This window comes from Diuraphis noxia, unplaced genomic scaffold, assembly GCF_037042655.1.
Source record: "Diuraphis noxia isolate RWA-SAM2 unplaced genomic scaffold, SU_Dnox_SAM2 contig0003, whole genome shotgun sequence".
Lineage (NCBI taxonomy): Eukaryota > Metazoa > Arthropoda > Insecta > Hemiptera > Aphididae > Diuraphis > Diuraphis noxia.
In genome coordinates this window covers 56,724,716-56,868,894 of record NW_028301713.1, presented here as the reverse complement: position 1 = coordinate 56,868,894, position 144,179 = coordinate 56,724,716, and the positions used below count along the sequence as shown (strand labels likewise).

General features: G+C 28.2%; 10 protein-coding genes and 1 pseudogene across 15 annotated transcripts in view; 7 read left to right on the top strand and 4 right to left on the bottom strand.

Moving 5' to 3' along the window:
• The window catches only part of CtBP (C-terminal binding protein), a 24,666-nt gene extending 9,471 nt beyond the window's left edge, over window positions 1-15,195 (top strand). The window contains exons 2-10 of the mRNA XM_015514441.2: window positions 9,896-10,219; window positions 10,285-10,413; window positions 10,497-10,719; window positions 10,781-10,905; window positions 10,970-11,069; window positions 11,142-11,273; window positions 11,341-11,614; window positions 11,679-11,844; window positions 13,493-15,195. Of these exons, the coding sequence (XP_015369927.1) occupies window positions 10,001-10,219; window positions 10,285-10,413; window positions 10,497-10,719; window positions 10,781-10,905; window positions 10,970-11,069; window positions 11,142-11,273; window positions 11,341-11,614; window positions 11,679-11,844; window positions 13,493-13,597 (1,473 nt within the window). The 5' untranslated portion in view covers window positions 9,896-10,000 and the 3' untranslated portion in view covers window positions 13,598-15,195. The remainder of the gene's footprint in view (window positions 1-9,895; window positions 10,220-10,284; window positions 10,414-10,496; window positions 10,720-10,780; window positions 10,906-10,969; window positions 11,070-11,141; window positions 11,274-11,340; window positions 11,615-11,678; window positions 11,845-13,492) is intronic.
• Window positions 15,196-16,812: 1,617 nt separating this feature from the next.
• Window positions 16,813-42,968, bottom strand: LOC107165991 (uncharacterized). Its single transcript, XM_015514461.2, has 5 exons — window positions 42,314-42,968; window positions 34,538-34,772; window positions 22,497-22,623; window positions 21,431-21,628; window positions 16,813-19,438 (listed from the first exon to the last, which is right to left on the bottom strand). Exons 2-5 carry the CDS (start codon window positions 34,720-34,722, stop codon window positions 18,602-18,604), a joined length of 1,347 nt encoding a protein of 448 aa, XP_015369947.1. The 5' UTR covers window positions 34,723-34,772; window positions 42,314-42,968; the 3' UTR covers window positions 16,813-18,601.
• A 25,439-nt stretch (window positions 42,969-68,407) lies between these two features.
• On the top strand, window positions 68,408-92,987 carry LOC107165982 (uncharacterized). The gene is given in 31 exon segments (XM_089224931.1): window positions 68,408-68,762; window positions 68,835-69,958; window positions 70,288-70,412; window positions 70,923-71,005; window positions 71,070-71,163; window positions 71,236-71,660; window positions 74,667-74,724; window positions 74,726-74,751; window positions 74,838-74,897; window positions 75,176-75,241; window positions 75,346-76,094; window positions 76,512-76,724; window positions 76,785-76,913; window positions 76,985-77,150; window positions 77,966-78,116; window positions 78,275-78,418; window positions 78,495-78,640; window positions 78,722-78,873; window positions 78,939-79,095; window positions 79,950-80,157; window positions 80,426-80,515; window positions 80,719-80,799; window positions 80,869-80,955; window positions 81,033-81,119; window positions 85,533-85,640; window positions 87,359-87,427; window positions 87,631-87,723; window positions 88,299-88,397; window positions 91,313-91,613; window positions 91,699-91,865; window positions 91,950-92,987. Coding segments are annotated over 30 exon segments (5,952 nt in total). The 5' UTR covers window positions 68,408-68,762; window positions 68,835-68,853; the 3' UTR covers window positions 92,463-92,987.
• A 1,435-nt stretch (window positions 92,988-94,422) lies between these two features.
• Tasp1 (Taspase 1) lies at window positions 94,423-105,475 on the top strand. Of its 3 annotated transcripts, XM_015514421.2 has the most exons (10): window positions 94,425-94,650; window positions 94,745-94,833; window positions 94,978-95,045; window positions 95,102-95,373; window positions 96,602-96,681; window positions 96,764-96,831; window positions 96,900-97,016; window positions 97,959-98,145; window positions 98,221-98,360; window positions 99,552-99,706. In XM_015514421.2, exons 2-10 carry the CDS (start codon window positions 94,806-94,808, stop codon window positions 99,621-99,623), a joined length of 1,032 nt encoding a protein of 343 aa, XP_015369907.2. In that variant the 5' UTR covers window positions 94,425-94,650; window positions 94,745-94,805; the 3' UTR covers window positions 99,624-99,706. The 3 variants fall into 3 exon arrangements, with proteins under 3 accessions (XP_089081060.1, XP_015369907.2, XP_089081059.1); XM_089224934.1 differs by lacking the exon at window positions 99,552-99,706 and adding an exon at window positions 105,152-105,475 and having other exon boundaries at window positions 94,423-94,833; XM_089224933.1 differs by having other exon boundaries at window positions 94,425-94,833.
• A 795-nt stretch (window positions 105,476-106,270) lies between these two features.
• On the bottom strand, window positions 106,271-123,231 carry LOC107165990 (uncharacterized). Of its 2 annotated transcripts, none has more exons than XM_089224932.1 (22): window positions 122,873-123,231; window positions 122,332-122,420; window positions 122,146-122,275; window positions 121,858-122,067; window positions 121,659-121,772; window positions 120,467-120,621; window positions 120,319-120,400; window positions 119,808-120,249; window positions 117,341-117,522; window positions 116,893-117,024; window positions 116,656-116,826; window positions 114,375-114,667; window positions 113,823-114,024; window positions 113,501-113,758; window positions 113,288-113,434; window positions 113,073-113,218; window positions 112,914-113,009; window positions 112,638-112,701; window positions 112,366-112,456; window positions 112,222-112,295; window positions 107,065-107,144; window positions 106,271-106,985 (listed from the first exon to the last, which is right to left on the bottom strand). In XM_089224932.1, the coding sequence occupies exons 1-22, from the start codon at window positions 122,927-122,929 to the stop codon at window positions 106,868-106,870; spliced, it is 3,333 nt and encodes a 1,110-aa protein (XP_089081058.1). In that variant the 5' UTR covers window positions 122,930-123,231; the 3' UTR covers window positions 106,271-106,867. The 2 variants fall into 2 exon arrangements, with proteins under 2 accessions (XP_089081058.1, XP_015369946.2); XM_015514460.2 differs by having other exon boundaries at window positions 122,146-122,251; window positions 122,873-123,230.
• Window positions 123,232-123,688: 457 nt separating this feature from the next.
• Window positions 123,689-126,662, top strand: LOC107165974 (uncharacterized). Of its 2 annotated transcripts, XM_089224935.1 has the most exons (3): window positions 123,689-124,162; window positions 124,225-124,550; window positions 126,364-126,662. In XM_089224935.1, exons 1-2 carry the CDS (start codon window positions 123,770-123,772, stop codon window positions 124,525-124,527), a joined length of 696 nt encoding a protein of 231 aa, XP_089081061.1. In that variant the 5' UTR covers window positions 123,689-123,769; the 3' UTR covers window positions 124,528-124,550; window positions 126,364-126,662. The 2 variants fall into 2 exon arrangements, with proteins under 2 accessions (XP_089081061.1, XP_015369924.2); XM_015514438.2 differs by lacking the exon at window positions 126,364-126,662 and having other exon boundaries at window positions 123,691-124,162; window positions 124,225-124,785.
• Window positions 126,663-127,124: 462 nt separating this feature from the next.
• Window positions 127,125-129,248, bottom strand: Ak3 (Adenylate kinase 3). Its single transcript, XM_015514430.2, has 4 exons — window positions 129,100-129,248; window positions 128,648-128,978; window positions 127,674-127,885; window positions 127,125-127,606 (listed from the first exon to the last, which is right to left on the bottom strand). The coding sequence occupies exons 2-4, from the start codon at window positions 128,842-128,844 to the stop codon at window positions 127,314-127,316; spliced, it is 702 nt and encodes a 233-aa protein (XP_015369916.1). The 5' UTR covers window positions 128,845-128,978; window positions 129,100-129,248; the 3' UTR covers window positions 127,125-127,313.
• Window positions 129,249-129,623: 375 nt separating this feature from the next.
• Window positions 129,624-136,841, top strand: LOC149057577 (uncharacterized; annotated as a pseudogene). Its single transcript, XR_016191246.1, has 4 exons — window positions 129,624-129,907; window positions 129,984-130,197; window positions 133,610-133,883; window positions 133,960-136,841. The product of XR_016191246.1 is annotated as an uncharacterized LOC149057577 (transcript).
• Window positions 136,842-137,899: 1,058 nt separating this feature from the next.
• Window positions 137,900-139,108, top strand: LOC107165973 (uncharacterized). Its single transcript, XM_015514437.2, has 2 exons — window positions 137,900-138,276; window positions 138,740-139,108. The coding sequence occupies exons 1-2, from the start codon at window positions 138,105-138,107 to the stop codon at window positions 138,997-138,999; spliced, it is 432 nt and encodes a 143-aa protein (XP_015369923.1). The 5' UTR covers window positions 137,900-138,104; the 3' UTR covers window positions 139,000-139,108.
• thoc7 (THO complex subunit 7) lies at window positions 139,033-140,736 on the bottom strand. The gene is made up of 4 exons (XM_015514435.2): window positions 140,442-140,736; window positions 139,947-140,070; window positions 139,472-139,784; window positions 139,033-139,405 (listed from the first exon to the last, which is right to left on the bottom strand). Exons 1-4 carry the CDS (start codon window positions 140,449-140,451, stop codon window positions 139,205-139,207), a joined length of 648 nt encoding a protein of 215 aa, XP_015369921.2. The 5' UTR covers window positions 140,452-140,736; the 3' UTR covers window positions 139,033-139,204.
• Window positions 140,737-140,841: 105 nt separating this feature from the next.
• On the top strand, window positions 140,842-142,746 carry LOC107165972 (splicing factor YJU2-like). Its single transcript, XM_015514436.2, has 2 exons — window positions 140,842-141,008; window positions 141,849-142,746. Exon 2 carries the CDS (start codon window positions 141,865-141,867, stop codon window positions 142,714-142,716), a length of 852 nt encoding a protein of 283 aa, XP_015369922.1. The 5' UTR covers window positions 140,842-141,008; window positions 141,849-141,864; the 3' UTR covers window positions 142,717-142,746.
• Window positions 142,747-144,179: the final 1,433 nt, after the last annotated feature.

Genomic DNA, 144,179 nt, shown 5'->3' with positions numbered 1-144,179 from the left:
CCTCCCCCCACATACACACACACCTGCTCATTCGCAAATAGTACCTAATGTTTAAAACCATTCTCGGAAGTAAAATGTCGTTCGCTACAGTGGCAATACTGTTAAATCGACAAACAACGTTTGCCTGTTCTCTTCACCCTCACTCGTTCCTTCATAACTACATCGTACATTCGATATCCGTGCGTAATGTTATTGTCTTATTATAACGGTTCTGCCGGGGCGATTCGGTCGTTGAAAAAAAAAAAGTAGGGGAAGAAGACTATTGGCTTTCGATAGAGAAAGAGAAAAAATCACTCTATTCTCAATTCGTATCGCCGAACAAAGGAAAAACTAGTTACCAGTACATTATTTTTATTATAACAATATTATTAAGATAATGATAAAGTAGTGGTCGGAGCAGCAGGTATCGTTAATACGCGACGCGTGCATCATGTTTATGGTTATCGCATTATATTATATAGCTACAACGCTTAACTTGCCGTCTACTATGTAAAGTTAGCATACCGGAACACACAAAATCATACTTTACATATTATTTCTAACTAGTACTTACTAAGGTAAAGGTTATATCAACTTGGACATGAATGACATCTAGACGATTTATTTAATTTAAATTTATCTAATCCAATCTAATTTAACCACCATATTAACATTATTATTACTTTAATTGTTTTTATTGTGCCTTATTTTCAAAAATATTTTGCAAACAATGCCCAATTTTTTTTCTCTGTATTTTTAATAGATATTGTTGAATTAAAAAAATTGTGATGTTTATATAGTAAATTTATTTTGTTTACCCGTAATATAGAAATTAGAACAGTAAACGATCTAATTGGGTACTTATTTTACGATACTCGCAAACCGTTAATAGATTGGTATTATTTTAGTATTTCCCCCGTATTCTTTATTATTATCGGCATACTCATAAAAAATATGACGCAGTTCCGCGTTTAATTTCAAATTTGAATATAATATGAACGTGTCTTATTTTATATTTTTATATGAATTTATCATTATCTATTTATTATTACATTATCAATTATGTCACTTGACAAAATGTGTCATTGTAGTTCGTAGACCTTATACTAGTGATATAAGTTCTTTGTTATAGTTTTATTTCAAGTTAATAGTAATAAGTAATAACTAATAAATATTAATGATCATTATTAATCGTACTTGATCATTGGTGTCCTGAAAATACGGATTTCTGCATAACTTCCTTTTCTTATCTTTCGTGGCGTGATATTCAGATATTGTACTAATTTGATATGCTTGTATCTGATTAAGTTTTATTTTTCTTGCTATATGTTTCCTAATGATTTGTATTGTTTCTTAACTTAATAACAGATAATTACCCGGCAAATTGATGTGTGTAGATTACTTTCTTTGGTTAAACTTGAATTCTTTATGAACATAATATGATGGTTTGTCTAGTGGTTTGTATTTTAATATATAATATTATCTGTAACTACGGATAGTAAACGCATACAATCAACGAATATTAATATTTAAAGGTACGATTTCCCAATGCGCCCGATCACTTCAGAAATAATTTGTTAATAGACATGATATATATTACATATAGGTACTTCTTTTTGTATTAACATTTTAAAGACAAATATTCTTAATACAAAGAGGTAAAATATAGGGAAGTGAAAAGCATTCTTAGAGAATCACTATGTATATTAACTGAAAAAAATGTACCCACTTTCCATTTCAGATTTGTAGATCCACTTTTGGTTATCCTTGGAGGCCACAGTTCAATAAAATAAAATTTATCGGATTCAATGATATATATATTTTTTTAACGTTATTATTTTTTGTCACTCTATGCCACAGACCAGATACACTCAACCGTTTCTTACTTACGTAGTTACTTAATTTTTTAGTATTCGAAGTTATTTGTCTTAATTTTTTATTTGTGACGACAATAGTTAATGATTTTATTGTACTTACTATTTATTTTTAAACAACCCTGCTATATACTATTAACATTGCCTGTGTTTTACTTCTTATATTTACGTGTCTAATCTGGTTTTGGCAAAATACTACAATTTGAAGATATGGCTTATACTTAACACGGTTTATACGATGTAGTTAAAGTAAATACAACGAGATAAGTATTTTATTTTATTGGTATTAAGAAATGAATTGTTATCATAATTCGTTTTTTTTGCAGTGTTCTTAATCATTTTTTAGGATTTTCAGTTTTCAATTATTCAAAGTATCTACTGCTTTTTTAATGTTAATTTTATTTTAGAAAGCGTTTCGCTTTTCCATTCATAATGTTTTATTACGATTTTATAAATTATAGATATTCAATATTTGTCATAATACTTAGTTCTAGGTAGTTACTTTAACTTCAACTCTAACTGTAGATTTTGTTTCCTAGAAAGTTGTTAACATAATTCTAAACATAAATTAAGCTTCACCCGCCAGAACTTAACCATTAGCGTAAAAGAAGAACTCCTTGGAATCCAATGTGTATGTGTAGTATATATATATCAACGCACTGGAAATGTTAAAATAAATTAAAATCTAGTTGTTCGATCATCGTTGATCAATTGATTTTCGAAATCGAAGTTATTGCAGTAAAAAATCTGCGTAATACACGTGGATATATAATATGTACCTCGTGGCTTACTTATTATGCATATGTTGCAGATAAATCTTATAAATGTTATTATTGTTAGCCGCCGTAGATTGTGAACGGCCCATTTTAATACTCATTATAATAATTTCCTATGGTGTGATGCGTATGTTATACAATAATTATTTATTATGATATGTGATATGCAACATCGGTTTTTTCATTTAGAAGATTAATTTAATTGTAGGTATATTATAAAAGAAATATGTGATTAATATATTATGCTTGATTATTATGTATAGTCCGTGAATAAGTCTCACCTTTTTTCCGGCGTTATCTAAGGTATAGTTTGTATATTATAAGTGACCGCAAGTTACTATCAGCTGTTAAACGAACCGTTGCCCATTTTAATTAAATCTTTATTTTTCTTACGGAGAAGGAGAGCAGATTTTGTCGTCGAAGCTTTTCCGTTGGGCCGAGAAATTGTCGTCGTGGTTGCGTGGCGTTCATGCTTGGCGTTGACGGTAGGTTATCGCAGAGGTGGTGTATAAGTATTATATAACACAACAAACAACAAAAACAAACTCATATTGATTTGCTTGGTCAGTTGTGTCCGGAATAGGATACATCGGGTTACAGTAGAAAGGGTGAGTTAGAGGGTGAAAATAGTGCGATTTTTGACTGGTCGACAACGATGACTACCACCTATCCCTCTCTCTTATTTGACGGCATCGTAATATTAAACACCCCTTTGAAACCAATACGTGCCCGTTGCGTTTGCCTGCCTCTCAAACCCACACGGCCGACATTCGACAAGTTTCCTGGTAGTTAAATACTCGAATGCAAACTTTTCCCAAAAACTACCGTTAACCTACTTCCGCCTCCTCATCAATTTAACCCTAAAGTTATAACAATAATAGAACTTAAATGTCTCCAATAGTTGCGCCCGTTAAAAATTGTCTTATATTCCAAATAGGTCACTAAGAATGAATTGTTTATCTCCAAACTATAATTAATTATGTCTATAATTTTTTTTAAGTTTATCATACATCTATGGCATTATATATATACTGTGTTGTCAAAGGTAGAGTACTCAATATTTATTAAGTACTTATTAAATGATATCATTATCAATTAACTCTAAAATGAAATGCACTTTATAATTATTTGTCATTAACTCTTTAATGATTTATTTTACATTTTCGAGGTTTAATCGTTTAAAAATATATTCATTCCATGGATATACATCAAATAATGTCTAATCCAAAACCGTTCAGTTTAAATTGTTAACAAACGCATTCGAAACTTTATTTTTGTATCTAAACATTATACATAAAATATAATAATAGTTATGGCAAGAATCCATGATATGTCTTCGTGATGCCAACAATTGCAACTATATAATTTAATTGTTCGCTTTAATAACCTGCCGTACATTATCAGCAACGCCTGCTCATTACTGTTATGTAACAAGTTTTTACGATTTTTAAAAATCAAATTCTATTTCATTAACAGTTTAAAAAACAACAATTTTTCTTTATTTTATTCTAAAATATAAATTAACAAATCAGAAGTAGGTAAGCTATTTATTTGGGATTGTAAATTATTAATCGTTTCATTTCTATTTTATGCACAGTGGCACTTCTATACTGTGGCCTTTAATTAGAGCAACTCATTAAAAGTAACACCGGGGCTATAATAGTTGGCTTTAGCTGGTTTGCATAGTTGTTAAATTATTCATGTATAAATGCTCTATATTGTATTACTAATGCATTAATATATATATTAATGTATTAGTATTATTATTAAATATATTTAATATAACATTTTTCATGAAATAGTTTTGATTGTCATAAATATGTCTTAACTTGTAACATAATATGATTTATGAATCAATTTTATTATTTCTGATTTTACAGAACATAAAACCGTTCGTTTATTTGATAATCACAAGTATGCTTTAGTGTGGCAGAAACTTTTTTTCGTCAATTTTTTTAGTATTTTCGTGGAAACTTATTGTTCAACATTTATCGATGAGAATAATGTCTCGTTCGTATTATTATTTTTTTGATTTAATTTAAAATTTGATTAGATACTCACTTTAACTTAAAAGATATGAAAATACACAATTTTATTTTTAATTTATTAGTTAAAACCGTTATTTGTTTAAATTATAGCATAACGTATACATAAAATAGTAAAATAATGTATGATGAATGAAGTCTCGTTCGTATGATAATTTGAACTAAGTGATTTTAGCTCTTTAATTTTTTCTGAAATAATTATATAAATTATTTTATGTGTTATGCTATATTCAAAAATTATATTTGTGGTCTAATGATCATTAGACTCATATAGTCATATACTACGTATAACTATTTAATTGACTATTAACTATTGTAGATCAATTAATGATGAATTTTAGTCTCGTTCGTATGATAATTCACGGATGATTACAACATATTTTAATATATTCTGATGTTGATCTACCTACTTATTTTGGAAAATCTTTAAATAATTAGGTATATTTACTTTTTATACCGATCAAACAATGCATACAAAAAACTGTCTATTCTAGGAGATTTAATACGGTTCGTTTGATAAAATTTACCTAAATATCATCGGGCTTAATAGGAAGTGAAGTGTAAAGATAGTGAAAGTATTCTTGTATCGATAAATTGTCATCATACAAAAAAAGATCGGTTGCTACAACACGATGAACAAGCGTTACATGAGACTCATTCGTAGTAAAGGTGAAATAATTTTTAATAAATGGAGTGGGCAAAAAAAAAATCGTTGTATTGTCTATCTACTATGGAAATAATTGTTTAGAATCTGATACGTAAGCCTCTTTAACACAAATGAAAAATCTGTAACAAAAAAAAATCAGTGCGCGTGCACTTGACCGCCGTAAAGTTAACCGGAACGGTGTGAGACGTTTATAAAATAGATACTACGGAAAGAAAAATAATAAGACCTATTGTTGTTATTTACTCCCCCTCTTTAATAGGTCTAATAACCTAACCTCTTTCGTGGAGTTGAAGGCATATAATTCAAAACAACAATATTATTAAAGTTTCGTTGATTTTTAATTAATTCTAATAATCCGATAAACATAACGATATAGACAGGAAAATAAGTGGTGACGACGGATGAATGTAGGAAATGATAATGATCACGGAGTCATAAAGCGGTTGCCGCCTTGTCTAAAAAGACGCGTTGCGCCGTCCGCCAGCGGGTTTGCCGAAGCGGCGACGGGCGGCTCATAGTCGTTATTATTATTATTATTGTTATTATTATTGCTGTCGTCGTCTGGTCGTCATCGCACGCGCGGTTAAGTCCAAAGTCGTGTGTTTCATTACGACTCGGTGTTGCGGTGTGGCTAGGAACATCGCCGACCACCACCGCTACCCTCCGTATAAACCACCACCCGTGTCAGTATCGCTCGTTTGCCCACTTGTTCGCCCCCCGCCATTGCTTCCGTATTTTGTGGCAGTAGTGGGTAACAACAGAGCAAGAGCAGCACAATATCAGCAGCTATATTCGGGAAAAATCAATGGCACTATTACCGGCCGCGCCGGCCGTTCCTCTTTTCGCACACACTGCTTTGTCGTCATCGTTGGCGGTGACGACGACGACGCCGCCACCACCGCCGTCGCTTGTTCGGCAGGCAAGGGCTGCGTTCTCACCCGGCTAAACGTCTCGCCATCGCATGCGACACCCCTCTCCCCTCAATTATAATAATAAAACTTCCATTGCGCATGTTCGGCGGTAAATTGTTCTCCTTTTGATGTACCGAAGACGATAAAGGAAAGTTGATGATCGACATAATTAGCCTCCCGCCGCATCATCGGGCGTTCGAGAATCGAAATAATCCGCAAACTCGAACGATAGACATACATGACTCCGTCGTACCCCGCGTCGCAGTCAAAGTTTCTCAAACCCAGTTTACCGTCAACTAAATATTATAAAAACGCAGTATTATAATAATAATAGTTGTACATTATTATTTATTGATAATATGTCATTGCGCATAGCCTGATCGCTCTTCTTCACTTCCTTCGTGTTTGTTTTGTTAACTGCGTGGGCCGAACCAACGTACTTACATTGTCGAGCTTATTGTTTGTTCATAATTATAAGGTGACACCGTGCTTTAACCAGTGCTAATCATGATGCGACATCGTTTTTATTAGTTTTCATATTCAATATTTGAAAAAGAAGAAGTCTATTAGTTATTTGCGTAAACTTGAATGATAATTATATCGATTATTGGCGGATTTTGATCTTCGAACAAATATTTTCACAATGACATATGAGATATGACGTATATAATAATCGATCAATGGTACCAAATACATAGATAATTAAAGAACAGAAAGAATAACACGATAGTTAAAAAATCATCAATAACATATCCCGCCTCAGCTCGACAAAATGAAGTACCCCCCACCCCCACACCGCCACACCACACCATACTCACAAACTGTCAACATTACTCCTGTTTACGTCTTATCTTAAACATTAATTTTAAGTATAGCCACGGCATATTCTCAACTTGAGTATCAACGTGTATTTATTCGGTCAATTGAAAGTTGTTACTAAAATCTTTCGAGTCTTGCTTTCTCGATCGTCTTATATCAATTTCTTCGTTGAACCTGTTAACTATTAGGACGAAATGGTTTAGTAAAATATTAATTGTTCATTTGGACATTTGGTGTAGGAATTAATAACGGCTTATTCATTTTAGGTAATTTGCCATTTATAATATGTCTACCTAATTAGAAAAAAACTTTGTTCGTCACTGTTTTTGTACCTATTACAACCTGTAAAACGTTAAAGTTTTAATTTTTCTTAAGTACTTTTTTATTGTACACATTTATTAATTCAGTTGCTTTTTGACATAAAAAAAATCAGTGTACTTGTGAAAGTGATTCTTCATAAAATATTAATGAAAACAGAGAGGTTACATGTTTATTGAAGGAGTCAAGATTTTTTTTTAAATTTCTTACCAAGTTTGAATGATGGTCAATTATTATTATTGATCGTTATTCATTATAATTTATCATATATATATATATATAATACAATAAATGTAGTAACAACTGTTTAAGATTAAAATAAAATAGTTAAGTAAGAAAACTGTATGAAAACGTATCTAAATATACTAGTTATATTATAAAATATACAATTTAATAAAAAGAAAAATTTTAATACATAAATCCTATTTTATCAACAATGAAATTTTTGTAAGAATAAATGTATGTGATGATAAATGATTGAAATTTTAAAACGTTTGTTTGAACAGCGATAGTGGCGACTTACTGTAGAACCCTTAATTGAAGATAAAGAGCGAAAGAATAAGAATCGTGGTTCATCTGCTTACGAGTTCGGTTTTATTGCTATAATTTCTTTTCCCTGTAACGATTTTCTTCTGTTCAGGATTTTCCACCGTCCGAACCTTAAGTCGGTTTAATTGTATTTAATATCAAAGTCTGCGACGACGAACACCGGTCTGCGTGTGCTGTGTTTGGTCGTCAGGCGGTGACGGAGGTGATCGAGGGGTTATGAGTTAACTTTTCAGATAGAAGTTTTGCCAGTAATAAGAGGCTCATAAAATATAGAAAGGCGTAAAACTTTCCGAGGGCCGCCACCGCCGAACTTCGGAAGTTTTATTTAAGACCGGACTCACTCACTTTATTTAAACTTATTTTCATTCCCGGCCCACCACCCACTTACCCTTCACTCCCTTTGCACATTTTGTTGTAAAATTCGTCGTCTTGTTTGACGGTCTCTGCCTTTTGTTTCATATTTGGTTCCCCCCTACTTTTCTTATTTATTTTTTTTCAGCTCTAAAAGTAAACTTTTAACTACTAAGATGAGAGGATTGGTGGTGGTGGCGAAGTTAACCTGCCGTTAACTTCGCGACGTCGACGGTAGTTGTGCCAAAGTTCATTCCGATCAACTTTTACCCTTGCACGCGCGCGCATCCGAAACTTTTCGGGATCCATTGAGCTTTGTCCAAACAACTTGCCCCGATGCTTGTTTTGTATAACTTTGTTGGTGAAACTAATTTATATTATTTGTAATATCCTCGCTCCGAATCCACGCCATTCTTAAGCTTTTTAAGTAGTTTAAAAATAAGTTTTCCCTCGACTACATAGAGTAGTGCGGTTGTGGATAGAAGGAGCGAGAAGTGTCGGTCTCGACCGAAAGGAATTATTTTTATGACGCTTTTCCATGGTGTGTTTTTTTTCTTTTTTACAGACTGTTTTGTTTGTATATAACAGTTTCCTCCACAAATACATTATTTGCAGACAGTATTCTCCGTTCACTTAAATTCTCTCCTCGTCTGAACGTTTTTCTTGGAAAATGAATGCTTGAAACAATAATCATGATTAAATCCATGGTAATTCGTAGTGATTTATTGTAAGCCAACTTCGAAACGCACACATAAGGCAATAAAAGGGGGAAATAATATAATATATAATTGATGTTTTCGGTATCGCTAAAAATTTTAGGATTATAATGGTGTCGATTAGGGAAAAATTAGTTGATGGATAAGTAGACTTTTTGCACAGGACTCGTTGACTTAACAGGTATGCTCTATATTTTTAAATCAAAGCGTGCGTGAGGTACGTACACACAACTACTTATCTATATTTCTAGTATAAAATTGTACTAAGTAATCTTAGTAATACTATGGTTGTTTTGTTGTTTATTTATGCACATTTTGTTCATTAGAATATTACGGTTTTAAAGCTGAGTAATTGAAAAGTCTTCGATACTGTTAAATATTATTTATCAATTGATTGGCAGTTATAATGTTATTCTTATTATATTGCATATTGTAAAAATGAATGCGAGTAACTGTAGTTTACGATAATATTTTCAGAGATTGATTTTGTGTATAAAAAAATAAACTTAAGCTAAGAGTGCTGTTTATGTAATAAAATTGTTGTTCAACCGTTTGCCGTATTTCGCCCTCTTGTCCACCTTTGCGTTGCATGAAATAAAAGAAAACTTTTATTTTTTCCAGTTAAGTTTGGTTTGGATCTCACAAGCTTTCAAAACAAACTTTTAAGTATATTATAGCTTTTTAGATGGTCCAGATATCGGCAAACAAAGTTTTGTAACTTTTTCTCGCTTCCCGCTTTGGACTTAGGACTTAAAAAAGTTTCTAAATTAAAAGAAACCTTCCTTGTGATCTTTTATAAATTAAAGAAAGAAAACTATAACTTCATTTTTATTTTTACTTTATTTATAGTAAAGTTAAAATATTAAAAGTTTTTTTCTATATTGTTGCAGGTTCCCCTACCCATATCAATGGTATGATTTGGACGTTTTAGGCACACTTGTGAAACCCAAACAGTCAAAACGCAAGGATTAAACAAACGTGTTGGTAGTCCAGTAATGGACAAACGGAAAATGATAACAAAAAGAACACGAATCGATACAACTATAAGAGGTGCTGGATCTGGTGCTGGAGCAATTACCAATGGACCTATACAAACAAGGCCGTTGGTCGCCTTGTTAGATGGCAGAGATTGTTCAATAGAAATGCCCATACTGAAAGATGTGGCTACTGTTGCATTTTGTGATGCCCAATCCACTTCTGAAATCCATGAAAAGGTGACTTATAATTAAAAGTCTATTGATTACTTTGTCTGATTCTAATATGTTGTTTTTCACTGTAGGTATTAAATGAAGCTGTTGGTGCCTTAATGTGGCATACCATTGTTCTTACAAAAGAAGATTTAGAAAAATTTAAAACGCTCAGAATTATTGTACGAATAGGAAGTGGAGTTGATAATATCGATGTCAAAGTATGTAACATTTTATAATCTAATTTAGTTGCTAACTTAAAATATTATATTTTATAAGAATATAATATCTAATTTTTTTTAAGGCTGCTGGTGAACTAGGCATAGCAGTTTGTAATGTACCTGGTTATGGAGTAGAAGAAGTGGCAGACACAACTTTATGTTTGATTTTGAATCTTTACCGTAGAACCTATTGGTTAGCTCAAATGGTCAGGGAAGGAAAAAAATTTACTGGGCCTGAACAAGTACGAGAAGCTGCTCAAGGATGTGCACGTATTCGAGGGGATACTTTAGGAATTGTTGGCTTAGGTAATTTATAATTCAAACAAATTTCTTTTCGTTTTAATTAATTTTTGTTTTTGTATCAAAGGTCGAATCGGCTCAGCAGTTGCATTAAGAGCAAAAGCTTTTGGCTTTAACGTAATATTCTATGATCCTTACTTACCTGATGGAATTGAAAAGTCTCTAGGCTTGACTCGAGTTTATACACTTCAAGTAAATTTTACTTATATCATTTTAGAAAATTAATTATTCATTATATTAATGATATGTTTTATAGGATTTATTGTTCCAATCTGATTGTGTATCGTTGCATTGTACTCTGAATGAACATAATCATCACCTTATAAACGAGTTTACCATTAAACAAATGAGGCCAGGTAGATGATAATTTACATTAAATATTATACGAATCTTAACATATTGTTACTAAAAATTAAACCTATGTTTAGGGGCTTTTCTTGTAAACACAGCTCGAGGCGGATTAGTTGATGACGATGCACTTGCAACAGCATTGAAACAAGGACGTATTAGAGCGGCTGCCTTAGATGTTCATGAAAATGAACCTTTCAATGTACTTCAAGGTACATGCAACTAAAATACATTTTTGTTGTCATAATTTGTAATTTATATATCAAATCATTTTTTCAGGGCCATTAAAAGATTCTCCAAATTTACTGTGCACTCCACATGCTGCATTTTATTCAGACGCTAGTTGTACAGAGCTTAGAGAAATGGCTGCCAGTGAAATCCGCAGAGCAATTGTAGGCCGAATACCTGAATGTCTTCGTAATTGCGTCAATAAAGAGTACTTTCCTGCTCCAACTACCTATCCACATCAAGCAGGAGTTGCAAGTGTCGCATCAGCAGCTGCTGTAGCTGCAGCGGCTGCCGCAGCAGCTAATCCTGACGCTATGAATGGAGGGTTTGTGTTCCTTAAAGAATAAATAAATGGAAATAAAAATTTAATCATTAATTCTTTAATTTAGATATTATGCGGGTGCTGGCACAGGATCTTTACCAGTACAACAAGCACATTCTACTACTGCACATGATAATGTGCCTGGCTCAGGGTCAGCCCCACCACCCCCTTCACAACAAGCTCCACCAAGCTCCCAGTCAGCTCCACCCACTTCAGTTCTGCCACATTCATTAGTGAGTACACTACCGTCTGTCAGTAGTGGGGCTGATTCGGTGCCTTGAGCATCATCTGCCCTATCACCTCTCATTCCTTTGTAATCAATGAGAATTTTTAACTCCCATTCATCCGGCCTGTTACATAGAAATTTCACTGATTTTTTTTTATCTACATTGATTAAATTTTAATATCTGCATTTAATTATATTAAAAACACCGTACCTAAATGATCTATTGTACAAGTTCAAATTAGTTTTTAACATATTATTCTCTAAATTATGTTTTTCTTAAAAAAAAAAAACATACAAGATACTACTGATATATAAATATTTGGGATTTTTAATTTACACTTTTTATTTTAATTTGTATAATTTAACAGTTAACTCTAATCACTGAGTTATGAATTGTTTTAATAGTACTTATAATTCATTATTCCTCAACTCAAATTATATTCAAATTAAAAAAAAAAAAATCTTTCATTACCCTAATTCAATGACCCTGTTTTGCTTAAACACTATAGAATGATTAATAACTTTGATGTTGCTATTTGTATTCATTTTGCTTTACTAATACCGTGAGTGTGTTGCTACGCATGTTAATTATTAAAGGGTGCCACAGTAAAGTACCAAAATAATCAATTTTTGTTAATTAGTTAAAATTCTATTTATAATATATTTGTTTATACTACTTAACTAACAATGTTTATTATTTTATCTAATTATAAGATGAATGTTGGTTTACGTATAGAAATATGGTTAGATTAATGTTTGGCATTAATTAAACATATTAAACTTATTCTAATATAAATTTATTTATTTTAATTCATATTTGGTTTTTTAATCGACCAATTTTATTTCATTTTTATTTTTTATATATGACAACTACATATCATTTTTTTTTTTTTCATGTAAATATTCAGAATTATTTTCAAGAGGTTTAAGTTAGCTTAAATTATATCTTATTGAGAATTAAATTTTATTTCAGTAAGATGATTTTCAATAACTGAACAGAACAGTCTAAATATTTGATTTCATTTTCATATTTAAGTTTTTTACTTCAATACTTTTTCATAGCTTGTAGAAAAATTGTTATTGATTTATACTATTTACTTTTGATTATTAATAAATGGTTAAAATATTTGTTATTGTTAGTAAGAAACAAATTCAGTTTTGATATATTTTCCACTGTATTTTTGATAACTTGCTGTAGAATATAGTTTTGGCACCCTTTAATAATAACAATGTATTAATAGTGCATTAATAACAAGTACACTTTTTAATCGTTATTAAATTAATAATAATTTATGAATGTTATACAATATAATGATATTTGCTGTACTAAGACTTAAAAACAATGATGGATAGAGAAAATTGTGTCTATAGCTTATTTTTATTGGTCTGCATTATATGGAAGGGCGCAGGTGGCCTCACCATTATACAATATATTGCACAATATTTTCATTCACATGGATAATTTCTCAAGGCGTCCTGGGGGTTGATTTATTTGTTTGTTTAATTTAAATATAACGTGTTTTTAAATGTTGCTACGCCTTTAGCAACACAATTTCCATGACCGCTTTACTTTATTGTTGACACGCTTTCGGGAATTTTGTGTTTTAAATTTTTTTTTACTGATTCTTTTTATTTTTTATTTTTATTTTTTGTAGTTTGTTAACACCCAGCTTCCATACACTTCTGGACAAAACGACCGTGACAGTACAAATAATGTGAGCCAGAGTAGTCCGTCCCTGACATATAGGTCTGTTGTTTGAAAGGCACTTGTATTTCCCTATACTCTTTTATACTTTACAAAATTAAAATAGAAACAAACTTTTGCTAATAGGCCTTTCTTATGTTGTTTACATAAAAATAACATTGTAAACTTTACTAAAACAATATATTATAGGTATATTTTAGCAGAAAATGACAGGGCGCCTTGAGTCTTAAAATACTCATCAGACAATAATTAGTTAAAAATAAAATCAGAATTTTACTTTCCACACGGTTTCTTTTTTTCTTTTTCTAACATATAAATTGGTTTAAAAAGTGCAATGATATCTCATTCAAAACAAATTTGTTATTTATAAAAAATTGTATTATTACAAGTTTTAATTTTCTATAATTCTTGTAAAAATGATTGTAAATAGGTTTTCATAACAATATTTTATTTTTAATGTTTTCAATGTTTAAAATGTTATTTCACCATGCAGTAGAGTAATGTTTAATGAATGGGAGACAAAATAGTGGCATTTGGGCTTCTACAGGATATAAAATAACATATACATGTTTTTATTTTAGTTTTCAATTTTTAAAACATTTTTTTAAAATAATTATTGTAAATAGCAACATCACATTAATTTAGTAGTGTTTATTACGTATAGAATTTTTAACTGTTAAGTGTGTTTAACTGTTTTATTATTAAACCGGAGATATTGTCGCCTTATTGTACATTAAAGGTGTTCGTGCATTTGGGCAGGGTTAGGGAAAAAATAAATATTTTTCAACTTGAAACAGTTAGTTATGTCATATTTTATCCATGTTAAACACAGACTCGATGGTTTAATACGTCATTGTATGCATATTACATTAATTGAGGTGCAATAATCGACACATTAAACACAATAAAATATATATAACATTTTATATAGATCACAACTTTTATTATTTTTATTTTGTACTTTTTTTTTTAATCGACCACAAATCAGAATTTTGTAATATACATGAAAGTACATAGAAAAATTAAAATATCATACAATTCAGAAATAAAGTTGGATATTGTATATAATTTTGATTAAATGACTATTTCTTAAACCCTTTTAAATCATATAGGTTTCATTTAAGCAAACAATTATAGTAAGATTATTATTATTATTATTATTATTATTTTTTAGACTTTGTGTTGTAATTAGACCTAATTTAAGTCCCAGTTGTAAAAAATAAAGCATAAATGTTTGAAAACATGACTAAATTATATCTTTTATATAAGATAAAACAATAAATATTTGTGCTTTTTGACAAGTGTAATGTCACAACAATGACATATTTTGTAACAATAAAATTTTTGTTTTAGTTTTAAGTGAAACAAAAGGTGATGTAATTCTTAATATGATTAAAAAAACAATTATGAATAATTTAATTATTACTATACATTTATGTATTTCTGTTAAGTAAAAATCGGTCAAGCAACATTTCAGCTGAGCCAAATTTTTTTAAAACTCAAATTTGTAAATATAATATTTAAAAAGCAAAACAAATTTATTGAATACAATTTTAACTATTCTTTTTAGAAATTGTAAAAATGAAAAATAAATGTAACATTTAATATTTTATTTGAGAAATTACAATATATTAGTGTTGCATGGAACAATAATATTACTTTTTTTGTATTATATGCATATATATTTCTTCATTATACCCTGAGATAATGTTTAAATGTATTACAACATGTGTCACAACTCTAACCTACCTTCCAAGACTCAACTTGTTTGCATTTAGCCTTTGTAGATAAGATTTTGTGAAATTGTTGATTTACAATTAATTGGTTATAACCAGTACCACAAAGGCTGAAAAGTTATTTGGGAAAACCAGCTCATATAACGATATCCATGAAATCTGTTTTTATCGTATTGCAAAGGTATAGATAGATTATTTGTTTACCTAAAATGTTAGTCAAATAGTTTTTAGTCACATGACAGTACTGTTATTGTCATCTTATGCATTTTGCATAGTGTGCATTATACTAACTATAATATTTTTATATATAGTTTTTAGCTATTTCATTGATATATGTAACTGTTAAAAATATTTGATAATCTCTATGCTGTTGACAATATTTTAGTGCATATTAACACAAAATATATTCAACTTGGTTGAGTTAAGTTATAGGGGTGAAAACCAATTGAGATTTAGGACTGTTGGTACATGTTAAACCTAAAGTTACACCTATTTAAAATTCTCCCATCACATAGGGATTTTGTAATTTGGTATATGTTTGTGCATAGGTTTTTTGTTGCAATACTGGTATGTTGGTACTTACAAACGTGAACAATTAATTGTTTTCTGAATATTATTAAAGGATTTAGCGAAATAGGGTTGTCCAGCGACAACAAAGTGTTAATATACCCCATCATTCCTGTAACAGTTGTGTGTCATCAAGTTTCTGATATTTGTTATATTATGCTGGTAAAAATTATTTTATTACATTTGTGTTGAGCGTGCCTCGAAAACTTATGTTGTATAATAATGTGCTGTGTACCTGAAAAGAGCCCCTGCTGTAACATTATAAAACTGTTTGCGAATTATTAATAAATCACAATAATCTCAATAATTTTCAAATGAATTTGAGTTATTTTGAGAAGTAATACATTTGTGTTGTTTTTTTTTTTTTGCAATGATTAAAAAAAATTAAAAATGATTTTCATATTAAAATCAAAATCAAAATAGAGCATAAAATCTCATTAATATAAAGTCTTAATATTATCATATATCTTTCAAAATATTGGCCTGTTTTATAAAAATTCTTATCCTTTGAATTCCATTCTCTATATTGTTCTAAGGTATGTCATTACTTAGGTATATCAATTACTATAGTAGTATAGTATACAATAATATTATATTAACTATTAAATAATAATATGGGAAATGTTTTCTACAAAAATTAGTTACCTAATCAAATAATTATCACTAATAGTGTCTGCTGTTAATAAATATTATTAAATATCCTGATAAATAAAGGCTGGAACAGTTTCCACTCAACAAAAAAATGTTGTTTAGTATCAATGATAAATCATTGAATTCATACTGATTAAAAGTAGATGGTGTTTTGTTAATTTTAGGACAATACAGTATATAACAATAAATGAAAACACAATTAAATGTTATTATATTATATTTATGTATTATTATTATGCGTTTCATTCGCATGTTTAATATTTTTTCAGACGTATTTACAATGATTGTATAATAATTCTAAAAGTTATTTGTTAACACATAAAATACATTGACTAGATTGAGAGTAAAGATGAATATTTAAAAATAATTAATTGTAATGACATAAATAACACACACAAATGTGTAAAATCGATTTTACACACTATATAACTGATAAGAAAAAAGAATTGTTATAAAATTAAATATAGACAACTAAAATTTGGTTAATACTTAATTATTATGAACATTAAAATATTTGCGTCGTTATCAATATTATATAGGCATATACGACGAAAAAAAAACTTAACTAATCTAAACAAAACACTAAAATATGAACGAGGATTGAGAACAACAATGTACATTCTATATTATATAATGAAGTACCTATTTATTAAGAAAAAAAAAACAATTTTAACATCAAGTGATAATTATCTTACGAAGTCTTAAAATTTATCACATATTATTAAATTTAAAAAAATGTTTATTGAGATTAATATTATTTGTTGTGGGATTTCAGTTTCAAAAATCGTTAATAATTTATTATTTCGTATTGTTCCACATAGGATGATTGCTGAACATACGTTATACTCATTAAATAAATTATGTTGTAGTTTTAATGTATCATCTTCGATAGTAAAATAACATATTGTAAGTATTCCAGATAACTAAACAATTAATTTAGTTTGGCACAACTAAATAATTTATATAAATATATTAACAGAAGGCTGATATCAACATTTTGATCCGATTCTGGATTTCGTGTTTGGGTATATGCGGTTAAATTATACTGAACTTAAAATCGAATAAATTTAAATAAGTAGGTACATCAAACAGACCAAGTGGTTCAGATTATAGCCAGAAATTAATTTCTCAAAATCAGGAATGGTACAAGTGCTTGTCGTGGACGTGCTTAAATTATATATTATGTAAATTCTATAAATTAAGAAGTGAGACGTTTCCATTCACTATATATATATTCTATATTTCTACATATTATGCATATATTTTGCTCTGTTAAGTGTAAACACGACTATCTTCATTGTCGTGTCGTTTTCGATGTGGGTGCGGAGTGGTTCATGTCGTCTATATATTATTTATATTAATATTGTGCTAAAAATAAATTTGAAGAGGAGTCGCTTACGAAGAACGGAAGCTACGAAAAATAAAAATTTGAAGACTGTCCGACACTGTTATTGCGCGGGGCGTGTCGACCGCATCGGTCATCGGAGAAAAACAAAAACCTCTTAAAAATAAACCGAACTAATCAGAGTACGAATTGTGTGTATCAAATAACTTGAGTTTCATCTCTCGGTGGGAGGGAGGGGGACGAAAACTGTGTACGGTTTATCTACCCATCGCCGCCGTCGTGGTACGACTGAAGTTATCGAAAATCAAATAAAAATACTTACAGGTTGTTCGGACCGAAAACATTTTATCGATGCATAAAATAGAGGCGTTTAAAAATGTTGACTCCGTGCAAGTAAATTATGATGACGATGACATGACGTGTGCGTGATGATAATATATTATGTATACCGAAAACATAAACCGTACGGATGTCCGTGCAGGTCGGCTTAGGCGAAAGACGCGGGTTGAAGAACCGACCACACGTGTGATGTAGAGTAGTCGGTGGCCCGTACTGATCTGCGTGTACCGTTCGAAGTCGCTGGCTGGGTGATTTAGCAGTCATGCGACCAAATTTATAATTTGTTTCTGTGAAGGAGGGAGGGGATGGGGTGGTTTCCTTACCAACAACAGTCGACGTAGCGATGGTGATGGAGGTGATGACTTAGGTGGCTGGTTGAGTTGTTGGTGGTGGCGGCGGTGGTGCTGACTGTCCGCCACCGTCATACAGGCAACAAGATGTCAGCGCCGTTCATACCGCTGTGGACGCGCATGTGTCTGTTCAAGTTCCCAGACTGGGAGAACCGGAGTAGGCATAGTTTGCACTGGTACGGCTTCTCGCCCGAGTGTATCCGCAGGTGTTTGGTGAGCGTGGACGAGTCGCTGAACGCTTTCTTGCACAGCCGGCACCGGTACGGCCGCTCGCCCGAGTGGGTGCGCATGTGGGTCGTGACGGACGACGACTGCGAGAACCGCCGGTCGCATATCTGACACCGGAACGGCTTTTCGCCAGAGTGGGTGCGTACGTGTGCCGTCAGGTTGGCCGCCTGGCTGAACGACTTGTTGCAGTCGTCGCACCGGTACGGTTTTTCACCCGAGTGCGTGCGCAGGTGGGTCTTGAGCGTGCTGGGACGGGCGTACGTCTTTCCGCATATCCGGCACATGTTTGGCCGGCAGCCGTCGTCGTCGCCGATGGTCGCCGACCCGACTGGCGAACACTCGGCGCTGCCCATTCCGCAGCCGCTCACCGACATTAAGATCTCTGCGCAAGGTTTGAGGTCCTTGCAATCGTCGTCGATCATTGCCGCAGACGAGCACAATGTCTGCGCTGGCACAGCCGGTTGTATGTTGCACGCAAACGGCGGCGGTGGTAGTTGCGACGCTATCGGGTCCTGTGGCCGGAAGTCGGCCGTGAACGAATAGGTGGCTGCCGACGGGTAACCACCGGTGCCCATGGACACCAGCGGACTCAACAGGCCTTGATGGTGATGCACCGGGCCGTGATGGTGGTGGTGATGATGATGCACCGGTGACGGAGACGCTGGCAGAGTCCAACCGACCTGAGAAATTGTTTGATATAATATACAGTGATTCTTTTAAGTGGGTACACTAATTATCTCGAAAAGTATTGACTTTTTTCAAAATATATTTTTACATGGTTTCAAGTTCTTAAAAACCCAACGTTTTTATTAAAAAATTATATTTTTAAATATTTTTTATCCTTATCACTTTTAAGTTTTTACTTTTTTGAATGACAACATAGAGTTTTAATTTCATATTCCAAAGCAGAATATTTTTCTAAGTATTTTGATACAAAAAAATCAAATTTAGGGCTAGTAGTTTTTGAGTTATAAGTATTTAAAGTTTAGATTGGCAGAGTGGAGTGGTACGGGGTTACCCCGCAAAATATTTGTCCACTACTCCGCTCATCTAAACTTTAAATACATATAACTCATAAACTACTCGTCCTAAATTCGATTATTATGAATCAAAATACTTAGAAAAATATTCTGCTTTGGAATATGAAATTAAAACTGTTGTCATTCAAAAAAGTAAAAAACTTAAAAGAATTATAAGGATAAAAAATATTTAAAAATATAATTTTTTGATAAAAACGTGGGTTTTTTAACAACTTGAAACCATGCAAAAAAATATTTTGAAAAAAGTAAACACTTTTCGAGATAATTAACTACCCACTTAAAAGAATCACCCTGTATATAAGTAGGTTCACTCAGAATAATTTCTGTGTAATGACCAGGGCTAGGATTTGTATGCAACAGCATGTATTTTTTTTGCGATTTCTGATTGTTGATTTTGTCAGTAATGTCCACGAATCACCTCGTGATGAGATAAATGGTGGTGTTTTTATTTCCATTACAAGAATGCGAAAAATGCAAGTTTTATAGTATATTTCGTAATTAATATTTATACTTTGTATTTAATTATAGCTCAGCTGATTAAAGTATTTGTTGAATGTAAACAACACCCTATGGTATGTAGATTATAAGTAAAATTATTCACACTGTAGTACAGCAGACGCTGAATAGGCATTTTGTATTACTAGCTTATTCGTTCTATGTAGTAGCCTGTAGGACGATTAGTCGTTGTTTTATGTTACGCCTCAGAGCACTATAGTTATTCGTATCAATTATACATATTATATCCGATCTTATTATTATTTACCTTAAGCTTCTGTGTATCTGATGTACTTCAACAGTATTAAACTTGATTTTTTTGTCTAACACAAATTTTATTTTTATAAATACAGGTACAATAGGTATGCGATTAAAGATTGAATAGTTTGACGGAGAAAGATAAACACAATTAATAAAAGTATGTCGGTCAATATAAAATCTAAGATAGAAATTAAAATGCACACTTTTGCATATTTTGCTAAATAAAATGCATATTTTACAATTTTTTATTGCATACAAATCCTAGCCCTGGTAATGACGAAAAACAATTTAAAGTTCAAATTTTGACAAAATTCATCAAAATCACAACAATTTGCAAATTATTTTGTTCCTAGGAAAAACATGTATAATACGTTCAATTATTATAGCTTAAATTTTTTGTAAATATATTTCGTCAACTATTTGGTATAATATGTGTATTAAGGGGTCAAACGTGAAGACACGTTTAAAAAAAAAATCGAAAAATGAATATGTCTTAAAATAGGTTATTATAATAACTACATAGATAGGTACTATACATTTTTGTCAATGTGTTATTTTTAAGAACGATTTTAGATAGAGTAATAAAAAAAATGTTGAAAATATTATGCGAAATAAAATGTTATACTCACCATCTAATTTGGTTAAGAGCCTAATAAAATTCAAACGTACCTAGATATTGCTTGTCTCGCTACTTTTTAAGCTATTAAGAATGATTTGAATATTTCGGTCGTTAGTTCATGAAGATTCGAGAGCGTATATTTATTTTTCGTTATTTTCATAAAATTGTGTAGGCATATTTATGAGATTGTTACTAAGCCTTACCAATCGTGTGCGGTAAAATATGTTATGATCATGATATATAAGTAAAAAAATTACCGGTTGACATCCGAACTGAGCGTCCCCGTGTATCGGAGCGTACCCGTGCATGGTCATGTTCATGCTGACGTTCACACTCATGCTGGGGAATTGATGTTGTTGGACCTGTTGCTGCTGGTGGCCACCTCCGAGCGTGGTCCAGCACGTCTGATCACCGTACGACGAACCTCCATAATCGACCAGCGGTTGCGAATCGTCCTGTGCGTTCAAACATGATATTAAATTGATTAATATATATTTCATTCGCGATGTGAAGTATAACTGTGGTGGTTTGCAAATGCAATTTTCATTTTCAAACGTTTTCGGTGCGTTGTATTATACATTATTAATATATTATGTGTTCAGATTGCAATAATCTAATAGGGCTTACCTCCTTAAACTTTGTAAAGCCCCCTCAAAAAACTAATTTCATACATATACGCCACAATTATAAGTGTCCAATATAAATCTGAGGTTCAGCTCGGTATTATTCATTTTTATTTTTGTTTTAATAAATTGTTTAATATAATATTCAAGACCTATAAATTCCTGGGAATTAATACCCGCAATATCACTGCAGAAATTACCTAAAAATAACACATTTGGAATAATGCGTAGATAAACAGGTCCGTAAATTAGTAGAATTTACATATTCGGGATTTAGGTCACAAAGAAGCCGCTGAAAGATAATGTAACAGCATCTAACGCCTGCTTTTGATATAGATTTCCGATACGCCATAGAATTATAATAATTAATCAGTCTAACGTCCCAGCTTGTAAGTTTAAGTTGGGTCGCGACCTTACATATAGTAACATAGGTATCACTTGTATCACAAGTCCAGATCCTGGTTGTAACCATATAGTATTATAGACTGGGGAAGAGAACTTTCACGCTTCTGTCCGCAAATTGTAAAGGTAGGCTTAATAAATATATTATATTATTACATATATGATAACTAAAAATCTGTTATTTTTTTCCTATCTTCAAAATACGAGATCGCCCAGCATTTTAGAAATGTATGAAGCGTATTGAGGAATCACTACAAACTGAATAGATATTATATAATGTATTATACTTGGTACTTACATTGTGATTGGTGGACAGTCCATACACCTGGTCGTGCTGTTGATGTTGTTCGTCTACTGAGGATTGTGGAGTTGGCACGGTGTGTTTGAGAGACATTAATACGTCGGCCATGTCTCCACACGGTTTGCTGTAAATTTTAAAATTAAATAACATATTATATAATCGAAACATATAATATATGTTATATTTATGGTATTCATCATTTTAGTATGTGACCTACAAAGATGATTATCTATATATGTATACGGGCAATGAATGTGTACCGTTCTATTAACAGGGTAGATACATTTTTTAACTGATTTACAAAAAGTGGGCTGCAAGTTGCCAACCTTTTGGTTTAAGTCACCAATAAAATAAATTTGTATTTTAAATTGCGTCATATAATAATAAGATATAATCAATTATTCTTTTTTTTAATTCTATTTTTCTGGATCCGTACCTGATAGTGGTATGTAGTTTAATGTGCACTTATGCATTTATTTAGAAGTTAAAAAATAAATAATTTTGTATCATAAGATAGAGTGGTTTGCAATAATCTTAAGTGACGTGACGATACCTGCAGGATGTTATGCTCACCGGTTAAATAAGGTTAGTATAGTATGAAACTACCCCTTATTTTCACATAACATAAATTTAAATTAATTACGTCTAGAAATTAAGATTTTCTCAAGGGAAGATGACTAACAATAAAATTGTAAAAAATGGGTTTTTTAACCGACAACCACCATTTGCGATCGATCAAATGGCCATATCGGCCCTTTTAGACATTTGGATAAGTTATAAAAAAATAATTGCTTTAGTATAAAATGATCCGGTAATAACGATATATGTATATTGTATAGGTAAAAAAACCGTACCGTGTACAAACGAATCCTAATACAAAGTTTGATTCGTGGTATATATAATTTAATGGTACGATTTTTATTTTGAATTTTTAGGGAATTTATTGTTTTACGGTAATTTTTTTAGTATTTTTGGTGCATTTTATTCATTTTTGTACTTTTTTTACAGTTATTTACGTCTTGTTGAATGTTATACTTAATCGTAACACATATTCAGTTTCCATTAGCTTGTCGATTATCAACGTTCATTATCTTCATCGAATGTTGTCGCAATCTACGATTATTTTATAAACTATTGGCAGATACTATTTTATACTATTTTTATTTGAAAATATTAAACACACTTTAATCGTTCAGTGTTAAACTGTTAACATAAATTAAATTTAAATTGTTTAATTAATAAAAGCATATTTAATGTATAAAAATAAAATAAATAATAATTATAAATTTATAAGAACCATTATGTAACATTATAATTTTGTAAAACAACATTTTTTTAATTATTTATACAATAATTTTTATATTTTAAATTATAAAGAAATTTTTGTTATTTTTGTGGTAAGACATTTTTTGATGTTTATAAGTCATATTAACATTTTTTTTTAGTGCATTTTTAAAAATTTTTAGGTCATCAAGTTCCGGGCCCTAGTTAGTACCTAGCTAGGATATTTTCGTATAGGAAAACGGTCACCGATATTCCAGCTAAACGAGTTGCCGCCACACAAAGCCTACCCATCTCATTGTTCCTGAGAAAACGCGTTGCCCAAGGTACCAATGATTCTTTTATGATATATAGATATATTTTAATGGTCTATATTGTATTTTATATATACATAAAGGTATTAAATAAATATAAAATAAACAAATTCCTTGGGGGAGTGGTAAACTGAGTTCCAAATAATTGGGTGGATATTGGGGCTAGGTAAATTGAGTCCCGAGCAATTATATTTTTCGAAAAAATAATTTGTAAATTAACAACGATATCAATCGTATATTTACTAATCAGTAGGGCCCGGATTTAAATACACATAAAACTATACAAATATACTCTAAATAAAATAACCAAAAATGTCCTTAAAAAATGACCTTAAAAATTCCATTTATATTTATTTTTTATACAATTTGTTATTTTAATTTGGAGTTTATTATTGAAATATATTTATTACTTTATTGAAAAAAAAATTAACTTGATGCTGCTATGATGTTGACACGCATATGTTTTGGGGCAATATTCATTATAAACATAGATAATAAAATTTATATTAATAAATACACTAAATTTGTGTAATATATTGAACGAATATGCATTAAGAACAATAAAAATGACCCAATAATGCTCTTTAAATATAAAAAGGCTGAAATATGCAAAAAAATGCAAAATAAAATGTTTAGCTTTGAAACACTCGTTACATGAAACGAATTTTATACTTGGTTTATACTATTGTCTATGATCAATCGAAAAAAGATGCACTTTGCATTGAAATCCGGGCTCTACTAATCAGTAATTATATCGTATAATACCGTAATAATTACCGATTGTCGATAGTGTTTGGAAAGACCTGAGCACTAAAATTATCACACTATATTATACCGATACTATATGACAACCAGTTGTAGTTCAAAAATACAGTTCTTAAAATTATTTATTACAAAAAACAGTGTTGTTATAATAGTGTTACGGTCGCACAATGGATTTAATCACAAGTGAACGAAACAATACAATTTTTATAGTTGACGGACATAAATTCCGATTTCATAGATACTTAAAAACGATATTCAACGTTGGACTTGCTACATAAATTATTGTAAGTGTTATTTGAAATTTAACAATCAATATTCTATAATTTTTAATTCTGATAACCACAATCACCAAAAACCACATGAAGAAACGCTGAATAGACAACAATTTAATAATGCACTAAAAAGAAAAGCAATCTTTGAAATCTCGACAAAACCAGCTAAATTAATTCATACAGAAATAAGAACAAGTAACTTACCACCTTAAACATTATCAGATGTAACCCTTATCAAACGAAATATACGAAATTCCCGAAATAGTGTTCATCCCAGATTGCCTAAAAGTTCTTTAGAAACACAAAATGCGTTAAATAATATGGAAATATTGACAAATACTGGTGAACCTTTTATGATAATTAATGACATTCATACCAGTATAATTATTTTTTCGACAGTAACTAATTTAAAAACGCTTTGCGATACAGACAATATTTACGTAAACGGAACATTTAAATGCTGTCCAAAGTTAATTCATCAAATTTTTACTATTTATGGATATTATATATATATTATACTATTTATATACGTTAATAATAAAGTATAGATATATACTTGTACACTTGGGCATATTTGGAAAAAAATAACTTGGGACTTACATTAAATTTTTCAAACATATTGTAACCTATTGCTCAACAATAGACTTAACATTTTTGCCAAATCGAATTTTTATTGATTTCGAGATAGGTTTACATAATACCGCAAGACATGTATGGCCTTTGATTGAAATCAAAGGGTGTCGATTCCACCTTAGACAAAGTTGGTGGAAAAAAATTCAAAGTCTTGGATTAACCAACCGTATATCGAGATCAGAAATCAAAACTCAGTAAATTTTTAAAAGTATTTTTTGGTTTACCTGTTCTAAACCCAAATGAAGTTGATCAGTGTTTTGTTGAAGGTATGGCAATTCAACCTACAGGAGATAAAGTACAGACGTTTTTGAAACATATGTGGTGAAACTGTTATCGCCACCATATTTATTGTATTGATTATAATGATTTGTTGTAATTATTGTGTATTATTTTTAGTTATCCCGTACCATATTTATTAATCGTACTCGCGTATCGGGCCGATCAGGTTCCCGACTGCGAACGATTTTGCGCACACCGCACCTTCTCCGCCGATAACCGGATTGTCGCGGCGGCAACGTCGTACCGCGCGAGCGCTATGGCCTACGACGACACTACAGTCACCGTACCAGCGTTTCGAACTGCGCCCGTTTAATCCGTCACTCCTCATTTTTTATATAAACACGCCGTTGTCGCGCTCTCTTTTTTTTTACATATTTTAAATCAGCGCAAGTCCGTACGTCCGCGTCGAAGCTCCGCTCCGCGAAAACTCCTCTTTAAACCACGACTCTTCGTCGGATTCTGTGCGCTTGACTTAACGACTGTTGTAATAAAATCTTAAACCAAAACCACGTGTTTTCTTTGGTTGGTGTCGTGCACACGTCTGAACGGTACAACTTGACCATCTTATCTTCCTCCTTCCTCCCAGAGTCAGATAGCATTGGTAACAACCACAGGTGTGTTACCAAACATATATTGATCCTTCTGGTTTATTTCCTCCTAATGTTTGGGCTGAGTTTAAGGCAATAACAAACGTTTGCGAATCATTTCATTCAAGACTTAATAGAATGTTTAATTGCTCTCATCCAAATAGTTTCATTGATATGCTTATAGACACTCAAATAGATACATATATAAAAATACGTAGCAAAGAGGTCATTAAAATGAACAAAATAACCATTGAAAAAGAATTTTTTTTTGAGCAAGAAATGTTGAAAATAAAGCCGGTCAGGATCAAGTTTAATGCCCAAGAAGAGGCTATGTTAAATCGGCTGATAATAACACAAGATCCGATATTAAACAGCGCCGACGGACTAAAAAAGTTACTGAAAACACCGTCATTCAATCGAGTACCTAGGTCGGTGCCTTCAATAAGGACCAAAGTTCGCGATCTCAAGCGACAATACGAGAAAAATGGTGGATTTTAGTTCTTAATTTATTTTTATTTTTTTTTATAGTCGTTGTACGGTTCGTGGATTAGGCCTACAGGGGATACCACGTTAAAAAAAACGCGCTGTAGCTGATACCCCGTGGGTAGTGTGGAAATTCAGCTAGTACGTGGCCAAGACTAAGACTTCCAGGGCGGAGGACTATGGTCATTCGCCCGAGAAGATTTGGTTAAGGCGAATGAACGTCATGAAAAATGTAAATGTATAAAATGTTAGGTTAGGTGTAGGTTAGCCGGCTTAAATAAAAATATTTCACGATTTGAATGAGCATATTAAATAAATTGTTACCATGTACATTGTACATAATAACAATATACCTATATAGTAAAAAAAAAAAATTAACCTGAATTTGTATATTAGACACATAATTAGTTGTGATTTATATATATAACACACTGTGAATTATTTTAGATATTAAAAACAAAAAAAAAGCACATTTTTAACCACGCCTGTCAACACAGACAGTCCTATGTCTGTACAAGTGAGAAGGAAACTGTAGTTATAATCAGGGATTTTTAGCAATACATCCTTGCCACACCTACACAATCAGGTGTTACAACCCTACCAACTCAGAAACCTAAAAGCCAAAATATATATAAATATAACCCCCAAAACAAATTGACCTATGTTGCCGCGGGTTCTCCCCAAAAAAAAAAAAAAAATAATATTTCAATATTTTCGATTCAAAATTATATTTTAATGTATATATTACGATTAACACGTATTATACAATATACTGTAGTCAGACCCGGTAATTTACGAAGGGTAAAAAATGATGCAATTTCAATATAGTTATTTAGTGCCATACCTACCACACAATAAGGCAATAAAAATAAAATTTCACCATTTCCTACGTCGTAGTCGTAAAATAGGCAATTTTCGTTTTTTAGGAATTTATAAAATCGAATGTTAATCGGACCTGTATAGACTTCATCTTTCAAATAAAAAAGGACCTCTGTATATACCTTTGCTCTATATTTGGTGTGGACGGTTTAGCCGCTTGTGGGTTCTTGTGGGATTCTGGACGAAGGTGGTCCGTTAAGCGTCAGTAATATAGCTATTAATAATTATAAGGTATTTTATAATATTAATGAAATTAAAGTATTTTATATTTTAACATACGAAAATTTAGTTAGTTTAAAAAATTAGGGTAAATTGGCCTCTTAAATAAATTATTATTTCGAAAACTGCATGAGCTTTTGATTTTATTTTAATTTTGAAATTATTTTAATATGTGCAAACAATTTAGTAATTTACAATTTTGAAATACTCATAACTCGCTTCAAAATTAAAATATAATGAACAGCCAACGAGGTCGTCTAAATAACATACTCTTACCTTTAAATTTTATAAAATGTTAATTCACTCTAGTTTTTAAAGTAATGGAGCTAAACAAGATTCGCTTACCCTAAATGTACTATGTTATACACTTGTAACTTGGAAGATGGAGACAACAAAATATGAGTCCTCTTAATATATGAAGTATTCTGGATTATTGTGCGTCATATCGTTGTTTTGCATTTAAATGTTCGTAGGTATCGACCTATACTCGTATTTTCCGTATTGGCTGGCTTTATATAATGATGCGATATACATTATACGGCATTTTAGGTTACAGCATATTCCAAATTTATCTATACTATCAATATTTTATTGTACAGTTGGGTGAGAATTTAATGGAGTGATGACAAGACAAAATCAGCGTTTACAATCTTGACTGCTCTAAAATGTGTACCTATATTGAGTATAGTCGTTGTGTTTATTATAATTTATAACCACGGTTGACGTATATAGTATACCTACGTACCTATTCATGAACTTAATGAACTTATACCTATCTAACTGTTATTTTTTTCTAATAAAACATATTTTATATTTCTAATTGCTATTAGTAGATGTAGAATGTTGGCACTATGCTGCTATAGGTAGAATGATATTATGAATAGTGTTTTAGAGTTTTAGATAATACGACTTATGAATTAGGCCTTTATATCGTCATATGGTAATTTTTTTTATATATCGAACGAAAAAACTACAAAACTGAGTTTTTAATTGGAAATTATTTATATATTTTACATAGAATTGTTAATAACTAGTGATGTCTGTGTCCATCGAAAACAAGCTTCGATTAAACTTTTCTGTATAAAAAAATTGGGACCCTTGTACTTAACATGAACATTTGAAAATATTTTTTGGAAATATATTTAGTATATGCTCATCGTTCAAGTGCTCCTGCAGTAGTTTATAATATTAAAATATAAATTATTTATAAAATCCTATATATAGTCTTATAAAACAATACAATATTTTACGAAAGGCAAGGGGAAAATACAGTATTAGTACTCTTATTAATTCTAAACAAGTAATTATGATATAGGTATACTCTATGGCAGTGGTTCTCAAGATTTTTTGGTTCACGGCATACTATTATAGGTACATCGCAAGTTTTCGCGGAAATTCGACACAAATGTAATGAAATAAAGTACTGTTTTCAACATTTTTTACCGGCTTAATTACAAATATCAGACATTTCCCACGGCACACCGATTGAAAACCACTTGTTCTAGGGCGACCATTAGGGGGGGGGGGGGTTGCAACTTGTGCAAGGGGGTTACACTAGATAATACCTATAGACATATACAACTATAGCTACTACTTTTTCTAAAGTATACAACATGACGCATAATATTAACGAATAATGATATACTTGGACACTTGGTGTTATATTTGATGACTTGGTTTTTAAAGTCGTGATTCAGGCATTTAGTGACGATATATATAACTATAAAACAACTAATAAAAAGATATTTGCATTGATAAAATGCAAGTTAGTTAATAGTTCTTAGATTATGATATTTCAATTGTGATTTTCTTTGTAATTAGCAATTACTATAAATGTAACATTAATTAATAATATGTATACCTAGTTTGTTTTTCATCAAATCATACTTATAACGCATTGTTTAATATTATTGTATAATACATTTATTTAAATTATATACCTACCTATATAGGTAATAACGGTAATGGATATGCAAACAATATTATACATCCTATAAAATAAGGAACATTATATGATATTTATATATTTACCTTCTTTGTTTGAACGATACCTGCATAGTCTCCATTCAAATTATATTTATTTTTTTATCTGACGATTTTTCTTTTTCTACGTAATTTTTTTTTTTTTTGTTTAACTTAAATAAGAAAATAAATGTTTTTGACGTAAAGAATTTAAAAAATAATAATAACTGCCATTCATAATGAAAGTATAATCTAATTAGTATTATGAAAAATTATTTTCGAATTACTATTATAATAATTATATTATATTTTTTAATGTAAGTAGGTAATATATACAATTCTTAATTTTTTCGTTACTCAAAAATATAATTAATAATGTACTATCATACATTTGAAAAAAAATTATTCATAAAATGTTGTGTTACTAGCTAAAAGAATATGTGATGATCAAACTATTAAGTGCCAAATGTGGCTTAATCACGCATGGTTTATTGATTTCTATACCTACCTCTTTAATTATCAGCATATCTGCTTGTCTGAGAATAACTTTTTGGTAAGCTCCAATCCAAATCGTTTAAATAATCGTTTATTTTCAAAAGCATGCTAATTTCATTGATAATGAATTTTAAATGCATTTATGAATAAAAATACCTATTGGCTATAAACATTCTGATACTTCGGAAAAACTTTGATTAAAACTTATAATTATTATTAAAATAACAAGAAATGGTAGGTAACTACATTTGTCAAAATATACGGAATAGTACAATATATTTTTAAATTTTGAATAAATTGTTAGATGGTAAATTCCACACTAGATGCTACCAAAAAAATATGTTAAATATTTGGGTCAACGTTTTATTATAGTATTTAGGTTTACATCACGCTGTGTGTCTAGCTGTGTAATAAACATTTCAATTTATGAATAAAAATCGACGACAAAAAAGTAACAATAAAGTCAAATCTTGTTTATCAGTCAATGATTTGTCAGCTGGCATCTATTAAATACCCAACGTTAAACTATATCGTTATAAATGATATCTTACATTCCATGTTCTATTACACAATACAATTTCGCTACTGCAGCGAACAGTGGCTGTATATCGCTCCTCGATTTGATGCTATCTATTGTCCAGAAGCCACTGAAAAACCCTAAGTTCTTAAAGTATATATTGACTGTATGTCTGTATATAATATAATAATGTACAATATACATAATTATGGTATCTACAACTACCTTTAAGTTTGTTTTTTTTTTTAATTTTTCAATAAGATATTCCTATACATAATAATTTTGGATATTTTGACAAGATAAACTTAAATTACAGTTATAGATGTGAATTGCGATAAGATAGTAAACGTAATAGTTGGTCATTAGCGGTTAATAATAATAATATTAACCTTAATGATATATTATATATAGGCTATAGCAATATTATGGAATATACTGTAGGTACATTCAAAAACGAGGGCCATCGATTTGATGAAAAATAAATGTATACAGTGAAACCTCCTTTTACGGTCATCCCCAAATAACAGATGGAATTTTGGGAACGGCGAAATGTGTACTCACTGTATCTTCCATCTTAATAGCGGACACAATTTAAACGACCGAGAGTGTCCGGTATTTAGAGGTTTCACTGTACATACCTAATCAATTTTCGTTTATTGCATTAGCTTACTTATTAAATTACTAAATTAATTATGCTCATTCAATTCAAAATTAAAACATCCATTACAGTGATTTACTCAATCATGTATCAATCGAGTGCACTCTTGAAATTTACTGTTGTCGTATCAGAACAACTTTTTTCTTTTTTTAAATAATTAGAGTGTAAGTACCTATCTATTTCACTTTTGCAATCAGATTTGATTATAGTTGGTCTTGATTATTGGTATTTTTCTTTTCGAATTTCATGCAATAATCTGAGTAATAATTACGTAGTCAGTTAGAGTTATTTTTGGTATTATTGTATTAAGTTAATTTAAGTATAATGTATGAATGACATTTAAATAATACTTATAATTTATTTAACTAAATTTTCTTTATAAACAACGATAATCTATAAATTATGATTTTAAATATATGAACTCTTAGTTATAAATTATAATCTAATAATCTATATCGTATAGGTCAAACCACGATTTGCATCTTAAGATAGTGTGTTATTTCAGTCTTAGAAACGTACAACAGCAAAATTTACCCTCAAAATAATCAATTTTACTTTTCTATTTTTAAGATTAGAGTGAATTGACCCATATAATATTTAAACGTAACATTATATTATATATAAGGCATCTCAACGTATTTTATTGATATTATTATTTTTAAGTAAGTTATAAAGTTATAATATAATCATTTTAAAATATACAAAAATTATACACTTTCAAAAAGGTCATAACTTAATAAAAATATCAACAAACATCTCCGAGATATCTTGCCTCTAATTTTATTGCATGTCAGAGTAATATGCATTATTGTTAACGTAAAATTTGCTATGTTGTACTTTGTACATTTGTAAGGCCTGTAGACAATATACATGCAGGTGCCGCATCCTCTTAACATTTTTAGCATAGTAAGTTTTAACATTGTTCTTCATTATAAACTACAGTTCGCAACTCTCTTATGGCCACCCTTAATATAAACTGTAACGTTAAGACGTTATTAATTTATTATAGTGTGTAGTGTGTACATACTATCTATTATGCATATAGGGCATTAAAAACATAAATATTTTACTGTACCTATATGCTAGTTAGTTATTATATTTCATAATTACGAGTAAATAATTAAAATTTAGTATCGTCCTTATAGTATCTTTTTTAGGTGTGCGCAAAATTTTTTGTTGTGTATCAAGAATGATTTTTTTAGGAATATCACCAACTCTTTGTTTTGGTTAAAAATGTATTTAAAAAAAAAATAGGTACACGTTTAAAATTTTAGATTATGGTTGTAGTGACTAAAGATTTATTAATGCATTCATTTTACAATTATATGTGTTTTATTTACTTTTTGCGTCTTCACACTTCTTCTAGAAAAAAATGCTCCAATTATCAATATCGAAGACGGTTTATAGTAGAAATTTGGATCTATTTTTACGTACTATAAGGAGGGTCAAAAGCAAAATAATCGAAAAAATCAGGAATTATCAAAAATTAAATACAAAAATGTACCTATTAATATTTTAATATAGTTATTAAAATAATTTGGTTAGCAAAAGTTAGAACGTCTTCATTCGGATTGTTTTTCATTGCACACAATGATATATCATATAATTCGACTTTAACGCTTCATAATGAATCTGTAAAAGTGATCTACTCAATGACGAGGTATACAGTCAACTCCTATCTATACGGGTTACCTATCTATTTATTTTGTTATGAATTTTACTTAGAAATAATACTAACTACGATAATAATACTACCTAGTAGATAAACTAATCATTTAAATAATACAGAACGTTTTGCAGATTTAAAGTGCACCTCTACCAACCCCGTACTCACGCCTAAGAGTATAATTGTATATAAAATGTTAAATAATATATATATTAATACATTTATATAATGCATTGTAAAATAAACTGATAATATTATTTAAATAATATCGTACAATATCAGAGTGAAAAGGGAGTGGCCTTGGAGTACACAAAACACTAATATTAGAATGTTCCTTATAAACTTAATTTTAAGTATTATTAGTACATGGTTTAGTAATTATTATTGACTATTTTTTTCTAGGATAGTCAAAATATAGTTGACTGAATTGCAAAGTCTAAACGGCAATTAATATTTAACGGAAATTTTCTCCTAAACGATAAGGATTGTGACTTAGGGTGGTATTTGGATCCATCCCGGATGTCTATAGTAAATCATATAGCAGTATATTTTATTCAAATATTCGTAAGTTCTCAGACTGAATTTACTGTCTTTCAATTTTTTACCTACATCGATATGAATCAATTAATATGAATAATTTTTTTTTTAAACCAATATTTTTAACAATACCAAAATTATAAGTTATAATAACAGTCCTAAGTCTGATAAAATGAGAAGGAAAATATTGTCATACTTATATTTTAATATAGAAATTAAAGAACGAAATTTACGTATTATGAAAAAAAATAATACCCGGGACGCAATTTACATCAAATGGGTACATTGTGGGACGCAACTTATAGTCACCCAGTCACCCTGCAACATCAAAACGTTCGGTTTTTCGACCAAAAAGTAACCGAAGAATATTTCAATTAATTCTACCACTTCGAATAAAACTAATTTTATTAATTTAAGCTAGGTATTCTACGAATAGGAGGAAACAATTTTCATATCGTTAATTTAATGAAAAAATAAAAAATGTCTATTACCTGTACGAACTGCCTACTGTAACGATCGCTGGCTGCTGGAACTGAACTGCTTGTTCGTTGGGCTGCTCCAGTCCGGGCGTACAGCAAGTGTCTGTGCAGAATTGCGTCGGCCCGTGTAGCATTCCCGCAGCCACCAGCAGCGTTGGGTCGCCCAGCAGATCTTCGCCACCTGCGCACCAATCCATCGAACCCCTCACTGACGCCCACTCAACCCCCGGCCATACCGTCTCCTCCCCTGAAAATAGCACGTGACAAACAACATTCTATTATTGAATACAAAATATAGCGATATTATATTTATATAATACGTATGAATATAAATACGCTCTTACTGTGCGTATAATAATTGTCGTAACACTGCTATATATATAGTAGTACCGTGTACGCTATTCTTACGATTTTACAATCTGAAGGTATTGACTCTTAATAATTGAAATGTATACATCATATAACAATATAGTATTGTAATATTGCTGTAATCTATACGCTTTTTCATGCGTGAACTTTAATTGGGAACACATTATTGTACTTGGTATGCATTAGATTTGTGGGTAATAGGTGTGTAAAACTAAAATAAGAAAAAAACTAGCTTAAATATCCAAAATACCAAATCCTTAATCGGTAAATATTAGTAAGCTACCTATTAAAAATTATGTATTTCGACATAGGAAACTGGGTTTATAGCTGCTATTAGGGAACTATAGCCATTTTGGAAAGTGGTGTTTTTCACCGGTGATCGCTTGATATCTTGATATGTTCACTGTATTATGTATATAGGACGGTGAAGTCAAAAAAGTGCTTATATATCTATTGTGTGCCTGAAATACATAATTATTTGTACACGTCTCGACTAGTCGGGATGAACGGCGTATATTACAAAGTGCCCCTCTCCCATATTATATACACCGCCATTAGTGGCTTTTATTACTTTATACGAGTTTTAATATTGTGTCTGTTATACCTTACACACGCATGTATAACAGCTAGGAATACCTAAAAAATTAAACAACTTTTGTTCTAATTAATATTTTTTTATTTAGTGTTTACTAACTTGTGCTACACGTGTAAAATGTTTATTTTTATGATATATTTTTAAATTATGAAAATAAAAATGACCAATTTGTAAATCTTTAAAAATTGTTGATTGTAAAACATTAATTAAAATCTTGAAATAAAATTCAAATATTTCTTTAAAAAGTTATTATTTTAAAATTAATAATTCTTAAAAAAATTTGAACATATGTTCTTTTAAAAAAATGATTAAGAATGAATGACATTATGACAATATGACTAAATAAATGTTTTTACAATCAACATTTTTCAAAAAAAATTAAAATTAAATTTAAAATTTTTATATTTAGTATTCAATATGTTATTATATAATATGTATAGCACAATAGTCAATAAACTATAATTTATATATATAAAATAAAATTAGAACCGAGTGTCCAAGTATAACTAACGTTATAGCCTTGCCGCCGTGTGTGGGGTGTACACAAAATATTTAGAGTTTATGTGTGCCATGGGCGGATAGGCCATTTTTGGCCTACCAGAAAATTTTAAAAAGGGGCCCCACATGAAAAAGAATTTAATAATATATGATATTAAAGGGCCCCATTACCGAAATACGAAGGGGCCCACCGGCATTGGCGTAACTAGGGGTGAGGGGGCTTAGGTGGGGGTAGCCCCCCCCCCATCCCCCCGAAATGTATTATAGCCCCCCTCCACCCACCCCACAATTTTTTTTTGATTATTTAAAATTTAATGATAATTTAAGTATGGGATAGTTAGACACATACTAAATAATATTAGTAGTATATGATGCAGAGAGTTATTCAAAAGTATATTGTACAAATATAAAATAATATTGCTATAGTTTATTTTGGAATTCCTACAATCCTACATAATTAATAATAATATTCTTATCTACCGATAATAAAATGTTGACACCTGCAGATATGGCTGAAATTGTATCATCTAACACTTTTCCAAACTTGTATAAATTGTTGAACATAGCTTATACAAATCCTATTAGTAGTGCTACTTGTGAAAGAGCATTCTCTGCTATGCGGCGGGTAAAAAATTGGCTACGTTCAACAATGTCACAAAACCGCTTTTCAAATTTAGCTTTATTAAGCATTGAAAGAGATTTGACTAATAAAATAGACAATGATACGGTCTTAGAACATTTTATAGGTAACAATAATAATAGACGGATAGATCTATTTATGTAAATTACAAATTATAATCTATGAGATTATCGATAATGTCATAATATTTAAATATTTTATGTAAAACATACTACATATAGAAGTAGGTACATGATTTAAAATAATATAGTATGGTAATAATATTTTATAATTGTTTTTATTTCAATTAATAATTATTGTTCTGTGGCTGTGGCAATGGGGATATGGGGGGGGGCGAAGCCCCCCATGGCTCACATTGACTAAATTTATTTATAGGGCTTCAGCCCTCCCAATATTTTAGACATAGTTGCGCCAATGCCCACCGGGAAATGCCCGGTTGCCCGCTAGGCCTATCCGCCCATGATGTGTGCAATATGTTTTGGTACTTCAACCTATATAAGCTGTAACATAAATTATTGTTGTGTCTATTTTTGTATATAATCTCAACCTTATTTGTGTATTGAATGTGTGTGTTTATTTGACTTTATTATTGCACGAGTAAAGTGCAATATTCATAAACACGATATTTTATATTTGCATGCGTGAGTATGTAAATATGAATACGATACCTGCAGCTTACGTGTGTGAGTGTTTGACATTATATTTTATATAAACGTGTAATTATGTATAGTGTATTAGATACTATATCTGAGTATTTTAGATGATTATCTATGTAGATGGATATAGAACGGTTCTAATAAAGATTAGTATACATATATATAACACTATGTCTTTTACATAAATATGTTTAGGGGATGGATATAGATATTTTTATATTCTAACCGATTTTGCTTAACGCTTTGTTTATCAGTTCATCACCATAGAAATTAAAAAATTGTAAAAATTACCTTATATGTTTTTAAGGTTTATATATAATTAATGGCTCCTTGTTAGTAAATATTTATGATTATTCGTAAATTTTCTTCAAAAAAATAAGTAGAAAATATCGAGAAGCGCTATTACTACACTATATAATATTATCTATAAATTTCGATAAGAAAACTATGATGAAGGCATGAAGCAAACGCCAAATTAAAATTAACCCTCGCCAACTTGAATTTTTTTTTTGCGAGCATTATAATTTATAACACTGCGTTCTATTACTTTTGCCGTAAAATGTAGATATATTATATATATATATTTTTAAAGACAAAGAATCCGTACGAGTGTCGGACAGCGGCAAGCAACAACAGTCGTAACAAAGGTTCATAACTTTATTATTATATTCGCAGAAATGTTTTTGTGTAAAAATATTTTTTTTTTTACGTGCTGCATTATTGTACTATAATGGCGTGTTTTTATTTTATTTGAATTCCAACAATAATTCGCAATACACATCATGTAATGTATGTGTATACTGTATATAATATAGCGAGCAAAAGAGGGTGTGTCGTGCGGCCTTTACGCGTCGTCGCGAGGGTCATGGCAGGGGGCGGGCTTGCGATAGTCCCTGGCTGGGCCCGCTGCAGTAGTTGGCCGGCCGGGCGGTTGTCTGACCGTTGTCATGGAAACTACATGATATATACATGTATTCGAAACGGGACCGCGCGTGTATAATATGGTATACTTATTATTATTATTATTATTACGTCGTGGTTAGCTGTTTGGCACGCGCGCGCGTATATCGCTTCGTGTCGCGTACGGCTTCCGCTCATTGGTGGCGATATTAACGGGCACGCGGGGCAACGAAGACGTGTACCCTAGACAATTTTATTATATTGTTCGCCGTGGCGCGTATTATAATAATAATAATAATTATTATTATTATTATTAAATAGTTCCTCACCACTTTCTCTCAATCGTCGCATTGCAGCTCGGCGTAGACGTCATGAGGGTGCACGGTATTGCCGGGTTCGGTTTGTGACTTTATGAGGGGGTGTTGATCTGAAAGCGGGTGCCATCGCCATAGACATTTAAACATTTATACGTCTATGACGGGCGCACCATTAATCGGTTCATTCTCGATCAAATTTATTTTCTTTATGCTAAACTTCTCTCGATCACATGATTTTTATTCTAAATATATATATATATAGGTACAGACTACAGGTTTATATGCGCTGTGCCTACTTCGGGACGCTCACGAATTTAGTATATTGTTAATATTACACACTTCTTGTCTTCTCGATATAAATGTACAGAATACTACAGATGCAGTATATTGTCAGTAGATATTATATTATATTAATATTACATACACCGAACGACCGAACGCCTTTATTTGTTTTTTGCAGGCTTTTAAGTTGATAGGGTTGTATACGTGTTTGTGTATGTGTAGCAAGGATATGTTGATAAAAATCCCTAGTGGTCACGCGGTACCTAGCAACTGCGGCTGGTACGTACGCTCTGCAGTGCGTTTCCGCAGATTGAACGTATGACCATCACGCCTCATCAAGCCACTAAAAGTATTTTATTCAATGCAAATTTAGCAAAAAACTTGAATTTTTCAATAAAATTCAACATTATTTAACCTTATGTTGAGTAAACCATAATTCGTTCACATTTCTGTATGATTCACATTAATTTCCACACTTTGTATTGCAACAAATCGCTGTAATTTTTTATTTCTACTAACAACAACCAGCTATGAAGATCTTTGCATTAAATTTTCAAGTTTTTCGATAGAGTGAGCATTTTTTTATCGACAATTATATCTTTTGATTAGCAATAAATTAAAAATAGTAAAAGTACTTAACATTTCATGAATCTACGGTACTTAATTATTATTATTTTTTTTGAATCACACTAAAATACAAAATCAATTTTTTGAAAACCAGTTTTACATAAAGATTACAGTTTTTCCTTATAGTTTTTAATTTTTTATTTGTTTTTCCTTATATGCTTTTAAAAACTACATTGAATTTTTTTATTCTGCCCCTTCTCCATGCACCAACGATAATATTGGTATACATTAATATAATGTATCGTAATTTATTGATATTATGATATAAAGTTTGGTAAAAGCGTTCGGTGTATGTAATATTAATATAATATCTACTGACAATATACTGCATCTGTAGGATTCTGTACAATTATATCGAGAAGAGTGTAATATTATATTTTTGTCATTATAAAAGTAATATCATTGATTATAAATTATGTATGATGTATTTATAATCAATGGTAATATTAACAATATACTAAATTCGTGAGCGTCCCGAAGTAGGCACAGCGCGTATAAACCCGTAGTCTGTACCTATATATATATTTAGAATAAAAATTATGTGATCGAGAGAAGTTTAACATAAAGAAAATAAATGTGATCGTGAATGAACCGATTGATGGTGCGCCCGCCATAGACATAAGACATATAAATGTTTAACTAGTGAAATACCTAAAATAATTCGGGACCCAACTAGCATAGTACCCATAATATTATTATTTATTGAATAGTCTTGGGTAATACGAGTACATGGTTTGATGGAGAAATTTAGGAGCATTTTTTTATTTTTTTTAATATGTATTTAAATATAGTTTTAATTGTTTTAATGTAAATTTTCCAGTCGTACTTGTCTTTGGCCATAAAATCTTTAAATTGGCATTACAATTATATCATGATGTATATTATATACGAATCTATACACCATTCACTGTTCGGAATTAATGGATTGGAGAAGTAAGGAGAGAGCCGCATACCTGAGAATAATTTGAATTCACTAAAATTTTGCAGCATAATAATGAACAATTTATTATTAATTAATAATATATTTAATATTATTGTAATTTGCTACCACAATATTTAATTTAAATATTATTTTAAGTTATTGTATAGTTCTGTAGTTAGGCAATTGATGACCGGATATAGACCGGTAGGTTCATTAGTATAAATTACTTCTTTTTTAAAAAAAAATTTATTTTTATTGAAATTTTAACCTATTATTATAATATTTCGACAGTTGATAATGAACATAAATTAATATTTATGTATAAAATGAACTGTTAAAACTGACACTTTTAAATTCTGAGGCCTGATTTCAATATATAATTGAGCGTATGTTTCATTATGTTAACATTGTTGGTTGATAGAGCGGCGATGAGAAAAAAGTTGATTTTAAAAGTGGAAAAATCATTTATAATAGTGTTTAAAGTTTAGTGTATCGGAGTTGTATGTAGATAACATGTGTGGCAAAGGTACGGGGTACCTATGTACCATATACTCCACTCATTTCATCTTTAAACGCTTAAAACTTTTGAACAAATTGCACGAAATTTGATCTTTGTAAATTGTAATACTCTGCATAATATTCGCGAACTCATTAAAAAAGTAAAAACTTAATAAATTATAACGATAAAATTATTAAAAAATGACATTCAATGGCATATTCAAGCTATTTAGCTATGTGACGAAATATATTTTCAAAAAGTTTAAACTTATTAAAATATTCAGTGTAGACACTTAAATCAATAACTCTGTATTTAATTAATTAAGTATCCTTGATATTTAATAATCATTATTAATTTCCACACGATAAAATATTAAAAGTTATAATTAGGCAATATTATGTTCTGATGATATTAGACTAACTGAAGAAATATTTAATACACAGTTTATTTCAAGTGGTTTTATTAAAACCCTAACAAAAATTCTAGATTTATTTGTTTGGTATAAAACAACAGAGTAATGCGAAATGATACAAAACAAATAAAAACTTGTTACTCTTGACAACTAGCTAGTTCCTAATTGCATGTTTGTCAGCCGTCGGCATACTCTAATTGCATTTAACTTAAATTGTTTTTGAGTAAATTAATTCTAAATCGGATATTTAAAACGCATTATTATTTATTAATAAATAATAATAATGGTAAAAATGCACTAAAAAAAAGTTTTGTAATGATATAGTTATATCTTATATGGAAGTTAATACAAAATGTATAGACAACTACAGATGTTAAAAATTATATACCTTAATATATTATCATACCCATATGCTTTTAAAAATAAATTTTATTGCCGGCTTGCATTCCTTAAACATGATTTAGTGATCTATGATTTGCCCATTAAATGTTGTTGGAACACTAAATTAATACATTTTTCATATAACTTGGGCATATGACTATTAAATAATTAGGTAACATTTATTAATTTATTTTAAATAATAAATTGATTCGTTAAACGATGTATTTTATTGTATTTTTATAAACTCAATTTCCTGAGTATTAGTAGAAAGTAAATGGCGTACTGTTGCGTACCTGCAGAAAGATATATCAAGTTACTGAAAGCCAGAAAGTGGGTGTTTTTATTTTTATTTTGAAGCAGTGGTAAATAGATTCTGATTCAAGTTTATCAAAATCATTTGATTCTAGGTGCAATGGAATGGTTGGTTTTCACATAATATGAAATATAAATGTAAACATATACCATATATTTATCTTAAATTATCTACAGCATACTACAGCTTATTATTGTTCTTTGATTAATAAAAAAAAAATGTGAAAAAAAGAAATCCAACAAAAAAATTCTCTCACTTGTCGTTATAACAAATTAATTATTGACGCGCCGGATGAAAACAAAATTAGTTATAAATTTATAACAATATGAGTTTTATTACGAGATGTATAAGTAGTTATATTATAAATTATAATATACCTGTGGGAACGGCGGCCGGGTCCAATTGTGCGGACTGCAACAGATCGACGTCTTCCGTAGACGTTTTCTGGCGTCAAGTCATCATCGCTTCGTTGTACCTAAAACCGAATTCCGCATCCGCACTCAAGACGACGTTATCCATTCGGTGGACACCGGCGGACACCCGTGTTCATCGCTGTTGATGCTGTTGCAGGCGACTGCAGAGCATGACGTCCAAGACGACGAGGGGCACCATCATCGGATCACCGTTAGGTATACACACTATTTAATATTGTCCGTTGTACCTGAGATAGTGCGATGATATTTCGTCACTGAATAAGTTACACCAACGGTAGGTTTTATTCAAATATTAATAATTATAAATATTGTATTGTTTGTGTCGCACGTGATGTGAATAATGCGACTTTGTGATTTCTATCGACGAGAGCAAGAAAACAAGCTGGCAACGAACGATGAGGCTCGAAAACACTTTATTAATCGTTGATAATTTTAAAGAGATATTATTTTTATTTTTATAATACACGACGGTCGTGCAGACGAACGCGGTGCAGCGGCCGAACCAGTGTTGTTTGTGTGCTCGTGAGACACTGGTTTCGACTTCACTGGCGGCGGCGGCGGCGACGATGACGACCCTCGACACGATGGCGATTAATGCCATGTGATGGGGGTTGACCGCAGAAGGGACGCCGCAACTTGTCCTCGGATGTCACCGACTTACGTCACCCACAACTGGTGTCCACTTCCCGGCACTGCGATTGGCGCTCTTTTCCGAACCGAACGCATTCATAATCAATTGCTCGGCACATACACACGAGCACATATACACTTATACAGTTACACTTACACACATTGTCTCTCTCACTCAACACTCACCTCACTCTCTCTCTCTCTCTCTCTCTCTCTCTCTCACTCTCTCTCTCTCTCTCTCTCTCTCTCTCTCTCTCTCGCTCTCTCTCTCTCTCACTCTCGCTCTCTCTGTCACACACACACACACACACACACTTGTGTGCGCGCCAGATCGTACAAACCGCAACAACTATATATACACGCGCATGTATACATATTTATTTATTTATGTATATTATGATAATATACCGTTCAATTCGATTCGATAGATAGGTTTTTAATATGCTTTCCAACTCTTCGTACCTGTAACGCGATATTTCGACATCAGTGACGTTTGATGATGGCTGCAGATGTCCCGCTGCGATATATATATACCTAAGATATTTTCATGCAAACAAAATATATATTAATATAATACTCGTGCTTAAATAGGTACAGACTGTTAACATATTATATAAACGCGTATATAAATAATATATAATATGTATTTATAATTATATGTAGGTATATACACATGTTGTATTTTGTATACACATCTAATGACCTCACTAACTTCGAGTTGAGTTTAATTGTTTTATACTATAATAATTAACAACTATAATGTTATAGAATATTAATTAAGATTTGACTAAAAATTAAAATTAATAAAACATCTACAAAATGAAATACGATGAATCAATCAAATATAATGATTAACCTTAATTGAAATTATTTTTCAAACATTCAAACAATTTTATGCTATAAGTTATATTCACCACACATCATGATCCAGAATAATTGTATTTTTGTAAATAATAATATTTCGATATCCATAATTATAATACTATTATTGTACTCGCTTGTATATTATATCATTATGTATATAATATGTTATGTGCATTATTCTATTTTATATTTTTTTAATGACATTTTTGATCTTAATTATCCATCAATTATTATACTTAATGATTATAATATTATGTGGCAACTAACATTGCTACATAGGGATAGATTATAGGAATTTATAAATAAATGGGCTTTTGGGTGTGTCTAATTTTCTTCTTGAAATGGTTAGTTTCCAATTCCCCCCTAACATTTTTTTGAACTTCAATCATGTCATGTTTATTTTCCTTACATATTTTATGAAAAATTACAATTACTAGCTACTCAAACGATATGGAACAATCGACATCGCAATAAGCAAACTGCAGAACAAAGAAATTTACTTTTAGCTATAAAAATGATCCATCGTCGTATCACATATATTTGTATATATCACATAATTTCTTTTCTATTAACAGTATTAACATCTAATTAAATCTATTTACTGTTAAAATAATAAAATGTCATCGAATTATATTTAAAAAATATGATTGGAACTAATTATAAAATTCACGGGTATGCGTTATTAATGTATAATATACCTTTTATACCTGAGTGCTTATACATAAGTATTATATCATTATATTACAACTATTGTGGTCCAAAAATCTAATTGGTATTTTAGCTATTTATTTTATTTTATTTGTGTTATTAAATATAAAATATAATATTAATACATAACAAAAAAAAAAATAAATATATTCTTATATATTTTAAAAATTTCTTATTTCGATAATGAAAATAGATAAAATTAGACGGTGGAAAAATGATCAAAATTGGTTTTAATATTTATTGGTGGAAAATGGCAATGGCCAAATAAATATGCAAAACTATAATTTATTATATTCTGCAATTCTAAACAAATTAATTTAGGCAAGTTATTCAGCTATAACTATTTATATTAATTATTTTAAATAATTTTAAGTTTAAGTATCTATAATACTAGCTATACTATAGATTATGACAGATGGCTAAATAAAATGAACTTATTACAAATTTTAACTTGACAATAGTTATAAACTATTTATACATTATACATTTATTTGATATACACATTTATCGGGAAATGTTGTTTTTTTTTTAAATAAAAATTCGACATTTACAGTATATTTATAGTAAAATACAGTTGTGTAATTTATTTAGTTTTAAAATTAATTACTAGTATATAGTTTACTTTCAAGAGAATTGTTTCTTGCGGAGGAGGTAAAGACTCAGTTTCCTAAAATTTTTCAAAGAGAAAATAATACAACTAAGTATTGAATGTTATAGTCACATGTCAGTATATAACGCATGTTATTGGTAAATTATCAAGTTATATTACAATATTATTCAACTATAACATAATAGTATAATGGTTATTATACGTTTGTTTAAATAATACATATGTGTGTAAGCTTACTTATTCGAAGAATCGGAAGAACTATTTTATTTTTTTTTTTTTTTAAATTATTATTCGATGTAAGTTAGAAAAATATGTGGTTCCGCTAAATATATATTATGTAATAATGCAAAAGTATATCATACAAAGTATTAAAAACTGTCTGTTTTAATTCAACATTAACATTTTATTTTCTAACCATTTTTATGTAAATACACGATTGTGACTATCTACTATATGTACAATATAATATACACATATATATGGACGAAATGTATAAAATATTCAAATATGTAAAAAAAAAACCAATAGGAAGGGTGTTGTCTTTATGCCTGGTGTCGAATGGAGGATGTCGGTTTGGGGTTTGGATACATATAACTGATATTGGATCCTAACCAGGGTTGCTATAGGGATGTGCACCGTTCACCTTGTTTCCGGTCATCAACACTTTTCAACTTCCTGGACGTAGCATATAATTATTACTTCCACCGGATTGTCCGGTTAAAAAAAAAATTTCCTTCACTTTTTATCCATCTAGAAATTTGAGACCAGTTGAACACAAATATACACACACACACGTAGGGTTAAAACTGTTTTGTATTAAATATCTCCCTTCTCGCTCTATCTCACTCTACCTATCAGTCTCGTAGACCGTAGTCCATCGTGCACTATGTCCTGTCAACCCAGTAACTCGAGTCGAGTTACATCGTAGTCACACGTTCAGATCCATTCCATTCCTATTCGTGTTGGACAAGATCTATTACTGTACGCGGTATCGCAGAGAAAAGCGAGATTCTGCGGTTACGCATTTTCAAAATCCCACGATACCCAATGATATTTGCTCAATATGCGTATATTCCCATAAGATATAATAATTTTATTTTCACTATACGTTCCAATTATTAATTCACATGTACCGAAAAATTCCACGTTGAATCGAATTTCAAACTCTGATGATACATATTATAATATAATATGTTATGGTGTAATATATGTTTATTTAAGTTCTATACCACACACTGTCCGATAGCTTATCAATAACTAATAAGATATTTCAATAAAATCACATCATATATATGTCTAATTTTTAAAACCAAAATAATGGTTTATTTTATATCCTTAAGGAGTAAGTAAATAAATATACATCTTATTTGTTTTTCAAAATTCTTAGTTGAATCGATTAAAAAAAAAAAAAATGAATAATATACGATTCGATGATATAATATAATCATTTAAGAGTTATTATAAACGACAGATAAGTATTATATTATACTATACACGTTTTGTAAATTATTTTGTTAAGTAACATATGTGTAAGGTGAATGGAACTATATGGACTGTATAGTATCACTTGTGTTCGTGTACATCGCGTATGGACAGTATCTTGTTGTAATTGACCTATATTTCTAAGAGCTCCTGTGATACCCAAACGGCCTAAATATATTATACATTCAAGTGTGATCTTGTGTTTTTAGTAGCAAAATATACTCGTCAATGTCAATATCCACAGGGGATTTGTTATTTTTTCGTTTCAAACATTTGTCCATTAATGAATTAGCTCTACGGGTGTTCCTAAGGCGCGGTGTTTGTGCATCTGACCAAGCACGTGCCAAATAAACCCTAAACGACAAAAGTGAGGCATATATTAAAGGTTTTTGACAGTTCAAAAACGAATTTACCATGACAGTATAAAAATAATAAAAATAATAAATACAATATTTATTATATCATAATAATTATCAAATTGGTGTTCTCGAAAATGATTAAAATATCTAAAATATTATAGTTTATTATTCGATTTTACAATTAAATATATTTTTAATACATTTAGTTTAATAACAAAATAATGTACTACGAAATGTATGCATGTCTTACTATATATACCCCGTTTTTAAAAGTCGTACATTCGTATTATATATTATTATATTATGATGTCTCGATCTCCCGTACCATGATACCGATTGAATTGTCAATGGCAATCGAACACGAACTATATATTCACTTCCCACTTCGACGACCAGTACCGGAGTATAATAGTCAATTGAATACCATGCTCTTCCCATAGCATACCCTGTATAAGTCTGCAAATAATATAATTCCCATATTTCTTCGCCCAATTATCTCATTGAAGACATATTATATAAGAACATTATTGCCTATGGGACATTTTGTTTATGGGTATATCTAAGTAGTTGTAGTTTTATTTTCATTCATTAAACTCCTAAGATATAGCATGAAAAATAATAATATGATAAAAATAATATAAATATTCGACGATTTCAAAAACTAAATCAAATTAATGAAAAGTATATTGTGATACCTATTTTGTTTTGATTTATCTAATAACTGCACATGTATACGTTCAAATACATTATTACTAAACATCTGTAATATTTATTAGTTATTATAACCTATATATAGTGTACCTATATTACTTAAAGTCCATTAGGTATACATAAATCATATATACAATCATAAATTCTATTAATTTTTCAAAATTACATAACTATAGGTATTATAATGTTAAATAATTAAATTAAATTATAAATAATTCTTGATTAAGAATAATTTTCTATACACGCAGGCTACATAAAGTAGGTACTTACATATTTCTAAGTATACCTACATTTTGTTATTTGATTTGTTTATTTTTCTATTTGAAAATTGTTATTGTATTTAATATCTAAATCTTTTTTAATATTAATATTTGCATAATTAACATCACGTCAATAATTAGGTGTCATACCAAACCGTTTTTGGATCATTTTCCACGTAGGTAGGTACCAGCTAATGATATATTCTCGTAAGGCAGTGTTGTTTTTATTTATGGATATATGGTCTACAATTTTATAATATAATATGCTATGACATAAAATATACATTGGCCGTGGTTTTGTTCGATCATTACGTTTTATGTGTATAATATCTTGACTCTACCGCCGTCATGGGATAGTACGCCGCGCGGGGACGGTAATGTCTGCGGACGAGTCGTTCGTCTGGAATGATATAAAACAATATCCACACACGTATAGGCCACACAACACTAAACTTGGTCACGTCAAATTCCGATCCAACGAACCCAAAGGCTGTTATTATGTTACACGGTCACCCCGCCAGCCACCTCTTCCACGTATTCCATGTACTTATATGTATAATATATATGCATGAGTGTATGTATATATATATATATATAGGTATTAGGTAGGTTAACATAACGTTTCCTTTGCCGGTGATATTATGTGATAAAATAAAAATATCCACTCCAAAGAGTAACCAACCATAGGTGCCTAATTAGACGTATGCACACAAATACACACATATAACATATATATAATATAAAGTCGTATATCATATATTAAAATACTTGCATTCAGTAAAACAAACGTCGATATTGTTGGAGTGGATAGACATGTTGTGACCGAGATCGATTGAAATAAAGTGGCGACGAGATGCAGAGTGCAGACTGCTACAGTGTTAATATAATTTATAATAATATAATCAATATGTACCAAAATAAAATTATAATAATACGATACGTAGAATAAAATTATTTATATTTAAGGCCTTTTATATCAAATATTATAATCATAATCATAATAATACAATATGGTATAACATATAGGCATATTATATAGTATTCATATGCACTGAGAGAAGAAATCGCTGGTATCTGACACGTCTAGTGATGTGACTACTGACTAGGTAGTTAATGTGCATAATAAATATTATATAATATTATATCTTCAATAATCGAAGATGATGAATAAGACGTCCTGCATACCGAAAATATCCCATTATAAAACATCAAAAATTCAAAACCATCGAAGTTTGCCGTTTTTGCTGATATATTACTGTCTATACTGAGACTAAATATACAACTACAGCTGCAGTACATTAGATACGCTTAATAAACAATTGATTAATATTTAATACGTCACAATATAAGACTTAAAATACGAATTATGAATTAGATAATAGCTACTTTTCGTACTCTGGCCGAAATACACTGACATAAACAGAAAAAATGAAGTGATTCTTAATCGACTCAGAATCGGTCACACGAAACTGACACACGGACATCTTATGGCAAAGACAGATCCACCCCTTTGCCCAACATGCAATACAAACTACTCCATCAAACATATCATCATCCACTGCCCAAACTTCAACGAAGCTAGAAAAGATTTCAACATCCCAGACAACCTGTACGAAGCAATTGGTCCATTTTCAAACTTTCATAGCATAATTTTATACTTTAAAAAAATAGAATTGTACAATAGCATATAATCATTTAATGTAGAAATTAACACGTGTAAGCTAATAACCTATGTAGTTGATGCTTAACCAATAAAAAAAAAAAAAAAAAAATAGCTACTTTTGACTTTTGTGAATAAAATATAGATGCGTGTAATATAATATGTATATATATTATATATATTACCTGGTGCCTGATACTACGTAGTATATAATATACTATATAGGTTAAGTATAGCAATTAAAGGTATATAATATAAGACTAAAATAATTTAAGCCTAATAGTATATAAAATATATATAATACTACACCGCGAGTTTAATATGATCATGGTATTATATATATGATCATACGAGTAGATCATATAGTCTGTTGTTTTATACAGGTACGGAATATCGCATGAAAGCAATAGCCGTCTATAACTGAATATATTCATGATGTACAGGTACATCAACTGTAACTGTATGAATTATAATAGCATCATAAGAGAAATTAGCTATGAAACTCCAGAGGCATAACGACCATTATTTGAATTTATTAATTAAAACCGCGAGTATACCTACACGCACATATTATAGTACCTAGTACCTATATATTGAGGATTATCGTTGTAAAAAGTAATATGATAATGATGATCGTATTATAATACTATAATAATATACGTTTCGAACAATATGTGAATCGGATGTATACGCGGAACACTCGCACAAAACAGCCATAGGGACAAGATAATCGGCGCGTTCCGTCCGATGGTAAAAAAAAAAAATAGTACGCGTGTCCGCCACGTGTGTCTGCGCGGATTAACTCATAAATTATTATATATTACTTGGAACAGTTCGAACGAATGTATAGTATTGTGTATGCATATAGAATGTATATATATATATTATATATATATAAAACTGTAAAGTTGTGTGTGCTTTACATATTATAGTTCTGGTCTGCACCACTCTCTGCAGAGTGTATATATTAAAACGGCGTAATCGGCTAATCATTTGGCAAATAATTGAAACTCAAAAAGTCTGTGATAAACATCGGTAAGTTGATATCATTGGTGGGTTGTTTACTTTTGGTCTTGGAGATGTCATAGATATATTTTTTATAACATAATGTACACGCTTGCGGTCCGCAATTGTATATTATAATTTAAAGCTCGTGGGAATCCTCCACGATGCAGCAGCAGCTCGATCGAACGTCACTTTTATATATTATAATACATTATAATGTCTGTATAGCGTATACATAATACATATAAACCTTCGTCTATTACCTATAACCTAACCTGTATATCTATAGTGTTATGTTGTCATACATCGAGTCATTTGAGAATGACAAACCACAAGGTACCTATATTTTATTGAAGTTAGTCTTATTTAATTTAAATAAGGTATTGATCATAAAAAATTATGTATTGATGTGAGTTTTTTTCCTCTTATATTAATTGGAACGGTACAAATGCTTTGATTCTCCACTTTGAGGGTAGTTTCTGGTATAAGATTTGATCTATAGTTGATATTTTGAGGTGATCAAAAGTAAAAAATGCTCAGTAATTTTCAAATTACAAAACAAAAAAGCAAGGAGGAATCTCTACTATACTATGAAGGATCTGTCACTGTAAAATGTGTTCAATTAAAATTTAATGAAAAAACGATTCTGAACGAAGATGGTCGTCAGCTTATTAGTAAATATTTTCTATAGGATTATTATTGCTATTAATAATGTAATTTATTTTACAATTATTACAATCAAAACTCATTAATATTGAAGTAGATTGAATTAATTTACGATAGGTAAGTCTGTTATGTATAATAGCTAATTAACCAAGAATAACGATTTTAGTTATTGTGTTGTAATTTGATAATATTAAACGCAGGCACTTGAAACATTTAAAGTAGGTATATCATTATTTTTTATACATGCAATGATATTTTTAAATGGAATTTTACGACGAAAGTTAATTCAACTTAATGCATGCTTAATAAATAAATTACATTAATCAAAATTATATCATACAATATATTTACTTATATTATAGGTTGACAGACCATCTTCGATCAGAAATCAGAATCTTTTTTTTTTCAAATATAATGATTTTATATCATTAAATGCAAATTTAACACATCCATTGACCATTACAGTGACTCTCTATATAGACAACTACTGTACAGCAGAGTGTTACCCACTTACCTGTTTTTTCCCTTAGAATTACAATTCACCGTCAAAATCTTAAATTTCAATGAAAGATTCCTTATAACTTCTTTCGTTGTTATTATAGCTATAATAAGAATTGGTCGGAAGTTCAAATTTTTACCAAATGTGTACAAACAATTTGTAGTTAAAATTGATATATGGTGTTGAATTTTATAGTTAACTATCTAAGAATTGAAAATTAAATACCTACAATATTTCTCATGCATAAATAATATAATGAAAAGCTGTTTTTTTCACCAAAATTAACTGTGAAGTTATATATATTATAAAATTTGAATTATATATTAATAATTTGGATTAATTTCTTCGCAATCTTATTGTGGTTGAAGATTTTCTTTATTTATTGAATTATCAGCTAAGTCACCTATATTCCAATCTTTTTAGTTGCCAGTTGGAGTGCGGAGCTTGATATCATAGTATGATGTTCTTTTTAAACTTAAAAAAAAAAATGACTGCGTAAATTGTTTTGGTAAGTTTACTTTACCGTTTACCGATATAACTTTTTACTATATAAATTTATGAGACTCGTAACACTATTAATGAGTCCCAAATCAACCAATTAAAAAGGTATAGGTTTATATAATAGTAAGGGTCTAAGGGAATCATTTAATGATGTTATTAATATATCATCAGACATAATGTAGTTCACATGCAAATTTGCTGATAAAAAGTATGATTGTAGGTGCTTTACATTACTATTATATACTTAATAAAAAGGTTCCATATTGGAACATGTACATTGAAAAGTAAATAAACACCTGTGTTTACAGTTCTTCTTAATTTGACAATTGATGTAGTCGCATTGAACTACTATTAAGTAAATGATACTCGTGACATGCAGGTTAGGTAGGTACTTTATACTTTATAGTGTTCATGTTTTGTAAAGGTTTTGTAAAGGGTGATAAAGGGGACTATTATATCTGAACTATATTGTTCATGTGTTTAACGCAGTTCACTGAACGCCGACCTTTTTTAAAAATAGGGCTACAAGTTCATTTTATTTACTACTTTATAAAGTATATAACACTCGAAAGAGAAACCAGATAAAAATATAAAACTTATCTTCGACACGATTAAGCGATATTACTTAAATAGTTTTGTTTGAGTTTTTAATATATATCGCTGTTATAATATGTTTTTATTTATTATTTTTATACTAGTAATATACAATCTGTATGATAAATACGACAAAAATATAATATATGTATATATTATATAGGCGAAAAGTACAATTGACCAGTAACATTATTTTTATGAAAAGAGCCACCCATTGATGAAACTTCCTATGGTTACTTACTTAATTATTATATTTAACTACTTTTGTTTTATAAATACACGTGTTTTTTATTTTATTATTGCACATTACGTTACCACTCACGCTACATCCTAGGGGATATTACCAGCTGATATATGGTGGCGGAGGCCAATTTTTTGATTAAATGAGTATTTATAAGTAGTTGTGGAATCTTTTATAGAAATATTTGGATTCGTCACTTATTGTTTTTAGTTTTAAGTCTATGGATGTATTGTGCTGTATTAAATAATACATTAATAGTAAATACTACAATTATAGGTGTACACTGTACAGTGTAAATACGTATAAATAGTTATTATTTTCACCGTTACTAAATACTAATAACTATAATATTTTCATACTACCTATACTATACGGCTATACGTTATAATAACTAAATTATCCGATAATTATAAACATTATTTTGATGTGTTGTAATTAAATAACCAAAATCGATTTCGTTAAAAACGGGTAGAGGCGGTAGACCTTCTACCGTAAACTAGTTTATAGCTATACTTTAATGGGAGTTTGTAATTTGCACCAAATTAAAGATATATAATTTGCACCATTGCAGGTAGCCAAAAATAGTGTTTGTAATTTGCACCAAAATAAGGGTATGTAATTTGCACCACCCTCAGGTAGTCGAAAATAGAATTTGTAATTTGCACCAAAATGATTATTTATTTGTTCGATTATCGAATATTCGATTTTTCCTCGGTATCTTCGTAGACGTCGAGACTAGATTGACACGAATGACAATAATAATAATAATACGATTTTATAACATATAATTTTTTTAATTGGTCAAATTTTATTTATATTCGTAATTATACAATTGTATATAAACTTAGTACTTACATCAATATGTGTATAAGCTCAGTTATTTTATAAATAAAACCTAAGCTAAATTTATATTAGGATATAAAAACTTGTAAGTTTGTACTATCGAAAAATAATCGATTTTAATTTTGGTGCAAATTACAATTCCTATTTCTTACTACCCGAGGATGGTGCAAATTACATATCTTTATTTTGGTTAAAATGTTTGACATAATTGTTTATTGGGGTGCTATTTTTATTAGTTTTTGATTACTCAAAGACCAAAGGCTTGCTACTTATTGTATACTCAACATCTCAACATGATAATTAATATTACAAGAATCCCATAAAACATAATATGAGAGTATGTATTAGCAATAAATTAAATTTAAACACCCTACTCAGAATTTAAAACAGTTTCAAGCTATCAAAATAAATAAGCACGTGCCATTCAGATCCTATAATAGTTTCATCAGTGTCGATATTGGTTCGGTTACAGCTATAGGGTTATATAGAATAAGAGAAACTGAAACGGCAGGTGGTGTAGTTATGGTGAGTAGTGACCACATCGCTGGCGTGATCATGTTGCGACCGTATAGTTGTATCAAATGACTTGAACACAGGAAATGTGGTAGCACGTGGCTATACTGTCTAATACGTATATTCCATCCGTTTTTTTGATTCAAAAATGTTTATTCGTAAAATTGCATGCGATTACATATAGTACCATAATACTTAGTGGTGACGGCGTGTCAGCCTATACAGTAAAACCTCTTTATAACGGACCCTCTATTAAACATAATCCTCCTTATATAACGGAAAATGTCAATAGTTCCGGTGCAAACAAATAACAATATTTGCAATTTCTACCTCACTATGACAGAAAACTTTTTATAACGGAAAAATGTTTGGTCTAAAGCGATTTTGTTAATGAGATTTAATTTATTAGTATAAATATATTTTATGATGCTTTTATATTGCTAATTGCTATTACCTACATCTATATTAGTAAAAAATAGATAGTAATTGAAATACGAATAAATTTTTTTCAAAAATATCGCGTTTTAAAATTAATAATAATTATCATGTATATAAATCATATATTCTATTATTATTATTAACTTTTGAATCAACGTAGAACGTGTAAGTATTATAGGTTAACGGTATCCTAAGCTTAAAATAAATCTAATATTTTTTTAATTTCTTTTTCATAGTAAATTATAATAATGTAGGAAAAAAATCGAATACTGAACCATTATTTCACAAAAAAAAAAACTGTAATACACATAGGTACACATATATTAAATTAAATATTAAATTGTATTGATTCCATTCTCCAGAGTATTAAAGGGCTTGAATATGACAGGATATAGCAGAGTTGCAGAGTGGCCAGTAGTGATATTATTAATATCATTATTAGTTTTTGAGGTTAATAATAGACTAAATGAGAGTTTGTCAGTTGAAACCATAAATAAATATATAGGTAATACAATATATTACTATATAAATATTAACTATAGATATTATATATTTGAAATATATAATATCTATAGGTAATTTCTATTTTGAAAGCCAGTGATTACTTAAGAATTATCATACACCTACCAGTGGTGAGTTCAGACTTTGGTGACCGAGGGGCAAAAGTTATGTTAAAAAACTCGCAGTTATAGAAAAATTATAACCATTGGCAAAACAATAAAAATACATTTAAAACTAAAATAAAAACAAATACATAAATATAATATAATATAGTAAATTGTTGATAGGTAGTATTAAAAAGTTTATAGATCCATTATTCTGAGTTTATGACAAAATTTTAAATTGTTATAACAAGTCGAAAAATATAAAAACATGTTTTCTAAATAATGATAATCGGTAGTTAGTTTTTTTAAATTGATAAAACCATATTAGCATAGTTTAATTAACATTTCATTTAATCTAGATATAGTTATCAAAACGCAAGACGTCGTTTTGTAGTAAATGGTCACAACAATACCAAGTACAGTCTAACATGTGGTACGCGTTACGTATGGTTATAAAGAATTTATAGAGTATACACGATAATATAGGTAATCTTAATTAATAAATGGGTAACACAAAAAACAATACAATGTTATAAAATCACAAAATATTATGCAAATAATCAAAATCTATAGATACCTACGGAGTACAGAACGCACGACATTTCTTTTTATCCGTGCATAGTTTTTTTGGAGGCACAATCCGCCTGCAGGGACGACTATGCCTACCCGCCCCCCGTGCCCTCCCGTAAACACGTCTATGTCATATTATACTTTATAATTTTGATTAGTGTTTCAATAAATTTGTAACATAAAAGTTGACTACAAATAGTAAATCTTACTCTTTAAAGTTTTAATATGACATAATGTTTACATATAGGTAGCTGTTAGGAAACTTACGTCAACCTGCAAGCAGGCCACACAGCCCACACGACATAATAATAATGGCATTGGCATATAGCCATCACAATGTGCAAAATGCACTCTACTACTATGCTATCAACAACAAAATTAAACGTATATTATTAGATTCATTAATTATTATATTATTGTGGGTGGACAATCGATAAGTATAATTATATAGTGTTATAATTACTATTTGTAATCAAAATATACTCGTAGGATACTTACATCAATATTTGATCTACAATTAATGATATTTTAAGTACTTATAATTTTACAGATGCAATAGAAATGCCACAATTGAGACAAATATTAACTTCAATTTAGTATATGTTCAAAAAAATGGTCATAAAAAGTTAATTTTGGTGGCAAAGAATTGGTTATACTTAATATATATGTATATATAAATAAGTATAAGTATTAAACTATTAAAATACTATTCAAACTCACACACCTGGTTTTTATATAATGTTCCTGTTCCAAGTTACTTTTAAAAGGGTAAATCTTAGGCCATAGAATTTCATTGAAAACTCATTTAAACGCATTAAATATTGAAATTGAAGCCAAATGTAAAATTAAAATAAAGTTCTCATCGTTATTATACATATTATAAGTATATTTTAAGTTTAATTTTACAAATATATGTTATATATATGGCCTATAGGTCACCCGTGTCAAATAATCCAGAATTTTTGTAGTATATCTTTTAAAATAATAGTAATATAGTTTCAATATTTTTATGTAACTAGTAAAAGATAATCAGACTATTCAAACTTTAATCTGTTGAGAATGTTGGGATAATAAGTAATAACTAGTAAGTATCCATCTGGAGATTAGTTTTTGTAACCAAAATTATTGGGCTATTTCTCAATATTTAGTCTACCAAAATGGACGTGGTACATTCAAATAATATTCAAAGTATAAATAAAAAAAGGCGGGTAAGTCATGGATGTCGCTCTGTAGTGTACAGTAGGTTACAAGTGGGTTACTGTAATTGTTGGAATTAAATTTGAATCCAATGATATTATATCATTGTATACGAAAAACGATTCTGAGCGAAGACGATTTATCTGTCTAAGATATATTATAGATTTTTAAAAATTTTCAAATCTTAGATTTAAATAGAAAATTTTTTATGAATTTCTAGTTTAAAATAATTTGCGAATTTTCGTGATTTTCGTGATTTTTACATATGTTGTCAAAATTCAAACTTTGAATGCTTGTAAAAAAAAATTGTGTCAATATATTTCTTTTATTTTTCAACTGCTATTGTTAAAATGTGTTAGAAGCCTTGTATTAAATTTTCAAGCTTTTCTACCGAACAAATAAATTTGTATCGATATTTATAGAAAAAAAAACCAAAAAAGTTGAAAAATTAAAATGTCAGTAAACAGCTCAAAACAAATTTTGAAAATTTTGAATATTTTATCAAATACAGAAAATGCCTATATAAACATTCAGTGAAAATTGCAAGTATCTGCGGTTATTCGTTTTAGACTTTTAGAGTTACACCAAAATAAGAAAATCGCTAAATGTGAAATCCAGTGAAAATCCAATGTTGTTTTTTTAAATTTCATATGCTCATCAAAATTTTTTATTTGTGATAAAGATTGACAAACTTGTAAGGTACTTTGCTAATAAACCAAATGTCGTATGCTGGCTCAAAAAAATTCATAAACGAATATACTGTAAATAAATGGCAAAGACTCTGGAACTTACAAAACACTAAATTAAACGAAATTAAAAGAGACATCCGCCGGTGGACGAACCCAAAACTCACCCGGAAAGAGGGGACGGTCCTTAACCGACTTCGCACAGGAGATAGGACACACCAGAATCACCCATGGTTTCCTTATGACAAAAGAGGATCCCCCTATTTGTCAAACCTGTGGTACTGCATTAACAGTAAAACATATAATAGCCGACTGTCTAAAAATCTACAACCAAGAACGCGCCGAACATAAAATATCATTCAACCTCGACTCCACACTCGGACCTATTCATGATAAAAACCTAGATATAATTAATTTTTTGAGAAAAACAAAATTGTTCAATCTTATATTTAAAAAAAAATGTTTTATCCAAATTAATAACTTTCCATTGTATCAATATAATATAATATAAACATATTATATTATATAATTACTGTATAAATAAGTGTAACTTATGGCCTTTGTTGTCGATGTAAATATGATCAATAAAAAAAAAAACTTGTAAGGAATCTTATATTAAATTTTCAAATCTTAGGTATAAAAGAAAAATTTTTTATGAATTTCTAGCATGAAATAATTTACGAATTTTCGTGATTTTTACATAATATATTGTCAAAATTCAAACTTTGAATGCTTATAAAAAAAAAATTGTGACTATGTATTTCTTTTATTTTTCAACTGCTATTGTAAAAATATGTTAGGAGCCTTGTATTAAATTTTCAAATCTTAGAATTAAAAAGAAAAACTTTTATGAATTTCTATCTAAGATAATTTGAACGAACATTGCCGTAATTTTTACGTATTTAGTCAAAATTTGAACTTTAAATGCTTATAAAAAAAATTCGTTTCCATGTATTTTTAATATTTTTTAACTGCTATTTTTACAATGTGTTAGAAGCCTTGTATTAAATTTTCAAGCTTTTCTACCGGACAAATAAATTTTTATCGATTTTTATCTGTTGTATAGTAGGTTACAAGTGGGTTACTGTAATTAATGGAATGAAATCTGAATCCAATGATATTATATCATTGTATACGAAAAACGATTCTGAACGGAGACGGTTTATCTGTCTAGGATATACTATAGATTATTTTATTTTATTATTTTTTGTTTTAACTATCCCGCGGAAACTAAGGCCATTGGGAAGGGGGTTGTACTGTAGGTTCTTATGGAACTGTAGGTTGATTTTACACGAGGGTGAGAGTTTTGGCAGAATTTCTATTGGGGCATCCGTATAGGTTTCTGCCATGCCCCAGAGTGGGGATGGCGGTATAGATTATTATTACTTATTATTATACTTATTAACATATTTGACTTTCTGGTGGCTTTTTTTTTATTATTAATAAAGGTAGACAAACTTATAAAGAATCTTGAATTAAATTTTCGAATCTTAGATTTAAAAAGAAAAAATTTTATGAATTTCTATCTAAGATAATTTATAAATTTTCGTGATTTTTACGTATTTTGTTAAAACTCAAACTTTGAATGCTTATAAAAATGCTATGTATTTATTTTATTTTTCAACTTCTATTGTAACAATATGTTAGGAGCATTGTATTAAAATTTCAAGCTTTTCTACCCAACAAATAAAGTTTTATCGATATTAGTTTAAAAAAATTTAATATAGTTATCGAAAATTGCATATGCCTATAAATATTTCAACTTAACAGACTAATTTTTTTGAAAATTGTATGCTGTATAGAATATACGTAAATAAACATTCGGTGAAATTTTCATGTATCTATGGTAATTTATTTTAAAGTTACATCAAAAACCGATTTTGTCGAAACTGAATGTGCGTAAAAATTCCCGTTTTTCCTTAATTTTTAGTCTGTTTCTCGGCTTCCTCTTCTCCCGATTATTTAGAAAAATATTAAGAGTTTTTTACTTTTGACCCCCCAAAGTATGAAATAGATTCACTTTATAATTTAATAATATAGGTACCGAATTCGAAAATCGGAGCATTTTTACTGTCCCAAAACGTGATGACAGACATAAAAAAAAACATACATCATATTATGGTAATATCAATTATCAATACATTCCTCGCTCCGCTCAGAATCTAAAAATGCAATATACTAAAAACAATATTCGAAGATAAGATAATTATCTAGGAGAGCTCATACGCTTTTTCTTATGTCTAAATTTTAAAGCAAGTTATGAGTATTTTAAAATTGTAAATTGTTTATAATTCTTAAAATACTCATAACTAATGAAATAAAATGTGTCAAGTACTGCTGTAACTATTTCAATTTACTATATTTAGTTTGCCCTAACTATTGAAATATCCTGGTTACACTACTACTATTAATATTTAATCAGTCCTGTAAAGAATAATTTCAAAAAGTATTTAAATACTACCTTAAATACTTTAATTGTAAAGTATTTCAAATACTACTCAAATACTTTAAAAAAATATTTGGAATACTTTTCAAATACTTTTTTAAGTAGGTTTCTAATGATTTATCGTAATATAGACACATAGGTAGTAAGTTTATAATAATTTTTATTTTATTTTTATTTATTGAATAAATGTTTGTTACATTTTAAGAACAATCATGTTTTCAAAATGTTTATCGGTCATACTGCTTCTCTTTTTGGTCATTGTAGTTGACAAAAATATTTTTCCAACCAAATATTTCGAATAAAAATAAAATGTTCGAAATAAAAAACCAAAGTATTCAATACAAACAAGTATTTAATACAATAATACTTAAAAAAGTAATAAAAATACCAATCAAAATACTTCATGCTGAAAGTATTTAAAAAGTTATTTAATACTTAAAAAAAGTATTTGAATACTTTTACTCAAATACTTTACAGGACTGTACATTAACCTCACTCTTGTAACACGTTCATTATATTTGTTCGTTTTAATGGAAAAATAATAAATCCAGTGTGGAAGGTGATACATTCTCTATGTAGTGTCATTGTTACAATGTTATAAATCAAATCAGCATCAATACGGTAACCAAACGTCTTAGGACATCCTGGCCTTCCCGGCAAAAGCACATCTCAAGTCTACAATTCTGTCAATACTTGTCTCAACGACATAAGCTACAACAGTAAACATAAAAAAATATCCCTACTTCGACTAAAATTATTATCAAAAACAACAAAACTTTATCATTATATCGCTTCTATCGGTCAGATTAGGTAACTTAACCTAACTTTGAGAGACTACTCTAAAGGCAATTGTCACCACTATCAGAACATAGATAATGTACGCTACCCATTGCAGAGTGTAAGCTGGCTACAGAAATACAGAAATGGAAGGAACAGCTGCGAAAAAGTTTCAGCCCTAACGACGTACGTAGAGAATCGTTTTTTTTTTTTTTTTTTAATGAGGTCTACTGCAGCTGTGTTCATCGATCTTTCGGTATTACGATACAGTATGAAAAATGAGTACTTACATACTGACAATGACAAAGATAATATGGGATTCAAAACCACCTAATGATTATAGCTAGGTACTGAAGCAGTGAAGCAAACTCTGTCTAATAGGAATTTTAAAGTCAACCATATTACCATAATAGTGAAGTAAGCTGAAAATATATCTTACAGGAAATGCTCCCACAAGAATTAGTATAGGTACTCTCATCAATCAAATAGAAAACAATCGTGTACGTAGGTTAGATAGCTGGTCAAGGAAACTCTTTGAACTACTAGAACTAGAAGACACAAAAACGTAATTCGAAGTTATTGTATAAACTGACATCTTGTCCTAAATTATATTAATTAAACAACAGTTGTAATGTGTCTCTATATGATATTTCTTATATAATATAAATAGAAGGTAGTTTATAAAATAATTTTGGAATGAAAAATTGTATCAATGATGTGATGTGCTGTATTAGAATTCAGAAGTATAGTGTAGGTAGTAGGTACCTACTACTATTAGTACCATTTTCCATTGATTATAGTTTATAATTAATGCCTACTAAAATATAAATAATATTTTACTATTAAATGATCTACCATCGTATTAAATTTATATCTTGTCCACATTGTAATTTTATGTAGCGGGTTCAGCTTTTTAGTAAACGTGAACGTGCTTAAAATATGAATGATTATTAAATTATTAAATACAATGTCTCCGTGTTTTTTTATTAATATATTTATATATCATTGTAAGTTATAATGTTTATAGTATATACTTTATTTATCATATTGTGAACCATAATGTTGTATATACTTGTCACTTGTACACCTTTGTTGTTCAGACGAGATTGACAATTTAATAAACATATATATATATATATATCATTATATACGTACCTATTATACATTATATTTATATATATATCACTTATATTGCACATTATTACATTCGGCTGTGTCGATGTCAACCAATAATATTATAATGTATATATATATATATAATGACGTAGGTAGTATGTATACTATATATTGGCGTGTAACGGGAGCTTTTGAGTTTTGAGTAGGGCTATAGCTGTAGTGGTGGTCTGGAGGGGGGAGGTTTATGAAAGGAAGGGTGTATAGTAGTAGGGTGAACTTAATAAAAAGCCAACACAGGCTCCCTTAAACGGTCGTGGGGCTTCAGTCGAACCGACCGACCGCGATCCAACCAATACGTTCGGCTACAAACTTAACGCAACTTGCAGGTCTTCCACCCGACCCCTCGACTATACCCCGTACCTTATCGCCAACAATCGCTACGAAAACACATCATTTTATTCAATACAAAAATATCGTACAGACGTACAGGGTATTTATATATACTGTTCGTGACTGTTATTCCACTTTCCCCTGTTAAATATCTCGCTCCACTGCACCGCGGCTCTGTAAGTCCTCAGCTTGTCGTATAATAAGGTAGGTACTACGCGCGGTATACGACTATACATCGGTGCGAAGACGATTGTCGATCGATAGTTAGGTTGTTAGGTATAATAATTAATAGGGCTCAAGACTAATAGAAATTACATATATTTTCTATATTTCAAGATTCAAGGTGTTTTATTTGTTGTTGTGGTTTTTTTTTTATAGATTGTGCCATTCCTATTAATGGCGCTGTTTTTCTATGATCACTCTTGAAATATTTCGTCTGGGCTTTTATTCGACCACCTTGGCACTGTATATTAACACAATATGCTTCGCTGCAAAATTATTTTTCTGTATTCATATACGATTTACGTCAAATTAAATTATATTGGTGTTTTTCCTACTAACGACAGTAGACAGATGATCAATAAAAGTGTTACATTTTTAACTGATGCAACGCCTTACGTACCTAGTAAAATAGGCTATAACTATATAATTCTTAGTTAATGATTATTTCTTTAAAATTTAAAAATACCATTCTTAACTTAAAACCACATAATTAAATATTTTTCCAAGAATAATTATTAAATCTTAAATAACAAATAATTAATTATAAACAATGCATGTTGATAACAAGATCATATATGCAATTTATAAACAGTGTGTTCGCCGATTAAGGGAACACTGAATTTCTCGGCCGGATTTGTTTGGAATAAAACGATTTTTTTTTTTACAAACTGGTGGTATATGAATACACATTTTTCGATATATTTCAAAATTTTTTGAGAATTTGGCCTGCGCTTGCACAATAAAAACTTTTTTTTTTTAATAACAACACGCCAACACATATTCTTAACACCATATTTTCGGTGAGTCGTCCTATCAATTTAAAGTAATTTTCATGTATCAACTATTATGGCTCTACGTTCAATATATTGACTGAATAAGAGCCATGTCAATTTTATTAAATAATACATTTTTTAAATTATTTTTATACATTTATAATTAATTCTTATTGGCTACTTTTTGAATATTTGTGCGAATTTTTTTTTAGAAATGCTATAAACAAGATAAACATAATATGGATACAAAATTATTTATTAAAAATCGACTAGGTACAACTGGTACTAGTGAACAATAGTTATTTTATAATTACACAATAAATTAAATAAATTGTTCAAAGTTTGCTCTCTATTTTCAGCACGACGGAGCTCCTGTTCATAATGCTCATATTATTAGAGATAATTTAAATCGGGTATATGAGGGAAAATGGCTTGGCATTATGGCCCCATTGAATGGCCAGCAAGATCTCCAGATATTACACCACTTGACTTTTTTTTAATTTTAAAACAATAGTCTACTCAGATCCACCAGTAAATTTAGCAGATTTAAAAAATAAAATCGTAGATGCGTGTAATAACCTTACAGAAAACCAAATAATGTCAGCAATCAATAGAGGATGATGTCTACAGCGTTTTCAATTATGCTTCGACAGGAGCAAACTTTGAACAATTTATTGTGTAATTATAAAATAATTATTGTTCACTTGTTCCAGTTGTACCTAATCGATTTTTAATAAATAATTTTGTATCCATATTATGTTAGTCTTGTTTATAACATTTCTAAAAAAAAAATTCGTACAAATATTCAAAAAGTAACCAATAAGAATTAATTATAAATCTATTATTTAATAAAATTTACATGGCTCTTATTCAGTCAATAATATTGAACTTAGAGCCATAGTTGATACATGAAAATTACTTTAAATTGATAGGACACTAACCGAATATGGTGTTAAGCATATGTGTTGCTATTTAAAAAAAAGTTTTTATTGTGCATGTGCAGGCCAAATTCTCAAAAAATTTTTGAAATGTATCGAAAAATGTGTATTCATATACTACCAGTTTATAAAAAAAAAAATCGATTTATTCCAAACAAATCCGACCGATAAATTCAGTGTTCTATAAATCGGTGAACACACTGTATATCTACTGCTGTTATACACGAAAACGTTGAAATCATTGAAGCCATTATACACTTTATACTTTAGAGCGTTGGCTTGCCAGTTGCCCCTTAAAACTATACAGCGACCCAAATGCTAATGTATTAAACTAAATGTACAACAAAAGTGTGGTTCTTATTAATTTAGTTTTTTTAAGACATTAAATTTAAAGACTTATAATATAATATATACATCTTATAAGCACCTTAGACATTAAAAACAAGCGACTTATTTGCAATGGGCAAATATGTATACTTACATTGAAAATTTTCAACTATAGTTGGAATAAACAAAAATTGGATCTTATGTATTGGATTAATATTAAATTCTTAGAACCGGGTATTCATATGGTGGTAGACTAGTAGAAGAAGTTAAAGTACAATATTTAAACTCATCGACAAAGTTATATATCATCTATTGATTGAACTCGTATGATTTTCAGCGAATAAGGCTATAAAACTTCCTTTATCGACAATGATCAAATAACAATGTTTATTTGTATATGCATATAAAACGCTGTGAAATGTATTTTGATTAAATAAATCTACTCACTAACGTTCTAAGTATTCAAATATATTATGCAATATGCAATTTTGGTATTTTACCGATGAAGTACTTTATTTTTTCTTGATGTTTTCAACGACGCACCCAAAACTGCTTGCCCATTATGTTGACAGCGTCGCCATCGTTTATTTTACACGTAAAAATGAAGTTATGTATAAAAATCAGTACAAATACCGAATACATTTATGTTAAAAACTATCATGCCTTCTTTGATGAGCCAACTTCGCGGACCGACCGGAGTCCTCTGTCCTTGCCATCGCCTTCCAGATTGCCCCTCTGCAAGCGGTCTTCTGATATTAAATGGTAGGCAAGTAGATTCAACTTCAATAGCAGGGCAAGAATAAGATCTATCATAACCTAAAATAGTCTAAGGCATGAGGTTTGGAGTTAATTAATTTTTTTCCAATTAGAAAAGGAAGCTGAGCCAAAAAGAAAGCATCCATAATCGAGTTTGGAGCTTATATTAGACATATATATATAGACTAAAAATATAGACTTGAAAGGTGAGGATCCCACCAAGTCCCTGTTACAGATCGATGGAAGTTGGACCATCGAGAAGCAAAAGCAGTGAGTGATGAAATATCTGGTATCCAGCGCAATTTGGGGTCGAGAGTGATGCCTAAATAGGTTAAGTTAGATTAGGTTCTTTGTTCGTCACTTTCATGGCTCGGCCTTTATGCTTTCTTTGCTTTCCTGGTCCTCTTTTCCATCAGTCAGTATCTCCTCCATCATCTTGTAAAAGATTCTGCAGAACTCCTCCGCGTTATAGAGCTCCTCGTACCTTACTGAGTGATCCAATGGTAAATCCTCAAAGAAAGGGCCGCAAAGAATGGCTGGCATGTCCTCCACGGCTGGGGGTGCCCTAGGCGCCCACCAAGATCTTCCCTTAGACCACTCCAATACTGGATCGATGAAGTACCTAAAGATTTATGAAAACATTGAAAACTCATTAAGTGCATGTATGATTGTGTAGAAAATATCAATTTGCATTTTTTTTTAAATTATGTTTTTAGTTTAAAAGATTGTTTGTTTCGCTTTAGACGATATTTTATAAAACTATCTAATTTCACTCATTATTATTGTAAAATTCAATTTTTGAAATTTATTTTTTATTATTTCAGGGAAATACTCTGAAAGTACGAATTTTTATTATTTGAAATAATATCTATTTTTTGAATTCATTGAAACAAAATATTTCATCATCTTGTGCAACAGCCCTCTCTATTAGTTGCACTATTTAATAATTAACACACAGTTATGAGTTTTAAAAATTGTTACCTCATATGAATAAATTGATAACATATTAACATAATAAAATGATGTATATTTATATATTTATTTGGAAATATAATATTGGGTGCACTTAATATTATTAATCACCTAAGTAATAATTAAATACATTAATTCAAATACCTGAAATATCTCATTGTTTATAAAATTGAAATTGACAATTTATTAATACCTCGTAATACATACTAGTTCTATCGTATGAACATTATTACTCGTACTATATGTATTACCTACATTAAGTACATTGTTCATAATAAATTCTGTTTCGAAAATTTTAAATTTACAAACTTTATTTAGCTATTTTTCATTATAATTTAATCATTGCGATATAGTGTATACTTCTATTGGTTATTTAAACTAAAACTTTTTTTATTTAATTTTTTTGTAAATTTTTTTGAATAAACAATAAAACTATAAATTATATTGTAGAAACAATACTGGTTTAGGCCTCGGAACCGTGTTACTAATCCCCCACCCAATACACTTTTATCCGGGCTTGCACAGGTAACATAAATAGCTAAATATAGGCTTCGTAAATTCGTGTTTTACACGTTTAAAGAAAACATTTTAAATTTCCAAGTGCATTTTATTGCGTGTATGTATTTTGATACACAAGGGAACAAACGAACAATATAGTGTTCTAAAAATATTCAACTCATTCAGAATTCTCGGGTATTTTAAAATGAATGATTTTCCATAATGCAATTTACTTATGATTATCAATAAATTAATAAAATATATACGACACCAAATACAAAACATGAAAATGTTAGTGGTGTATAATAATTGATACATGCCATACGCGATACACCCCAAAGGGCACAGACACAGTTAAAAAATTGATATAAAATAATGCCATATTGTGAGTTGTGAGGTTTTGTGACCACGGACTAAGATATCTAAGTGACTTAGTGACATCGATTTATTATTGCCTTCAATATGCGTGCGCCATCTACATTTGAAACGGCTTGAGTGGAGCTCAGGCACGGGACGGTTGGCATTAGTGCGACGCGAACTCACTCAGTCTGGCGTAACGGTCGGTCTGATATTCTGCCGTAGGTTATCGGTTTCATTTTGGTAGAAAATAATAGTTTAAGATTGTGTGAATTCGTTTCGGCTGCATGTCGATGTCAATCTTCGACGGCAGTATCGTTGGGGTGGCGTACTGGCCCGCGTTAACTGGTAACCACTTCAGTTACCGCTCGCTACAACTCCTATTTTATCACTCACGCATATATACATAATATTGTAATTATTAATTAATAATTAATAATTAATAATTATTAATGATCTTTTAATGTACTATAGTAGTATAGTACGGCTATGCGATATAGTGATATATCAACCTAGGTAGTGCAAAAATGCATTCATAAATTTATCTTAACTCTAACGCGATCCGACGCGGAACGACTGTCTAAACAAATGTCTGTCGACGATTGCCTCTTTAGACTGTAAAAAAATCTCGCTACTTTATTCTTCAACTGTTGATGCTGAAGGAAAAGGACTAGAAGCTTAAGGACCGAGCTAGTTTAATGAATAAACTAAATTTCGGTTTATTACCTACGCACCAAAGTCTCTAAGAGATTGCCCGCCATGTCTTGACAGAATTGTCATCGCCGTGTCTCAGAGGTACTAAATAATCATTATACAGCAAATATTATTGAACGGTTAGAAATCAATCGTTCGTTAGTAAATACGTTTTCAAGGCGACGTTAAAACGGTATTAAATCCACGGATAACTGTGTAAGAAAGTGAGCAAAACCGTGAAATCAAGCTCGTTTTAATGTCGCCGTGTAACCGTACCATCGGTAGCTGTTTACCGTTGTTTTACCCAACGTTCACTGTTTAAGACAATTAATGACCTGGGTTGGTGTTCTGCGTACGCGCCTCGGTAAGATATTTTTACAGTGCGATCATTGTACAATTCGATACTAAAGCGCTGTGCGGCGGAGCGCTCCTATTAATGACGTTTACTAAACTCCTTTCGATGGATATTATGCGTTTTACTAAAGGTTGATTGCCGTAACAACATAATCAACTACAACTATTGAACTGTGTGCTATAATATGAATTTGTTGTTACAGGTTTGACTTTATAAATACGATGGCTGACATTACAGAACCCGTTAAAGTTTTTTTAGAAACTAGTCAAAACTTTGCTAATGATGATGGTCAACCAACTGCGATCGACGTCCTATTTTTTGACGACAATCCTGTGCTACCGAATACTATATCTCATTTAAATAGAAACTCTTTGAGTACCGACAAAGCTGTGAATATACTACCACTGACCGATATATCTCATTTAAATAGCGATTTGTTATGTAGCAATCAGACTGTGAATATACCACTGCTGTCTGATACAAATCATTTAAATAGCGACGAAGCTGTGATTACACCAGTGTCCTCTGAAACATCTCATTTAAATAGTGATGAAGCCGTGAATACACCACTATTGTCTGATACATCTCATTTAAATAGTGACGAAGCTGTGAATACACCAGTGTCCTCTGAAACATTTCATTTAAATAGTGATGAAGCTGTGAATACACCAGTGTCCTCTGAAACATTTCATTTAAATAGTGATGAAGCTGTGAATACACCAGTGTCCTCTGAAACATTTCATTTAAATAGTGATGAAGCTGTGAATACACCAGTGTCCTCTGAAACATCTCATTTAAATAGTAACAAACCTGTTAATACACCACTGTCTTCTGAAACATCACATTTAAATAGCGATGAAGCTGTGAAAACACCACTGTCCTCTGAAACATCTCATTTTAATGGTGATGAGGCTATCTATACACCTCTGCCATCTGATTTATGTCATTTAATTAATAACAAAGCTGTGAATACGTCATTGCTGTCTGATACAACTCATTTAAATAGTGACGAAGCTGTGAATACACCAGTGCCGTCTGAAATATCTCATTTAAATAGCGATGAAACTGTGAATACATCCTTGTCATCCGAGACATATCATTTAAACAGCGAAGATGTCGTGAATACTGTAAATACTCCTTCCCTTCAAGATTCAGTAAGTGATATGAGTGTGGATGTTTTTGATCCATTATTAGACAAACCTGCCAATTCTAGTACTAAGCAATTTGAAGATTATAAGATCGGTGATATTGTTTGGGCTAAAATTGGGAAATATCCGTATTGGCCAAGCATTGTTTGTGTTGACCCAACATTGAATATTCACTATAGTAAGCTATTTATATTAATAAACTTATTGAAATTTTGTGACTAGATAATTAATATAATTTTTAATTAAATTATTTTCAACAGAATATGACAAAGGTATATTTTTAAGTTGTAAAAAATATTTCATAATATTAGAATAACTAACATGATTACACATATTATAATTTTTTTAATAAATAAAATTCAAAATTTTCTAGCCATTTATAAATTAAGTGATATTTTTGTGACTAAATATTTTATTATTTTTCTTACCTTTATTAGTTAAATTTCGTTATCTAACTTACTTTGTCTATAGTATATCTAAGTTTTTATAATGTATTATATTTTTTAGAAGAAAAAAAGAGATTCTTGTTACATGTCCGCTTTTGTAATGATAAAGGTAGAAGAAGTTGGGCCACAACTACTGAAAATTATTATGGAAAACATGAGTTACTCTCTAAGTATCCCGGTTGTTTAGTAAGTATAAATTAAATATGTACATGTCGTCAGAGTGTAACAGTAAGACCTGTCAAATTAAATGACTATTGATGTAATCTATAGTTTTACATCATTTTTTGTATATATAATTACAGAAATTTTAAATAAGTTTTGTTAAAATTTAAAAATATTTTTCAAAGTTGCAATTCATATAAATGCATATATAAATGAATCTTACTAACAAAAATTAGATATTAAAAAAAAAAAAACACATAAAAATATACAACTTGACTTAAATAAATGTTTTTAGAATTAACAATTTTCTAACAACCAAATTTACATTGCTATTATAAAATGTTCAAAAAAAAAAAATAGATTGGGTTTTAATTTTTTACTTTCAGTATTAAAAAATAAAATTTAAATTAATGTGTAACGCACAAGTCAATAAATCTTATTACACTTTTTTAGTTTGTGTATATATTATATTGTATTAAGTAGTTGAAGATTTATATTTTAATTCTTGTATTTTATAACTATTTATATTTACAGTCCTACTTTAAAAATAGTAAAAAGCTTTTGGAAACGTGGGAATTGGCAGTTCAAGAAGCTGATAATTTGATGAAACTAGACAGGTATATAAAATTGTTAAATTCCGAAAGTATTTATTAATTATACTAAGTATATTATAAATTTCAGAGAGTTAAGAATGGTTGAATTTTTCAAATCATTTTGTAATCCAGATTCTGTAACTCCATCCATTCTAAATAAATCATCTGAAGGCACTGTTAGTGTAAGTTAAAATGTTATTTGTTATTAATCGAACATCGAGCTGTTAATTGATTGAATGATATATTATTTTTAGACTTTAAAAGTACGAACTTACTCAAGAAAAAGATCTCTAACAGTTCCTGAACAAGATCGTGATTCTAAAATTATGAAGACTGAAAACATGGCTGTACATTTTTCATCGTCTAGATTAATAGACATTCCTTTACAGTCCAGATCAGATGATGCAGATAGTACTGTTTCTGATTTCTCTATGAGCTATGCTTTTATGGAAGATATAGGTTTAAAAGCAAAACAGGAAACTGTAAAAAAAAGAAGATCAACAAAAACGTATCCACCAAAAAGTTCTGTTGCCAATAAATATGATTTATGTTATTCAATGGTGAATTCTCCAGAAAATAATGATAGTAATAGTGTATCTGATACTCAAGATAAGTGCCCAGTTACAACTACAAAATCTTCTACTCGTTCGGTACCTGATCATAGGAAACTTGAAATAAGGTAAAAAAAAATATATTATACTCATGTGAACTGACTAATATACAAGATGTAACAGATAGAACAACTTTTGGAATAACCTTTGCTCAAATTAATTTTTTATATTAATTTTTTTTTTTTTTTTTCATTAATGGCCCTAGCACTAAATGTATGATACATTTTTTTTAAATTCTGAACGGAGTGATGAATGTATTGATTTTACAATGATGTGTTTTTTTTTTGTGTGTCTGTGTACAGCATAACTAGTCGAAATAATACTTCAATTTAGGGGTGATTTCCGATGGAAAAGTGAATATCCTTGATGCATATTAAAGGTCAAAAGTAAACATTTTCCAACAGTTTTCAAAAAAATCGAGAAAACAAAAAAAAAAATGACAGAAGAACAGGAATTTTTACGCAAAACCAGTTTTCAACGAAATCGATTTTTTTATATGGTTGTAATTCAAAAACTAAACATTGTAAATACTTGAAATTTTCACTAAATGTTTATGTAAATGTTATCTATATACAGTTTAATTTTCAAATTTTTTTTGACTTTTTTTGAGTTATTTATAGACCACTGACATTTTCAATTTTTATGAGAATTTTTTTTTTTGAAGTGTCCGTAAAAAAATTTTGGATGACCAAAACAACTTGAAAATGTAATACAAGGTTCCTTATGAGTGTTATTATTGTAACTAAAAATCGTTAGTCACAATTTTTTTTTATAAGTGTTTATACTTCAAATTTTTACAAAATCTGTCGAAAATTTGCTAATAATTTTGAAGTTAATAAATCATAAAATATTTTGTGTTTATAACTAAGGATTAAAAATACAATACTAAGTTTTCCTTCAAGTAGCTATAGAGAAAACTCGAAGCATCATTAAAGGAAAAATTTTAAATGCGTTTGAATTTTAAATTTTTACGAAATAGCGTAACAATAACGATTTTAAACATTTATTATTATTCAAAAAGTATAAGTCGTAGATACTTGAAAATTTTACCAGTTATTTAAATTGGCATTTTCTTTACATGATTTAATTTTAAAAATATTTTGACTTTTTGAGATATTTATATACAACTGAAAATTTTAGTTTTTCTGAAAATTTTTTTTTGAAGTGTTCATAAAATTGTTTTTGCCTTATCAATATACTTGAAAATTTAATTCAAAGTTCCTCATAAGTTATTCTTATAGTAATTAAAAAGTTATAAGAATACATAGGCACAATTTTTTTTTTATTTGAATTTTAAGTTCAAATATTGACAAAAATTTGTCAAAACCATGAATATTTGCAAATTATTTTGTAGTTCAAAATTCATAAAACTGTTTGTATTTATATCTAAGGTTAAAAAATTCAACACTAAGTTTTCCATAAGTTTTGCTTCAAATAACTATAGAGAAAATTGAAGCATCATTATAGGAAAAATGTTTTGAGCGTTTGAGTTTTAAATTTTATATTTATCCTCAAACCAGTTATATGTATATCTATGATAATATAAGGTATTATGAATTATGATAACTACTTGCAATGTTTTTGGAAAAATTGATTAACCATGCCTTATTCAAAATGTGTCCTAATTGAAAAATAATATATTTATTTCAAAACAGAATATATGATGACAATATTAAAATATAATATATCCTAGACTGACAAATCATCTCTGTTCAGAATCGTTTTTCGTTTACAATGATACCTATCATTGCATTCAAATCTAACCCTAGTCAGAGGTCCACCCCACCCCCTAATGTACAGCAGAGCGATACCCACCTAACCGCTTTTTTCATGTTTATTTTTTAGTACTGAAAATAAAAAATAGAAATTGAATTTAATAAAATTGGATAAATTCAAAATAGCCTATTTGTGAATCTGATTATAAGAATAATTTTGATGGTGAAAATATTTATCTAAGTCAAGTAGCTTATTTTTTAGAAATTTTTAAAATTCAATATTTTTTATTTAATTAATTCACTTAAAAGGCAATGGTGTAGAGACCTTATTTAATAGTGAGCAATCCAAATAAGTGCTGGATGTTACTATCAGGCAACACCTCTAAATTTACAACTTAAAAAAAAAAAATGTTTCCACTGCTACTGTCTATTCATAGAGCGTTACCACTGGGTTTCCTCCCTATTGTAATTATTCATGTTAATTGTATTTGTCAATTTATTATCAAACCTACTCATTTTACAAACAACGTATAGATTGTAGATCACTTCAATAATAATAAAAAAAATTAATTTAGAACATAATAACTTTTTTTTTTTTAATATGGTTTTTGAGAAGTTTCTGATATGAGTATATTTTATAAATTATTTACTTATCATATAATTATAACAAATTTTTTCTAACATTTAATTAGCATTTTTTTTTTGTTTTTTGTCGGCTCTTTGTGTTCCACCCTATGATGATCAAGGTGTAACAAGAATCTGGAAAAAAATTCAAACATTGATTGTTATAAAAGTTATTGCATTAGTGTTTTTTTGTGATAGCCTATGTACTAAATATAGGAATTAAAAATTACAAAAAAAATTCTTTACCAGCCTTTTAAATTGAATCATGTGATTCACAAAAATATTAATGTGTGGGTGGGTAAGTCTTATGGTTGGAAAAGGTAGACTGGACCATTTTTGCAGGTTGGTAATTTAAATATTAAATAATAAATAATAAATATAATATATAGCCGTAATGTGTACTCAGCAGATAATGTACAGTAATAAGTAATAACTAATAACTATATTTTAGGGTGGGTGGTGTAAAATTATTAAACGTGATTCGAGTGAAAAAAGTTCGAGCCGTCACTGGTCTATATAAAGAAAATGCTAATTTGTCACTATAATCCATGGTAGTCACCTATCTAAAGTATAGCGACACTAATTAATGCTTGACTACAGTGCAAATTAGTGTCTGACCAACCATTTGCCACCCTGGCCCCCTTTCTCTTTATTAATTAGAATGTTTAATTAATACATTTTTTTATAATCAAAATAAAACATAAATTAATCTTTTTTTTATTTTATGTATTTTAGCATATTAGAAGGAGAATATGATCAAGATAATATTATTTTTCCAAATACTCGGCGTTCAAAAAAAAAAAAGTATGATTCATATAAAGTAAATTTAAATATATTTAATTATCTGTTAATTTGTTTATTATAAAGGTATATATTTAAAACATTAATTTGTGTTTATAATTGCAGTACTCGCTCTAATACAGAAATCAATTTAAATAATGGTGGTCATTCTATACATTTACAAAGGTATTATTAAAGTGATTTAATGTAAAGTTTTTTGAGTATTATTTTTTGAAAACAAGTTAAGTTGAGAATCAATTTTTTTAGTCTTGTTCTAAAGTTAAGTGCTTGAAATAGTTAAGTATCATATTATTAAAAAAATTTTAGTGTGCTATTTATTGTTTTTTATTTTGTTTTTTGTGAAAAAAAAATAGTACTCATGTTGAATAAGCTAAGTTCATGTTCTCAACTAGAAAAGTTTTCCATAGTTAAGCTAATAAGATTAAATATTTTATGTATTCTAGTTCATCCAGTTCTAAGAAAACAGTTACTAAAAAGAAAGTTACTGAAAAAGAAAACTCTTCTAGAAGGTAAAAATTATCAATTGATAAAAATAAAATAATATTAATTTGTATGATTTTTCATTTACAAAATTATTCATACTGTATTAATTTTTATTTTCTGTGGTGTTCAGAAAATCAAACACAGTTAAATACGAAAGTAGCCCAGAACCGGATACAACGGAAAGTGAAGCTTCTTCTAAAAATGAAACATACAGTTCAGTTTTCTTAACTAGTTCAAAAAATAAACAGCTTTTTACTAAAACCTGGAAAAGAGCATGTGTAGTTTGTAAAAACATCAAGGACACAGTCAAGTGCTTGGGCCCATGTCAAAGTTATTTTCATAGAGAATGTTTAAATAAGAGTGAAGAAAGATATAATCAGACTAAAGTTAAAAAAACTGGTCGCCGTAAAAGACAATACTCAAAAATCACACAAAAAAATGAAGATTCTGCAGCTGATAATCCTCAGCTTATAAATAATATTAAAGAAGAAGACGACACTGATAATTTTTTTGTAAAAGACGATGAGATCAAATCTAATGGCTTAAGGTCTTTATCTCCAACTCAATGTTCTAGTTATACTAATGAAGAAACTAAATCACTTAATCAATTTGAATCAGATAAACTATTTAAAAATGAAACTTGTCTTCTTACTGCGAATGAGAATACTCAAAGTGAATTAGAAAGTATAAACGAAGATTCTATTCGGGAAATATCAGAAGAAAAAAATGTTACTCCAATTGTACCAATAAAAATAGATGAAAAATTACCATTAGACAATTTAAAATATATGTGTAGTCTATGCAAAGCTAATAAAACCAACTGTTTTGTTTGTGGTTTGGTTATTGACGATTCTGGACAAAAGATAGTTTGTAAAATATGTAAGTTAAAATATCAAAAATTATTATTATTATTATTATTCGTTTGGTTCAAATATATCATACTGCATACTGTATATGGACATAGTGATGGGTATTATTATGTATAAATAATTGAATCAATTTTAGTTTTGTAATTTAATATTTTTTATACCATGCTTGCAGAAATTGATAATAATTGATAAGTTGTTTTACAATTTGATAGCAATTAAAATGTGTATGGATTCATTACAGTCAATTAGTAATTAAATCAAATGTTGAACATTATAAAACTAAACTAATTATTAATTACTTATATTTAAAATTTAAAATTATCTAGTATTACATTTAGGATGTCAAGTATATGCTAGATATATGAATCAACTTAAAATGTACAATGTTCAATGCAATTACTGATAAAATTAAATAAATAATTTTTAGCCAGCTGTGGAAAATATTTCCATGAAAATTGTTTAAAAGATTGGCCTCAATGTCAGTGGATTCAAGGATCACGGAACAATGTTAGATGTGTTATATGTCCACATCATGTTTGCCATTTATGCATTTCGGATGACCCTAAAAGTTCATGCAAAACTCATTTTCCTGCTGAAAAAATAACCCGGTGTATTAAATGTCCAACAGCCTATCATAGAAGTAATAGTATTTTAAAATCATTTTTAATTTCTTACGTTTATATTTTATGTGTAATTATAGGTGAATACTGTTTACCAGCTGGTTGTCAAGTCTTAACATACAATGATATTATTTGCAGTCGACATTTTGAACCTATTAAAGTGCAAATTTATCATTATAATGCTACCTGGTGTTTTATTTGTGCATTAAGTGATTACTAACTATTATATCTAATATTTAAGTCTGTTTAGTATTAATCAAATATAATTTATTGTTTTAAGGTGGTGGTTCGTTAGTTTTCTGTGATTTGTGTCCATCTTCATTTCACATTAATTGTTTAAATCAGGACCCATCAGCTTTTGAAGGAGGTTTTACTTGTGAAGAATGTCAAACTGGTCGATATCCTCTATATGGTGAAATTGTATGGGTTAAGATTGGAAACTTTAGGTATGGTTCTTAAGTTTTATTTTTAATCTACAGTGTTAAGTTATTAAAATATTTAATTTTTAATTTTTGAGTGTACACATCTTGAATTAACATCTAATCTAGAATTTCTTCCATGTTAAGTGATATCTTTAATATTCCTAATAAATTTTTGACCACAGATCTTCATATTTTTTTATAGAAATTATGATTTCAGACTTTCTTAAATTTATCTATAATTACATTATTAAAATCATTTTGGAATCCAACTTAATGGATTTGGTATCCTCCTGTTACTTGCTGGTTCCCAAATTCATATGGATAATACCTATAAATTTATATCTATACATTTTCTCGATTTATACAAAACACATGTTAAGACATTTGTGATGAATAATAATAATATGACATAAACAAAAGGTTTTTTATTATATCAATATATTATAATAGATCTGTAGTTTATCCGTATGAAAAATATGATGGTGTTATCTAGCTATATAATTTATATAAATTCTGTTACCAGCTAGTGGCAGGAGTATAGCCAAACTTGTCAATCCCCATCAAAACAGCACCTACCACTGCAGGATCAGGTTAACTCATTTGTGGGAAACTATGCACCAAACATTTATATTCTTTTGGTAAATAAAGACAATATAACTGATAAATTTAAAATTTATTAAATACGATTTTATAATTTTATTAAATATTGTTTTTCCCAAATTTTTGTGTAGGTAAAATTTTATATTTTAAGTTAAAAAGTTAAATTTAATGTTGATTTTATTTGGTAATAAAATATCTAATAATTTTAATTAATGTTGCAAATTGTATTTTTCTATTAGGTGGTGGCCAGCTCAAATTATTTTTCCAAATGAAGTTCCTGATTCTGTAAATGCAATACCACATACAGTTGGACAATTTGCGGTCCGATTTTTTGGAACATATGATTATTATTGGGTGAACCGAGGACGAGTATTTAACTTTCATGAAGGGGTAATTAATATTTGTCTATGAATCTAGAATAAAAGATATATGTGAATTAGCTAAGTTAAATCTAATACTAGCAATACAAAATTGTATCAAACAAAATTTAGCTCTATTTTTTAATAAATCTCTGAGCTATTTCCTCTAAAGTTGTTCATTTATTTTAGGATGATGAGAATGTTTTAAGAAAAAATAATATGAAGGTTATAGATAAAGTATTTCAAGATTCTATTTTTGAAGCAGCTCAAGCACATAGTGCTTATATTTTAGAAAAAGAAAAAAATGATGCTATTGTAGCTAAATCATTTACTGTATGTACTATATACAACTTTATATGATTTTTGATTAATAATTTATAATGCACTTATTATATTATTGTTATTATAGAAGCCTCCAAAATTTACGCGAATAAAATTCAACAAACCCATTGGCAACGTCAAAAATATGGAATTTGATATTACTGCAATGACTCCCTGTGAATGTGATCCAACAAAGCCAAACCCGTGTGGTCCAGGTTCCGATTGTATAAATAGGTATCTTAAATATAACATTTCCAGATTATTTTTGAAATTTTCACTTAAATTTTTTTTTCTTAATTTTGAATTAACTTATAGAATGCTTATGTTTGAATGTGAACCAAAAGTATGTCCTGCTGGAGATAAATGTAATAACCAAAGATTTGAAAAAACGTTGTACCCGGCTATGGTCCCATTTTTGACAAAAGGTAGAGGTTGGGGTCTTAAGACATTAGAAGATATAAAAGAAGGTATGATAATATGATACATTTTATTTTAATTATAAAATAATGTAAAACAATAACTTAAAATTAAGGTTCATTTGTGATTGAGTATGTTGGTGATGTAATTGACGAAGAAGAATTTCAAAGGAGATGTCTGGAAATGCATCAAAGAAATGAACAAAATTATTATTTTTTGACTATAGATAATTCTAGAACAATTGATGCTGGTCCAAAAGGAAATTTATCCAGGTATAAACTAATTCTTATAAATTATAAAATAACTATTTCTAAATTACAACTTACCCTAACTAAGAGTCGTAAAATACGATGAGAACAGTATCTAATCTCACTTTTTATTAAATTTAAAAAATATTAATAATAAATTAGTCAATTAAACTTTAAAATTATACATTTTGGTAAATGAATAATCCTAAATTCATCTTAAGTTTATTTATTTTTATGTATCATTGTTTATCTGCTGTGTAATTTGTTTCCAATCATTATATTATCATATTGAAATAGATGTCAGAGACACCAGCCAATTGGACTCGTTCTGAGGTTGAGAGTGCCATCAAGCTTTTGGCTTATGGATATTAGAGAGTTTAGTGATTAATATTAAATATTTGATGACTCAACTCTCAATTATTGTTGTCAAATTTATCTTACCCACGTCTCTTGATTACCTCTGTGCATCTGTGTTGTCTCAACTTGTTCATCACAAATTATCTTATAATTCTGTTTAATGTTTATAATCAGTACCTAATTACTATTTTTTTATTTTTTATGATTTCTCTACATGTCTACCTTACATACGCTTAACCATTGTTAAATTTTTCAAATGTTATAGATATACTTTTAATTGATTTTGTGATCATATTTAATACAAATTTTATAGGCAAATTAAGTATGTTGTCCTAACTATAACTTCTTTATAATTCTTGAATATTGAAGTTTTTTTTATTTCTTATTTTAAGTTGTATAACTTAGTTTAAAAAAATTTTAAATTTGTGTTATTTATGATATATGATTGATTGTTAAGTATTTCACGAGCATATTTATAGTTATATTTACTTGGATTTAATATATTTTTTTATCATCAATAGATTTATGAACCATTCGTGTGAACCAAATTGTGTAACACAAAAATGGACAGTGAATGGAGATACTAGAATTGGACTTTTTGCTTTACATGACATTCCAACTGGTACAGAACTGGTTTTTGATTACCGTTTACAAAGTTGCTCTGGCGTAGAAAAAAAACCTTGTCAATGTGGAGCTGCAAGATGTTCTAAATTTATTGGAGTCAAAGTGGTAATTATTGTTTTATAATGTTATTGTTTTAAGTTTCTATGATGTACGTTGGATCATTAAAAAGATTTGTTAGACATTTGCAAATACAACTGAAAAACATTTTTAGTATTCAGGTGAATGATTCAGATGTTCTAGCAATGTATAGAGTCTCTTCTTTTTTTCTGACTCAAATTAAAGTTATTATGCAGGTTTAAAACTTAAACATATAATGATAAAATTAATACAAAAATTATTGTTTTAAAATTAATTTAAATATTTAATTTCATAGGAAGAAGAGAAAAAGAAAGTAATTTCGTCTAACGATGTTGATAAGTGCAAGGGTTCTTCAAAATATAAACGAAAACCATTAAAACTGAAGGTAATAGCTCAATTCTTGAACCAATAAAAATGTATTTATTTATTTAGTCATAATAATATGTGCGTAACTTTGATTTCCAATTGAGCTGTGTTAGTTTTATGTTATAACTACGAAAACATAGTGGCCTATTCTTACTTGTTATTTATATTTTACTTAAAATATTTTGATGTTGCATTTATTTTATTATTTATTTTATTCCATAGGATAATGTTTCTGACTCAGACAAGTCAAAATCATCTAAAGTAACTAGCAATGATCAAAACATCTCTACGATTGAAGTTAAGGTAATCAATAATTTACTATTATTATTTCTAGTGATATTTATATAATTAACGTCAAATAAATGTGCATAGGTAAAAGCATCTAATGCTGAGAAAATTGTTCTTTCCAAAAAATCAAGATCAAAAACATCTATTGGAAAATCATCTACTGCCTTAAAAGTATATTTCAATGACTTAATAAATGATTAATGCATTATTATTAAATCGGTTTTTTTTCTATTTGATTTTGATGTTAGAATGGAAATTCAGAATCTTCAGAAACACCTGCTGTTGTAAAAAGGAAATGGAAAAATTCGGCTAAGAACGTCACCAATATGACCAAAGTATGTAACAAAAAAAACAATTAAGAGATCTTCATTGTAATTTTAAATCTATGTCAAATTTTCATAGTCTGTTTTAACTTATTAACATTTGATTTCTGATTTTAATAACTGACGAATCAATTTAAATTTAAATTACCTTTTGAATATTATTATATTATACATAAAATATATTGATTTATATTTATTTTGACAAGTACATTTTTTATACATATTTTTATATAGTGGTTTTAGTAATTCTGTAATATCTACCACTTTTTGTTCTCATTTTATTTAGAAAACTAAAAATATAATTTTGAAAATTATCGGAATAATTTAGGCACTTGATTCTAAAATCAATTTGTATGTTATTAATTTATTATTATTATCCTGTATTATAATATTATATAAAATCATTGACATGTACAATAATTAAGTATGTTGGAACTTTTATAATAAAAAAAATGTATATATTTTTAATTAATTTTTAAACCGTTTAATTTTATAAGTTACATTTTATGAATGCTTTAATAAAAATTGTTATTCACAAAATGTAATTGATGAAACTGCTCATACAAAGCCCAGATATATAATTTTATTGTGTAAGAAACATAATACAGCATAGACTTTTAAATAGGACACAATATTGACCGCTAATGTATTTTAGTTTTATTGTCAAAATGAAAATATATGTTTGTTAAACGTATCATTAATTTTCAAACATATTTTGAATAAAAAAATGTTTTTTATTTAAATTACCTTAACTGAACTTTGTATTATATCACTATTTTAGTTAATAATCTTTTTCAATTAGAACAATTTTTTTATTTTAATTACAAATATCGAAAAATTAGATATCCTAGATATACATATTCAAAGAAATACTTATAGTTAGTATGTTTTGTTATGTTTTTATTTTTAAATATTAATTTCATATTTTTCTAACCATGGTGTTAGAAAATCAGATTTTTAATCCTAAACAATCTTTATTTACAGCTATAAAGTTTTTTATGTAAGATTATTATGTACACATGGTTTTTCATGGGAATAATTTTGTCTAACTTAAGTTTAGACAAATGTAGGAGTGTATTGATATGTGGATATGTATGAGATTAAATATAATAAGATATGTTTATTTATAATGAATATTCTTTAATTTTAAATACTCTATTCAATTTAAGCAAGTTATTTGGTAACTACTAGTTTTTCTTTAGGCAATTGTAAAAGAACATCCATCTGTATTCCCTAATGAGTTAACCATCATCATACATCAGCTATTTAGCAAAACCATACCCTCTGCACACAAATTAATTGCCGAGTATGTTTCTCGATTTGAATTAATTGTGAAGAGTATACTTAGTTGTATGTTTTTATATTTGTTAATATTTCATCAACTATTCTACATTTATATTAAATTAATGATATTTACTAGTGACTATAGGCATCTAATAATTACATCTTTGTTAAACGTTTGATTATAATGATCTCAAAAAATTTTTTTTTAATATACACAGGTCATTAATAAGATAACAGACAGTATCTCAAATCATTTTTCGTAGTATTCCAATTTATGATTTCATAACAATTATTTTTCATCTGTTTTTTTCTAATACATAAATACAAGTAAATTGAATCTTAGTCCTAATACTATCAGTGACTTTTACAGATATTTTAAATGGGAGAGAGGTTACATTCATAAATCAAATTTAAATGGTGATTATTTAAGCATGCTCACCACTGTTTTTTCCTTTGATAATAATTGTGAGAGTTGATTATATCTAAAGATCATATTTTTAAATTTTTGATATTTTTTTAATTCTTAGGGAATATATTTTGTGGCGTTACAAAATTGTATTTATCAAAAAAAACCCCATTTTTTACGACAAATTAATTAGCAGATAATTTACTTGAAATATAAGTTAAATTAGGTTTAAATTCTAATGTATTTTTGTGTTATTAAAAGGTTTATACCAAAAATCATAATCCTTAGAAATTGTTCTACAAGAACTTAAGTTGTAAAAAATATATATATATATATTTATATTAGAATTAGTATTTGTTGTACTTCAATAATTTTTACAAATTATTTATTTTGATAAGCTTATCGTTATTTTCATTTTCAAATGTTTAGACATGCTCTAAGTACACAGTGTTATATAACTCAAAAACTACTTCCTCCTCATATATTAATTTTATTATATCAAAATTAAGAACAAAATCTGTTTAAAAATTAAAAGTGAAAAATTAGGGGTTCATATTTGAAAAACAGAAGTTTATTTTGTCACATATAATCATCCTTAATTGGTTCAAGAAATTCTCAAATATTCAACAAAAATAGTCTTCAAGTGTATTTAAAAATTTCAATAGTTTTTATAACTAATTATAAAAAAGGGAGAGTGTATACTAAAAGAATTATTACATGTATAAATAATTTTGATTTGTTAATTTTTTTCGGCTCATTTGTACCTGAAACCTAATCATAAATTAGTAATCTCTACAGTCTAAAGTGTTGTTTATATTATAAACTATAACTTTGAATAGCAGATGTCTAATAAAAATTTAAGTGATGACAATAACAAAATTCTTTAATTTTTAAAAATCCATATATATATATAGGTATTATAAAGTAAATTATATTCATTTTTATACATTTTTACCACCTTTGCCCTCCCTAGTATTATTTGTATGCCTCTGAATTCAACATATAAATTAACGGTACATTTGTGAGTATAGAAAAATATATCAGTAATTTACCTAACCTACCCAAAATATTAATTAATTTTTAATTAAAATTGCTACTTATTCATTCATCTATTTATATAGTTACTTAAAATTTAATCTGCTATGTAAATTAAAAATTCACAGCAAATATGCGTTTTGAACAATCTTTAAAAAGTTTTTATTGCATTAGTTTAGGGTTTAGTAAATGAACCACTGTATGATTTCTTTAATTTTTAATTCTTTTTTTCTTCACTGTTTAATATTTTTATCTATTTCACTAATTTTTGAATTTTATTTTGATATACCGATAATAATAGTGGTAACTTATAATTACTTAAAGTTAAAAATGTATGAGAAATTGTTTTCTATTTAAGTGTTGTTTTAATTAGATATTAATAAATAAATAATGTGCTTGTTGTACCTAAAGTTTGTTTCTCTAACAATATTGATACCATTATTAAAACAAAATAATAACATCAATTACTATGAATTATTTTTATAGTCAGTTAATTAATATTTTTGATGTAAATGGTCAGGGTTTTAAGATCAATTCGTATTATATTTTTGTTTAACGCTATTTTTAAATCAACTATTAGTGTTTATTGGAATATTTATTGGAAATTATTGTTGTTTCTAAATTTTGCTATTGTAGTTCTATTATTTTTGATTCAAGAGTTTTATGTTGGCAGTGTAAATTACATTTTCTGTCTGATTTATAAATCAAATTAAAGAATATTATATTTATGAAATATATTATGGTGATGTAAATATAATTCTTATGCCTATATCTTCTTACATACAATTTATTACATAATAATTTATAAACTGAACAATTTATATCAATAAAAAAAAAAATATAAATATTCAAAATTATATTTTAACCCAGTATGCTTTGCTTATAGTTGTTATCAAATTCTTAGGTAAAAAAAAATAACTAGTGCTAAAGTGAAAGTTTAGTAGGTAGTGAAAGTGTTGTATCTCATAACATATAACACATGAATTATCACAAGGATAAACCAACATGTATGTTAATGGATTTTTTATTATAAGATCTAAAATAAATATAACTAATTATTTTTTTTTATTATTAATCTCAGCTTTTAACAGTATTTTCAGTGTGTGTTATATGTACTTAAATATAATGTTTTTACTGTTGGAAAAACCATTTAAACTGTTTATTTAATTCATTATTTCCAATTTTATATTACATTATGTGTATTATATATAATGTTATTCTTCACAATAGTCCTTCAAATTTAAAATTTTACTTGTAATCCCCAAAAAATAATTAATGCTGATTTACAAAAATCTGTTTCTGTACTTATTTTTATTGATTTTATTTATCAACATTTCATTTTAACTAAATACATATGGTTTTGATTAAGAAAAAAATATTTTACTAAATAACGCAATATAATTCATGCAGATAAATCTAAAACAATAAGAATAATTTAAAAGTTTTGATTTAAGAACTATTAGTAATCAAAATTGAATGTTGATGTTACATTAGTTAATATTAACCACTTGTGTTAAATTTTTTCTAACTGTTTTTAAAATTCAAATCTCAGAAAAATAATAATAAGGACGGGTATAATCCTTGTATAATTAAGGTACCTATCTTATTAGTATATTTTAATGTTTATATTGTTATCACTTATGATGAATAATTTATGTTTTGTATATAAATGAGTTAATGAATTGTTTTATTACTTTTAGAATGACATTTCAGTTGATGATTCTTTGGAATCCGAAAAAAATGTTAGTTCAAAAGGAAAGCTAAGGAATGGTTTGTCTATATTTTCTTCGAGAAAACTACTGATAAAAGTATGACATTACAAGATAAATAATTAAAATTTTATTTTGCACTTTGAGAATTTAATTAATAACACAAAACCATCATAATATTTTGTAGTTTATGTTTTAACTGAGTAAATATTTTTTATGATTTAATTTGGACAAACAAAATGTACATATTGTTAATTATTTTAATGATTTTATACTATGTACTGATGTAACTTTATAATTGATTATTGTTTAATTGTGACAAAACATACTAAATCATTGTTAATATTTTATACTGCTTTTTCATCTTAACCAACACTGATCTATTATATTTGATTTAATAATATAATATAATATGAACCTCTCTTAATTTGTGAATTGCTTCATTTATTACTAACTTTATACAAACGGTTTCTCATTTAATAATAATAACTTAAATTCTAAAATGTTTGTATTAACAATTTGTTCTTACAAATAGATATTAGTCACAATAATACAATTATATATTTATATGGAGTGTACAAATATATAATTCAAAATCTACAACTATGTTAAAATATTATGAAGTTCATGCAAGGTAATATCCATTAGTATTGTAATGATGAAATTGGTTTCTCGTTTATATAGTTTTTTATTTTAAACATAGTTTTTAAAATATAACACCTAATGTTATTGAAATGCATATGAACTATGTTCAGAAATCAAAAACTATACAGGGTATCCCGCGAGGATTTACCCATTGCAATATCTAACGAAATAATGGAGATATCAAAATTCTGGTTTTATAATAAGATTCACAGGGATAAGAACTACAATTATTTCATTTTCAAATGTATTTTAATGTTTGGGTAAAAAAGTTAATATATTTTTTTATTTAATTATTTCCAAAAAAAATAAAGATAGCCATTTTGTAGTTTATTTTTCTGAAAATACTGACGTTTCAAAATTTTATTTTCATTAATTTCCTGATTTTTAATGTTTTTTCTAGTTTTATAGTAATTATTACCTTTAGTAATTTATAACTATTAGGAACACGGAAAGTATTCGGCCGGCCATATCGGAAAGTGCGCGGCGCAGTGGGTCACAATATGTTTGATAACATTAACACGTTGGCTACCATGAGTATCACGGGTGTCTCACACCATGATGCAATAGATATAATTTTGACGATCTCTGGTTATGTACCATGAGAGTCACGGGGGACTCACAAATCGTCATTATGTGTGTATCGTGTGAGTTGCTGGTAACTCTCAGGTATTTCGTTTTCTTAAAGTTATGTAGAATTCAATAACCAAGAAAACTTATATTTTTTGAGAGTCACGGGTGATACTCATCGTAAATAAAAAAATATTTTTAAAATCAAGTCTGGTAGCCAACGTGTTAAGGTATTAGATAATTCGCAATTTTCTCGAAACTAAAAAAAATATTAAAAATCGGAAAATTAATGAAAATAAAATTTTGAAACGTCAACATTTTTAGAAAAATAAAACTATACAAAATTGCTATCTTTAATTTGTTTTTAAATAATTAAATAAAAAAGTATATTTTTTAACCTTTTTACCAAAACATTAAAATATGAAATAATTGTAGTTCTTATGCCTTGTGAGCCTTATTAGTTATTACAAAACCAGAATTTTGATATCACCATTATTTCAGGAGATATCGCAATGGGTAAATCCTAACGGGACACCCTGTATATAGACTAATTTTATGTATAATTTGTTGTTGCTTCAGATTTATACGTGATTTTTATGTTTTAGGATGATACATCGGATACAGACGATTATGTTATAGTTAAAAAAGAACGACAATACAACAGTTATAAAAAAGTAGGGAATCATTCAAAAATAATTAATTTTATCAACTAACAATAATTAGCTTGATTTGTTGCCCATTTAATAATTACATAATCAATATGTTAAAGAAAAAATCTAATCTTTTTATTTTTCAAGTATTATATTTTAAGTTTGATGTGTTAAATATCTAGATTTGAACTAATTAACTAATATATTTTGAAATATTTCTTTTTCAGAAGAATTTAATGAAACGCGAATTGTTATCTCTACCATCACCTATCCTAAATGAGTTATCATCAGCTAAAATCTTAAATTCTTCTGAAGGAAAAGTAATTAAAAATGTATACTTTGATTGACATTTGTTCTAGATAAATGCTTATAACATATATTAGGATCTTGGTGTGAGCTAATAAAAATATTAAGAATATGAAAAAGACAAGAATTTCAAGAAAACCAACCAAAAACCTTTCAAACACCGGACAAATGTTTGAGATATTAGAAAACATTAATTAAATTTTTTACATAACAGGGCCAGATTGGCTCGCGAGTTACTGAGTAAAACTAGGTGGGCCGCTACAATTTTGGGCTGTTTAAGTAATGAGGCTGCTGACTCATCATACTGAATGTGTTAAGTGTTTAAATTTGAAAAATGGAGCCTTAAGTGTTGGGATTGCACAGGCAATATATGGTTGAAGGTGTTATTGTATTAAGTTTGTAAGTATACTGATAAAGTACAAAACAATTGATGAGCCTAATTTGTCCAACTGGCCCTGTACATAATCATTATTGTAATAACTGAAGTTGTATAATAGGTAACAACTTAAATTTGTTTCATTGCCTAAACTTATTTTTTTTTTTAATGTTTGACTTATTAATATTCTCATACTTAATATTTGTTTATTAGGGCAATGATATTAAACCTGAAAAATCTACAAGGCCTCAAGAAAATTCTCGAAACAATTTAACTAGACTGGCAAAAAGTAGACATTTATTTTTATCCAAAGTGAATATAAACTGTCTATTATAATATACTAACAATTAGAAAACATGAATACATATTACGCACTATTATTATCTAGTAGTTATGTATACCAGAGGTCGGCAATATGGTGACTGTGCAGGGAAAATACTATACCACATATAGATACTGCTAAATTTGGCAGAGACAATTTTTTTTTATTAGGTATTCATATTTGTGTAAGCACATAATAATTAGGTTCATTTAATTTATTTCTAGCTTTTAGAAATATAATATTACATTTTCTGAACCTTGAATTTTTTTTTTTTTAGAAATTAATGCCGACCTTTGCTATACACTGTTAACATACTGATAGTGTTAGAAATTGTTGGTATTAAATTGTATTCTATTTATTTACATTTTTAGATACACAATTAATACTTATTACTAACCGCATTTTTGAAACATTTCAAAAAATTATTGATTTTGTAAATGCTTATCCAGTTTATAATATAAATCTAAATAATCCAGATTTCTAAAATTCAAAGTTATACAATACCTTAACTATTTTCCATGACTCATTTTTTTATGCTATTGGTCTGAAATAAATTTATTCCATTGTTATTTGATGTATATTTTAAATTTATCATTAAATGCTTTTTGATTAAATTTACAATATCTTAATATATATTAATGTAAAATCTGAACTGCTTACATTAATATTGATATACAGGGTGATTCTTTTAAGTGGGTACACTAATTATCTCGAAAAGTATTTACTTTTTTCAAAATATTTTTTTACATGGTTTCAAGTTGTTAAAAAACCAACGTTTTTATTAAAAAATTATATTAAAAAATATTTTTTATCCTTATCATTTTTTAAGTTTTTTACTTTTTTGAATGACAACAGAGTTTTAATTTCATATTCCAAAGCAGAATATTTTTCTAAGTATTTTGATTCATAATAATCGAATTTAGGACGAGTAGTTTATGAGTTATATGTATTTAAAGTTTAGACAAGCGGAGTAGTGGACAAACATTTTGCGGGGTAACCCCGTACCACTCCACTCTGCCAATCAAAACTTTAAATACTTATAATTCAAAAACTACTCATCCTAGATTCGATTTTTATGAATCAAAATACTTAGAAAAATATTCTGCTTTGGAATATGAAATTAAAACTCTATGTTGTCATTCAAAAAAGTAAAAAACTTAAAAAATGATAAGGATAAAAAATATTTAAAAATATAATTTTTTAATAAAAACGTTGGTTTTTTAACAACTTGAAATCATGTAAAAAATATTTTGAAAATAGTAAATACTTTTCGAGATAATTAGTGTACCCACTTGAAAGAATCACCCTGTATAGTAGGGATCAATAATTAACTAGCCATTTTAGATATAAAAATTTAATGCAAATTTTATTTTTTTCATATCCGAATACCACCATTACTGCCAACCCCAGATATACCAGATTATTCATTATTTAACTTAAGACATTCATTATTTCCAAAGATTATTTACTTTTTTTTTAAATAACTTTTTCAAGTTGTCAAAAAAAATGGCTATTCAAAAATTATATTTTTGATTCTAATAGTTTTTAAGTTTTATTTTTTTAAATGACAACAGTTAAGTTTTTACACTAAGAGCAGAAATTATTCTGATTATTTAAATTTTTGATAAATAAAAATTGGATTTAAAACTAGTAGCTTATGAATTATAAGTATTTAAAGTTTAGATGGGCAGAGTGGAATAAATACGTGTTTATCTCACAAAATGTTGGTCTACTATTTCGTTCATTTGAACTTCAAATGCTTATTAAGTTATTTACTTATTAACTAATTTTAAGAAATCCAATTTTTATATATCATTATACTTCAAAAAATATTCTTATTTAGAATATTAAATTAGAACTTTATGTTGTTATTCAAAAAGTTATAAACTGATAAGAATAAAAAATAATAATAAAAAAATGCTCTGTTTAAAATAAAAAACGCCTTTGGAGGCAACATCCATTTCTCGTGGTTCTTACATGTAATGACATAACATGTCTAAGCGCAGTAGCTGGCGTTTCTTGTTTTGAACAGAGTATATGCAAGGTAATTTTTTAATAATACTCTCTTCCATTCTTTTTTCTAATAGAACATTTATTCGAATTCTGATATTTTATGTACTACTTAAGGAGGTTTCTGGGATGTTACTAACTTCTATTTTCCAAATGCTCTTGTATTTATTATACTTGGATAGTTTTACAAATTATTTATTTTGATTAATCAATAGTAAATACTAACTTTTTTTAATTGTCTATGGCCCTTATCTACTTAACCCATTACCTTAGACAATTTATTCTTAGCATACAATAAAATAAAAATATCTGTTTAATAACTAAGAATGAAAAGGGAGTTCCTATTTGAAAAACAGAAGTTTGTATTATTACATGATCGCTCTTAAGTGGTATAAAAAAATCTTGAGGATTCAAAAATATGGTCTTTAAGTGAATTTAAAAATTCCAACACTCAAAATTTGAATGTATGCATAATTCAAGCATAAAATGAGGATGCTTAAAAAATCACCTGTATGTTTAAAAATGTTGTTTTTTTAACGACTTTAAACCATGAAACCATGTAAACATTTTTTCAAAAGCAATACTTTTTGAAATGTCCATGATAAAAGAATCATTGTATTTTGCACCTGGCCATCTTGCGTCTCGCGCCATAGCCATATGAGGCTTGTGTATTATTAAAAAAAAAAAACCATTATTTACTTATTAACGATAAGTAATAAAAATTATAAAATGTATTTTTTAACATTATGGCTCTTAATATTATTGTATTTATCTGTGTCACTCGTGGATGTATCCATGTTGACCACCCCTAGTATAGAGATTTGAACATTCTGCTTGTAGGTATAAATTGTTTAAATAACATTTAAAATTAATAATTATTGATATATTTATCTAGAATGATTTGGGTAAGGAGAAAAAGGTCCAGCCTATTGTATCAAATATAAAATTCAATAAAAGAAAAAAGAAATTGTCAAAAACAACAAAAATTGTTAAAAACAGTGATGAAATGTTGTCGAGGAAAACCATCCTAATGAAGAAAACTAAAATAAACAAAGACTTCTTACAGTCCAAAGCATATTTCAAAAACGATTCTTGTGTGATTTGTGGAAAAGGCCATACAGAACTGTCATGTAAAAACAAAAAGTGCCCCAGAGTCTTTCATCTTAGTTGCATTAACAAAACTAGAATTGTGAAATGTGAGTATAATTTATTACCCTCATAAAATATATTGAATTTCAATAATAGATATAAATAAAGGCTATGTGTTTTATTTTATTTTAGCCGGATTCATATGCCCTTCTCATTTTTGTTCTCTGTGCAACAAACGTAAGGTAGTAGCCAAATGTAAATTTTGTGTGGAATCGTATTGTGCAATGCATGTCAAAGGGAACATATTTAAAGATCCGCTGGGCAATGGTATGTTGTGCACTACTCATCATCCTAACAAAGTAAGTTAACAACAGAATATTAAAAATGAAATATATATGTATAGTAAGTTTTTTTTTGGTTTGCTAAAAATATGATTTTGATAGAAAACGTTGCCAATTGTAAGTAATCCAGTGATTCCTGACCTAAATGCTGGCAGTAAAGTAAATATTGTCAATAACAATGCAGAACCAATTGATTTTGTGGATCCAAGTTTTAATATTTCGATATCAGAAGAGTTGGAAGACGATGATGATTCATTGAACATTAATATAGATAGAATGAACGAAGAAGAATATACACAGTCACAGGTTGTCAAAGATGAGTGCAATCGTGAATATATACACATTGGAGGATTCAATGTATGCAATATGTCTGATTTAGTCTCAGATCAAGGAAAAAATTACACAATACCAGTTGATACAGATGGTGATCTATTTAAGCCGTCTTTGGCCAATGTTGTTATTGACATAGAGTCTGCATCTGCATTTTACCAGCCTATGGACAACTTACAATTAGTGTCTATTGCCACTGATAAAGAAAGCCATGACTGTGCCAACGTAAATTTCATAACTGACACCAATCAATCTAAAAACAAATGGCTAGCAGCTGAACCTTAAAATCATGTAGTCAAATGTCTGTTGTTTTATTAATCTTCAGAGATGAAATATCAATTTAATTCGCCCTTTTAAAAAACACCTGTTACCTAATTAGGAAATTTTAATATTTGTTTTGTTTTATTGTTTTTTTTTTGTTTTTATCACAATTTATATCAATTAAATAATTGTTCATTTATTTTTATTATAAAAAACTAATCAAATATTTACCATTTATATAGTTTATTAGGTATTATGTATGTTGTTATCAAAGTTGTTAAAAGTTTGAGGAATTAAAATATTGTTTTTATGCATGCATGTTGAATATTTATGTATGTATAATATTGTTTAATTGGGTATTATACTAAATGTAATTTTATTTATTGGATGTGATGTTCTATATTAATTAATATGTGAAATTAAAGATGTAAAAACATTTTTAAGATTTTAGTTAACTTTCTTATTTTTCTTTTTATTAAACTTAATATAATGTATTTTCAGTAAATTCTATATTTTAATTTATTTACAATATTAAAGTTTTAAAAACTATGAAGTTGTATTTGAGTTTTTATTCTCTTAATGGGGCGAAACGGCAAACAATGACGAGGGTGGAAATGCGATAACGACATATGAATAGCGGAAGATCAATCAAAAGGAAAGACCGAGGGGCCATAACAAAATTTCTTTTAAAATTAAATTTTGAATATTATTAACAGTGATATGAAGGTGAAATGAGTGACTGATAAATACTGGCGACACAACAAACCACAAGTCTGCATGCCATCAGCGGTAATAGAAACAATAAGTTTGGTTACCACTTGGCACTAGCTATGACTTGGGTAAAACACATTTTTTGTGAGTGTTAGAATTGTGTATTGCTAATAAATAATTCTGTTAATTGATCATTTCAATTTGAAAATTTGTATTAATTTTTGTCTTACAAAATACCTAACCCATTGTTTCAAATTTTTGAAAGGTATGCAACTAAGTGGGCCAAAAAATAAGCCAAGGCATACAGCTATTCACAAATCACAAGTGGCAGAAATCCTTGACCAAGTAGCATTGAAACTGTGTAGCCATTGTGGCCTTTCTGATCGTTAGATGGTACTTTTTATCAAATTATTTGAATAAGATTTTTTCTATTAAAAATTTTCTATTAAACCTAAAAAATCTAGGAAGCCGAGGAAAAAGTCAATCGTTGGGCATGAAAAACCCCGAACACCGGGCAAACTGCCCACGTATGTCAATTTCCAAATGTATCTACCAATGAGACTGGTGGATGTCCTTCATCGGGCTTAAAAGAAGAGGTACTCTACAAGTTTCCAGATCGGTTGGTCCTCGAAACCAGACTATGAGCGTGAAATCTATATATCCATATGTCGTGATAGGTTAGATGTTTTCCAAAGTCTATCTAATGACCTACAAACCTAATAGGATTTACCATTTACCTCGCGCATTTTCAACAAGTGTCTGATATCTGATCGAGAGTTCTACTGAATTAACTCACTTTCAACGTCGTATTATAAACATTTCGACAATCCGCTCAATTACAACCCCCCCCCCCCCCACACACACACACACACACTGCCATTATAAAAATAAGTACAAGGCATGATAGGTGTCAGTCGCGAAAATATTTATGGTACAATTGTTAAAAATAAATGTTTGATTTTCCAAAAAGAAATGAATATTAGCTCTTTTCACCTACGTATTTGGTATTCGGCTGGAACCTATCAAAAAAAAATTCCCAGCCCACGAATTAAGATATAATTATAATATTATATAATTAATATATCTTAATTCGTGTCCCAGCCTCAAGTGTGGCTAGAACCCCATTGGCTACATAGCAACATCCGTGCGCACATTATCTATATTCTAATTTGAATAAGTTAAATATTATATTATATATAATACGTACATTATGATATTATACCATGATTTATGGCGCCAAATAATTTCTGTTAGTTATCAACCATATTATAAAAGTGATAATCAGAAATTAACTCCCGAATTCTAATCTAAATAATATTTGTTCTTCATTTCTTATGAAAAAAAGTCTTGAAGACCTGTTGTAGTCTCAATCTCAAGTTTCAAAGACTACTGTAGCCGCACTATTCCCACACAACCACAGAATTTATACATTATTTTATTTTATTTATATTGAATATTTTATGCCTATTAATTATTATTATTCAGACCATTACGAAAATAGGTATTAAATATATTTTATATTATTCTAATATTATAACGTATTAAAATAATAAATCTTCAATTTACATGTAATGATATTCATTCAAATTTAAAAGCTATGTTGAATTTAATGTGCAAGATAATATTTAAAACTATTTAATGAGAAATTAAAGTAACATGGACTGCGTAATTGCTGTTCACACTGGTAAGATATCAAATACTTATGATGAACCAAGTAAAATGGTAGTTAGAGTTTAATATTGCAATGTGTATTTTAATCAAAAAATTGTCTGATACTCTGTATGTTCTTGATACTCAACCAAACTGATTTATTACTATTTTTGAATAGGTGCGGGATATCAAAAAACAACTAAGGAAGCAAATTATAAAAAAATATGTTTGAAAGCTTGTAAAAAGGTTGGTAAATATTATAGCACAATTGAAATGAGCTTATATCAATGTTATTTTTTTAGGGATTGGAAGTACTAAAAAATAATGGATCCGCGCTAGATGCAGTTGCAGTAGCCACTATGGTTTTAGAAGATTCTCCGCTAACTAATGCTGGTTATGGATCTAATTTAACGTGGAATGGAGCTGTGGAATGTGATGCAAGTATTACAGATGGATCAAATATGCATTATGGAGGTGTTGGTGCTGTTTCTGGTATAAAAAATCCAATCGCTCTTGCCAAACTAATTTGTGAAAAACAAAATTTAAAAATGTCATTTGGAAGAATTCCTCCATGGTATATAAATTATAGATAATAACCGATAATCTTTTTTTTACTGTTATCTTTTTTAAGTTTTAAAAGTATAGTATATTTTTACTACTGAGCATGAAATAGAACTTATGCTGGGTTACATGAATAATTACTAAACATTCAATTGATAAATTGTGAGTTAATGATCTCTTAAATATGATTGGCCCATTAAGTTTTATTGATCCATTAAATTAATACATTTTTCATGCATCTGGTTTTAGTTCTTGGTTTACTCTTAAACTCAGTTGCTTATATAAAAATAATTTTTGGGGTGGATTGTAATATATAGCAACTAACAATAATGATCTAGCATCTAGAGGCTACTATGTATTTAACAGTTGAGACTGTAAGTTTGGAAGGGGCTGCAGCCCACTGGCCACCCCCAATATATTCACCACCGCTTATACTAACAAATCATTTTTAATTAGGTATATTTGTATGCAATAGTGAATAGATGACATTATTCTAAACAAGCTTCTTGAAATATTTGTCTGAGATAAATAATAGCAATTATAAATACATTTTTCATATCATAATTAGTGTATTACTATTTATAACTTCATTCTACATTCCATACATTATATATTTTGTTAAAAATAAATAGTAGGTAAATAATAATCATTGCAGATTTATTATTTTGTTGTCTGTATTTTTAAAAGCCAAGTGATTGACACAGTGTGCTCAATACTGGCTGTGCCCAGGCTAAGCAAAAAAAGACGAATGGCAACCCTACATTATAGTACTATAATTTTTAATTGAATACATTTTACCTATAGTATAAGTAGTGTTATTTTCTTTCTCATTTAAGGTTGAATTTAAATTAATTTTGAGATTTTAACTAACTAACCTAACCTATCATAATTTTCATTGATATTTTAGTATATAATATAGTTAATTTAGTAGATATGAATTAATATTTTTTCAATTTGTATTTAATACTTTCGCTGGCCATAGTTGGTAATTCTTTGTATACCTATTAGAATATAATTTAATTACATGGAGTAAAATGAGGTCAACTCAAAATCGTATTTTCAATATAGATCTGAAAAAGGTAATTCCTTTTGCATTTTTTTTTATTTCTGAACGGGTGATGCATTAAATAATTATTTTAATTTTTTACTATGAATATGAACAATTTTGTCTGAATTCAAATATTTATATTTTCTGGTTCGATTAAAATATATTTTCATACAAATTATTTTTCTCAATTAAGTTTACTTGTTGGTCTCGGAGCTCATGAATATGCTATAGCAAACAATATAGTAGCTGTTGATCCATTTAGTTTAATTTCAGGTATAGTGATATTTTTCAATCTATATTATTTATTACCTCTCAATGTTCTGTGCCTTATGAGTATATTGTTAAATTGTTTTAGAAAAATCAAAAAGAGACTTTGTTCACAATAAATATAAAGTTATGAATCAAAAGTACAGTAATTGTCAAGTAACTTTAAAATATAAACGTCAATTTAAAAAAAAATTTTTACTGAATCGTATTATTGTATTTCATAGGTGGAAAACCGTAGATTAGATACTGTAGGTTGTGTTGGTATGGATAAGTTTGGAAATGTTGCTGCATCATCTTCTAGTGGTGGAATCTTATTGAAACAAGATGGTCGCGTTGGACAAGTAAATTGTATTAATATTTTAACCATAGCAATAATAATTTGTTTATTAATTTTTATTATAAACCCAATGTAGAATGTTTTATAAAAAATTACAGATAATATTAAAGTTTGAAGTTCTATTTGGGTAGAATTTTTAAAACTTATAAATTATTGCAAATGGTTTTGAATTTGAGAATGCATACAATTTTTAATTTTTATTCCTAAAGTTCAAATAATTAACATAAGATTTCATTATGTTTTTATTGAGATATCAAAGGTTAAGCATAAAGATATAGGTATGAATATGTTATTGGTGTTTAAAGTTCAAGTTTCAACCATTTCAGACGTACAATAGGTAATGAAAACGATTTATCTTACACATCAATTTTAGTTAATTTGTTGTTTTTCAAAAAATATTAATAATTTAAACTTGAAACTTCATCAGCTCATTATGTATATTACCTATTTTTTTTCTATTCACTAGATTTTATTAGATTTTAACTGTAATATATGAGGCGATGGTGGTCCATACATGTTTAAACATAGAGATTTCAACTAAAGATAAAAATCTAATATGTCTGTATTAGAAATAATACAACCAAGGGGAGGGGTGTATAGAATTTAGAACCTCTTCTTGCTTGTGTTTGTGTCACTGCATGTACTATTTGACAAATAGTAGCTGGTAGCTGACAGGTGAGTTATTTCCTTTGCTGTTCTACATAATACAGTTAGGTGAATCTAGAGATATGATAAAAAAAAAAGTAAATATAGCTCTTGTGGGAAAGCAATATTTCAGTCATAATGACTCAAACTAGTCAAACTGATCCTCATGCCGCAATCGTCATCAACTCGAAATAGTACCTTTACAACCCTTGCTACACAATATACTATAGATCTATTGTGATTTGTAAAGAACCTATTAAAAATCTACTATATGTAATGTTTCACTGTAATAATTTTTCAGGCTGCTTTATTAGGATCAGGATGTTGGGCCCAAAATATGTCTAATGGCGTTGCAACTGCAGTAACAACTTCTGGTTGTGGTGAACATCTGATTAAAACAAACCTAGCTAAAGAAATATCTAGACAACTTTTTAATTGTTCTTGCCCTACAATCGCGATTAATAAATGTTTTAATGAAGATTTTATACGTTAGTTATCTGTTACAACCAAATTTTTTGTTTGATACAGTTATATACCTTAACATAAGAAATTTATTTTTCCAGATTCACCAATATTAAGAACTTCTAATGAAAAACTTGCAGGAGCCTTAGTATTATATAAAAATAAAGATTATTGTGAAATTTTAAGTGCACACACTACAAAATCAATGTGCATTGCCTATGCTACTGAAAATCACAAAAATGTATGTATTCATTTTCAAGTTGTGATCATAATTCATTGGCTAATCGATAAATGTTGACTATTTTTAATGGTATTTAATAAAATAAAATTGATATGAATAAGTTGTGAGCATTGGCTCAATAGGAACTCACACTAAATATGATTATTATTTTATGTGTGAACATCAAATGCTTTACGTGTGAAATGGGTTATATATTGTTCAATAACAATTAAATAATATGCCATATTTATAATAAGTAGGGCTCGGATGTTGTTGCACTAAACATTTTATAAAATTGATTGCATTAATGCTGTGAAAAAAACCCAAAATTGCAATAAAAAAATATTTTGTACCAAAAAAAATATATTAACAAATTATTTTATGAAATGGATTAAGTCATTTTATTAAGTAATATTATTAAGTTTTATTAGATAGGTTTTAAACGAGTAGATAATAAAAAAGATTGTCAGTTGTCATTAAAAATCTGGTAAATTGTGCGGTCTTCTTATTTTTTCAGAAATCTACAAATAATTTTATCAAAATTTAAAACTTTTTATTTAAACTATTTTTGATTTGTTTTTTTTTTTTAAAAACCTTACCTTACCTTAAAAATTATTGCACTGTATAATCTAACAAAAAAAAATGAAAACATAAAAAAATGTATAAAATTGCATTGAAAATGACGACAATCAACAAAATTGAAAAAAGGTCAAAAAGTTGCATTTACATTTTTTATATATTAATTGGTACTCGTTTGAAATAAATGTATAACTTACTTAGCAACGAATCCGAACAGTAGAAAAAAAATTGCAAATGCAACAACATCCGAGGCCCAATAATAAGTAATAACTATGATCTAGTGATCTAGTCGATAACCAATGTTAACCATACATATGAATAAAAATGTATTTAATTTTTGTCATCCTAAACAAAATTCGGGTATGAGCCACTTTATAGCTGCATAAATATGGGTTGAATACAGAAGCTAAAACACCCTACCTAAAGTTTCAAGAAATCTATTGATATAACTTTAATTGAAATTGGTCAAGTAGTTTTTGAGATTAGGTGTTAGTAACTTTCGTTTATTATAGTAACGTGTTTTTGATAATTTAAAAAGTTACTATCATACAATTTTTAGGAGAGGTTGCATAATATAGACGTTTACAAAAGTTAGCAAAAGTTTTGATGAAATCATATATTTATATTTTTTAGAGTTTTATGAGCCGTTTAATGACAAATACTTTGCCAGGAACAAGTGTAATGGTACAAGGTTATCCTGTATAAGTATTATTGAGAAAAAGAGTTGAAGTTTATAAATATTATATTCCTTGATGAAATAAAGTTGATTTTAATTAACCAAAAAATAATTTTATTGTACTATTGTGTTGTTATTAAATGAACCTTATATTAATACTGTTAATGTATCCTAATATCAAACTTAAAATTAAGAATATTGTTTGTTTACCAATACATTGGTATCTTTTACAATATTTAAATTTTATTGAAATAGAATATGGGAATATTGCATATTAAAATGATTATTCTATCAAACATTTGTATGAAAATGCTGTATCTTAAAATTTTATAGTATGTCGAATCATTTAAACATTATTGTCATGGACTTGTTATTAAATTCAAAAATAATAACAACTGTTCTGAAAAGAGGTTTATGGGAGACTCCGGCATAGGCAGAAATCCATAGAAATTTCTGGGGGGGCTTAATTAACTAAAAAAAAAATTTGGGGGCTATTACAATATTTGAGGGGTTAAGCACCCCCAATTTCCGGCTATGGACCACAGATTATATGCATTTACATATATTCTGTATATGCAATTGCATATAAATAATAAATATAAAATCATCTTTTTCTACCAGGTATGCATATTTTATTGATTTGTGATGTAAATGGCGTATAATCAAATTTTTATACATGAAGACACACTGATAAAATGTGTTAAAAAAACAACAAACGATTTTCTACAGCAGCTGTCATCATATAATCTTGATTACCTAACAAAAGTCTTATAGTGAAAGAATCAGACTCTGGGTAATTCTTTGGCCCCTTCCCAGTATTTAACCCCTACAGGCTACAGAATGGTTAAAAGGTATAGAAATTTAAAAAAAATGATAAACTTGATAGAGGTTCCTTTGAACGATTTATTTTTATTTTTTCATTACATAATATATAGTATAAAGATTATTATTATTTTGAAAAAAAAAATAAACTTACAATATATTATATATTGATAAGTTATAAGTTTATAACCAATGAGTTATCCTCCTAATTCATATCAACGCAGAACCGAACCTATAGTTATTATAATTCACCGTGCACAAAGAATGTATCTTTCAAAATTTAAATAGTTAATACAATTTTAGTAAAGAATTGAAAATTTAAAACATGGATTCTCATAAATAGTTTATATATATAAATATATATTATACTTTTACCAAAAATATCTAAAATAATATACCTATAAATACAGTGACTTTTGGCAGACATTTCATTTTAAAAACCCAAAAATAACGATTATGTGTATATTTATTTATAATTTACTGTAGATAATACAAATACCTTATAATAAAATTAATCATTTTAAACACTAAACAGTAATCATCTTCGGTCTGAAATGTTTTCGTATATACAACGATTTTATTATATCATTGCATTCAAGTTTAATATATTCGTCACAATGCTTCTCTAGACCCCGATTTTTTAAAATTTAATTCGTAGACAAATAAACTGGACTTTATTTAGGACGAGTAGTTTATGAGTTATATGTATATAAATGTTAGACAAGCGGAGTAGTGGACAAACATTTTGCGGGGTAACCCCGTATCACTCCACTCTGCCAATCTAAACTTTAAATACTTATAACTCAAAAACTACTAGCCAATTTGATTTTTATGTATCAAAATACTTAGAAAAATATTCTGCTTTGGAATATGAAATTAAAACTCTATGTTGTCATTCAAAAAAGTAAAAACTTAAAAGTGATAAGGATAAAAAATATTTAAAAATATAATTTTTTAATAAAGACGTTGGTTATTTAACAACTTGAAACCATGTAAAAAAATATTTTGAAAAAAGTAAATACTTTTCGAGATAATTAGTGTACCCACTTAAAAGAATCACCCTGTATATTATAAAATGTATTACATTTTACATTTTATATGTTACTATTTATATTACTATTAATACATTGTAAATATTTACACATTGTTTTTCATATAAATAAACATATTATTTTATACATTAGAAAATACAATTATCATCGACCTCTTGCAAGGCTACTTGGTAGTTGGCACCGTATGTCTGCTGGCTATGTATAGAATAGACCGATCGGCCGCAGTCTAAGAAATACCGCCGCAGCAATTGTTGTGGCGAATCAAACGTCTCGGCCTCCATAAAAGACGGAGGACTGAGGAGGAAAATCATACGTTAATCAGGATACAACATTTTCTGGGGCGGGCGTAGAATAAGAAAATGCCGACACAGTCACACAACATTATGTCATAATGGTTGCGGTGACGGTTGTAATATCGTATGGAATAGTGCCAATCCAACATATAACTCCGGCAGAGGTGGTAGAGGATAATATGAAAACTCCAACTCAACTACAAGGCGTGATGACGGAGGTGATGAAAAATGTGGAAAATAATGCTGGTCCCACAAACACTGAGGTGGCATCTTAAATGGTGTTTCAAACACCGTCTCTATATAAGCAAGAAAATGAATATAATATTCTCAATAATTAACAAATATACACAATTTTCTAAATATTACATGTCGAAAATGGCGAGAAAATCGAAGTCAAAGGATTATCTATTGTGCATTAGCGCAGTACCTATAAATACCTAGCTACGTCTACGCCGAATGAACGAATGAACACATCCATCATCATCGCTCTTTGAACAGGAATTAATTGAAGTATTTTAAAACAAGATACTGTTTAACTGCAGGTTGTCTGTCTATTAATGCTTTTCTGTTTTGTTCGTTGAAATCATTCGAATCATTAATCGTCTGAGACAAAAATTAGATGATATTGTATACGACTAGCTAATCCCGCGTGTGCACTCCGTTGCCCGTAAAAAATAACCATATAATTGCTCAATTGTAGTTACTTAAGTTTATACAATATTACCTCACATCGACAATATTATACAAATTATTTTCTATAAATGTCCCGCCCGTCGTTTCCCATGTCCAGGATTTGACGCCTCTTTAAAATGCCAACTCTAAACTTTCTTCGATTTGTTATTTAATATTCAGTGTTATAGTGTTTTTTAAGCTTAAAAAACGTAGTCATTCATCATATAGAATACTTTCTAAGTGTATTCTTATTTAGTGTTAAGAAGGTACCACGAAAATGAAAAACCCCAATCTATTATTTAAACTCTACTATGGTCAATCAGTTTAAAGGACACGTTCAGTATTTAAACGTATATATTATATCCTCAAAAAATCTACTTCGGAGAAGTAAAAAAGGCTTTCTGTGCGTAAGTTGAAGAGATTGGGAGAAAAGATAGAACTTTGGTGTTAATAAAGATGTGAAATCAATACCCAAATTATGTGCCTCAACTTGAAAAAATATCTTATTCAAAAAAATGTCAAGATGTTCAACTGTACAAACATTGAAAAAAAATATTAGCACAGAACGGCGTGAATTACAGATAATCAACAAAAGTTCTAGTCAGACAGTTAAACTCGTAAACAACTAAACAAGTCAACAACTCCGATTTATGGGTAATTCATTATTATTGTACGCCGTTCTGTGCTAATATTTTTTTCAATGTTTGTACAGTTGAACATCTTGACATTTTTTTGAATAAGATATTTTTTTAAGTTGAGGCACATAATTTGGGTATTGATTTCACTTCTTTAATAAGCTCCAAATTCTATTTTTTCAACCGTGGCCCTTTTTGGCACAGAACTTTGAGATTGATTTCACATCTTTATTAACACCAAAGTTCTATCTTTTCTCCCAATCTCTTCAACTTACGCACAGAAAGCCTTTTTTACTTCTCCGAAGTAGATTTTTTGAGGATTTCAATTATTTTTTCGAAGTACGTTTTACTTTGATATCTCGGGACAATTTAATTATTTTGTAATATATAATACGAGTGAGAGGTCCGAGCGCCGAGACGAAACTTAATGTATAATAGTCACGTTATCGGTCGGTGTGCTGTTACTTATGCACAGAATATAATATTTTTTTATATTAATAATACAATTATTTAATAATAATAATTATTATTATAGTACTAAAATAGTTATAATAGGTACATATAATAGCTCCCTATAACATAAGGAGTTGCACCGCACGTAGCTGTTGTTTTGTATAACAATAAACCGCGTAAAATAATGTACAATGCAGGAGACGACGAGACCACGGTAGTATGTTGAATGTTCCGCGGCGTTCGCAGAGTGAATAGCTTGTTGTTGTGTATGAGGTTCGCGGTACGGTAGCGGTACTGCGCGTGGCGGTTGCTACGGTGTTGGAAGGGGAAGTTTGGGCGGCCGCATCTCGCCGTACGACGGAACGAAAGAAAAGACCCACAAAACTGCAGTTTTTAGCTCTGTCTCTCTCGCACTCCGCATTCAACCAACGCGTGCGAGTGAGAGGTCCGAGCGCCGAGACGAAACTTAATGTATAATAGTCACGCTATCGGTCGGTGTTACTTATGCACAGAAAGGACTAAGGAGTCTCTAGCGAGACTCTTCGATCACGCTATCGGTCGGTGTTACTTATGCACAGAAAGGAGTCTCTAGCGAGACTCTTCGATCGATAAAGCTGGTCGCCCGTCATGACTTTGCCCACAAAATTTTAATATGTAATATTACCTACTATAAAAAAAGAATTGAACAATTTAATTTAATGTGGAAAATTTAAATACTTAAATACTGAAAATGTAACCAAAAAAAAAATTTTCTTTTACTAATGGCCTAGTTGTCGATGTATTTTGATCAATAAAAAAAAAATAAATAATTCATGACAATTTTATTAGGTATAAAACTTCTCTGTATTTAAATTATAAACTACATAATATTTTGATGTATTTCTTCTTTGATGGCAAAATAATTATTATACTTGAGGGCGCGTGCTGACTCGAACATGCCACATAAAATTGTCTCTGTGAAAAACAATCTTTCCTTACATCAATCTGACATTGATATTCCGACGATCCCTGAAAATGTCAAGGTTTGATCTTGTCATTATTTATCGTCACAGGTATTAAAATATACTTTGACAGGAAACTTCAGCCAGGCCTGGATTGCAGGACAAATTCGGCCCATCGAGTTTTTTGTGCTTTATCGGTCCACTTGCAGGCACTTACAATCTTACAGTGGTGGTCCTACGGGGGGGGGGGGGTGGATCGCCCCCCTTGATTATAAATATAAAATTATTACATGCAATTTGGCATAATTCTAGTTTAGCAACCTATCGATTTTTAAAATTTTTTTTTCCAAAATGTGTGTTTTACGGTGCTTTATAAGAATATAAAAAAAAGCCCGCTTAAACTTCGTTTTGAAGTAATTGACGAAAAACTTCAAAAACTTCATTTTTTCGTCACGCACATTAAAAAAAAAAAAAATACTTACAATTGAATATTTTTAATTTTTTTTTTTTATGTGTAGTTTTAGCGTTTAATAAATTGGTAATATCAAAACTTAACTAAAATATAAACTTTCAATGAAAATGCCATGCATCTACATAATTTATTTTAAAATTACACTAATATGTAAAAATTGCGTAAAAATTTAAAATACCTGTTTTCTCCTTCTTTAATTTTTTTTTTTGTTTTTTAGGCCGCTTTTGAAAACTACACAGAATTTCAAATTATTTCGACAACATGTACATAGACACAAAAAAAAAGGACAAATCATTGTAAAATCAATACATTCATCGCTCCACTCAGAATCTAAAATGTATATTTCAAAACTAACTTGAGTAACAAATTAAATTAAAAAATGTTTGTATGCCTCTTACAAAGTTCCGACATTTATGATTTATTAATTTTGGGTTATTCGCCTTTTGGCTTTTATTCTACTAACCGAATGTAATAAATGTAAATTATACAGTGGCGAATGCTGAGTCCGACGTTTGGGCATTCTTGTTTATCATAATGTACTATAGTTTTATTAAATTTATTGCTAATAAAATATAATACATAAATATGTAGTCATTTATAAATAAGAGTTTTATTTAATATGTAATACAATAGTATTTACTTAAATAATTTTAATTGAGACTTGACTAACTCTTTTAACTTAAATTAGTTACTTACCTTCATATTTTTTTTTACTTATAAATGAAATCAATTCTTCTTTCTTTTACGACAAATTTTTCCGTCACTTTATTGTAAAAATCAGGCCACATTTTTAAGTCTTCTAATACATTTTTCTCATCAATATTATTGCAAGAGAAGATAGTCGAACTTGACCTTGAGTAGACCTATAATATGTTTTTATTCTTTTGAGGGCAGACAATTTTCTTTCCGTTGATGCTGTTGTACTTGCACTTGGAATAGCTAAGTATAGTTTCTTTAAATTCATAAATTTAATTATTTCGAAAATTGGTTTATTTTTAAAATCAGCTTAAATTAAAATACTTAAATTTAAAATTTAAAGCCAGTCATTGTTTAAGTAAAATGTAAAACTACACCAATAATGTGTTGTGCTAGAGTACTACTGTCTGTGTAACAATTTAAGGTAATTTTCATCATATTAGTTGTTAACAGTACCAAGAACAAAGACCCAAGCTTTAAGATCTACAGAAAGCTGCAGCTAATGCATCTGTAGTATGTGAGCTCAAATGCTCGTTCAATACAGATTAAAATATGCACTAGATTTTAGACATAATATTGCACAATACACAATAATGCATTTTTCATTATTTGTATACATAAAATAAGTTAAACATAAAAATATAAACCATTCCATTTATTATAAAAACATATATTAAATATTAAAAAAATATTAGGTATACATATTTTTTATATAATTAAAAAAAATATTATTAATGTGGTTTTTGATTGCATTTATATAAGTTTTCTAACCACCAAAGGTGTAGTACACAAATATCACAATACTTAATTCGTCATTACTGTTTAATGGGAATTCCCTTTGTAAGTAAATGTTGGCAAGAATCAGGTAATTAATTCGATTTTCTATACCACTTGGTTGTGATATGTAATTTATCCAAATCTCACTAAATTTTAGTTTAAAATAGTATAGTATAAACTTAACATATTTAATTAGTATTTAGCCTAATACAAATTATTTTAGTAAAAATAACATCAAATAAAAACAGTAAATTTAAAATTAATTTATATAAAAGTTATGCACAAAAGAATTTAAAATGGAAATAAAACATAAATATGTAAAAAAAAGTTCTGTTTATATAATAGAAGAAAAAGTGTGCAATTAGATAAAAAAAAAAACAGGAACATAATAGTTAAAAAAAATTCCACACAAAAACTTTTAACAGTCAAGAAAATACAAATACAACATTTTTAAGTTATATTAAACACATCCATATTCATACCAGTTTGTATCTTCTTTCTTTAGAAGTGTTTTACTAGACCTTGCTGTTGAATTATTACTACTATCCTTAATTTCATCATCAGTAATGTGAGGTAACCTAAAAATAATATTGTTTAAATTTATAACATTGAAAAGAAAATTAAATTTTTAACACGGCAATAATATATTTTTATTACTTCTGTTCATTACGATATGATGGAGTAAGTGGTGAATTTGATAACGAATGGCTGGCTATAATGGATCCTTCATCAACATCCTACAGTAAAACACAAAAATAAGCATTCAAGTTACATTTTTATTACATAAAAATATTATTTTTATTTATTAGTTATTAAGAACACTTACAACTTGTACACTTGAAACCATTATTCTAATCTTATAAATGCATAAGCAATTATAATTGCTGAAGTGATTTTAGCTTATATTAATATTTAGAATATTACATAGTTATCTGCTTCAACATAACTAAAAAACTTATTTTTCATAAGATGAGTTAGAAAATTGCATGCCTAACCTAACCTAACCTACATGGCTGCAGTGTCTGTCTTACAAAAGAAAAACATTGAAGATTGTATGTTCTAATTTAACTCTGTTAAGTTTAATTTTAAGTGAATCAACCAATTACCAAATTTAGAAGTAAAAATATTGTCTTATCAATGACATAAGTCTTTAATTTAATTTTAAAGTAAGTTATAATAATTTTTGGATGTACAAACAACTAACTATTTTAAAATGTTCATAACTTACTTTAAAATTAAAATTAAATTCAAAAAATGCAGATAAGTAGATGTCGCTCTGTTGTATAGTAAGTTACAAGTGGATTACTGTAATGGATAAAATTAATTTTGTATTCAAAGATATGATAGGTATGCTTGTATACAAAAAACGATTTTGAGTGAAGACGGTTTGTTAGTCTAGGATATGTTATGCTATATTATTAATTATATTATTATTATTTCAAAAAAATATAGGTATCTGTACTCAATTCAAAATAAGAAACACAGTCGGTAACCAACTTTTGCACACGGGCGTGGTTTCACTACATGAACCATGGACTATGGGCATGACCTGACCGTCGGAAACGAAAATGGGTCGTCGCGAACTGTGTTTCTTACTAAGGATAGAGTATATAAAATACATTTCAAATTAATCAAATCAGATTCATTTTGTATCCGACTCACTCAGTCATTTATAGAAAATATATACAATTTATTATAAAATATTAAAATAAAGCATTAACAACATTAACTATTAATAATAGAATATAAAAGTATACTCTAGAAGTGTACCCTCGAATAATATTTTAAAATTATTATTCTTAAATACTTAATATGTAATTTCGTAAAAATTTTAACTTAAAGTAACTATAAAAATAAATTGTGTTTGTATAGTTTTTATATTTTTTTTGCAGCAGAATAAACTACTTACGTGGAACCTTGTTTTTAATCCTTAGCTATAAAGGTTCAACATTTTATATATTTTTAACAACTAAAGAATATGTACATTTTCAATTAATTAAATATTTTGAAAATTTTATCAAGTATAGGAAATTCTAGTATAAACATTTAGTAAAAATTTCATGTGTCTACAGTAATTGATTTTACAGTAACATCATAACATCAATATCTAAAATCAATTTTCTCAAAAATGTGTAAAAATTCCCTTTTTTTTAATTTTAGATTCTGGGCGAGGAATCTAATGATTTTACCGTGATGTGTTTTTTTAAATTTTTTTTTTTTATGAGTATCGTCACACTTTGGGGAAATAAAAGTACTTCGATTTTCGACTTCAGTACCTCATTCTATTAGAAAGTGAACCTAGATGGTCCTTTGATGGGTCAAAAGTAAAAAATTTTCAATATTTTTCTAAATAATCGGGATAAACAAACTAAAAAAATAAATAAGTGGATGTCGCTCTGCTGTACATTTGGTGGTGGGGTGGACCTCTGAATAGGGTAGATAAGATTTGGATGCAGATGATTTGTCAGTCTAGGATATATTATATTTAAATATTGTCATATATTCTATTTTGAAACAAATATTTTATTTTTCAATTAGGACGCATTTTGCATAAGGCATGGTTAATCATTTTTTCCAAAAACATTGCATGTAGTTATCATAATTCATAATGCTTTATACTTATACGAGTATTATTATAGATATACATATACCTGATTTCACAAAAATTTAAAACTCAAACACTCAAAACACTTTTCCTATAATGATGCTTCGAGTTTTCTCTATAGCTACTTGAAGAAAAACTTTTGGAAAACTTAGTGTTGTATTTTTAATCCTTAGTTATGAACACAAATTTTTTATGATTTTTCAACTTCAAAATAATTTGCAAATATTCATGGTTTTGACGAATTTTTGTCAATATTTGAACTTCAAATGCTAATAAAAAAAAATTTGTGCCTATTATTCTTATAATTTTTTAATCACTATAAGAATAACTGATGAGAAACTTTGTATTAAATTTTCAAGTATTTCCAATGGGCCAAACAAATTTTATCGACACTTCAAAAAAAAATTTCAGAAAAATTGAAAATTTCAGTGGTCTATAAATAACTCAAAAAAAGTCAAAAAATTTTGAAAATTAAACTGTATATATTTATCACTATCATAAACATTTGGTGAAAATTTCAAGTATTTATAGTGATTAGTTTTTGAATTACAACCATATAAAAAAATCGATTTGGTCAAAATATGGTTTTGTGTAAAAATTCCAGTTTTTCTGTCATTTTTTTTTGTTTTTCTCGATTTTTTTGAAAACTGTTGGAAAATGTTTACTTTTGACCTCTATAATGCACCAAGGATATTCACTTTTACATTGGAAACCATTAGGTTTAGGAAAAGGTTAGGTGGGTATCGCTCTGCTGTACATTAGGGGGTGGGATGGACCTCGACTAAGGTTAGATTTGAATGCAATGATAGGTATCATTGTATACGAAAAACGATTCTGAACAGAGATGATTTGTCAGTCTAGGATATATTATATTTTAATATTGTCATCATATATTCTGTTTTGAAATAAATATATTATTTTGTAATAATGTATTCTTATAACTTTTTAATCACTATAAGAATAACTTATGAGGAACTTTGTATTACATTTTCAAGTATATTGATAAGGCCAAAACAATTTTATCAACACTTCAAAAAAAAATTTTCAGAAAAACTAAAAATTTCAGTTGTATACAAATATCTCAAAAAGTCAAAATATTTTTAAAATTAAATCATGTAAAGAAAATGCCAATTTAAATAACTGGTAAAATTTTCAAGTATCTACGACTTATACTTTTTGAATAATAACAAATGTTTAAAATCGTTTCATGATAAATCGTTATTGTTACGCTATTTAGCAAAAATTTAAAATTCAAACACATTTAAAATTTTTCCTATAATGATGCTTCGAGTTTTCTCTAAGCTACTTGAAGGAAAACTTATGGAAAACTTAGTATTGTATTTTTAATCTTTTATAAACACAACCAACATTTTTTACCGGCACTTCAAAAAAAAATTGAATTATGTCTATAAAAAACTTAAAAAAAGTCGAAATTTTGAAAATTCAACTGTATATAGGTATCACTAACATAAACATTTGGTGAAAATTTCAAGTATTTATAGTGATTAGTTTTTGAATTACGAATTTTGCGTAAAAATTCCCATTTTTTTTTTGTTTTTCTCGAGTTTTTTGAAAACTGTTGGAAAATGTTTACTTTTGACCTTTAATATGCACCAAGGATATTCACTTTTCCATCGGAAATCACCCCCAAAGTTTGAAATTGAAGTATTATTTCAACTAGTTATGCTGTACACAGACACAGAAAAAAAAAAAAAACATCATTGTAAAATCAATACATTCATCACTTCGTTCAGAATCTAGTAAAAGAAAAAAAAGGAATTTTTGACAAAATACGTAAAAATCATGAAAATTCACAAATTATTTTAAGCTAGCAGTCTATAAAACATTGTATTTTTAAATCTAATACTAGATTTCTTTCAAGATTATCAACCTTTATCATAAAATAAATATCCACCAGAATTCAAATTAAATTTTTATGAATATTTGAAATTTAAATTTTTACAACATTGGATTTTCACTAGATTTCTCTTTTCGCGATTTTCTTATTTATGTCTAACTCTGAAACAAATGACCGCAGATACTTGAAATTTTCACTGAATGTTTATATAGACATTTTCTAGTTTTTTTTCTATAAATATCGATAAGACTCCTAACATATTTTTACAATAGCAAAGCAAAAATATAAGAAATAAAGTCACAATTCTTTTTTTACAAGCATTAAAAGTTTGAATTTGGACAACATACTTAAAAATCACGAAAATGCGCAAACTATTCTAAGCTATAAATTCATAAAAAATTTTTTTTGAAAATCTAAAATTTGAAAATTTTTAATTATCTATGTTATGCATGTTTTTCTCAGTGCTTTTGAAAATTACTGGGAATTTTAAAATTTGACCTCCTCAATGCACTAACTAGATTCACTTTCAAATCGGAAAAGATTCTGAAATTGAAGATCGAAGCATTATTTCGTTAACTTATCGTGTAAAAAGCCACAAAAAAAAAAAATTCCACATTGTTGTTAAATCAATACATTCATCGCTTCACTCAGAATGGGCCACTATCCATTTGGCACAGGTGACATTGTTTAGGACAATATTATTGTAGTCATTTTTCAGCCAATTTTAACTTAAGTGAAGATTGTTATTTTATATTTGAAAATAAGGTCTTAGTAATAGCAAAATTTAAAAAATAATCTTAATAATTTTATTCACTTTTTCAATTTCTGTATATAATTTATGATATAATAAATAATAAATAAATATTACTTTCGTAATTTTAATACAAACTTAATATGAACTTATGAAAAAAAATAAGCTGTAATGATGGTGAAAATGTTTTAATCAAACAAATTGTTTTAAACGATTTGAACACTTGAAATACTATAACCTAATTCTAACATTTTTATGACTGGGCTCATTTTTTGGTTTTTGGGATGTTTTTATTTGAATAAAACAACTACTTGATTTAGTTTTCTTATATTTATTATTTAAATTACGCTTCCATATGTAATCAATAAACTAAATATTCATCATATGTTTTGTTATACTGTTATACTCTATATATTAATATTGTAAATGGATTTATTCCGTAAATAAATAAATAACCCATGATTTTATCTAAATATGCTCAAATTCTCCAACAACTCTTAACAGTATGCGGAAATACTTTTAGTAATAGAGACAAGAGCTGTAAATATGTATATATGGCTAAAATTCTAAAAACTAAACAAAATAAATATATTAACTTACATTTTCTTCACCAGATAGATAAAGAGTTTGACGTGTCCCCGGAATTCCTAAGCTGCTAAAATTGTCAGAGTATTCTAAAACAAAAAACATTATACTACTTATAATTTTTATTTATAAGACAACTTTATATTTTACAAATCTAACCTTGGTGATTTGATTGGTTGTCATCTAAGTCTAAACTTGTATCTGAATCAATCCCTCTTCTAGCCATATCTTCATGCCAAGACATACGACTCTGAAAAAATTTTTTATTTTGAAATAACTAATATTTATATATTTTTGAATTTAATTATCTGCTGTAATCTATCACAAAAAATGTGATATATACCATGTAAAAGTAACCTCTGATGACAGTACAATTTTGGTCATAAGGATTAGCTTTAAATATTAAATTTCAATAAACACATTTCATTTACCTTATTCATTAATTCAGTACCAGCTTTTTTTACTTTTCTGATCCAAGTAGATCCAAAGGTTTTTCTAAATATTTCAAAATTAAATTAATTTAAACAATAAATTTGAATAATGCACTAAATTATTTGATATTGATAACATTCAACATTTTAGAAGACAACTATTCAGTAGCTATCAAAGAAGTATAAAATAAAAATATATCAAAATCATTAATAATTTATTTGATGTAACAAAAGTTTATCACAAAATAATTTAAGTTATTAATATATTTTAATTACTTCTTGGTAATACTGCAACTATTAAGTTTTTTATAATGGTCCATTATTTTTTCTTCGAGCTTTTCTTTTTGACGAGATAAATGATTCAATTTATCACTAAAATTAAATAGAAATAGAAATCAATTATAATATATTATGTTTTACAGTGTTTTAACAAACGTGTTGTTTTTTTCTTCTAAATGATACTGTTCTTTATCTTCTAATGATTGAGTTAAAAGCTCATGGTACTGTGTAATCAACATTGTAACATGTTCCATTAATGATCTTCTATCTTCTACAAAAGTACTAGTCATTTGTTGAAGTACCTAAATACAAATTAATTTAAACTTAATAATTGTATGTTCATAAAAATTTTGAAAATCTGTTATCTATACCATATAACGAGCATTGGAATCTGTCAATTTAGATTTAAGAGATTCCATTTCTTTTTCATGAGCTTCGACTAATTCCTTAGCATCCATTCCATTTCTAAGATCAACTTTAAGTTTTTCATTTGCTGTAAATAATGCTCTAAAATCATCCTACCAAAAAAATAAAATAAAAAATATTTAATTTAGAGTTACTTGTAATATAAATGGAATTTTTACTTTCAATTTAGCATGTTCAGCAGGCAAATGTTTAACTGCATTCAATTCTGCTTTAAATTGTTCATTTTCTCGTTTAAGCTTTGTTTCAACACTTTTTAATTGGTTTAATTTTTCTTTAAGAGAAAATCTGGCTTCTTTGAGATCATTTTTTAAGGATTCTTTTTGTTTTAGTTGTTCTTCGTATTCAATTGTTAATTGATTGTGTAGTATTTGAAGTTTAGAAAAAGCTGAGTTGGTTGAATCCAATTCTTTTTGTGTCTAATAAAATTAATATAAAATTTAAACATTTTTTTTTTTACAAATTTAAATATTATTAATTTACTTCTTCTTTTTCTGCAGCTAGCTGAGTGTTCGCTAATTGCAATGCAGTATGTTGACTATTGAGAGAATGTACTTTGGATTTTAGAGTTGTTAAATCAACTTCCATTTGAGCAACATTAACAGTTTTGATTTCATGACACATATTAGTATCTTTAGTGATTTTCTCCCTTACAGCTTTCACTACTTCAGGACTTGAAACAATTCTGTAAAATTATATATAGGTGAGCAATATTTATTTGATAGGTACTCAAAAATAATTTAGATAGTTGATATAATTTCAAACATTATTATTGATAAGCAATAGTAAATTAAAAGAAACAATCAAAGTTTATTTAATTTAGGCTTATGTACATTTATCTTAAAATGACTGTACCTACATTACTCATATTTTGAGCCTGATTTTGACTCAAAATTGGAATAATAATTATTTTTAAGTTTATATTTCAATTTAACTAATTGAAGATAAACATTTTTATTTTAGTTTACTTGTTATAATTTTATAAAACTTTAAAATTGATATAAAATAACAGTATAAAATAATAGAAAGTCTTACTGATCTAATACGTTTTCTGGCTCAGCCGATTGATCCAATGCTAAACCTAATTTGTCTAAGTTTTCCATTATTAATTGAGATTTCCGTTTTTCTGATACCAAATCATCTTGGACAGCTTTTGTAGCAGCCACTTCTACAGTATATTTACTTTTCAAATCATGATATTCATTTTCAATAGCACGTAAACGATGAATTTGCTTGTCATAATCTTCTACAGTTTTATTTAACATTACTTTTTCTTTTTTTAACAAATCAATTTCACTTATTAAGTTATCTATCTCTTCTAATTTATTCTAAAATATATGACAAAAATAAAATTAATCAAATATTTAAGATTAGATGTGAGATTTGCTTATTATTAGATATATATATATATATATATATGATTCATGGACACTTCCCCGTCTGCCATTTCCTCGTCACGCGTTTCCCCGTAACTACTTCCTCGTAAGATATATCCCTGTCTATTATAAGTATACTCATAAATATAAAATATAAGTAGTAAAAAAACAAAATATTACCATGAAATATTTTAATGTTGTAGTTCTAAATTATGAGCGATTCCAATTATTAAGTACTCATTTAGATCACGTTCATCATATGTAGACACAATATTTTCTATACGTCTACATTTCGCTATTTTATTGTTATATGTTTTCGACTAATATTTTTTGTTATCGGTATAAAATCCAAATGATTTGTCGATAAACTAATATAAATAAACTAAATTTGATAAATGAATGTCTCTACAGTTTTTTGTAGACAATGAAGAGTTATTAATCCATTTAATTGATTATTTTGAAGAGACTTGGATTGGGAGACCAACACAAAGAAATATACGGCGACCTCCAATATTTGATTTGAAATTGTGGAATCAATATGATGTTACACAAGCAGGTTTACCAAAAACAAACAATAATATTGAAGGTTGGCATAGAGCATTCTCGTCTTTGTTAGCTGCGGATCATCCTACTATATGGCGACTTATTGAGGTTCTTAAAAAAGAACATTTAACTGAAGTAAAAATTAATCAATTTATTGCTGGACAGGAACCTTTAGCAAAAAAGAAAAAATATCGAGATATTGCTAGGCGTATAGAAAATATTACATATTATGATTAACGTGATCGAGATGAGTACTTAATTGGAATCGCTTATAATTTAGAACTACAACATTAAAATATTTTATGATAATTTTTTTGTATTTTTATTACTTATATTTTATATTTATATTATATTAATTATATTACACAAATTATTTTATTTACACAATCCCGGTATAGTTTGAATATTTCAGAAATAAATACAATATGGACGGGGAAATGTATTGGACAGTGAAATATCTTACGGAGAAGTGGATACGGGGAAACGTGTGACGGGGAAATGTCAGACAGGGAAGTGACCAGATACCTATATTTATAGAATACAGGGTGATTCTTTTATCAAACAACACTCATTATTTAAAAAAGTATTGACTTTTATCAAAATATTTTTTTACATAGTTTCAAGTTGTTAAAAAACCAACGCTTTTATTAAAAAATTATATTTTTAAATATTTTTTATCCTTATCATTTTTTTCTTTTTTGAATGGCAACATAGTTTTTTTTATTTCATATTCCAAAGCAGAATATTTTTCTAAAAATTTTTTATATATACAATTCGAATTTAGGACGATTAATAAGTATAATAAGTAATAATTTATGAATTATAAGTATTTTAAGTTTAGACAAGCGGAGTAATGGACAAACATTTTGTGGGGTAACCCCGTTACACTCCACTCTGCCAATCTTAACTTTAAATACCTATAACTCATAAACTACTAGCGCTAAATTCAAAATTTTAATGTGATAATTAAAGACCGGATTTATATGCATTTTAAATTGTAAAATATGCATGCAAACATGCACTAAAAAAAGTCAAAATATGCAAGGAAAAAATGCAAAACATGCAAAATAAAATTTCAATTTTTATTCAATTTTATATTTGATTTTAATTTTGCAGTGATAATTATTTATTAATTTGATGTAATAATTAATGTGATTGTAATATAATATGTTGTTGTACAAATTATGTTGTTTAGGGCGTTTTATCAACAAGATTAGATAAAATAGGTAAAGTCAAGTCTCCACCATAAATAATATCATATAAATCAATAAGTAGTAAACTCTTATCACTGATTAGAAAGAATACAAAATTGTAATTTAAAATTAATACAAATACAATTTTGAAGAATTATAAGAAGATAAAATATTTAAAATATTGAAAGCTCAAAATGTACTTACATCTAATGTTCCTTTTAATTTTGATACATCTTTTTCTAAACTATTATTTTTCGACTCTAAACTTTGAACAAGATCTGACTTTTCAATAGAATGAAGTGAACTATTTTCTTTAATTTCTTTTTCCAATCTCTTATTTTCTCTTTTCAAACTTTCAAGTTCTTCAGCTTTAATCTATAAATTATTGATAAATAGTAATTATTTATAAGCGGTTAATTGAAAAACATTATATACACTCACTTCAATTTTTATTTTTAACAATTCATTAGTTTCAATCAACTTTTTATAATCATTCTTTATGTTAGAGAGATCATTTTCAATTGATTTACAGTGCTGGTTTAAACGATTTCTATTATTTTCTGCTTCTTCCAGCTGTAAAATTGAACATTTAAATAATTCCAATAGCTTTAGAATGTAATTCAGTATGAGAGCCAACATTATCACAATAACATGTTAAAATGATAAAATAATTTTTTTTAACAAATTGCATTTGAAATGGTAAGTATCATAGATAAATATTATAATAAATACTTCCATGACTAGAGCTTATTTAAGTTTTAAATAGAAATACAATGAATATATTTTTAATAGGATATTGTAATCAAATGTAATTAGTTTAAAAATTGTAAAAATTCTTTTAAAGACGATTTAAAAAAATAATATAGCTTAATATCATTTAATTAATTACCTGCAATGAAAGCAACTTTTTATCTTTTTCTAGTTCTAATATTATTTCATTATTTTGATGTCTTATATTATCTTGCAAGCATTCTATGGTTGACATAAGTTTTTTATTTTCCAATTCAAGTCTTAGTGCATGTGATTGGGCACTAGTACTTAGCTGTTCACATAAACTATTATCTTTTGAACCTAAAGTGTACATATTACATTATATTAAATACAAAAATGTATTTACCTAAAAATAATGAAATCTATTTAATAGTAAATTATTATAATAAGCATATTATGTCAAAGAAATTTGTTAAACATGTTTAGACTCTTCGTTTCGGTCGCATGCAAAATTTATTTATCTAATAGTTTAATAAAATTTAATGGATCATCAATTATGTTTAAGAAACAATTATCTCACTATTAATTTATTAAATGTCTAGTTATTGTTTATATAACTGGGCATAAAACTATATATCAGGTTTTTAACTCAATAAATTGTTAATGAATATTTAAAAAATTATAATGAATATCAACTTCGATATGAAGAGTGGTGACTGATGAAAAAGTTGACAGCGTATTAAATCAACTCTATAAATAACTAATATTTTCGAACAATTTTTTTTTTTTTAAATAGAAACCTATTTTAAACAAATTATTCACAGAATTCTATATTAACTAGATAAGTAACTGGGCATTAGTTGAAGCCGAGTTGCGCCATTTCTTGGTTGGCAAACAGTATATGTGAAATAATGGTAAATATTAATTGATATTATAATGTCTTTTACAAATTTAGATTCTGAACAAAGTGATGAATGTATTGATTTTACAATGATGTGTTTATTTTTTTTCTGTGTACAGCATAACTAGTTGAATAATGCTTCAATTTCAAACTTTAGGGGTGGTTTCCGATGTAAAATTGAATATCCTTGGTGCATTATAGAGGTCAAAAGTAAACATTTTCCAACAGTTTTCAAAAAAATCGAGAAAAACAAAAAAAAATGACAGAAAAACTGGAATTTTTACACAAAACCAGATTTCGACCAAATCGATTATTTTATATGGTTGTAATTCAAAAACTAATCACTATAAATACTTGAAATTTTCACCAAATGTTTATGATAGTGAAAAATATATACAGTTTAATTTTCAAAATTTTTTTGAGTTATTTATAGACCACTGAAATTTTCAATTTTTCTGAACATTTTTTTTTTGAAGTGTCGATAAAATTTTTTGGCCCTATCAAAATACTTGAAAATTTAATACAAAGTTTCTCATAACTTATTCTTATAGTGATTAAAAAATTATAAGAATACATAAGCACAATTTTTTTTTATTAGCATTTTAAGTTCAAATATAGGCTTGATGCAAGTCCCGGATCCATATGTAGAAATGACTAATTTGATTTGACTAATTAGTGTTAGTTAAGTTGAAATATTGACAACAATTCGTCAAAACCATGAAACATTTTTTTGTGTTTGTCATCATGTTTTGGGGCAGTAAAAGTGCTTTGATTTTTGACTTCAGTACATATTTTTCTAAATAATCGAGATAAACAAACTAAAAATTAATGGAAAACGGGAGATTTTACGCACAATCAGTTTTCGACAAAATCGATTTTGATTTTTGATGTAGATTTAAAACAAATGACCATTGATACATGAAATTTTCACCGAACGTTTATACAAGTATATTCTATCCACCATGAAATATTCAAAAAATTTTGACTTAAGTAGAACTATTCATATGTATATGCAATTTTCGATCATTATTAGTATTTTTTTAATTAAAATCGATAAAAATTTATTTTTGAGTAGAAAATCTTGAAACTTTAATACAAGGCTCTTAACATATTGTTAAAATAGCAGTTGAAAAATAAAAGAAATTCATAGTCACAATTTTTTTTTATAAGCATTTGAAGTTCAAATATTGACAAAAATTTGTCAAAACCATGAATATTTGCAAATTATTTTGAAGTTGAAAAATCATAAAAAATTTTGTGTTCATAACTAAGGATTGAAAATACAACACTAAGTTTTCCATAAGTTTTTCTTCAAGTAGCTATAGAGAAAACTCGAAGTGTCATTATAGGAAAAATATTTTGAGTGTTTGAGTTTTAAATTTTTATGAAATCAGGTTTATATATATCTATAATAATACTCGTATAAGGTATTATGAATTATGATAACTACATGCAATGTTTTTGGAAAAAATGATTAACCATGCCTTATGCAAAATGTGTCCTAATTGAAAAATAAGATATTTGTTTCAAAATAGAATATTTGACAATATTTAAATATTAAATATAATATATTATCCTAGACTGACAAATAATCTCCATTCAGAATCGTTTTTCGTATACAATGATACCTATCATTGCATTCAAATCTAACCTACCCTAGTCAGAAGTCCACCTGACCACCTAATGTACAGCAGAGCGATACCCACACTTTCCCGCTTTTTTATATTTATAGAATAATACTTACCAATATGATCAAAATAGCTGTCATTATCAATTTCTTTGTTAAAGCTTTCATTACATTGAAAAGATTTATTAAGTAGATCAAGCTGTGCATTTTCATTGATAAGTTCATCAATTTTTCTCAAGTGTGCATCTCTTTCTAATGTCATGGTATTAATATTTTGTTTAAAATGTAACAATTGTGATTCCATTTCTTGTAATTGAGAAGCTCGTCTTCGAAACTTAACAAGTTGTTCTTCAAGAGTTTCTCTTGTTTCCTGGAGAAGTAAATTATTTTGAGTGAGCTCTTCTTCTCTAGATTTATAATAATCTAAATCTCCTAATTTTTCTTTATATTTTTTTATCTCAATTTCTAGGTGTTCACAGTTGGATGCTTTTTCACGTAAAGCATCTACTTCATCTCTATATGCTTTTGCTGATCTGGCATCTACTTTGATTTGTTGAAGCTGAAACAATAGAAACACACAATCATAAAAACTAATTAATTACATTTGTTTAACTTAATAGTAATGTACCTCTTCTTTTAATTTAACTGCCGTAAGATTAGTTTGTTCGAGTTCTTCTTTAGCTTCAGCTAATGCTTCAGTTTTTTCTTCTCTAAAAGAGAGTAAAACATAATATTAATTTTTGTTTATAATTGCTTGATATTTTAAAAATATTTACAATTCATGTCTAAGTTTTCGAAGCTTTGCTTTCCAATCAGCAAGTTCAAGGGCATAATTTTGATTATCACCACTAGAACTAATAGATATGGTTAAGCCACCAGTTTCTAAAGATTTGGAGTTGGAAAAACGCTTTTCTTCTAACTCAGTCCACATCTAAAAAACGTGTATTACAAATCAAAACATATGGTTGTAGATACCATATACGAATTTGTTTGTTACTATGCCCTATCATTTATTAACTTATCATTATTATAATAATATTTTTAAATTTCAAATAATAATCAAGACGAATACATATTACGAATGAACAATTTGTTAATGAAGATAAGTTTATATATATATATACAAATAAATCTAATTGATATAAGCCTAACTATGGCCATTTGTGTTTGTAGAGGGGAATAGTTGTTTTGTAACACGTATTGTATATGTGACCAGGATTCGTTGCTAAAAACCAGGGTGGTCATCCATCTAGGAGCTGGTAACCCAGGCCAGGGTTGGTAAACACTTAGAGTGTTTCCCAAGTTAAAAATGTTAGTTAAATTTCAAATCACTTTAACTCAAAATTAGTACTAGTCACATTAGCAGCATATAATGTAAAAAAATAAAAAATTTGTAACAATAATTTATACTAACAATCAACTAAACAATCTTAATTTAAAATTTAATGTCTACACTAAAATAGTATTTAAAATGTTCACAAATTCTACATTTAATATGACTTATAGTTTATATTTTCATAAAACTATTTTTAAGAATGAGTGTATTAATCTTGTTATAAACATTTAAATAACTCAAAAACTACCCATCAAAATTTTGAAGAAAGCTATCCACTAAATAATTATCAGTAAAAAAGAAAGGTTCTTATTAAAAAAAGTAGAAGTTTGTATCACTGCAATGTTCTTTGAACAATACAAGAAATATCAGAAATTTTAAAATATGGTATTTAGGTAGATATATTTCAAAATTTCAAAATTAGAATTTTAATAAATATACAATTAATGAGGTGATGGGGTGAGCATGCATATAAAATCACCCTGTATGCTACATCAAGAATCCCCGTAGTAAAGATGTCTAAAATCTGATTTCAGTTTGTTAATCAGCAAGCAATTATTTTTAAGAATATACCTACACATAAGATTTAAACCTAAATTGTTTTTATTAAGTTGTAACTTATTCATCAAAACTACCTGAAGGTATTGATCACGTTCTTTAACCAATTGCCGAATATGAGAGATCATAAGGTCAGTTGTTAATTGCTCTGCATTCTCTTGAGTAATAACGATCTGTTGACTTTCTGTTATCTATAAAATTAATCAACAATTATTGTTATACTTATATTTATAAATAAATAAATAAATAGTATTGTAAGTCAAAATATTGTATTACTTGTTTTATATAATGTACAAGTGCATGTTGTGACTCAATAGGCAATGTTTTTATGCGTTCAATAAATGATTCTTTATTTGGACATTGAACTGCACAACCAAGCAATAATAACAATAATAATTTCATATCTTCAAAACTATGCTTTGAATAGGGTTCTCGCCCTAAACGTAAACAATCAGGCATTGTCAATATAACTTGTCCCAGTTCTTCCTGGAATAATTAAAATAAATTATAGTTAAAGATCTATTGTAGTGCATTGTGTATCAAACATTTAATTATATGACTTACTTCATATAACATTTTAATATTTTTCAAAATACAATTAATATTTTGAATCCTAATAGATGAATCATTTTGACCAGGAACAATGGTATGATATAATGGTTCAGGATCTCTATAAAAACAAAATAGTAAATACCTAATTTATTTATTATATATCAGTTATGATAGATTGATAATGATTTTTATACTTACATCAATAATAATACTTCATAAATCAATGTTCCATCAATTAAATTCTCATATACACTTAATTTTTCTGGTTTGTTTAAGCATGATTGTAGCTAAAAAATTGTTAAATAAAAAATGTAATACATTTTTTTAAAGCTATTTCTTGTTTTTTTAAGAACATGAATATTATGTAATTTTTATAATAGATACTTGAAGTTCTCAGCCCTAACTAATCTAATTGATACTATTCACGTAACCTTAAATTTTGTAAGCATAACAGGTTGAAGTCAATTGATACATTCATAAAATATATGAATTCCCTAATAGGCCACTAAAACATAGTACGTAACTAGTATGAACAAATTGGCCCTATAAATATGAACCTAAACCTGAACAAATATAAAACTAGTTTTTCATCAAAATATTCTACAGCAATGGTGGAAATTTAAGTTATTGAGAACAAAATACCGAATAAGTACATAAATAGAGTAACAAATAACTTGAACAAATTAATGATAGAAGTAAACTAGTACACACTAAAGATAAGACAAAATAACTGACTCACCCAAACAACTAAATGTTCCTGCATGAATTCTTCTTTTTCTGTTAATGTTATTTCCATGGTTAAACATTAATTATTTGAAAATATTACATCGATATGTAAGCAATCTGTTAACGTGAAACCATCATATTACTCGACGTCCTGCTATAGTGCTATATAACCAACAAGGTTTAACTTTATTATCAACTAAACATAATTTTATAAACGATCCAGCATGTAATTTCATAGTATTGCACACATCCAGTAAAATATGCATATATTTAAAAATCTGCAAAAATAACTTAAACACTAGAACAATTTATAGTTAAAACTATTATAAAAAACTAAAAACTAAAAAAGTAAAAAGTAAAAGTAATTTGGTAATATAAAATTAATTGATAATAAGCAGTAAACAAAAATAGAAATTCAGTATAGCAACATCAAGTAACACCACACACGGACACTTATCTTTTATTTATTATTACAATAGTTGAAATGAGTGCGGCACTTTTATAAGTCATATAATTGGTTGCACTGAATGAGTTTTTAACACAGACTTCAGAATTAATTTAGTATAGCATTTATACTATATTTATACTATAGCATTGCAGCGCTGCAGTGCTGCTGCAGACGCTGATGTCTGTGGTTTTTAATTTTTGAGGATACAGGGTTGTTGTCAGAAAAATGATAATAATTTTTAACCACGATTTTTATACCAGTGAACCAGCAGTAATACCAATGTGAAAAAATATCATCTCAATAATAATTACAGCCGACATATAGACATCACTGATGACAAAATCTTTACATAATATTTAAAAATTTTTACTTTTTAGCACTACCTATAGCATAGAGTAATAATATTAATTATTAGTAATAATATTACTAATATATATTAGTAATTAGTAATAATATTACTCTATGACCTATAGGTTCATCTATATCACAGAATATATGAAATATATATATATATTTTCATATATTCTGTGTCTATACTCTATACGACTATTATACCTTAGATTAAATAAAAGACTTTTATTTCAACAAAGATGTCAGAATTTCTTAATGATAGCATGTAAAGAAATAAAAGCTAGATATGACTTCAACAATCCGATTCTATCTAGTCTCCCTGTACTTGACCCAATAAGAGCGCTCTCACAAAATGAAAGAGATACCACACCATCACTTATGCCACTTGTTACATTACTGCCTAGATGCGCAGATTTAAGCAATTCAGATCTTCAAAAGTTAGATGATGAATGGGGACGTCTGCCAATAACTAAAACAGCTGAACCAGATAAATTTTGGCATCAAGTAATATACAAATTGTTAATTATGTAATTATACAGTTAATTATTTGAGCATATTTGTTTTAGCTTTATCATTATAAAAATGAAAATGATGAAAAGATGTTTTCAGTTCTTCCTAAATTTGCATTATCAGCTATGTCCATTCCACATGCTAATGCAGACTGCGAAAGGAAATTTAGCAAAGTAAATTCGATTAAAACAAAAACCAGGAATCGGCTAATTACTGACACTTTAAATGGCATCTTATTAGCTGACCAAACAGTAAGGCGATCAGGGTGTTGTTTAAAGTTTGCTCCTGATGTAAAAATGCGGGGCTGTATGACTGCAGCTAATATTTATGGCCCCGAAAAAAAAACAAGCTGTGTGTGAATCTGATGACGAAATGACTTTTGGTTAGTCTGTTTTTGTTTTGTAACTATTTATTATTTTTATTTTTATTTTGTTGTGTCTAATAATTACTATTATTTTTTATTAAATTGAAATCAAAAGAGACTGATTATTAAATGTATTAACATTTGGTTTATTAACCATTATTTACTTGTTAATTGTACTTATTAGTATTTACTATATTGTTATACTTAATATGTGAATATTTTAATTTTATTAAATAAAGTGGAGGTACTATGACATGAGTGAGATTTTCTTAGGCTAGGTTATTATTGTACGTATATTCACTTAGGCTAGCAGGTCACGACACCACTGCCTTTTTAATCTTTTAGTTGGGTTACCTAGGATAGAAGCAGATGATAGGTCAGAGATTAAGGGATTTTTATGGTGGGCTAGGCGGCTATTGAAACGTTTATAATGTGTTTTCGCTAATTCAGAGACATACGGAATTTTGAGGTCGGAGTGGAGTGTGTGATTAGAAACAAAGAATGGCGCTTAAAGAATTGTAAGTAGAGTTTTTAATCTTAGGAATTTTTTAATGCGGTTGATGTTGGAGATTTTGGCAGCGCCCCATAGTTGGATCCCATAAGTCCAAATGGGCCTGAGTAGGAGTTTATTAGAGAGTTTCATATGCTTAGATGTTAGAAGTGGACGAATGAGACGTAAGCGGTCTTTAAGTGTACGGGTTTTACTAATTATGTGAGGTTTCCAGGTGAGGCGTCGATCAATAAGGATGCCGAGGTATCGTACACACTGGGCAGAAGGGAGCGGTTGGTTATTGAGGAATAGTGTTGGGCATATGTCGTGGCGAAGTGCGAAGGTACCGTGGATAGATTTAGCTTCATTCATTTTTACTCCCCAAGTTTTGTACCACGATTCAAGAGCGTTGAGATAATCTTGTATGTAAGAGGAAGCTAGGACAGGGTCTGAGCTGGTTGTTAATATGACTTTGTCGTCAGCGAAGTCGCCGACTAGAGTATGGGGTGAAGTGGGCTGGTCTGAGATGTAAAGATTAAAGAGCATTGGGGCAATTACTGCACCTTGTGGTACACCTGCTTTTATTTCGGTAGGAGAAGAAAAAGAAGAACATATTCGTACGGAAAAGAATCAATCTTCGAGGTAGGATTTGAGGATCAAATAGTAGTGGCTAGGAAGTAGAAGTTTTAATTTGTAGAGGAGGCCAGTATTAGGCTAGGTAGTAGTTTCTTAATTATTAAAATGTTAATACTTAGAAAAATGTCCTAAAAATGGTTTTACAAAAAACTTGATACATTTAATATTAGACCTATAAGGTTCCTATTTATTAGAATTGGATAATTTTTAAAAATTAAAAATTTTGATAGATTTATATTGAATAGTACAATTTTCAAATTATCATAGCTCATCATATATCCTCTGACTATCAAACCCATTATAATAGGCTTAATTCTTAATAAACAAGTTTAAATGAACTAAAACTAGTTGTTGAAATTTGAGTATTCTGGTAAGTTATAAGTTATAACTATACTTCACCAGTCACCAACTTTCTTCTTACCTACTCTGTATTCTTAAACAATAATTTCGAGTTTTCGTCCTTGTGCCTTTCGGTAAAGACGAACAGATGGTATGATACCAATAGAATTTGTTTTATATACTTTAAAAATAGTTAATTATTACACACAACAAAAGTGCAATTTTCTATATTATATAATGTATTATACGATTTTAATCGTAGAACTAAACATAGAATAATGTATATTATGGTATTTCAATGCAATAGTATAGTGCCCCTGAAATATAATGAAATGCAACCCAAAATACAATATATTACAATTGCAGATTATACGTATATAGTCAATACTAGAACATAATATTGAAAAGTTTATGGATGGATTAAGGAAAAATAATAATTATTAACTAACCTATGAGATTATGTTCAAATTTATTTGGTCGCGGACTTTTGTTGTTTTTACGAAATCTGATCGTTGAGAAGCGAGATTTCGAAACTCCAATTTCACATGCATCCCTATTGATTTTTAATAATATAGATAATAATTTTCTTATTATAATTTTATTTCTATTTAGTTTTGAATTAAATAGTTCCGTAGTTTTATAGTAACTGACTGATTATAAATTTCTTAAAAATTATATTTCATGGAAATGGAATAATTAATTTTTGCTATTAAGATTGTAAGATCTACATTGCAATTGTGTGGATTGGACCATATTTGTTGCAAGAATACATTTTAAATAATAAACTTTATACTGTAATATCAATGTCAATAGTAATACTGTAATTCCATCAATGTTTTAACCTTAAAAATGTAATAAATTGGATTGATATTTAAAAATTTTGGTATAACAGACTAATGCATAACGGCTAACAAACAACGTAAATTATCTTTAAAAGTTCAAAGAGAGTAGATGTTATTGGATGGAATGGTATGGCTCTATTAGTTTGTATCACTTGCCCAATTATTGCTATATGATAATCATGAAAAATTCTAGTTATTATTCTTGATACTGAATTACTGAGTGGTACTTATCAATAATTTCTTAATGAAAAAATTTTAGTTAATCGATTTTAAATAAAAACAAAATTATTAATCCCCCAAAAAAAAATAATTTTTAATCCTTTGAATAGCAACAGACAAGTATATATATATAACCATATAACAACAATAATAATAAAAAAAAAAGATACCTATATAAAATCAGTTTTTGATTATCAAATTATACCTTACAACAATTTAGACATTGGGAGATGTAATATCTATTATTTACAAGTCTTATGCACGTTTTTCTTTTGGTTCAATCCTAGTAGACAAGTATTTGTAAACTTGAGGCCAAATTTCATTAGTAGTTTGTCCAGAGAATTTTACTAAAACATTTTGCTCAGCATAATATTCTAAAATCGGACCAGCCATCTCTGAGTATATTTCTAAACGTTTCTTAACAGATTCCGGTTTATCATCATCACGTTGCATTAATGGTTCACCAGTTTCATCATCATAGCCAGGTACTTTTGGAGCATTAAAATCCGTGTTGTATACTCGTCCACTTGGTGCATGTATCCATCTACCTGTATATAGATAAATATCCATTGAAAAATATTAATTGAATAGTTGAAATGTCAACAAGTCACTGACCTTTAATTCTATTGATGATGATATCAAAGGGAACGTCAAGGCTAATTACAACTTGGACAGGTGCTATTTTGAATAAATTCAGTGCCTGTGGTTTGGTTCTTGGGAAGCCATCCAGCAGCCAGCTGCGATCAGTTGACGACAAACGATTCAACTCGCCGCCAATTGTTTTCAACATGAGTTCATCAGGCACAAGTTGCCCGGTGGACACAAATCTGGGTAATAGTAAACACCAACAGTATAGCAAATCTAAGCCATAGCTCATGATAAATGTATGGGTATAACAGTTGTAGGGAGAGTGTCAGCTTTTCACAACATAAATTTTAATATGTTATACTAATTTAACTTTTCTTTGGCAAACAGTTAATGGCAGTATTGACTCTCCGACCTCCGTTATTACACTATTACTATCTCAAATAAACTTTTAAATCCAATCCATTTATATCTGTCAGACATATCCATATTTCATATCTAAATATAATACCAATTATTTAAAGAACCAGCAAATAATGTAGTTGAAGATTATAACAAATAAGTGCCCATAAAAATATAAGTATAGGAATTAAAAATGATTTATGCATGCTTTAACAAAATTGTAGCTATAATATACCCAAGTAGTTGTGCTATAGCTCCTAATTATATTAGGTGAGAATTATTGTATAGATAAATAATTAGCATGTAAAGTACTTCTCATCACCTATTATACATAAATATCAACGACCTACCCATACAGTAAGACCAGTGGCGTGACGAATGACTATATTTGAGGCACGTGCCTCAGTTTAAGGGGTGGTGGGTGTCCTCAAAGATCATCTGATGTGTTAAAAAAAGCATTATTATTTAAATGAATAAATATATTTTACCTAAAAAAAAAATTTTAATGTTTTTTGTGAAGGGTGGGGTGGGTGAGGCAATATTACTGTGCCTCATTACTTAATAAAGTTCGCCACGCCACTGAGTAAGACTGAATGGCTTACTTGTTGACTTGAATACCTAATTCAGTCTTCTCTCGTATCATGTTTCGCAGTATGTCACCACTAGATATGTGTAACATGTCAAAAGATTGGACTATCCGTTCTGACACAGTTCCTTTTCCAGAGCCTGGAGCACCCATGATCAGGGCATGCAGTATTCTTTTCGTTGATGACATATTTATTGTTCTAATTGCTATCATTCACTCGGACCGCAAAAAACTATTTAAACAATTTTTTCAGTTATGGCTAAGTTTTCCTGGCGATTGTCGCAACAAAATTAGCTTTTGGCACGTACAATATTTGCCCTATTGCAACATTTTTGCTACCCGGAAATCTAATTGATTATAAATCAAATTAGTGTTTTAGTGTTTGTATAGATTAAATTAAACTCATTAAAGAGTATAAACTATTAACAATTAATGTTGTTATCGGCATTCGTTAGTAAACATTCATACCTGTTGAACATTCGCCCTCCAAAATTACGTCAACTGACCGATCACCGATCAGCTGCTACCACAGAATATATGAAATATATTTATTTTTTTATATTTATATTTCGTATATTTTATATAATATGTTGCTACTATTAAAAAAAAGATGGTACATACTCGATAGATATAATATTTTACGCCCATAATAAATTATTATTCATATTATATTTTATATTTATCATGGCTAAGGCCTTGTTAACACTATACAACTACACGTCTACAGTGTCTACACTCTCTATTTATGCACTATTATAGAGTATAGACATCCAATTAGTTATACAAATATTTAATATTTTTATCAAGGTTTTTATCTATATATTACAACAGAATAAGACAGAAGACAGATAGACAGAACCACAGAAGTATAGCAATAAATACTATTTTTTTATAGAGTCTAGCGTTTACTGCTGTACCTATCACAGTATCACTATACAGTATACATATAGTGGACTATAGTGTGATGTGTGATGTCTGTGATGCCACATCTATACCACAGAATAGATAAAATGTCTATACCTTGTACCAAATAAGCGCAGTGCGCACTAAATTTACGTAACAAAACCGGTTTTGCCTGTGGCCGCCCGGTGCGCCTTATTTGGTACGGAGTATAGTGTAGTAGTGTGCTGTTCGGCACTCGCCTTCACAATTTCACATAATATAAACTTCAAGATCTGAAGATCTATAAGTAAATCAATTTATTTATAAATTATAATTTATTTATCACTAACTTCAGTGCCACCCCCAGTCATCGTTTTGCAATGTAAAAAAAAAAGTAAATCAATTTTTTGAGTATGTTAATACTGAATTGATAATTACTGTTGGTTAAAAATAAACAGTGATTTTTATAGGTCTATATGGTCAATTCAACAGTCATTAGTCCAAAAATCAATAAATTATGATTATTGTTTCCAATGAATACCGTAAGAGTGAATTCATAATGATATGGTACCGAATACATATTGAATACTGATGTTTATTGAGTTAAAATATGTTTTAGTTACTACATACGAATTAAAGGTATAATACGCAGCATAATATTCAACATTAATAGATAAAAAGCGGGTAAGTCGTGGATGTCGCTCTGCTGTACATTAGGTTACTGTAATGGATGGGATTAAATTTGAATGCAATGATATGTATCATTGTATACGAAAAACGATTCTGAACGGAGATGATTTGTCAGTCTAGGATATATTATATTTTAATATTGTCATAATATATTCTATTTTAAAATAAATATTTTATTTTTCAATTAAGTCGCATTTTGCATAAGGCATAGTTAATCAATTAGTGTAATTATCATGTAGTTATCATAATTCATAATACCATTGTTCTGTGATAATACCTTATATTATCATAGATATACGAATACCTGGTTTGAGGATCAATCGTTATCATTACGCGATTTCATAAAAATTTAAAACTCAAACGCTCAAAACATTTTTCCTATAATGACTCTTCAAATTTTCTCTATAGCTATTTGAAGCAAAACTTATGAAAAACTTGGTTTTAAATTTTATAACCTTAGATATAAATACAAACAATATTATGAATTTTGAACTACAAAATAATTTGCAAATATTCATGGTTTTGACGAATTTTTGTCAATATTTGATATTCAAATGCTAATAAAAATGAAATTTGAATTTCCGGTGGACATTTTTTATGTGATAAAGATTGAAAAACTTGTAAGGAGCCTTGTATTAAATTTTCAAATCTTAGAATTAAAAAGAAAAACTTTTATGAATTTCTATCTAAGATAATTTGAACATTGCCGTAATTTTTACGTATTAAGTCAATATTTGAACTTCAAATGCTAATAAAAAAAATTGTGCCTATGTATTTTTATAATTTTTTGATTACTATAAGAATAACTTATGAGGAACTTTGTATTCAATTTTCAAGTATTTTGATAGGGACAAAAAAAATTTATCGACCCTTCCAAAAAATTTTTCAGAAATATTGAAAATTTCAGTTGTCTATAAATATCTCAAAAAAAGTCAAAATATTTTGAAAATTAAATCATGTAAAGAAAATGCCAATCTTAATAACTGGTAAAATTTTCAAGTATCTAGGACTCATACTTTTTGAATAATAACAAATATTTAAAATCGTTTCAGGATAAATCGTTATCGTTACACTATTTCGTAAAAATTTAAAATTAAAACGCAATTAAAATTTTTCCAATAATGATGCTTCGAGTTTTCTCTATAGCTACTTGAAGGAAAACTTATCGAAAACTTAGTGTTGTATTTTTAATCCTTAGTTATAAACGCAAAAAATTTTATGATTTTTCAACTTCAAAATTACTTGCAAATTTTCGCGTTTTCGACAGATTTCGTAAAATTTTGAACTGTAAACGCTTATTAAAAAAAATTGTGACTTACAATTTTTAATTTTTTTTTACCTACAATAAGAACAACTCATAAGGAACCTTGTATTAAATTTTCAAGTTTTTTTGGTCGTCCAACATTTTTTTACCGACACTTCAAAAAAAAATTCTCAAAAAAAATCGAAAATGTCAGTGGCCTATAAATAACTCAAAAAAGTCGAAAATGTTTGAAAATTAAACTGTATATAGATATCACTAACATTAACATTTGGTGAAAATTTAAATTATTTACAGTGATTAGTTTTTGAATAACAATATACCATATAAAAATATCGATTTGGTCAAAAACGGGTTTTGCGTAAAAATTCCCGTTTTCTGTCATTTTTTTTTTTCGATTTTTTTGAAAACTGTTGGAAAATGTTTACTCCTGACCTCTATAATGCACCAAGGATTTTCAATTTTACATCGGAAACCACCTCCAAAGTTTGAAATCGAAGCATTATTTCGACTAGTTATGCTGTACACAGACACAAAAAAAAAAACTAAGACAAGTGTTGAATTTTTTTTTAAGCTTAGATATAAATACAAACAATTTTATGAATTTTGAACTACAAATTAATTTGCAAATATTCATGGTTTTGACGAATTTTTGTCAATATTTGAAATTCAAATGCTATTAAAAAAAAACTATGCCTATGTATTCTTATAATTTTTTAATTACTATAAGAATAACTTATGAGGAACTTTAATTGAATTAATATTTAAATTCGTTTGACTTGATTCAGGATAAATCGCTATCGTTACGCTATTTCGTAAAAATTTAAAATTAAAACGCACTTAAAAATTTTCCTATAATGATGCTTCGAGTTTTCTCTATAGCTACTTGAAGGAAAACTTATGCAAAACTTAGTGTTGCATTTTTAATCCTTAGTTATAAACGCAAAAAATTTTATGATTTTTCAACTTCAAAATTACTTGCAAATTTTCGCGTTTTCGACAGATTTCGTAAAATTTTGAAATATAAACGCTTATTAAAAAAAATTATGCCTATGTATTTTTATAATTTTTTGATTACTATAAGAATAACTTATGAGGAACTTTGTATTCAATTTTCAAGTATTTTGATAGGGCCAAAAAAATTTTATCGACCCTTCCAAAAAAATTTTCAGAAATATTGAAAATTTCAGTTGTCTATAAATATCTCAAAAAAAGTCAAAATATTTTGAAAATTAAATCATGTAAAGAAAATGCCAATCTTAATAACTGGTAAAATTTTCAAGTATCTAGGACTCATACTTTTTGAATAATAACAAATATTTAAAATCGTTTCAGGATAAATCGTTATCGTTACGCTATTTCGTAAAAATTTAAAATTCAAACGCAATTAAAATTTTTCCTATAATGACGCTTCGAGTTTTCTCTATAGCTAGTTGAAGTAAAACTTATGGAAAACTTAGTGATGTATTCTTAATCTTTAGTTATAAACACAAAAAATTTTATGATTTTTCAGCTTCAAAATTACTTGCAAATTTTCACATTTTCGACAGATTTCGTAAAAATTTGAACTATAAACGCTTATAAAAAAAAATTGTGCTTATCTATTCTTATAATTTTTTAATCACTTTAAGAATAACTTATGAAGAACTTTGTATTATATTTTCAAGTATTTTGATAGGGCCAAAAAAATTTTATCGACACTTCAAAAAAATATTTTCAGACAAATTGAAAATTTCAGTCGTCTATAAATATCTCAAAAAAAGTCAAAATATTTTGAAAATTTAATCATGTAAAGAAAATACCAATCCTAATAACTGGTAAAACTTTCAAGTATCTAGGACTTATACTTTTTGAATAATAACAAATATTTAAAAACGTTTCAGGATAAATCGTTATCGTTACGCTATTTCGTAAAAATTTAAAATTCAAACGCACTTAAAATTTTTTCTATAATGATACTTCGAGTTTTCTCTATAGCTACTTGAAGGAAAACTTATGGAGAACTTAGTGTTGTATTTTTAATCCTTAGTTATAAACGCAAAAAATTTTATGATTTTTCAACTTCAAAATTACTTTTTTGTAAAATTTTTAACTATAAAAGCTTATTAAAAAAAATTGTGACTTACGATTTTTAATTTTTTTTAGCTACAATAAGAAAAACTCATAAGGAACCTTGTATTAAATTTTCAAGTTTTTTTGGTCGTCCAACATTTTTTTACCGACACTTCAAAAAAAAAGTGTAAATTTCAGGGGTCTATAAATAACTCAAAAAAAGTCAAAAATTTTTGAAAATTAAACTGTATATAGAGAACACATACATAAACATTTGGTGAAAATCTCAAGTATTTAAAGTGATTTATTTAATTGAAAAATAATCCTCAGTTAGAAATAACTTCTCATAATTTTGCTTCATTACAAGGTAAAATATATGATGTACATTATATTTATGATGAAGTAATAACATTATATAAAAATTTTTTGTTAATTAATTGTAGAATTTAATGATTGGAAAGAGAGGGAAGAAATATGCTCATCTACTAAGTTTGTTCAACACAGAGGGATAAAATTTAATAAAACTAAAACTGTAGCTACAAGAAAGTACTATTGTCATCGTTCAGGAGTATTTCATAGTAAAAGTATGGGGAAACGTGCCTTAAAAATTACTGGATCGTGCAAAATAGGTATGTGTTATTATAACGAGGGGTAAAAATAGTTCAATCTATATCCTTAATAATAGATCAGATTATATAGATAACTTTAGACATTAAATGCTTTATTTTTCTAATTGGACTATAAGATCAATCCTGTCCTTCTTTTATTCGAGCAGTTGTCACGGATAATAGCGTTGTTGTAACTTATTGTAAGACTCATCATGGACATCAGAATGATATAAAATTTCTTCCAATTCCTTCTTCTGTTCAGGAAACAATTGCTGGTAACTGTAACATTTTATTTACATTTTAATGTAATATCTACTATTTACTCATAACTTTTCTTATACATTACCAGATAAAATTAAAAATGGAGTGCCTTCTAATGTCATTATTGATCAAATCCGTGACAACTTTGATAATACAATTGAAAAAAAAAACATCATAACTAGGAAAGATGTTTACAACATTTCCACTAAGTTTGGATAACTTCACAAGTATAAATTACACGATATTGATGCTCTGAGAGTGGATCTTCAAGTAAAAAAATTTGCCGAAAGTTCTTCAAATCCAATTATTTTTTATAAAACCCAAGGAACAGAATATCATCCATTAGACTTAAACGATTTTATGTTAATAATCCTTACTGAAGCTCAAAAAGCTGTTTTGCATAAATTTAGTAATGGAAATTTAGATTCTACACATGGCACCAATCAATACAATTTTAATTTAACTACAATTGTAGTAATTGATGAATTTGGAGAAGGATACCCAGCTGCATTTTGTATAAGCACAAAAATTGACGAAGTACATATGAAAGTATTTTTTTCAAAAATTAGGGAGGTAATTGGTTGCCTTACTCCAAATGTATTTATGAGTGATGATGCGCCAGCATTTTGGAATGCATAGGTTAACACAATGTCGCCTACTCCTCAATATCATTTGTTGTGTAAGTGGCATGTTGACAATAACTGGCGCAAGAACTTAAAAAAAATCGCTGGTTCTCAAAATATAAAAGCTTATATTTATAAAACTCTTCGTGTATTACTTGAAGAACCAAATGAAAATCTGTTTGAAGAACTTTTAACTTCTTTTCTTAATAAATTAGAAGAGGAGCCAACATTGCATAATTTTAAAACATACTTTGAGCGAACATATTTACATAGGAAAAAGTTATGGGCAGCTTGCTATCGGCATCAAATAATGCTTAATACAAATATGGTTTTAGAAGCTTTCCATAAAACTTTAAAACATGTATACTTAAAGGGGAAAAAAAATCAACGCCTTGATGTGTTACTCTGGCATTTACTAAAATCATTGTGTGATAAAAACTTCGAAAGACTAATAAAACTGTGCAATGGAGGAAAAGTTAATCACTACGTAAATGCTATTAATAGTCGTCATCGTTCTGCTGCTCATATTAATTCTTCTGGAATTCAACAAATATCAGAAATCACTTGGTCTGTAACATCTGAAACTTTAGATCAAAATTATCTTGTTAAGAGACGTGAACCATGTGCATGTAAAATTATGTGTGTTGCATGTAAAGTGTGTGTTCATTTGTTTTCTTGTACCTGTTATGATTACACAATTAAGAATAATATGTGCAAGCATGCTGTAAAAATGAATATGGTTGACGATGAAGTTGTAATTTCAACAACTGCAGATGTATGTAATCCCATGATAACTGATGAAGTATGTATGAAAATTCCAATCACTCAACAACTGACTTCGGTATCCAAGGTATCCATTGGTAACAAACTTCAAGTATTCTATTACATGTTTGTGTCACAAGCAGGCATATTAAGTCCACAACAGCTAATAAAAATCAATGCTTCTATTGATACCGGTTTAAGTATATTATATGAAGGAGAAAATAATTTAATAAAAAATGTAGAAAATCCAGAACCTGTTAATAAAAACGCAAAAAAAACAGTTGCGGTTTTATTCAACCAAAAAACAAAGGATAAAAGCACCAGAAGAACAGAGATTAAATAAACCTACACTAACAATCAAAAATCAAATAATAGATGATTTGAAAGGAAAAAACAAAACCCTCTACGTTCATACTGATTTTGACCACTCTTATACAAAATAAGATTACTAATTTAATAATTTAAACAATTTTAATTTTAGACTTCAGTGAAGAATAATTATTTTTTATATTTTTTTAATGACTTACCATATTTATTAATGTGAGTTTAGTGTTTAGTAAAACAATGTTGAATTATTATACAAAATTGAAATAAGTATTGTAATTTGTAGTAACTAATAATCATGACAAAATGACAAAATAATTATATAATATCAATATGTATTGGTATTTTGTTAAAGTCGCTAAAACGTTAATATGCCCTTATGGTAATAAATAATAATTTAAATTTAATATCAATTATACTGATAAAGTATTAACCAAAGGAATGGTATTAAACATTGTAACCGGTATCTTGGTTGGTTATGTGATAATGGTATTGTGATAAGGGAAACTGCTCCGAGGGTGCTGTCTCCAGACGCTCGTTATTATATCAACCTGTGAGGAACCTTGTATTAAATTTTAAATTTTTTTGACCTATGAATATAATTTTATTGACATTTATAGAATAAAAAAAAAAAAAAAACGAAATATTTCAAATGTCTATAATTATCTTAGAAATATTTTGAAAATTTTATCAAGTATAGGAATTGATGAAACAAACATATTTGGTCTAAATTTTAAGCTTAACAATAATTCGGTTTTTAATAACAAAATAAAAATATTGGTACAAGAGAAATTAAGTGAATATCCATGTTGTAATTTATTCAAATGCTCATAAAAATTTAATTTCACTTTCCGGTAGACATTTTTTATTTGATAAAACAAACTATAATGAAGAATCTCATATTGAATATTCAAATCTAAGATTTAAAAGCATAAATTGCGATATTTCGTAATTTTTTTGTATTTTGTCAAAATTCGAACTTTCAATACTTATTAAAAATATTGTGGCTATGTATTTTTAATTTTTTTTTCATTGCCATTGTGACAGTATATTAGGCACCTTGTATTAAAATTTGAAGCTTTTTTACGAAACGAATAAAATTTGAAAATGTCAAATGTTTATAAATAACTTAAAACGATTTGAAATTTTTTGAAATTTTTATCAAGTATAGAAAATTTGATTTCAACATTCAGTGAAAATTTTATGTGTTTATGGTAATTTGTTTTAATTAATGTAATATTAAACGCAATTGGGTTTTTTTTTTTTAGGGGTTATAGGCGCTTAATTTACTTACCTATCATTATAAATATTAAAATACTAATTTAGGAAGTATCTATAATACTATATTTTAATACTTATTATTATGTTAGGGGTGTTCCATGGCTCCTATGGGTGTCTCCGGATATGTTTCTAGTGAAGGGCAAGATAAATTTAAAAAATAAATTAATTTTTTTTATAAATTTTAAAAGTAATCTATATTTTCCTAAACTTATTGACACATTACAGATAATGTTTTGGAAAACAAATTTAAAATTCCATGGAGGGCAGGTGGAGGCATTCTGGGGATGCCCGCGGCTGCAGGAGCCTCCTAATTTTAAGGTCTGCTTTAGTGCTTACGGTATTATGCTAATGTCGTTGCTGATGTCTGCTGCAATAGTTTAATTGAGTATAATTAAATTCACAGAATAAAACTATATAATGTTTACCATAGTAAAATGTTCATTTTTTTTATCATTTTTCATCTTGCGACACTGATGCTTATCAATATTCTTGTTTTGCTGAAGCCAGAATGAAAATATTACGTATTTTTAATGCATAGGCTGATAAACTGAAAGCCTGATGGTAGTTTCTCGAATTCTCGATTATTTTTTAGTAAATTTTATTTTTTAATGATTGTTGTGTATTTGTCATTTAAAATTCTTCAGATTCAGATTCATATAAATTATAAATCTTTGTGTCTATAATTTAAAATTTTCTCTGTTAGCTTAAATTAATAATTACTCAAGTAAAATGTCATCTATAGCACCTCAAAGTGTTTTAAAATCACTAGAAGTAGTGGGTGAAATTTTCCAGGAAGAAAATATAAAAATAAGTGTTAAAGAATCTGTTAAAGGTGGTCTTATAACAGGGATTGCAGCTCTTGTTGGCGGATTACTTGGTGGAAAGAGTGGTTTAATTGCTGGTATAGTAGAAGTATTAAAAATTATAATTTATTTAAATTTTGTATACAAAACTAAAAAACATTAAACTTTATACAATCTATTGGTATTTGTCATATTTCATAATATATGTTTAACAAATTTGTATAATTAAAAAATCCTTTTTTTTATTAAGAAGTAAAGTTACATTCATTTTTAAATCATATTTAATTTGCTTGTTGTAACGTTTTCAACAATATTAGTGTATAGTTAAAAAATATATTCTTTTTTTTAACAATTTCACTAATGAACTTAAACATAATTCTTAAATTAATGTCAGATAAAAAGGCATGTGACAAATATTTTGAAATAAAATTATGTAGAAAAATATATATTATTATAAATTACTTAATTGAAGCTGCTGATGATTGCCATTTACAATTTTGTTTAATTGTGGGCAAATTTTGTCTTTTTTTTTAAATAATTAGTAAATGTTTGTCATTTTAGGTGGAGTAATGGGTACAGTAGCTGCTTGTTCAATGACTAAAGATTTTAAGTCTCTTCTACAAGTCATACATGAAATGGACTATGAAAAACAAAAAAAAATGTTTGATACCATACAAAATGTAGTTACATCAATTGACATGAGTGATGTAGTTAAATTTATGGTTTTATTAAGCACAAGTCAATCAATAAAACAAGCTGTCATTCATGAAACTATAAATTTTTTGCGCAATGAAATGAGTTTGGAAATTTTGGGTTCTTAATTTAATGTTTTTATTGTTAAAAGAATAAATAAATTTTCTATGTCAGTAATCTGTTTATAATGTAAAATTAATGAAAATATAAAATAAATCACAAAATTATTGTTTAAAATGAATTGCTTTTTAGTGTATTAAATTTAAGTTAAAAATTGTATTGATAATAATATACAAATTTTTATAAGGTAATTCAAAATTCAATTTTTAATGATTAATCAGACATTGGCTCCTCCACATCGTCTTTTCTTGTTAATATATCAAGATCTTCATCATCAAATGTCTCGTATGACATATCCTCACTCATTGAACCATTATCATCTAAGCTATCTGTTAAGTCGTTTAACGCAGACATGAGTACGTGCAGTTGTTTTCGTCTTTTATCTAGTTTTTGATTAATTTCATTTTTTGTCATCTGAAACCAAATTATTTCAACATTAGTATAATATTAACTTTGTAATAAATTTTATTATGACAATACTTGTAATGTTTGAAGTTCATCTTTTAAATCAACAAGGCGTTTAGCAGTATCGGTTCTAGGAGGATGCTGAATAATGAGCTTGGCTAGAACGTCATACTCCATTCGATTTCGCCTTATGGTTTTGGCTTTTTTTAATTCTTCTTTTGCGTGATCTATCTCAGTTTTTGTATTTGTTATATTATGATCAATTTCACTAGACATATTGTCATACATTAGCATTTCTTCTACATTCATACGTGAAACAGCTTGAGATTTCTTCATTGCATGCTCACATAAATTGAGATGAACCAACATTTTTTCCATAGCCTTTTGACTAAAAACACAATTAATGTTATTTAATTAATAACTTACACACATTTATCTAATTTTGATTAAAGTAATATTCAAGCCTAGCTTTAATACTGATTTCACAATATATAAATAATAGATAGATACCTATTGGATCAAAATGAGTTTGTAAATTACTTAAGTGTACCTTTCAACAGGATCTGTATATTTAGTATTACACCATTTCAAATATGTTTTAAGCAAAACATTTAAACGCCTATCATCACCAATTCCATCACCATCAATGAGCAGCTTACGCCAAATTACTTCTTCTATAAAAGGAAAAATATATATATAATTATTTATAAATCATGGTACTTTTTTGAGTATTTTTCAAACAACATAAATCACGCAAATTAAAAGATAATACCATTGAAATACTAATAATATGAAAGATTTATGTTTTTAGATAATCGATACTAAAACTAATGCTCAGAATCCAGAACATTAAAATACATATTGGTTACACTTTCACTATGATAGTTCCATAAACATTTTTTTTTTTATTTCACAGCTTGGCGCTTGTACAAGTTGCTTGGTGCTTAGAGTTAGGAAAAAATATAGAAATAAGAAATTGTTGACACGATGAAAAAACCTCCTGTTGGAGGAACTTAATCGATATCTAATCACAAAAATTATTTACCGTCATTCATATTTTAATAATAGTAACCATCAACTGAGATTAGAATGTTGTAAAGCTCGCTATTTAAACGACCGTTTTGAAATTTAATTATTATAACACTGTAATGTCTGAAATCCCCATGAATTAAGATAAATGGATAGTTGTCAGTTGAGTATACCTTAATTCATGGAACTCACTGGTCACTACACACGATTATATGAACTTTAATGATAAAAGTAAAAATGCTTAATATAATAAAAATAAGTATGATGTATATAATAAGAATAATAATGGATTTTTAATAATAATAATATTAAATTTGTGAATCGTGTTGATAACTCAAAGATATCTACAATTTAAGTTGGTAACAAAATATGTGGACGCGGATAATGTTATGGATTCAATGGATTTAGCCTGGGGTAGTGGGGTGCCCGGGGTCACTTAAAACCGATAAAAACAATATAAAATAAGCAGCATATTTATCTTACTTCATCACTATTTTGTTTTTACTCTAAAGATTTTGCAATTCTGTTTATTTATTTTGTAGTCCGCTTAATTTTAATAATTCACCAATTATTTTATTATCTTGTAAGTATTAACTAACATTTTGGTTTAGATTTAGACCCACGATTCGTTGTGCAGTTGTGCTATGGTCAAAACTACCGCAATTAATATATGTTTTATTAAACATAATATAATGTCACACCTGTAGCTCATTATAATTTGTTTATTTTTATTTTTTTGAATGATTAATAACTTATTAATCAAACCATTCACCAAAAAAAAAAATTAAAAAAATATATAACTAATTTAATTAATTATGAAACTATTCATGTTTATAAAATGACCATCTAAAATAAATTATTAATTGACTACTTTTCAATTAGGTAGCTTTTGTTAGTGTGATATGATCTCAAATATAAATTTATGTATATATAATTTACAATACTATGACAAAATAAAACCATATTTTGTGTTTTTAATTTATATTGCACCAATAGTGGTTGAAAATACCAAAATGTGACTTACAATATTAAAAACTTAATAGCGATTAATATCTTTATATCAAAATTTATATGTTTGAAGTAGCTTCTTATGGAACTAAATAACTGATGCATTTTACTTGCTCACTCTCAATTTAAAATTTTCTTTTTTTGAACAATTTGTTTTTATGTTTAAAATTATGGAGTAGAAATTGTTTTTAGAAAACTATGATTTTAATATTTATTGGTTTCAATTTCAAAGTTTTGAAAAACACTACACAAGATAATAAAAACTTAAATATAAGCATAAAAATTAAAAACTAGGTAGTTGTTTTAGCGTTTAAAGATATTAGTGGGAAAGCTTTTTATTTTTTTTATTTTACATTTAAATTTTAAAATTTGTATGATAATTGTAAATATTATATAAAATGTTTTTATGTTACAGATAGTGAATACTTAATATGTCTGAAAGAAAAGTATTAAATAAATATTACCCCCCAGATTTTGATCCATCAAAAATTCCACGCATGAAACTTCCAAAAAATAGACAGTATACTGTACGTCTTATGGCACCATTCAACATGAGATGTAAGACATGTGGTGAATACATTTATAAAGGGAAAAAATTTAATGCCCGAAAAGAAGATGCTGAAAATGAAGATTATTTGGGTATACGTATTTATCGGTTTTACATCAAATGCACTAGGTGTTTACAAGAAATATCTTTTAAAACTGACCCACGTAACACAGATTACGAAATAGAGGAAGGAGCTACCCGAAATTTTATGGCTCTAAAACTTGCCCAAGAACAGGAAAAAAGAGAAGTAGATGCTGAAAAGGAAGAAGAAGCTACAAATCCTATGAAATTATTGGAGAATCGTACTCAACAATCTAAACAAGAAATTGAATTGATGGAATCCCTTGAAGAGCTAAGAGATTTAAATAGACGTCAAGGTAATGTGGATTATGATTCAATGCTATTAAAGTACAACCCTGCAGAATTAAAGGAGCAAATTAAACGGATGCAAGAAGAAGAAGATGAAAATACAGTAAAAAAATTGATGGGAATTAAGCGTAAGCTTAATGAAAATGAAGATGAAGAGATAGTAGAATCTGAAGATAATATAACTAAAATTAAGATATCAAATGTAATTACTTCAACAGCACAGTCTAGTGGGAAAAAAAAGGTTTCCAAACTCAACCTCTTGAACTTAGTTAAAGTTAATAATGTTTCAAGTACCAACAAAATAAAAGAATCTTGTAATTCATTATCACTAATTGGCAATTATTCCAGTAGTGATGATTCTAATTAGTCTAATAATAAATTTTAATTTGAAATCAAAGGTATAGTTATAAGTTTTTTTATCAATGTACTGTATACTATATTTTAATTGAAAATATTTGTAAGTTATAAATTTTCTTAAAATTGAGTACTGTTCACCTTATCGAATCCTTTGTTAATATATAAATAGATTAAGTCTAATGTACAAATTATTAAATGGCCGTAAGAAAGGGGGAGAAAGAATTGGACTCTGCCGTATACCTACTAAGTATCAAACTATCAAGTGTATCTTGTCAATGGATAGCTGCGATTCACCAATGGGGCAAATTAATGTGTTCAATTTTAAATCTATGAACAATGAATCATTGTAATTGTTAATAAAATATTCAGTGTAACTAATCTAACCCTTTTGGCAGTGGCGGGTCGTGTGCTCTGAAAGTAGGAGGGCGATATAAAATTGCTTATTTATGGAAAGTGTCGAACACAAACAGGGGCGGACTGGGATTAAAAATGTCACCGGGATCTAGAATTAGAGTGACCACATATATACAGAGTGATTCTTTTAAGTAGGTACACTAATTATCTCGAAAAGTATTTACTTTTTTCACATGGTTTCAAGTTGCTAAAAACCCAACGTTTTTATTAAAAAATTATATTTTTTATCCTTATCATTTTTTAAGTTTTTTACTTTTTTGAATGAGAACATAGTTTTAATTTCATATTCCGAAGAAGAATATTTTTCTAAGTATTTTGATACGTAAAAATCGAATTTAGGACGAGTAGTTTATGAGTTATATATATTTAAAGTTTTGACAAGCGGGGTAGTGGACAAACATTTTGCGAGGTAACCCCGTACCACTCCACTCCGCTCATCTAAACTTAGTTTAGTTAATATTATATCTTTTTCATATGACATTAGTATAAATGCTTTTAAGTTAGGTTGGCTAATGAGTAATGGATAATGAAATTTTTAATCGAATTAATATATACTTTAGAGTAGAAAAACTTCTTTCACACTAAATTTACTATCGATGTGCCCATCGAGAATAAAATTTGTTCAATATTATTATGAACAAAATTTTTTATTTAATTTTGGCAACAGCAACCACCGGCCCTGAACTCAAATAATATTAATAATGATAATTTATTTTACGTAGTGGTTATTTTCTCGTCCAAATGTCCGACGTGAAATTATTTGTTTTCACGTACTGCCCTGTGATTGGTCGTAATATTGATAAGAAATATTTCTCTATGAGTTATTTATAAATATTATAACTGAGGTTTTAACAATGTTAAAATTATAATACAATCATACAGAATACAGATTAATTTTAATAATTCAAGTCAGTTGTCAGTGTATAATAAATTATAAAATTATAGTAAGTAAATAAATCAATAAAATAGTTTAAAATTCATGGTCTAAATATTATATAGTATAAAACTTGATTAAATTTGAATTATTATTATTAAAAACCTTAAATGGGTATTTCAGCA

Excerpts from the sequence above, each read along its gene's own strand:
- LOC107165991 (XM_015514461.2), bottom strand. The coding sequence starts at position 34,722 with ATGGATTGGTGCGCAGGTGGCGAAGATCTGCTGGGCGACCCAACGCTG. Across the intron at positions 22,624-34,537 it reads ACAGTAGGCAGTTCGTACAG|CAAACCGTGTGGAGACATGG; the intron begins GTAATAGACATT and ends TAAAATTTACAG. Across the intron at positions 21,629-22,496 it reads GACTGTCCACCAATCACAAT|GACGATTCGCAACCGCTGGT; the intron begins GTAAGTACCAAG and ends TTGAACGCACAG.
- Tasp1 (XM_015514421.2), top strand. The coding sequence starts at position 94,806 with ATGGACTGCGTAATTGCTGTTCACACTG. Across the intron at positions 95,046-95,101 it reads GTTTGAAAGCTTGTAAAAAG|GGATTGGAAGTACTAAAAAA; the intron begins GTTGGTAAATAT and ends TTATTTTTTTAG. Across the intron at positions 96,682-96,763 it reads TCCATTTAGTTTAATTTCAG|AAAAATCAAAAAGAGACTTT; the intron begins GTATAGTGATAT and ends AAATTGTTTTAG.
- LOC107165990 (XM_089224932.1), bottom strand. The coding sequence starts at position 122,929 with ATGGAAATAACATTAACAGAAAAAGAAGAATTCATGCAGGAACATTTA. Across the intron at positions 122,276-122,331 it reads TATGAAGTATTATTATTGAT|GTATTTACTATTTTGTTTTT; the intron begins GTAAGTATAAAA and ends TAAATAAATTAG. Across the intron at positions 122,068-122,145 it reads ATATTAAAATGTTATATGAA|GAAGAACTGGGACAAGTTAT; the intron begins GTAAGTCATATA and ends TAATTATTCCAG.
- LOC107165974 (XM_089224935.1), top strand. The coding sequence starts at position 123,770 with ATGACCTATAGGTTCATCTATATCACAGAATATATGAAATATATATAT. Across the intron at positions 124,163-124,224 it reads CAGATAAATTTTGGCATCAA|CTTTATCATTATAAAAATGA; the intron begins GTAATATACAAA and ends TATTTGTTTTAG.
- Ak3 (XM_015514430.2), bottom strand. The coding sequence starts at position 128,844 with ATGATAGCAATTAGAACAATAAATATGTCATCAACGAAAAGAATACTG. Across the intron at positions 127,886-128,647 it reads TTAGGTATTCAAGTCAACAA|ATTTGTGTCCACCGGGCAAC; the intron begins GTAAGCCATTCA and ends ACTATTACCCAG. Across the intron at positions 127,607-127,673 it reads CATCATCAATAGAATTAAAG|GTAGATGGATACATGCACCA; the intron begins GTCAGTGACTTG and ends ATCTATATACAG.
- LOC107165973 (XM_015514437.2), top strand. The coding sequence starts at position 138,105 with ATGTCATCTATAGCACCTCAAAGTGTTTTAAAATCACTAGAAGTAGTG. Across the intron at positions 138,277-138,739 it reads AAAGAGTGGTTTAATTGCTG|GTGGAGTAATGGGTACAGTA; the intron begins GTATAGTAGAAG and ends TTGTCATTTTAG.
- thoc7 (XM_015514435.2), bottom strand. Across the intron at positions 139,785-139,946 it reads TATACAGATCCTGTTGAAAG|TCAAAAGGCTATGGAAAAAA; the intron begins GTACACTTAAGT and ends TTGTGTTTTTAG. Across the intron at positions 139,406-139,471 it reads ATGAACTTCAAACATTACAA|ATGACAAAAAATGAAATTAA; the intron begins GTATTGTCATAA and ends ATTTGGTTTCAG.
- LOC107165972 (XM_015514436.2), top strand. The coding sequence starts at position 141,865 with ATGTCTGAAAGAAAAGTATTAAATAAATATTACCCCCCAGATTTTGAT.